At 42.8% G+C, this 131,922-nt stretch overlaps 4 protein-coding genes and 1 long non-coding RNA gene across 7 annotated transcripts; 1 reads left to right on the plus strand and 4 right to left on the minus strand.

Annotated features, from left to right (window-relative positions):
* Window positions 1–31,500: 31,500 nt before the first annotated feature.
* Window positions 31,501–52,143, minus strand: lgals4 (galectin 4). Its single transcript, XM_079620129.1, has 73 exons — window positions 52,023–52,143; window positions 51,800–51,888; window positions 51,515–51,713; window positions 51,298–51,411; window positions 50,602–50,787; window positions 50,307–50,395; window positions 50,021–50,219; window positions 49,815–49,928; window positions 49,574–49,690; window positions 49,248–49,336; window positions 48,962–49,160; window positions 48,756–48,869; window positions 48,516–48,632; window positions 48,189–48,277; window positions 47,903–48,101; window positions 47,697–47,810; window positions 47,448–47,564; window positions 47,121–47,209; window positions 46,835–47,033; window positions 46,629–46,742; window positions 46,375–46,491; window positions 46,049–46,137; window positions 45,762–45,960; window positions 45,556–45,669; window positions 45,316–45,432; window positions 44,989–45,077; window positions 44,702–44,900; window positions 44,496–44,609; window positions 44,256–44,372; window positions 43,929–44,017; window positions 43,642–43,840; window positions 43,436–43,549; window positions 43,196–43,312; window positions 42,869–42,957; window positions 42,583–42,781; window positions 42,377–42,490; window positions 42,128–42,244; window positions 41,801–41,889; window positions 41,515–41,713; window positions 41,309–41,422; window positions 41,055–41,171; window positions 40,729–40,817; window positions 40,442–40,640; window positions 40,236–40,349; window positions 39,996–40,112; window positions 39,669–39,757; window positions 39,382–39,580; window positions 39,176–39,289; window positions 38,936–39,052; window positions 38,609–38,697; window positions 38,322–38,520; window positions 38,116–38,229; window positions 37,876–37,992; window positions 37,549–37,637; window positions 37,262–37,460; window positions 37,056–37,169; window positions 36,816–36,932; window positions 36,489–36,577; window positions 35,947–36,145; window positions 35,741–35,854; window positions 35,510–35,626; window positions 35,275–35,363; window positions 34,785–34,983; window positions 34,579–34,692; window positions 34,348–34,464; window positions 34,113–34,201; window positions 33,618–33,816; window positions 33,412–33,525; window positions 33,181–33,297; window positions 32,946–33,034; window positions 32,456–32,654; window positions 32,158–32,271; window positions 31,501–32,014 (listed from the first exon to the last, which is right to left on the minus strand). Exons 1-73 carry the CDS (start codon window positions 52,089–52,091, stop codon window positions 32,006–32,008), a joined length of 9,372 nt encoding a protein of 3,123 aa, XP_079476255.1. The 5' UTR covers window positions 52,092–52,143; the 3' UTR covers window positions 31,501–32,005.
* A 3,558-nt stretch (window positions 52,144–55,701) lies between these two features.
* On the minus strand, window positions 55,702–89,844 carry chrna3 (cholinergic receptor, nicotinic, alpha 3). Its single transcript, XM_079620495.1, has 7 exons — window positions 89,586–89,844; window positions 88,780–88,919; window positions 65,456–65,500; window positions 63,308–63,417; window positions 59,239–59,996; window positions 57,857–58,122; window positions 55,702–57,007 (listed from the first exon to the last, which is right to left on the minus strand). The coding sequence occupies exons 1-7, from the start codon at window positions 89,644–89,646 to the stop codon at window positions 56,879–56,881; spliced, it is 1,509 nt and encodes a 502-aa protein (XP_079476621.1). The 5' UTR covers window positions 89,647–89,844; the 3' UTR covers window positions 55,702–56,878.
* Window positions 68,850–83,125, minus strand: LOC307002661 (uncharacterized protein). Of its 3 annotated transcripts, none has more exons than XM_079620497.1 (10): window positions 83,044–83,125; window positions 81,410–81,466; window positions 79,147–79,206; window positions 78,741–78,930; window positions 78,554–78,665; window positions 76,137–76,381; window positions 75,823–76,022; window positions 71,862–72,021; window positions 69,832–69,972; window positions 68,850–69,171 (listed from the first exon to the last, which is right to left on the minus strand). In XM_079620497.1, exons 4-10 carry the CDS (start codon window positions 78,925–78,927, stop codon window positions 69,116–69,118), a joined length of 1,101 nt encoding a protein of 366 aa, XP_079476623.1. In that variant the 5' UTR covers window positions 78,928–78,930; window positions 79,147–79,206; window positions 81,410–81,466; window positions 83,044–83,125; the 3' UTR covers window positions 68,850–69,115. The 3 variants fall into 3 exon arrangements, with proteins under 3 accessions (XP_079476623.1, XP_079476622.1, XP_079476624.1); XM_079620496.1 differs by having other exon boundaries at window positions 79,147–81,329; window positions 83,044–83,082; XM_079620498.1 differs by lacking the exons at window positions 68,850–69,171; window positions 69,832–69,972 and adding an exon at window positions 70,565–70,666 and having other exon boundaries at window positions 79,147–81,329; window positions 83,044–83,082.
* Window positions 89,796–97,807, plus strand: LOC307002663. Its single transcript, XR_013798516.1, has 3 exons — window positions 89,796–89,856; window positions 95,298–95,568; window positions 97,371–97,807. It is a non-coding gene; the product is annotated as an uncharacterized lncRNA (long non-coding RNA).
* chrnb4 (cholinergic receptor, nicotinic, beta 4 (neuronal)) lies at window positions 91,196–101,336 on the minus strand. The gene is made up of 7 exons (XM_079620494.1): window positions 100,920–101,336; window positions 98,587–98,732; window positions 97,643–97,687; window positions 97,362–97,471; window positions 95,295–96,033; window positions 94,257–94,718; window positions 91,196–92,812 (listed from the first exon to the last, which is right to left on the minus strand). The coding sequence occupies exons 1-7, from the start codon at window positions 101,140–101,142 to the stop codon at window positions 92,651–92,653; spliced, it is 1,887 nt and encodes a 628-aa protein (XP_079476620.1). The 5' UTR covers window positions 101,143–101,336; the 3' UTR covers window positions 91,196–92,650.
* Window positions 101,337–131,922: the final 30,586 nt, after the last annotated feature.

The following is a 131,922-nucleotide window of genomic DNA, read 5'->3' on the forward strand; positions in this document are numbered from 1 at the left end:
CACCGACGCATGTATCATTCCTATTCTGCACCCGCGCACAGCGACTCTTCCCTCCACAGACGCACGTCGGTAAATTAGGGAATGAACTTGCGCTCGCGGGGGCGGTTCAGTGTAAAGAGGAGTGTGTTCCGGCGCAAACGTTCCCTGGAGATATTCTGCAGTTCCAGAAAACAACTCCGCCACTGACCAGGAGAAACCCAGTCTAAAGACAGCGGCGCCGCGCGTTAGTCATATGCTATTTTAAGGGCGCGTGCTTGGCCATTATGTAGCGTGTGAACAACACACACACTTTGATTCTCTCATCTAAACAGACGCAGTTTTCATTTGTGCAAATCATACATTATTACAAGGAAAAATATGAACACACGAGGGAAATCATTGTTGTGTCCGTGAAGATGTGAAGAAATAGCCATAAATCTAGATTACACATTTACCCAAATTATTATACGCCTGTTTAACCGAAGCTAATGTGTGTGTGTTTCTCCATCATCCCCAATGTCACTTCTCTGTGTTTTACGGCCCTGACGAGAACGTCGGTCTCCTCGACTGTGAACCGCTCCTGGCGTGCGCCGGCAAACCCGCCGTTATAATAGCAATCCGCCGTTATAATAGCGATCCGCCGTTATAATAGCGATCCGCCGTTATAATAGCGATCCGCCGTTATAATAGCAATCCGCCGTTATAATAGCGATCCGCCGTTATAATAGCAATCCGCCGTTATAATAGCGATCCGCCGTTATAATAGTGATCCGCCGTTATAATAGCGATCGTTATAATAATAATCCACCGTTATAATAGCAATCCGCCGTTATAATAGCGATCCGCCGTTATAATAGCAATCCGCCGTTATAATAGCGATCCGCCGTTATAATAGCGATCCGCCGTTATAATAGCGATCGTTATAATAATAATCCACCGTTATAATAGCAATCCGCCGTTATAATAGCGATCCGCCGTTATAATAGCGATCCGCCGTTATAATAGCGATCCGCCGTTATAATAGCGATCCGCCGTTATAATAGCGATCCGCCGTTATAATAGCGATCCGCCGATATAATAGCGATCCGCCGTTATAATAGCAATCCGCCGTTATAATAGCGATCCGCCGTTATAATAGCGATCCGCCGTTATAATAGCAATCCGCCGTTATAATAGCGATCCGCCGTTATAATAGCAATCCGCCGTTATAATAGCGATCCGCCGTTATAATAGCGATCCGCCGTTATAATAGCAATCCGCCGTTATAATAGCGATCCGCCGTTATAATAGCGATCCGCCGTTATAATAGCGATCCGCCGTTATAATAGCAATCCACCGTTATAATAGCGATCCGCCGATATAATAGCAATCCGCCGTTATAATAGCAATCCGCCGTTATAATAGCGATCCGCCGTTATAATAGCGATCGTTATAATAATAATCCACCGTTATAATAGCAATCCGCCGTTATAATAGCGATCCGCCGTTATAATAGCGATCCGCCGTTATAATAGAGATCCGCCGTTATAATAGCGATCCGCCGTTATAATAGCGATCCGCCGTTATAATAGCGATCCGCCGATATAATAGCGATCCGCCGTTATAATAGCAATCCGCCGTTATAATAGCGATCCGCCGTTATAATAGCGATCCGCCGTTATAATAGCAATCCGCCGTTATAATAGCGATCCGCCGTTATAATAGCAATCCGCCGTTATAATAGCGATCCGCCGTTATAATAGCGATCCGCCGTTATAATAGCAATCCGCCGTTATAATAGCGATCCGCCGTTATAATAGCGATCCGCCGTTATAATAGCGATCCGCCGTTATAATAGCAATCCACCGTTATAATAGCGATCCGCCGATATAATAGCAATCCGCCGTTATAATAGCAATCCGCCGTTATAATAGCAATCCGCCGTTATAATAGCGATCCGCCGTTATAATAGCAATCCGCCGTTATAATAGCGATCCGCCGTTATAATAGCAATCCGCCGTTATAATAGCAATCCGCCGTTATAATAGCAATCCGCCGTTATAATAGCGATCCGCCGTTATAATAGCAATCCGCCGTTATAATAATAATCCACCGTTATAATAGCAATCCGCCGTTATAATAGCGATCCGCCGTTATAATAGCAATCCGCCGTTATAATAGCAATCCGCCGTTATAATAGCAATCCGCCGTTATAATAGCAATCCGCCGTTATAATAGCAATCCGCCGTTATAATAGCAATCCGCCGTTATAATAGCGATCCGCCGTTATAATAGCAATCCGCTGTTATAATAGCAATCCACCGTTATAATAGCGATCCGCCGTTATAATAGCAATCCGCCGTTATAATAGCAATCCGCCGTTATAATAGCAATCCGCCGTTATAATAGCAATCCGCCGTTATAATAGCAATCCACCGTTATAATAGCAATCCGCCGTTATAATAGCAATCCACCGTTATAATAGCGATCCACCGTTATAATAGCAATCCACCGTTATAATAGCGATCCGCCGTTATAATAGCAATCCGCCGTTATAATAGCAATCCACCGTTATAATAGCGATCCGCCGTTATAATAGCGATCCACCGTTATAATAGCGATCCGCCGTTATAATAGCGATCCGCCGTTATAATAGCAATCCACCGTTATAATAGCGATCCGCCGTTATAATAGCAATCCGCCGTTATAATAGCGATCCGCCGTTATAATAGCGATCCGCCGTGGAACAAGCGCGCCGGCTCTTAAAGGGAATGTGAGAGGACGCTCTGATTGGTTTATTTCACGTTACGCCCAAACCACACCTATGAGTAATGAAGCGACTTCAGACCAACACATTTTAGATATTCCGGGATCCGCGCACAAAGTTACTTGCGCCTCGCTGCTTCGCCATAGGTTCGTGCAGTGGCTGCAGCCCAGCCAATCAGTGCGCTTAGACAGCTCTGCACTGCGCTTTAAAATAAAGGCTTCAATATCCTCGAGAAAAGGAGTTTTCCCATAGTGTATCGCTACGCAATACGAGTGAACTGTTCTCGAACGGGAACTATAATATTGTAAAGTAAGATACTCCAGATCATAATATTAACTGTTACATGCATATATAGATATACGGGTTCTGCTCAATATTGTGCTTATGAAACACAAACAACTTACGTCAAAAGGTTTGGTTTCATCTGTGGTGCGACCCACAGCTGTGAGTGATGTGAGCCTGTGTGTGAAACGTGTGCTTGATGACCGTCTGACAGCAGAAAGCATGTAATATTCAGAAGCAGGAGTTAATGGTGTACATTAAAGCGTTTTACTCAGGGTGAAAACGCTGAGTTTCACAGCATGTGTCCTAATGGGCTGATCTCTCTCTCTCTCTCTCTCTCTCTCTCTCTCTCTCTCTCTCTCTCTCTCTCTCTCTCTCTCTCTCTCTCTCTCTCTCTCTCTCTCTCTCTCTCTCTCTCTCTCTCTCTCTCTCTCTCCCGGAGCCCAGAGGATCGATCTCCTCCACCACACCCTGCATGAAGATATTTTACTTTTCCATTAAGAGTCCACAGCTCACTGAGAGAAACTGCCCGGCGTAAGAGAGATTATATTACTGCTGACCCAAAATCTCCTAATAATACAGTTCACTCAGGACTCAGGACACTGGGGTTATAGAGCAACACTTTTTGTGGGAAAAGAAATCATAAAACTAGCTTATTTTGCTTAAAATTCATATTAATGTACAAGGTGGCAGTATTGATACTTTAGTTACCGTAATTTGTTTTGCATAACAAATTTACTTAAAGTCTTATAATACTTCTCTATATATTCACCTTGAGTATAATGAATGTAAACACATGACAAGAAATAGGAGTCTGAAAATATTATAATGCATTTCAACTTTGGTTGCAATTATTAATGAACAGATGTCACAGGTCGAGGTGGGCCAAGCCAGACTGCACCCACCCCTAGACCAGGATCACCCTGAGGAGCGTGTCAAAGGAGGAGGCAGGAGACAGGAATAAAAAGAATGACAGGCTTTATTAAATATAAAAACAATTTGAAAATCCTAATCTAAAATTCCTCTTCCTTCCTCTTCCCAGGAATCCAAGGCAAGTGGGGGGTCAGGCTCACTTCCTTCTGGCGCTGGTGCCAACTCGCAGTGGTAGGTACTGAACAGGTGGGTATCGCAGGTGAGTAATTGAGTCAAGCTTACTTCCTTCTGGCGCTGGTGCCAACTCACAGTGGTAGATACTGAACAGGTGGGTATCACAGGTGAGTGGGGGGGTCAGGCTTACTTCCTTCTGGCACTGGTGCCAACTCCCAGTGGTAGGTACTAAACAGGTGGGTATCGCAGGTAAGTAAATGAGTCAGGCTTACTTCATTCTGGCTCTGGTGCCAACTCACTGAACAGGTGAGTATCACAGGTGAGTATCGCAGGGGAGTAGGTGGATCAGGGCTCACAGGAGTTGTAAAGGGTGGGCACTTCGCACCATACAGGTGGGTTTCAGGGCTACAGCAGACTCAAGTCGCAAGCGGAGCGGGCTTTGGCTGGCACAGACAGAATCAACACTTCAAATAGAGGTGAATAGCTCTCACATGGGTGGCAGGAGACAGAGTCAATAGCTGAACAGGGCTTTCACTGGGACAGACAGCATTCAAACTTCCAGCAGAGGTAAACAGTTCTCACGTGTGTTGCAGGGGACAAAGTCACAAGCTGAGCGGGCGTTCACTGGAACAGACGGAGTCAACGCTTCAAATAGAGGTGAACAGCTCTCACGTTGGTGGTAGGAGACAGAGTCATAAGCTGAGCAGGGCTTTCACTGGGGCAGACAGCACACAAACTTCAAGCAGAGGTAAACAGTTCTCACGTGTGTTGCAGGGGACAAAGTCACAAGCTGAGCGGGCGTTCACTGGGGCAGACAGCACACAAACTTCAAGCAGAGGTAAACAGTTCTCACGTGTGTTGCAGGGGACAGAGTCATAAGCTGAGCAGGGCTTTCACTGGGGCAGACAGCACACAAACTTCAAGCAGAGGTAAACAGTTCTCACGTGTGTTGCAGGGGACAAAGTCACAAGCTGAGCGGGCGTTCACTGGAACAGACGGAGTCAACGCTTCAAATAGAGGTGAACAGCTCTCACAGGGGTGGCAGGAGACAAAGTCATAAGCTGAGCAGGGCTCTCACTGGGACAGACAGCATAAACTTCAAGCAGAGGTAAACAGTTCTCACGTGTGTTGCAGGGGACAGAGTCACAAGCTGAGCGACGTTCACTGGAACAGACGGAATCAACACTTCGAATAGAGGTGAACAGCTCTCACAGGGGTGGCAGGAGACAAAGTCATAAGCTGAGCAGGGCTCTCACTGGGACAGACAGCATAAACTTCAAGCAGAGGTAAACAGTTCTCACGTGTGTTGCAGGGGACAGAGTCACAAGCTATGCCGGGCTTTCACTGGGACAGACAGCATACAAACTTCAAGCAGAGGTAACCAGTTCTCACGTGTAGTGTGCAGGGGACAGAGTCACAAGCTGAGCCGGGCTTTCACTGGGACAGACAGCATACAAACTTCAAGCAGAGGTAACCAGTTCTCACGTGTAGTGTGCACACGGGGGCTTTTCCTTCTGACATCCAACAGGTGACTGCAATCGATCTTGCTAGACTCTTATGATGGACGGTAGACCAGCATAACACATGGGGAGTGCACGGCGATAAAAGGTAAATCTTCCACACACACACGACAGTCCAATTCCAAACATGCAACGTGATGGGAAACGTCAATTTCAGCACTACAAATCCACTCTTCAAGTGCAAAGTAAGGCCAACACTCACCCAGAGGTCTCGATCTGAAGAGCCGATGATAGTCAGAGTTGGGACAGATGCGGTGAATAATTTCCTCACCACTACAAGCGGCTTCACTTCGCTGGTTTCAATGGACGAGGGGGAGGCTAGAGATCGACAAGGAATCAGTCTATTTCACTCAGTGCGATGTATACAACGTGATCCAAGCACTTCAAACCCGTATCCAATTTAGTGTAGAAAACATGCGTTTATGAGATTCAATTTGTCAATCACTCATCTCACTCTTTCCCAGTCCAGACGACGAATTCCACTCTTCAAAACTGCCCTCGGATCCCACAAGCAACACTCCGCTTCTTTCACGATGGTCCTTCAGCTGCAACACTCCACAAACATTTCCCAACAGGAGAGAACCACACCAGATCGCCGGGGGAAGACAAAGAAACAACCACACAACGCGGAGGGAGAACACACAGCCTTCTCTTTCTCTTGTGTTTTATCCTCTCCAAACACTGGCGCCACCTCAATCAGGCACTCAAAGTGAAGTCCCCGCACCTGTTGCCAATCTGCCATTTAGTTGTCATGACGACAGACACACACACAAGCCCGGGGACAGTGTTACACTAAAAGTGTCCCGGCGGGAACACTTCTCTGATGGGATTAGTTCCGGGGGTTATTTGTCACCCCGTGACATACCCCCCTGCCAAACCGTTCTAGTCCCGAGAACGGTCTCCAGTCACCCAGTCTCCGTACCTGGCTGGTGGCTGACCCCGATTCTCTCGCTGAGAACGTCGTGGTGGGGAGATGGGTGCTTCAGGTCGTGGTCCTAGGCCTAGGCCCCTCGGGATCACTGCCCATCCTACCAGCGGGGGCATCCAAGGCGTCTCGGCCGGTGGGTCCTCTACCACTGGCTTTGGGTAATTCGGGCAAGGGCGGATCAGGTTACGGTGTAACACCCGTTCGGGGCCCGTCTTCCCTTCGGGCCGTAGGGCATATACAGGTTGGTCCGGATGGGGTTGTCGCTGAACGACGTATGGCTGGGCCTCCCATCGGTTGCTCAATTTTCCCTTCCCTTGTCGGCGATTGTCCCGTAGCAGCACCCTCTCCCCGGGCAGTAGCGGGGCTTCTCGGGCCGTCCTATCATACAATCTCTTGTTCTTTACCGCCGCCTGATTAATCCGGCCAGCGACCTGTTCGTATGCGGACTGGAGGCGTCGGTGATGGTTCGCTACCCAGTCGGACAGACTACTTCCCTCTTCTCCCCCAGTGGTTCCCATAAGCATATCCATTGGGAGCCTCACATGTCGGCCGAACATCAGGTAGGTAGGGGCATAACCGGTGGTACTGTGTATGCTATTGTTGTACGCCTGCATCACGGCTGGGAGCCGATCAGCCCAGTGGCCCTGCTGCTCTTCCTCCAAGGTTCCCAACAAGCCCAGCAAGGTTTGATTGAATCGTTCACACCCCCCGTTCCCTTGAGGATGATAAGGGGTCGTATGGGTCTTCTTACATCCGTACAGTTGGCATAATTCATGAATCACCTTTGACTCGAAGTTGGCCCCTTGGTCCGAATGGAGGATTTCAGGGCATCCGAATGGCTGGATCACGTACTTCCAGAGGGCGTTAGCAGTGGTCAGGGCAGTTTGGTCCATAGTGGGGATGGCCCAAGCATGTTTGGTGAACAGATCGGTGACAACGAGAATATTCTGGATCTGGTCCACCGGCCGTCCCAGGGTGAGGAAGTCCATTGCCACCATATGCAGAGGTGCCCTGGCCTGAATCGGGACCAGCGGTGCCCGTTTCTCCCTCCTGGACTTGAACAAGGTGCAACGTGGGCATCTCTGAAGGTAAGTCCTGGTGGTACCCTCCATCCCAGGCCAGTAGAAATGTCGTCTCAACAACGCCAATGTCCTCTCCTGCCCTTGATGTCCCATCCTAGCATGGTACGCCTCCAGTAACGCCTGCCAACGACCTGCAGGGACCACGATCTGACAAACCTCCTCTCCTTGGCCGGGGTCCTGGAGCGTCCTACAGAGCACCCCATCCCTCAAGTAAAGCCTTTCCCTCTGTCCCAGCAGGCCTCGCACACTTCGGGTCTGAGTTCGACGTTCCGCCCCCTCGGGCCAGGTCTTCTGTTCCAACCATGTCCGTACCCGCAACACATCTCCATCTTCGCCCTACCACAGTCTCCATCGTTGTGGGTCCCACCCCCAACACGGAGGGGGGTCCTCAGGCGTCTGTCCTGGGGCCTCTACAACTCCCACCATTAATCCCTCGTCGGACCCCAGTCCTGAGGCCGGTGTATGGCCTGCCGATCCTTCACCCGGTAACCTGGATAGCACGTCAGCGTTGGTGTGCTCTCTCCCTGGCCGGTACTGGATCTGATAGTCAAAGTTGGCCAGTTGCGCCACCCAGCGTTGCTCCACTGCCCCTAGTTTGGCCGTTTGTAGATGCACCAGCGGGTTATTGTCCGTGACAACTCGTACCTTGGCTCCCCACAAGTAATCTTTAAATTTTTCACCCAGCGCCCACTTCATGGCCAGTAGCTCGAGTTTAAAGGAGCTGTAGTTCGAGTCATTCTTCTCTGCGGGGTGTAAGCTCCGGCTTGCATAGGCGATGACTTTCTCCTCTCCTTGTTGTTTCTGCGCCAACACGGCTCCCAACCCCAGTTGACTAGCATCGGTGTACAGGATGAATGGTTGGGTAAAGTCGGCATAGGCCAGTATCGGGGCCTGCAAGAGTTCCTGCTTGAGCTGCTGGAAAGCGGCTTCGCAGGCGGGGTCCCATTGAATGGAAGGGGACCCTCGACCCCGTGCTCGACCCGTGCCTCCCAACAGCTGGTTAATGGGTTTGGCAATTTTGGAGAAGCCCTTAATGAATCGCCTATAGTAGCCCACGAAGCCCAGGAATGACCGAACTTGGCGCACTGTCTGGGGAGCTGTCCACTCTTGCACCGCCCTCACTTTTTCTGGGTCGACGGAGATCCCCGCCGCACTGACCACGTGCCCCAGAAACTTAACCTCCTTTCGGAAGAGCTGACACTTGTCCGGCTGTAACTTCAGCCCATAGCGCTCTAGGGAGCTGAAGACTTGCCCAAGATGTTCCAGATGGGACTTGAAATCGGGAGAGTAAGTGATGATGTCATCCAGATAGACGAGGGTGGTATCCATCACTTGGCTGCCCAAACAACGCTGCATCAGCCGCTGGAATGTGGCTGGAGCGTTGCAGAGGCCGAACGGCATACGGTCCCACTCATAGAGACCGAAAGGGGTGGTAAAGGCCGTCTTCTCCCGGTCACGCTCGTCCATTTGTACCTGCCAATAACCGCTGGCCAAATCGAGGGTGGAGTACCAGGCAGCTTGAGTGAGGCTCGTAAGCGAGTCTTCAACCCGCGGCAACGGGAAAGCATCCTTCTTGGTTACCTGGTTCAACCGGCAGTAATCTACACAAAACCTCCAGGAACCCGTCTTCTTACGGACCAACACTATTGGTGCGGCCCAAGGGCTGCTGCTCTCACGGATAATCCCTCTGTCAAGCATTCCTCGCAACAGGGTACGGACCTCCGTGTACAAGGTCGGGGGTACAGGTCGGTAGCGCTCTCGGCTCGGTGCAGCGTCCCCAGTGGGAATCTGGTGTTTTACCACATCCGTGCGGCCATAGTCCTCTTCGTGAGTAGAGAACAGGTGTTGCCATCCCCTCAAGAATTCTTGCAGTTGTCCCACTTGTTCTTCCTCCAGCCCGTCACCCCGTAAAGACTCTCCCTTCAAGTGAGCAGGCAATCCTCCTTCTATCTCCTCCACTCCTGGACCGGCCCGCGCTAAAGCCACTTCGACCACTGTAGGACTCACCCGCTTAAAGTTGACTTCGCCCTGCTCACGAACCTGCTGCGGTCTTACTGAGGTCACCCGGGCCAAACATTGGTGATGATACAGGTGGACAAGGAAGGGGTTCGTGTTCCTCACCCTTACTGAGACTCGGCCTCCCTGAACAGTTGCCAGTCCTCGAGCTATCTCCACCTTGGGACCCTCTTCGTGGGGCTCCACCATCACCCACTCTTGCGGATGGTAACGTCGAGGGGGCAGCCTGGCCCAGACTACAGCCTCACTTCGAGCTGGGATAGACAGGGCGTAGCGGCAGGCCACTCTTCCCGTGCTCTCCCGGTCATGCTGTTTTTCAGCCAGACATATCCGGCGGCAATCGGCCCTGATACGGTCCCACTCCTGTCCGGCCGGGGTTACAGCTGTTCGCGCCGGTCTACCTCGGAATAGCTCCTCCCAGCAATCCGAGATGACATTCATCCCAATCAGGGCACGATGGGACCCTAGACACGGGTCTCGGACAACTACCACCCCCTTCTGAGGCACTACAACTCCATGGATCTCCAAATCGGTCACAAGGTATCCTACGTATGGTATGTCCAGTCCATTTGCCCCACGCAGCGTCAACCAGGGAGCATCCACAGGCGATCTACCGTTGGTGCCAAACAGCTCATGGGCCAAACTCTCAGAGAATAAGGTCACTTGGGAGCCTGTATCCAAGAGACAATGTATCTCCTGACCATTAACTTGGGCCACCACCACTGGGCAGCGGCCTATCAAGCGACCCTGAGGGGATGTGGAAGAAGAGGGGTCTAATACGGGGGTCCCGACCACTTGACCCACAGTGGCCGGAGACTCTAAAAACCCCCTTGTGATGCCCGTCGGGCAGAGCATTGGCGAAAGTAATGCCCCGACTCTCCACAGCCATTACAAATGGGCCGCCCATGTTCGTCCCACTGGAATCGGGAGCCCGCTGGCCGGGGAGGACGGCGTTCGGAAGGGCGATTCCCGTCGGAGTAAGCCCGTTCCCGAGAGTGAAAAGGTGGCTGCAGGCGCTCCCGACGAAGCTCTTCCATGACAGACTTGGACAACTCGGACATTTGTTCCTGAACATCTCGCCTCAGTTCTTCCCGGAGGGCCTGCTTCCAGTCGGGTGCCGCAATGGCCAAGGGGGATTCGACGACATTGGTAGCCAAACAGCTGGGGGTTTCCACATGCTCCGCCTGGTTGCGCTCAAGAGCCAGGGCTTCTTGCCTCAGCTCTTCGAAAGTCATGTCTGGCCCTCTCCGAAGCTGCACCCGCAGGCTCTGTCGTACGGGACCCTCTCGCAGCCCCAACAGGAATTGATCTCGCAACAACACCTCTCCTTCCCCCAAGCCATGGTCCGGCCTTCCCGTGAGCCTGGAAAACTGCTCCCGCAGTTGCAAGGCGAATGCCCGAACGGATTGTCGGGGACCCTGGCGAGAATTGAAAAACTTCGTCCTCAGAGCAGCTACCGGAGTGGTATCTCCATACTGCCCCGTAAGAAACTCAAAGATAGCCTGGACCGTCGCACGGTTGGCTTCTGGTGCTGCCTGAACTTCTCTTCTCGCCTCCCCCTCCAGAGAGTTCAAAACGAACTGGACCTTCTGCAGAGCACTCAGACCTTGAAGCCCCGCCAGGTATTCCACCTGGGTCTTCCACAGGGACAGACTTACTTCGGACCCCGGGCCTCCGTACCTCGAGGCCCATGGGGCACCCATGAAAATCGGCATGACAGGTTGCCGATCCCCAGGCTCTTCCTCCTCCGCCATCTCAACCTCTGATCGCTCAACTCAAGGTGAACCCTGCCGACTACGCCAAAATATGTCACAGGTCGAGGTGGGCCAAGCCAGACTGCACCCACCCCTAGACCAGGATCACCCTGAGGAGCGTGTCAAAGGAGGAGGCAGGAGACAGGAATAAAAAGAATGACAGGCTTTATTAAATATAAAAACAATTTGAAAATCCTAATCTAAAATTCCTCTTCCTTCCTCTTCCCAGGAATCCAAGGCAAGTGGGGGGTCAGGCTCACTTCCTTCTGGCGCTGGTGCCAACTCGCAGTGGTAGGTACTGAACAGGTGGGTATCGCAGGTGAGTAATTGAGTCAAGCTTACTTCCTTCTGGCGCTGGTGCCAACTCACAGTGGTAGATACTGAACAGGTGGGTATCACAGGTGAGTGGGGGGGTCAGGCTTACTTCCTTCTGGCACTGGTGCCAACTCCCAGTGGTAGGTACTAAACAGGTGGGTATTGCAGGTAAGCAAATGAGTCAGGCTTACTTCATTCTGGCTCTGGTGCCAACTCACTGAACAGGTGAGTATCACAGGTGAGTATCGCAGGGGAGTAGGTGGATCAGGGCTCACAGGAGTTGTAAAGGGTGGGCACTTCGCACCATACAGGTGGGTTTCAGGGCTACAGCAGACTCAAGTCGCAAGCGGAGCGGGGCTTTGGCTGGCACAGACAGAATCAACACTTCAAATAGAGGTGAATAGCTCTCACATGGGTGGCAGGAGACAGAGTCAATAGCTGAACAGGGCTTTCACTGGGACAGACAGCATTCAAACTTCAAGCAGAGGTAAACAGTTCTCACGTGTGTTGCAGGGGACAAAGTCACAAGCTGAGCGGGCGTTCACTGGAACAGACGGAGTCAACGCTTCAAATAGAGGTGAACAGCTCTCACGTTGGTGGTAGGAGACAGAGTCATAAGCTGAGCAGGGCTTTCACTGGGGCAGACAGCACACAAACTTCAAGCAGAGGTAAACAGTTCTCACGTGTGTTGCAGGGGACAAAGTCACAAGCTGAGCGACGTTCGCTGGAACAGACGGAATCAACACTTCAAATAGAGGTGAACAGCTCTCACATTGGTGGTAGGAGACAGAGTCATAAGCTGAACAGGGCTTTCACTGGGACAGACAGCATTCAAACTTCAAGCAGAGGTAAACAGTTCTCACGTGTGTTGCAGGGGACAAAGTCACAAGCTGAGCGGGCGTTCACTGGAACAGACGGAGTCAACGCTTCAAATAGAGGTGAACAGCTCTCACGTTGGTGGTAGGAGACAGAGTCATAAGCTGAGCAGGGCTTTCACTGGGGCAGACAGCACACAAACTTCAAGCAGAGGTAAACAGTTCTCACGTGTGTTGCAGGGGACAAAGTCACAAGCTGAGCGACGTTCGCTGGAACAGACGGAATCAACACTTCGAATAGAGGTGAACAGCTCTCACAGGGGTGGCAGGAGACAAAGTCATAAGCTGAGCAGGGCTCTCACTGGGACAGACAGCATAAACTTCAAGCAGAGGTAAACAGTTCTCACGTGTGTTGCAGGGGACAGAGTCACAAGCTGAGCGACGTTCACTGGAACAGACGGAATCAACACTTCGAATAGAGGTGAACAGCTCTCACAGGGGTGGCAGGAGACAAAGTCATAAGCTGAGCAGGGCTCTCACTGGGACAGACAGCATAAACTTCAAGCAGAGGTAAACAGTTCTCACGTGTGTTGCAGGGGACAGAGTCACAAGCTGAGCCGGGCTTTCACTGGGACAGACAGCATACAAACTTCAAGCAGAGGTAAACAGTTCTCACATGTGTTGCAGGGGACAGAGTCACAAGCTGAGCCGGGCTTTCACTGGGACAGACAGCATAAACTTCAAGCAGAGGTAAACAGTTCTCACATGTGTTGCAGGGGACAGAGTCACAAGCTGAGCCGGGCTTTCACTGGGACAGACAGCATACAAACTTCAAGCAGAGGTAAACAGTTCTCACATGTGTTGCAGGGGACAGAGTCACAAGCTGAGCCGGGCTTTCACTGGGACAGACAGCATACAAACTTCAAGCAGAGGTAAACAGTTCTCACATGTGTTGCAGGGGACAGAGTCACAAGCTGAGCCGGGCTTTCACTGGGACAGACAGCATACAAACTTCAAGCAGAGGTAACCAGTTCTCACGTGTAGTGTGCACACGGGGGCTTTTCCTTCTGACATCCAACAGGTGACTGCAATCGATCTTGCTAGACTCTTATGATGGACGGTAGACCAGCATAACACATGGGGAGTGCACGGCGATAAAAGGTAAATCTTCCACACACACACGACAGTCCAATTCCAAACATGCAACGTGATGGGAAACGTCAATTTCAGCACTACAAATCCACTCTTCAAGTGCAAAGTAAGGCCAACACTCACCCAGAGGTCTCGATCTGAAGAGCCGATGATAGTCAGAGTTGGGACAGATGCGGTGAATAATTTCCTCACCACTACAAGCGGCTTCACTTCGCTGGTTTCAATGGACGAGGGGGAGGCTAGAGATCGACAAGGAATCAGTCTATTTCACTCAGTGCGATGTATACAACGTGATCCAAGCACTTCAAACCCGTATCCAATTTAGTGTAGAAAACATGCGTTTATGAGATTCAATTTGTCAATCACTCATCTCACTCTTTCCCAGTCCAGACGACGAATTCCACTCTTCAAAACTGCCCTCGGATCCCACAAGCAACACTCCGCTTCTTTCACGATGGTCCTTCAGCTGCAACACTCCACAAACATTTCCCAACAGGAGAGAACCACACCAGATCGCCGGGGGAAGACAAAGAAACAACCACACAACGCGGAGGGAGAACACACAGCCTTCTCTTTCTCTTGTGTTTTATCCTCTCCAAACACTGGTGCCACCTCAATCAGGCACTCAAAGTGAAGTCCCCGCACCTGTTGCCAATCTGCCATTTAGTTGTCATGACGACAGACACACACACAAGCCCGGGGACAGTGTTACACTAAAAGTGTCCCGGCGGGAACACTTCTCTGATGGGATTAGTTCCGGGGGTTATTTGTCACCCCGTGACACAGACATGAACACCTTCATATTCATAATGCATTTTAACACATAATGTATTTAATGCATGCTTTATAACACCTTTATTAATTACTGTTCAAAACAATCACCTCATCAAAGATTTTACCACATTCTGTTTATTTTGATAAAATGATTTAATTTACATGTAGTCCATAAATGTCACTTAAATTGGCTCATTTAAAAAATACCAAATTTGATTAAAATACAAATTTTTATTAACTTATTTTTTACAAATAATGAATCACATGAAAGCTTTGAGAGAGATCTCAGTAATGTAATGACTTCACAGTAACACTAAATTATATAATATATGATTAATATCATATTTGTATGATATATGGTTTCATTATAAATATAGAGATGAACACCCAACATAATATTTTGTATTGACCATGTGAATCTAACATATCAACAAATGAAAGTCCCTAATTTTACCTCAAATACTTTTACAAATTCTTCAGTTATTAAAACAACTGTCGATTCACTTAATTCAAATAAAACAATTATGTATATGACAATACAAAATGACAATAATTAAAATATTAAAAAGTAAAATACCTTTGTATAAATATGAATCAACTAGTGATGTCAGGCATTTTTCATCTCGTTTAAAATCAACATTTGCTTGTTCAGTCAGATCAAATCTTTATGTCATAAAAATATAAAGTCCTGAAAGAAATCTAAGGCGACTGTCTTTGTGCGAGACATTGAATTTCCAGGCCAAATAAGGTGTGAGTGTTTCTCTCCAACACACACACACACACACACACACACACACACACACACACACACACACACACACACACACACACACACACACACACACACACACACACACACACACACACACACACACTCACTCACTCACTCACTCACTCACACACACACACACACACACACACACACACACACACACACACACACACACACACACACACACACACACACACACACACACACACACACACACACACTCACTCACTCACTCACTCACTCACACACACACACACACACACACACACACACACACACTCACACACACACACACACACACACACTCACTCACTCACTCACTCACTCACACACACACACACACACACACACACACACACACACACACACACACACACACACACACACACACACACACACACACACACACACTCACTCAGCACAGCATTAACTTTAGACTGAATCTACAGATCATTAATCTTTACAATAGTGTTTGTGATTAGACGTCTTCAGAAAGAGAATGTTTACTTGTGGGAAAATGTTTAAGCTGCTGCGTATCGTGGACACGCGTGTGTGTGTGTGTGTGTGTGTGTGTGTGTGTTTGGGTCAGAGGAGGACAGGAAATAGCACAGAAATTGACCAGCAGAGGGACAACCCAAACATGGACACACACACACACACACACACACACACACACACACACAGCTGCGGATCAGTCACACACACACACACACACACACACACACACACACACACACACACACACACACACACACACACACACAGCTGCGGATCAGTCACACACACACACACACACACACACACACACACACACACACACACACACACACACACACACAGCTGTGGATCAGTCACACACACACACACACACACACACACACACACACACACACACACCGCTGCGGATCAGTCACACACACACACACACACACACACACACACACACACACACACACACACACAGCTGCGGATCAGTCACATGTCAGCTCAGGACTATAAAGGCTTCTTGCAGTGACACACTCAGTCACCGGCGCTGCACTTTGGCCCAGCAGTGTTTGCTGTCAGACTCAGTTCTGGGATCCGGAGACAGACTGAGAGCGGAGAGAGAGTTAATAACCCTCCGCAGAATCTCTTCAACAAGCAGAAGAGATCGTAACAACAGTGTGTTTTACTTCAGTTCTGTCCTTGAGAAGGGCGACACTTCAGGTTCAGTTCATTAACATTAGTGAATGCATTAGGTGTCAACAACTAACAATGAACAACAATTTTGACTGTGCTTTTATTAACACTTTACAGTAAGGTCCCATTAAAGTTAATACATAACTAACATTACCAATGAGCAATACATTTATTACAGCATTTATTAATCTTTGTTAAGGTTAGTTGATACAAAACTGTTCATTGTTATTTAATTTTGACTCAGATCCATTACTTTTGATTTAATAACATTTAATGAAGTTAACATTGACTAAGATTAACGGTACAGATTTTTATAATAAAATATCCAAAAAATCCCTTGCACAGTGTGATATATTTCCTACAGTTGTGTACTTATATCCCAAAAGTTCCCAAAGATTTTTTAATTTTATAAAAAATAAAATAAATCTTATAATGAAGATTTTTACCTCACAAGTTTCATTCGTCTAATAAACTGCTGTTTGAGTAATTCTGCACTTGCGGGTAGTTCGGTAGAATGAAATGAAAGCTTTAGCATAAGTTCTCCCGGGAAGGCTCAATTGTTACGTCACTGATTACCTTCTCCTCTATCCAATCGTGTTCTAATACTTGTGGTGTAAAAGATCGGCACTTACACAAGTTCGCAGATGCTGACGCTTCCACTCACCTCCATCCTCTCCACCAGGATGAACATTATCAGATCCGTCGGCATGATCATTGATGACAAGTTCCATAATTCTGCTTATATGTGTCATCAATCTACGCCTATGTTATTGCAAGAGGTTAGCGACCCCTAGTGGCGAAAAAAATAAACATTTTGTAGCTTTAATAAATGATTTGGCATTTTTCATTGTTATAGTTCATGTTACCTATGTTAACAAGTGTATCCTTATTGTAAAGTGTTACCTATGTTAACTTACAAATGTTACCTATTGTTACTGTAAAAAGGTCTATATGTATAATTCAGAAACTCTTTTTATTAGCGCCGCCGCTGGCCGTTAAGGGAACTGCAGCAGCTCTTCCTGCGCGTACTCGTGAACACGCGACACACAAGAGACTGAACGCGATTCAAGGCCTCGAAGTTGTAAATAGCGTTGCAGCGATAAACTGTTAAGGAACATCCCGAGTGATGTTTAGATAAATGTTAATATACTGCGCGCTTTCCTCCCAATAACACAGTAAGCACAGCAGAGCATCGCGGGGTGTGGATGTGTACCTCAGATCCGAGACTCATGCATCATGTCGGCAGATGAGGTAATTACAATTAGCCTACTTATGATAGTTTGATTATAGAGTATATTTGAGCTTATGGACTATAGTTTGAGTTAATCCTTCTCGTTGCTTTACTGACACATTGACATTACAGTAGCCTATACACACACACACACACACACACACACACACACACACACACACACACACACACACACTGTATTTAGGATTCCACCACATCAGTTAAATCTTTGTAAAACGGCACAGCTTTCTGAAGATTTCTGAAGTATCTGAACATACATTCTTAACATCAGTCAATCAAGAAAGCATTATATTATGATAATCAAGCACAATTTAATGATAGAACTTTAGTAATAATTAAAACTTGGTAACCATGTATGTATATTTGTCATTTTAACGTAACTGTTGTGAGATTGCCTTTTGTCCAGATGAAGCTACCGTAGTTCGGGTATGCTAACCACGAGCGCTTTGTATGATCAGTATTGACTGGATAGTTCAATGCATGCTCAGCCTCATACTCTCCGTGCTGTAGTTGAATAAAACGTTCTTTAATGAAGACTACGACCTGTGTCTTGCTTCATATCATGACATGGTGTCAGAAGTGACGACTTCACGCCGAAATTAAGAGTAAGATCATAAGATGGCAAAGTTTGGACCTCCCGAGCCGTTCGATTTCTCGCAGCCAGCGGAGTGGCTCACATGGCGGCAGAGATTTTCCCGGTTTAGAGTTGCATCGAAACTGGACAAAGAGAGCAGCGAAGTGCAGGTGAATTCGCTTTTGTACTCGATGGGGAGAGATGCCGAACCTATTTACGGCTCGTTTGTGTTTCCTGTGGCAACCGAGGCCATACCACATCCAGAGTATGAGTTTAATCTAGTGATGCAGAAGTTCGATGAACACTTTGTCCCGAAAAGAAACGTCATCCATGATCGCGCCTGTTTTCATAAGCGAGGCCAAAGGGCCGGTGAGACAGTTGAAGCTTTCGTGCGGAGCCTGTACGAGCTCGCGCAGCACTGCGAGTTCGGTGCGGGGAAAGACGAGCAGATCCGGGACCGGATCGTCATCGGAATAATGGACAAAGACGTTTCGCAAAAACTCCAGCTAGAGGCGGACCTGACACTGGAGAAGGCCATCCAGCTTGCACGGCAAAGCGAACAAGTGAAACAGCAAAGCGCGGAGCGCGTGGAAACTACAGTGAATGAGGTGAGACAGAAACAGTACAATAGTACAAAGAGGAGCTATGATAAACCACGGCAGGGACAAGGACAGAGATACAGTGATAATAAACTGAACTGTCAGCGATGTAACAGAATGCATGATAAAAAGGAAAACTGTCCAGCCCGTAACAAAAGGTGCAGAAAGTGCAATAAAATGGGACATTTCGAGGCCGTGTGTAAATCCAAAATGCTAAAAGAAATTAGAGCAGAGGCTGTTATGGATTCAGATGAGGATTCATTTTTTATTGGAGAACTGTTTCGGAGAGTAACCACAAAGTCAAAGCCAAACATCATTGAGGAGTCAAACCCGGATACTGACTGGGATGTAGAGCTACTAGTGAACGGCAGTTCTGTGGATTTTAAAATCGACACAGGCGCCGATACCACCGTTATGACTGAAGCGACTTTCAGAAAATTACGCCAAAGACCAAAACTTAACGAATCCAGGCCAACGGTGTACAGCCCAGGCGGGGAAGTCCGATGCGTGGGTAAGTTCCTTGCCACCACTAAATATAAAGGTCAGAAATACCAATACTGGATTACAGTCATAAAAGGACAGTATGTTAGTAACCTGTTGGGTAAGGCAGTGGCAAAGCGCATGGGGCTGGTAGTAAGAGTCAATGCTATCACCAGTGATTTAACAAGCGATGTGTTCGGGGAAATAGGACTTCTGAACTGTAAGCCTGTTAAGATCGAGCTGACTGATGAAGCAGTTCCATACAGCGTCAACACACCACGCAGAGTTCCGTTTCCGCTCCTTCCAAAAGTGGAAAAAGAGCTAAAGCGTATGCTGAGCCTCGAGATAATCGAGGAGGTTACAGAGCCGACAGACTGGTGTGCCCCAATGGTGCCCGCTCCAAAGCGCAACAAGGATGAGGTCAGAGTGTGTGTGGATTTGAAACGCTTGAACAAGGGAGTGAAGCGCGAACGTTACATTTTGCCCACACTGGATGATATAACACCTAAGCTGGCAGGAGCCAAGATTTTCTCCACTCTGGATGCCTCTAGTGGGTTCTGGCAAATCCCATTGGACCCCAGCTGCCAAAGGTTGACAACCTTTATTACCCCAATGGGCCGGTTTTGTTTCAAACGTCTGCCATTCGGCATTACATCAGCGCCTGAGATTTTTCAGCGGCTGATGACCGACTTGCTTAAAGGCTTGGAAGGGACCGTCGTTGTGATGGATGATATCCTGGTTTACGGTTCTACAAAAGAGGAGCATGACCGCCATCTCGGCGCGGTGTTGCGGACGGTCAAGGCGTCCGGTCTCAAGCTTAACAGGGCTAAGTGTCACTTTGGAAAGACTGAACTGCAGTTCTTTGGACACATTATTAGCGCGGATGGTGTGAAGCCTGATGAGAGTAAAGTGGAGGCTATCGCTCAGATGTCTAGCCCCTCCAACGTGGAGCAGCTGCGGCAGGTGCTCGGACTGGTTAACTATGTTGGAAAATTCCTGCCAGGCCTGTCTACAGTGTTGCATCCACTCACTAACTTGCTTAAGAAAGAAACTGCGTGGATTTGGGGTGAGCCTCAGGAGCGAGCATTTAACCAAGTAAAAGCCATGCTCATGGCTGCACCAGCCCTTTGTTATTATGGGGCCAACAAACCAACAGTGGTTAGTGCCGACGCCAGCAGTTATGGCCTGGGTGCTGCCCTGTTGCAAGACCATGATGGAGAGTTGCGGCCCGTTGCCTTTTGCTCGCGCACACTTACCGATGCGGAGAAGAGGTATTCGCAGATCGAAAAGGAGTGTCTGGCATCTGTCTGGGCTTGTGAACGTTTCGCCCGCTACATTCAAGGTATGGGCCAAGTCCGTTTACAAACTGACCACAAGCCACTGGTGCCACTGATCAACTCATATGATCTGGACAAAACGCCACTACGATGTCAGAGACTGCTTATGCGCCTCATGCGATTCAACGTCACTGCTGAACATGTTCCTGGTAAGCAGCTAGTAGTCGCAGATACTCTCTCCAGACATCCACTGAAAAACAGTTATGTGCCTGAAACAGAAACACAGGTAAAGGCATATGTGAACACTATGGTGGCTAGCAAACCAATCAAGTCACCCAAGCTTGAGGAAATACGCAGAGTTACACAGATTGATGCTGAGCTTCAAAAAGTAATCACTTTCATCAGAAAAGGGTGGCCTCGCAAAGTTGCGGAGGGCTCGCCACTGCGTGGATACTATGCAGCCAGAAGTCACTTATCAGAGTCGGACAGTCTGGTCCTATACCACGACCGTATAGTAGTTCCAGCAGTACTCAGAGCTGGGGTACTGGACCAACTGCATGAAGGTCACCAGGGCCTCACCAAGTGTCGAGAGCGTGCCAAGTTGACAGTTTGGTGGCCAAACATCGGAGCACAGATAACAAACAAGGTGAAATTGTGTGACTTTTGCAGAGAGCACAAACCTACACAAAGACGTGAACCACTGGTAACCACTCCCCTGCCCAGTGGCCCATGGCAAAGGATTGCAGTTGACCTGTTTGAGTTAGAGGGTAAAACTTTCCTTGTCGCTGTCGATTACTTTTCCAGAGACATTGAGATTGCTTCCCTCACCACCATTACCAGCAAGCAGGTTATTGACAAGCTCAAACACATTTTTGTGAGATGGGGCATCCCGCTAGAACTGGTCAGTGATAACGGGACACAGTTCACATCAGCAGAGTTCCGAGATTTCAAACAGAGGTATGGTTTCACTCATATTACCTCCAGCCCACATTATCCACAGTCGAACGGAGCTGCAGAAAGGGCTGTGCAGACTGCCAAGTACATTCTCAAACAGCCGGACCCCTGCTTAGCCCTTATGGGTTATCGCTCTACACCAATCGCCGCAACCGGCGAAAGTCCAGCAAAGCTCATGACTGGTAGACAAATCCGTACTACTGTTCCGGTCCTAGAAAAGACATTGCTGCCACATCCAATCAACCCGGATCAAGTCAACATGAAGGACGCAACAGCTAAAAGTTCATACAGATTCTACTACAACCGCAGGCATTCCACACGTGCACTCCCTGAACTTCACCCGGGTCAAACTGTTGGAGTGAAGCTGGATGGGGAGAAGGGATGGACAACACCTGCCAGAGTCATCAGTAAATCCAGGGAGCCGAGATCCTACCTGGTGGAGATGGCCAATGGGAACGTGACCCGTCGGAACAGGCGTCACCTCCAGACTGTTCCTGAGATAGAACCTCCTGCGGAACAGCAATGTGCTCAGCCTACAGCGTCTCAGCAGGACAGTGGTTCCCCACCGACAGATGTGACTACACCACCTGAATCACCGGTGAGCCAGCTACCAGCAGGACCTTCCACAGGGTCTCCCCTTCCACCATCTACTCCTGTGAGAAGAACTTCCAGGGGCCGTGAGATAAAGGTGCCTCTTAGGTTGCGGGACTGATTATGTTCAAAAGGGCAGAATAAACCCCTTCAGGACTGAGGGTAGTCTACCCCTGTGACGTCCTGCACCGTTCTGAGAATGCATACATATTTAAAGAAAAAAAGAGAACAAAAAGATGTTATTTGATAACAAAGTTGTTACATTTATTTTTGTTATATTGTTAAGAGATTTAAGATTTAAGTAATATTTCAAAATGCAAATATTTGGGATTGGGTTATTGCTAATTTCCAAAAGGGGGAGATGTTGTGAGATTGCCTTTTGTCCAGATGAAGCTACCGTAGTTCGGGTATGCTAACCACGAGCGCTTTGTATGATCAGTATTGACTGGATAGTTCAATGCATGCTCAGCCTCATACTCTCCGTGCTGTAGTTGAATAAAACGTTCTTTAATGAAGACTACGACCTGTGTCTTGCTTCATATCATGACAGTAACTTAGGACTGGTGGTGGAGCTTAATTAAATTGTTCGTCATTCAGTGTTTGTAAAAAACAAAGATAGTAATTATTATTAAAAGTTAATACTACTAACTAATTTTACTACTAATACACGGGTTTCTGTGCAACGTCATCACGTAGATGCGCGCACATCTAAGAGGCAGAAAGCAACAGTCTTTACGGCTATATCTAGCAGAAGCAGAGATGAAGCGGAGCTGTTGTGCTGTAAACTAACCTAAATGCATAGGGTATGTCATGTTTTTATGATTCGCAAACTTAGTTGGACAATTTCATACTAGTCAACTAACTAACTTTTTACATAATGTTATATTAATATGCAAATGAAACACAAGCAAACAGATTCAACTCTGAAATTGCAGTTTATTATTGAGTCAACAAGAATTTACAAACAATGCGAAATCTACGTTAATTACAATGTTCTTTTACAGAACTCGGCATAATATATAGCGGTCTTGCCTCTTGGATGCGCGCGCATCCGGTATTGTTTGTATACAAGAAACCTGTGTATAACAATATCGAATGCTTTGAGGATTAATGAGCTGCTGGATTCAGGGATATTAATCACGTTGTCAGTGTCTCCAGCCAATGAGATAGCCGTTTGCACATTAGCTCCGCCCACTACTGGAGAAACTGGCATATCTTCTGCTTGTTCTTAAAAGCTGAATAATTCCAAATGAATGCATTATTTTGACATGAATACACAACAAAGAATATTGTGTAGTGCGTCGATTCTGCGTGGTATGTAAGTCGCTTCACTGTCATTCACAAACGCTCTCCCGTGGCCTCATGGGACAGTAACGTGTCCATCGTATCTCTCCGGAAGCTGTAGATCCTCCGGGTTCTCATGTGGGTGCTGTGAATTCAGACATACTTCTTTTGTCACATACTGGTTTTTGCCTACTATAGTGGGGAAGTATGCAGCCGTTCACTGTGTTGGTTTCTGCACCAGATCTCTGTAGGTCAGACTCCTGCCCGTGGAGCGGCTCAGACCGGCTAACACATCTCCTCTAGGCCGGAGGGCAGGGATTGAACCACTTAACTCGAGTCTGATTTATGAGGTGAGCAGTTTGCAGTGACTCAGGCCGGTGAGGGCGCAGACATCATTATAATGAGACTTGCTGGAGGTGTGGACGTACTGCAGACTCGTTACATCATCTCCTGTACACGCCACAGTCACGGCTCCTGTACTCTTGTGGGCGGATGCTGTACTGCACCTCCAGAGGGTTTCCCACTGCCTCTAATCATGTCTCTGCCTTCACCCTGCATCCGCATCAGCAGAGCTCCTTCCTGAAGAAACCGAGCACTCATGATCCACTCTCCTCGCCGTGATATAATAGTTTTCACAGTGCATAGATATCATCACATTAGAGGAATCCCAAGAGAGAGTAAGAACATCTCTGGATAACAGTTCTTCTTAGTGAGAGGAAACGTGGGTCGCTGTGGTTTTACCATCATATATCTAATCTTTCTTCATAAAGATTGCTTATATAATAAAGCCGTAATGAGTGTATTGCAGAGTATTGATGAAATGAAGGGCGCCTTAAAGAGCACATCTTTCATGACTGAAGTACACTTTTTAAAAAGTTGACTTTAAAGTATCTTTGTTTTAATAATCTTTTGTCAGACTTTAAAGAAATACACTTATAAGTGTTTATATTTGCAATGGTTTCTCCGGGGAATCACTCGCTTTAATCAAAAGCTGAACAGAGGAGTCTGTGGAATTGTGTTCGGCCGAGGAAACATTTTCAGTCAAAAGACAAAATACAATTCAAATAAATGACGCACAAATTTCATTGAATTATATTTTAGTTTACCCTAAATGCTTGTCAGTAAATTGAACAGTACACTTTAACCCTATTTCAAAGACTAGAAGTAGTTATGAATTTACATATAAAAATGTACTGAAGTCCTAAAAAGCACCTTGAAGTTCAGCTTATTGCATTGAATATAAACTATAATATATTTTCATTTAATTGTCAATAACATGCAATTAATGTCTGAAAACATTACTTTCAGTTCACACTTAATTATATTATTTTAAAGTATATTATTTCTATAATGTTCAGTACTGGGTTTTTTAAGTATGGGAAAATGTACTTTAAAAATGTACTGTTGTTGTTTTTTAACGGCCTTTCCGCTGTATTTGTGTTCACTTATACACCACTCTACAATAACTATTACGCCAGAGAGAGAACAATACTGTACTTAAGGACCAGACCAAATACATTGTGGACTCGTCTGTCAGCAACACTAATCTTAACATATACAATTTAGTTTATTTACTTGGCTCACACTTATACACTTTCCAAGAGAATCATGAATCATTCTTTCTTTGTATTGTGGTAATGATCGCTATAGTGGTTAATAACAACACTAAGCACATATACTCCGCTCATTAATGCTTTCAGACGAAAGCCTGATGTCAAGTGTGTAATCTCGGTTCAGTGTCTGTGAGACTGAGGGAAGAGCTCCATCTGGTGGCCATGTACAAACCCTCCAGCTGTCAGCTTTCAGGTGCTTTGGACACTGTGTGAAACATGCAGTTAGGAAGATGCTTTAAAAACTGAACTGAAAAGCTTTGGTTTTATTGTATCTCAAGGTTTACTCTTAGGATGGTTTGTGAAAAACAGTTGCATTTGCATAAAAACCATCTCGCATTGCCAGTAGTCTTCAGTTCTCTTAAAATTCAAAGAAAAACCCTTTCAATGAATATGAATGAATGATTTTTTTATAATAATGATCCTGTTAGGGAATGTGAAGAGTTTTTATAAAATGTTGAATGTGAAACGGATGTTATATTACTTGTGGACCCTCAAGAAGTTACTTCACTTTTTGGGAAAACTTGCACTAAGAAAGCAACTGGGCCAGACGGTACGTGCGGGAGTGTGCGGAAGAGTTAAAGTGTGTATGTCAGGTTAAATTTTTTTTTTAGATATATTAAATAAGGTTTAGATGTCTGAGTGAAAATGTAATTATCATTAAAATTATTACTGTAACTGCCCTACAATAAGCTTTATAGCCATTTCTGTCAAGATCATATTTTTAAAACGCAGCTGAGCTGTGACGTCATACAAGGGAGACGTGCCAACAAAGTTCTATTCAAGTATGGAGAGTTTTGAGTCTGAGGAGATCCAAAATCCCCCTCAAACCTATACGATGGCCCACAGCCATACAATTTTGAGTCTCCCAGGCGGGAGACAGATGAGGAGCCAAACAGAAATGTAAATAATTCATATCGAAGAAACATAATGTGAAGAAGAACCAGTGGAGAGTTGGTCAGGTGTCTGGTAAGTATAGGCGTAACGGTATGTATTCGTATTGAACCGAAACGGTACGGGTGTCACGGTTCAGTGCATGAATATACACGGAGAATACACAGTATATATTTAAAAAAAATTTAAACTCGCGAGCAAATTAATTAATGCGGAACTACTGTTAGATACGCGGGTTATTTAGGGACACCTAATCTGTAGCTCCGCCTTAGCTCTGAAGCTCCGGCTATAATGAACAGGCTGCGATCGATGTCAATATTGCAATGCTGGAATATGTTGGTTGGTGTGTGTGTGTGTGTGTGTGTGTGTGTGTGTGTGTGTGTGTGTGTGAGTGAGAGAGAGAGGGAGAGGGAGAGGGAGAGAGAGGGGCGCGATCGACGTGCTTCTACTACAGTAGCATACACCGTAGGCACCGCATCAGCTACCAGTCTCACTCGGGTTTTAAATCCCATTTTATAACTCATGAGATCTCCAACCGCGTAGTCCTTCTCAGTGAAATGGGCGCTGCAAATGACCGAAGTCTTGGATACCGAAGCAGCACTGAAGTCGGCGCGTTTGGTCCGAACAAAGTTGACCCAGGCACGGACACAGTGGACTCTGTGACCGGTTTTAACGGTGTTTTTGCACCCAGCACAAACGCAGTAATTCACCATCGTGAAAATACGCCTGCGTATACTAACGACCTAACTTAAATAACTAAATAAATAACTAAATAAATGTCCTAATCACTAATTCTCTCGCTCTATCACTCGTGCAATTATCAACACAGCTCAGCGAGATGGGGAGACGTCTCCCTGTTATGACGTCAAACGATTCGTTTGGAATGAGGAGCAGTTTTAAGGGAGGACTGAAAATAACGAACTTTTTCATCTTATATTCTGCCTTTATGAATCGAAAAACATACAAAACAATATATCAACTTGTCAAACGTGTATTTCCCCTCACTATTTTGTGTTAATCAAAATAAAAAATTTAACCTGACATACACACTTTAAAGGATTAGTTCACTTTAAAAAAAACTTTTGCTGATAGTTTCCTCACCCCGATGTCATCCAAGATGTCCATGTCTTTCTTTCTTCAGTCGAAAAGAAATTAAGGTTTTTGATGAAAACATTTCTCCATATAATGGACGTCAATGGGCCCCAAACGGGTCAAGGTCCAGATGACAGTGTCAGCGCCGCTTCAAAGGCTTTGGGCCCTATTTTAACGTTCTGAAATGCAAGTATCAAACGCAAGTAACTCTGTGGGCGGATCCCGGCGCTGTTGCTATTATACCGGCGGGATAAACGACTCTTGCGCCCGACGCAAATCTAAAATGTGTTGGTCTGAAGTCGCTTCATTACTCATAGGTGTGGTTTGGGCGTAACGTGAAATAAACCAATCAGAGCGTCCTCTCACATAGCCGGCGCGCTTGTTCCACGGCGGATTGCTATTATAACGGCGGATCGCTATTATAACGGCGGGTTGCTATTATAACGGCGGATCGCTATTATAACGGCGGATTGCTATTATAACGGCGGATCGCTATTATAACGGCGGATCGCTATTATAACGGCGGATCGCTATTATAACGGCGGATCGCTATTATAACGGCGGATCGCTATTATAACGGCGGATTGCTATTATAACGGCGGATCGCTATTATAACGGCGGATCGCTATTATAACGGCGGATCGCTATTATAACGGCGGATTGCTATTATAACGGCGGATTGCTATTATAACGGCGGATCGCTATTATAACGGCGGATCGCTATTATAACGGCGGATCGCTATTATAACGGCGGATCGCTATTATAACGGCGGATCGCTATTATAACGGCGGATCGCTATTATAACGGCGGATCGCTATTATAACGGCGGATTGCTATTATAACGGCGGATCGCTATTATAACGGCGGATCGCTATTATAACGGCGGATCGCTATTATAACGGCGGATTGCTATTATAACGGCGGATCGCTATTATAACGGCGGATTGCTATTATAACGGCGGATCGCTATTATAATGGCGGATCGCTATTATAACGGCGGATTGCTATTATAACGGCGGATTGCTATTATAACGGCGGATCGCTATTATAACGGCGGATCGCTATTATCACGGCGGATCGCTATTATAACGGCGGATTGCTATTATAACGGCGGATCGCTATTATAACGGCGGATCGCTATTATAACGGCGGATCGCTATTATAACGGCGGATCGCTATTATAACGGCGGATCGCTATTATAACGGCAGATTGCTATTATAACGGCGGATCGCTATTATAACGGCGGATTGCTATTATAACGGCGGATTGCTATTATAACGGCGGATCGCTATTATAACGGCGGATTGCTATTATAACGGCGGATCGCTATTATAACGGCGGATCGCTATTATAACGGCGGATTGCTATTATAACGGCGGATCGCTATTATAACGGCGGATTGCTATTATAACGGCGGATTGCTATTATAACGGCGGATTGCTATTATAACGGCGGATCGCTATTATAACGGCGGATTGCTATTATAACGGCGGATCGCTATTATAACGGCGGATCGCTATTATCACGGCGGATCGCTATTATAACGGCGGATTGCTATTATAACGGCGGATCGCTATTATAACGGCGGATTGCTATTATAACGGCGGATCGCTATTATAACGGCGGATCGCTATTATAACGGCGGATCGCTATTATAACGGCGGATTGCTATTATAACGGCGGATTGCTATTATAACGGTGGATTGCTATTATAACGGCGGATTGCTATTATAACGGCGGATTGCTATTATAACGGCGGATTGCTATTATAACGGTGGATTGCTATTATAACGGCGGATCGCTATTATAACGGCGGATCGCTATTATAACGGCGGATTGCTATTATAACGGCGGATTGCTATTATAACGGCGGATTGCTATTATAACGGCGGATTGCTATTATAACGGCGGATCGCTATTATAACGGCGGATTGCTATTATAACGGCGGATCGCTATTATAACGGCGGATCGCTATTATAACGGCGGATTGCTATTATAACGGCGGATCGCTATTATAACGGCGGATCGCTATTATAACGGCGGATTGCTATTATAACGGCGGATCGCTATTATAACGGCGGATTTGCCGGCGCATGCCAGGAGCGGTTCACAGCCGAGGAGACCGACGTTCTCGTCAGGACCGTAAAACACAGAGAAGTGACATCGGGGATGATGGAGAAACCACACAAATTAGCTTCGGTTAAACAGGCGTATAATTTGTAGCCTAATCTAGATTCTTATTTTTTAAAATCTAGATAGATCTTTTTCACATCTTCACGGACACAACAATGATTTCCCTCGTGTGTTAATATTTTTCCTTGTAATAATGTATGATTTGCACAAATGAAAACTGCTGCGTCTGTTTAGATTAGAGAATCAAAGTGGATGCGCGTTAACACGCTACATAATGGCCAAGCACGCGCCCTTAAAATACCATATGACTAACGCGCGGCGCCGCTGTCTTTAGACTGTTTTTTTCCTGGTCAGTGGCGCAATTGCTTTCTAAAACTGGAAAATATCACCAGGGAACGTTTGCGCCGGAACACACTCCTCTTTTCACTGAACCGCCCCCGCGAGCGCAAGTTCATTCCCTAATTTACCGACGTGTGTCTGTGGAGGGAAGAGTCCGCTGTGCGCGGGTGCAGAATAGGAATGAGACATGCGTCGGTGTTCAAAGTCAATTGCGCTGGGTGCAAGATAGGGCCCTTTAAATGACACCAGACGATGAATACGGGTCTTATCTAGCGAAACGATCGGTCATTTCAAAAATAAATTAAAAAGTTTGAGTTTTATAAGCACAAGCGCTCGCCTTGCTCTGTTCTGTGATGCGCGTTCGTGACGTCACGTGATACGCAGTTACGTTGAAAAGGTCACGCTTGACGAGTCAGTGTTTACAGATGTGCGGGAGGAGGACCATACACACATATTCAAATGTCTTTGTGTCAGTTTAGCGTTTTAAATGCCCATCTCGTGTGCGTATCCTGGGTGTTGGAATATTAAAAAGCCTAAAAGAAAATTTCCGTCAGGACAGAAATGTTTTACTTTTCACAGAAGCGTGACCTTTACAGCGTAACTGTGTATTACGTGACGTCACGAACGCGCATCACAGAACAGAGCAAGGCGAGCGCTTGTGCTTATAAAACTTAAACTTTTTTATTTATTTGTGAAATGACGATGGTTTCGCTAAATAAGAGCCGTATTCATCGTCTGGTGTCGTTTAAAGCCCGTTGAAGCGGCGCTGACACTGTCATCTGGACCTTGACCCGTTTGGTCGCCATTGACGTCCATTATATGGAGAAATGTGTTCATCAAAAACCTTCATTTCTTTTCGACTGAAGAAAGAAAGACATGGACATCTTGGATGACATCGGGGAGAGTAAATTATCCGCAAAAGTTTTTTTTAAAGTGAACTAATCCTTTAACTCCAGCATGTGTCCAATGTTCCAGCAATCGCTATCAGTCATACGGTTCCCTTGTTATGGAACAACACTATTATTACACATATTCCTAAAAAATGCTGTTGATAACAATGATTTTAGACCAATTGCTATAACATCTGTTTTTATAAAATGTATGGAGAAGTGTGTGATGTCGAGACTGAAATGTAATGTAAATTCATTATTAGATCCATTTCAGTTTGCTTGGACTGTTGATGCTGTCAACACTATCACTCATTGGACTCCTCAACATCTAGAAACCTCTAATGCTCGTGCACGACTGCTCTTGTAGATTTGAGCTCCGCTTTTAATACGCTTCAGCCGCAGTTACTCCTGGGTGAGCTTGTAAATAGTAATGTCAACCCTTTTATTATTAGGCCTAAGTGGCTCTGTTCTTTCTTGACCAATCGTACTCAATATGTAAAAGTAAATAATACACTCTCTGATGTTAAATCTATTAGTATTGGTGCGCCTCAAGGTTGCATACGCTCTCCCATTCTGTGCACTCTATATAAATGACTGCTCTAGTATAAATAAGAATAACTATATTATCAAATACTCTGATGACACAGTGATATTGAGGCTGTTAGGGAAAGATCATGATATATTAGCGTATCGTCCGAAATTGAGAATTTTGTGCGGTGGTGTAATGTAAATCATCTTATTGTAAATGCTCCAAAAACGAAGGAAATGATAGTGGATCCAAAAAGATGAGGTGATTGCAGCCCAGTTATCATCTATGATAATATCGTTGAGCAGGCGGATACTTATAAGTATCTGTGTGGTCATTGATGGTTCATTTACTTGGAAAGCCCACATTGATTATCTTTGTTCAAAATTCCAGCAACGATTGTATTTTTTAAGACTTAGGCTGTTTGGTGTAAATCAGAGAATTATGCAATTATTTTATTATGCCGTTTGGTATGGCAATGGGATGCAAGCTTGGTATGGCAATATTTCGTTCCAGTTACAATCACAGCGTGCACGTCTTGCACGTGAAAACTGCAATGAAAGTTATGGGTGTAAGAGAGTACTCATCACTTCAATCAATTTACAAATCGTTGATTTTTAAGAATGCACAGACAATAGTGAGTGAGTCAAGCCATGTTTTATTTCCAATGTATCAGCTTCTGCCATCAGGGAGACGGTATAGAGTCCCACGGTGTAAGAGTAACCGTTACAAAACATCATTTATTACTGTATCTGTTATTATGTTAAATGTTTTACCTTTCTTTGTGTGTGCGTGCGTGCGTGCGTGCGTGCGTGTGTGCGTGTGTGTGTATAAGTATACTAACCAACTAAACTAACTAATGCATGACATGTGTCTATATGTCCATCTGGTGACAGAGCTTTTTCTAAAATGTGTTTCGTATTGTAACACAAAACTTGCAACATTAGAGCAGTGTGGTTTAAGAAAATCTGATTTATTTGCTTTCATTGCAAATAAGTAGTAACCTTGATTTGTGGTAATGGATTAGATTGAAATCAATGATTTGCTTGATGAGTGAATAAGATGAGGACATGCATGCTTTTAAAACGTTTCTCTTGAAAGGCAGCCACCAATGTCATCAAATGCAGGAGCCAGAAATGCTCCTGTTCACATTCCCTGTAAAAACAAAGGAGGTTTATATAAACTTCAGCCGTTATACTGAATTAAATACAAGACAAATGATGCAATCCAGCATTTTTTTATTTGTATTTTCAGTATATTGTATGTATATGAAGAACAAGCGGGCTGGTATCTCTCACCTTGACAAAACCAAGGAAGCTGATGGAGACATTCCCATGAATGTGGATTGTAGTAACTTTTTCCAAAGGGATGCGGTGCTTAAACATGCTGTGTTGTTGGCCTTTTATTTGCACCTGACACATCAAAACCATGCTTTAAGATTTAGGTAGCATTTTAATAAATATTAGCTTTGCTTCTTATGAGCATATCATCACTTGGCAGTTGCACAAATCTGGGTTAATTGTTTGTTCATGCATGGATGTATGAGAATTATGTGAGCATTATTTTAGGGTGCTTTGAGAATCAAAAAGCACATACCTGATATCCTTCTGATTTGATGATAAAGAACATCTCAAAATCTTCTCCCTTTTTAAAGGGGTTGTCAGAGACACTTTCCTCCGCCTCCCATCCTCCATTCCTGAAGCTGTTCATGGCTACCTTCCAACCCATTCGAGGGTTAAAATGGAAAGCAATGTCATGCTTGTCAGTTGGCCCAGTCTTGAAATTGATTGCAAACCTGCATGGAAGTTGAGACATGTTAAATTATCTGAATCTAAATAATGATTTGTCTCATCAATCTGATGAGATTGCAGAGATTAGTCTACATCGTAATAACTACAACAAATCACATATTATTTGATGTTTAGTGCAGGTTTGGGCCTCTCTTGCATGTTTGGTGAGGTATCAATATTATTACAATATTGTGATGCATGGACATGTATTGTGTTATGTCTATTTATTACAATAGGTATCTTATCGTGTGGTGTTGGCGATACCTACTATTATTACCAGTGTAAATATTACTTACCGGTCAGCATTAGTAGGAACGACTCCCTGCACGCATAAGACCATTCCTTCTCTCAGTCCTCCTGAAATTGGGCCCACATAAGGAAGGCTCTGCAGTAAGAACAAGATAATGGGTATCAGTCCAAATCGAATTACATTAAGGTGAGTAAATTAGATCATTTTCGAGTTTACTATCACTTTAAGAGCATGCACTTTGTTGTGCATTCAGAAGTCTCTGGAATGGAACGGTCACTCACAGGGTTTTGGACTGGCTGCAAGATCTCTGACTGTACGGTGGAACGTTCCCCACGTGAGCTGCCCAAACTGATGATTTTAGTCTTGACTTTAGTAACAAATGAGGATGTGCTCCAGTTCTAAAGAGAGAGTGTATTTAGAAAGCTCTTTACTTTCCACGTCATTCTTACGGGATTCCGACACAGTATCATTCATTCTGCAATATTGTATCAGCTGATGAAAAACTAACTCACTTGTATGAAGCCAAAAAGGTTCACAGTAACATCTCCATTTATATTTAATGCTGACACCTTTTCCAGCGGTATACGGTGCTTGAATGTGTACTGCTCCTGGCCATTCACATATACCTGATGATCCAAAACAACACAACCTGTGTGAGGACAAGTTCCTAGATTTCTATTAGGGGTGCGCAGTGAGTTTTGTGTTTCAAAGCACATACCTGATATCCTTCGGATTTCATGACAAAGAACATCTCAAAATCTTCTCCCTTTTTAAAGGGGTTGTCAGAGACACTTTCCTCAGCTCCCCATTTTCCATTGGTTGAGCTGTTCATGGCTACCTTCCAACCCATTCGAGGGTTAAAATGGAAAGCAATGTCATGCTTGTCAGTTGGCCCAGTCTTGAAATTGATTGCAAACCTGCATATAATTGAGACATGTTAAAATATCTGAATCTAAATAATGATTTGTCTCATCAATCTGATGAGATTGCAGAGATTAGTCTACATTTTAATAACTACAACAGATCACATATTATTTAATGTTTAGTGCAGGGTTGGGCCTCTCTTGCATGTTTGGTGAGGTATCAATATTATTATAATATTGTGATGCATGGACATGTATTGTGTTAGGCTATGTCTATTTATTACAATGCGTATCTTATCGTGTGGTGTTGGCGATACCTAACTATTATTACAAGTGTAAATGTTACTTACCGGCCAGCATTAGTAGGAACGACTCCCTGCACGTATAAGGCCATTCCTTCTCTCAGTCCTCCTGAAATTGGGCCCACATAAGGAAGGCTCTGCAGTAAGCAAAATAAAATAGGCATCAGTCCAAATCGAATTACATTAAGGTGAGTAAATGACATCATTTTCGAGTTTACTATCACTTTAAGAGTTTGCACTTTGTTGTGCATTCAGAAGTTACTGGAATGGAACGGTCACTCACAGGGTTTTGGACTGGCTGCAAGATCTCTGACTGTACGGTGGAACGTTCCCCACGTGAGCTGCCCAAACTGATGATTTTAGACTTGACTTTAGTAACAAATGAGGATGTGCTCCAGTTCTAAAGAGAGAGTGTATTTAGAAAGCTCTTTACTTTCCACGTTATTCTTACGGGATTCCAACACAATATCATTCATTCTGCAATATTGTATCAGCTGATGAAAAACTAACTCACTTGTATGAAGCCAAAAAGGTTCACAGACACATCTCCATTTATATTTAATGCTGACACCTTTTCCAGTGGTATACGGTGCTTGAATGTGTACTGCTCCTGGCCATTCACATATACCTGATGATCCAAAACAACACAACCTGTGTGAGGACAAGTTCCTAGATTTCTATTAGGGGTGCGCAGTGAGATTTGTGTTTCAAAGCACATACCTGATATCCTTCGGATTTCATGACAAAGAACATCTCAAAATCTTCTCCCTTTTTAAAGGGGTTGTCAGAGACACTTTCCTCAGCTCCCCATTTTCCATTGGTTGAGCTGTTCATGGCTACCTTCCAACCCATTCGAGGGTTAAAATGGAAAGCAATGTCATGCTTGTCAGTTGGCCCAGTCTTGAAATTGATTGCAAACCTGCATAGAATTTAGACATGTTAAAATATCTGAATCTAAATAATGATTTGTCTCATCAATCTGATGAGATTGCAGAGATTAGTCTACATTTTAATAACTACAACAGATCACATATTATTTAATGTTTAGTGCAGGGTTGGGCCTCTCTTGCATGTTTAGTGAGGTATCAATATTATTATAATATTGTGATGCATGGACATGTATTTTGTTATGTCTATTTATTACAATGCGTATCTTATCGTGTGGTGTTGGCGATACCTAACTATTATTACAAGTGTAAATGTTACTTACCGGCCAGCATTAGTAGGAATAACTCCCTGTAAGTACAAGGCCATTCCTTCTCTCAGTCCTCCTGAAATTGGGCCCACATAAGGAAGGCTCTGCAGTAAGCAAAAGAAAATAGGCATCAGTCCAAATCGAATTACATTAAGGTGAGTAAATTAGATCATTTTCGAGTTTACTATCACTTTAATAGCTTGCACTTTGTTGTGCATTCAGAAGTTACTGGAATGGAACGGTCACTCACAGGGTTTTGGACTGGCTGCAAGATCTCTGACTGTACGGTGGAACGTTCCCCACGTGAGCTGCCCAAACTGATGATTTTAGTCTTCACTTTAGTAACAAATGAGGATGTGCTCCAGTTCTAAAGAGAGAGTGTATTTAGAAAGCTCTTTACTTTCCACATCATTCTTACGGGATTCCGACACAGTATCATTCATTCTGCAATATTTTATCAGCTGATGAAAAACTAACTCACTTGTATGAAGCCAAAAAATATCACAGCAACATCTCCATTGATTTTTAATGCTGACACCTTTTCCAGCGGTATACGGTGCTTGAATGTGTACTGCTCCTGGCCATTCACATATACCTGATGATCCAAAACAACACAACCTGTGTGAGGACAAGTTCCTAGATTTCTATTAGGGGTGCACAGTAAGTTTTGAGTTTCAAAGCACATACCTGATATCCTTCGGATTTGATGACCGTGAACATCTCAAAAGCTTCTCCCTTTTTAAAGGGGTTGTCAGAGACACCTTCCTCCGCCTGCCATCCTCCTTTCCTGAAGCTGTTCATGGCCACCTTCTGGTCCATTCGGGGGTTGAAGTGGAAAGCAATGTCATCAGTTTCAGATGGCCCAGTCTTGAAATCTATTCTAAACCTGCATGGAATTTGAGAAATATTAAATTAATCAAATCAAGATAATGACTCATCTCTCTACCTCATGGGTTTTCAACTTCGGCCCTCGAGATCCACTTTCCTGCAGAGTTTAGCTCCAAACGTAAACAAACACACCTGAACAAGCTAATCACAGTCTTCAGGACTACTGGAAAGTTGAAGGCAGGTCGGTTTGAAGGTTGGAGAAAACTCCTCAGGGAAGTGGACCTCGTTACCTAACCCTAAGTTGGTGCATATCTGAGGATGTGGTCTATCCCTGACTGAACTCCAGTATTGCATTCATTTTATATGTGGTAATATCCGAGGCCAAATAAATAATTGCTTACCGTTCAGCATTAATAGGAACAACTCCCTGCAAGTACAAGGCCATTCCTTCTCTCAGTCCTCCTGAAATTGGGCCCACATAAGGAAGGCTCTGCAGTAAGAACAAGAAAATAGGCTTTATCCTATATTGACTACATTCTTATGGCAGGTTTTTGAACTCACTGAAAAGGGACATTTAGAATTTCATTGTTTAAAAAAGGATCATCATAATCCTGAAACTATGGTAAGACAATTGCTCTTGGGTAAACGGTTCTCACGCACTGTTGTTTCATTAAGTGTTTGCACTTTGTTGTGCATTCAGAAGTTATAGGAATGGAACGGTCACTCACAGGGTTTTGGACTGGCTGCAAGATCTCTGACTGTACGGTGGAACGTTCCCCACGTAAGCTGCCCAGACTGATGATTTTTGTTGTACCTTCTGTAGTAAATGAAGATGTGCTCCAGTTCTAATGAGGGAACAGAGAGAGTGCATTTAGAAAGCTCTTTACTTTCCACGTCAATCTCAATGGATTTCGACACTGTATTATTCATCCTGTAATATTAGCACAGCTGTAGAAAATGTAACTTACTTGTATAAAGCCAAGAAGTTTCACAGCAACATTTCCATTGATTTTTAATGCTGACACTTTTTCCAGCGGTATACGGTGCTTGAATGTGTACTGCTCCTGGCCATTCACATATACCTGATGATCCAAAGCAACACAACCTGTGTGAGGACAAGTTCCTAGATTGCTTTTAGGTGTGCGCAGTGAGTTTTGTGTTTCAAAGCACATACCTGATATCCTTCGGATTTGATGACCGTGAACATCTCAAAAGCTTCTCCCTTTTTAAATGGGTTGTCAGAGATACTTTCATCCGCCTCCCATCCTCCGTTCCTGAAGCTGTTCATGGCCACCTTCTGGTCCATTCGGGGGTTGAAATGGAAAGCAATGTCATCAGTGTCAGATGGCCCGGTCTTGAAATCTATTCCAAACCTGCATTGAAGTTGAAGTGTTAAAGCAACTGATTCCAAAAAACATTGGATTGTTTTTGTCCATATTGTCCAACAAAACAATTCCTTACCAGTCAGCATTAGTGGGAACAACTCCCTGCAAGTACAAGGCCATTCCTTCTCTCAGTCCTCCTGAAATTGGGCCCACATAAGGAAGGCTCTGCAGTAAGAACAAGAAAATAGTCATTATCCTATATTGACTACATTCTTATGGCAGGTTTTTGAACTCACTGAAAAGGGACATTTAGAATTTCATTGTTTAAAAAAGGATCATCATAATCCTGAAACTATGGTAAGACAATTGCTCTTGGGTAAACGGTTCTCATGCACTGTTGTTTCATTAAGTGTTTGCACTTTGTTGTGCATCCAGAAGTTATAGGAATGGAACGGTCACTCACAGGGTTTTGGACTGGCTGCAAGATCTCTGACTGTACGGTGGAACGTTCCCCACGTAAGCTGCCCAAACTAATGATTTTTGTTGTAACTTCTGTAGAAAATGAAGATGTGCTCCAGTTCTAATGAGGGAACAGAGAGAGTGCATTTAGAAAGCTCTTTACTTTCCACGTCAATCTCAATGGATTCCGACACTATATTATTCATCCTGTAATATTAGCACAGCTGTAGAAAATTGTACTTACTTGTATAAAGCCAAGAAGTTTCACAGCAACATGTCCATTGATTTTTAATGCTGACACTTTTTCCAGCGGTATACGGTGCTTGAATGTGTACTGCTCCTGGCCATTCACATATACCTGATGATCCAAAGCAACACAACCTGTGTGAGGACAACTTCCTAGATTGCTTTTAGGTGTGCGCAGTGAGTTTTGTGTTTCAAAGCACATACCTGATATCCTTCGGATTTGATGACCGTGAACATCTCAAAAGCTTCTCCCTTTTTAAATGGGTTGTCAGAGATACTTTCATCCGCCTCCCATCCTCCGTTCCTGAAGCTGTTCATGGCCACCTTCTGGTCCATTCGGGGGTTGAAATGGAAAGCAATGTCATCAGTGTCAGATGGCCCGGTCTTGAAATCTATTCCAAACCTGCATTGAAGTTGAAGTGTTAAAGCAACTGATTCCAAAAAACATTGGATTGTTTTTGTCCATATTGTCCAACAAAACAATTCCTTACCAGTCAGCATTAGTGGGAACAACTCCCTGCAAGTACAAGGCCATTCCTTCTCTCAGTCCTCCTGAAATTGTGCCCACATAAGGAAGGCTCTGCAGTAAGAACAAGAAAATAGTCATTATCCTATATTGACTACATTCTTATGGCAGGTTTTTGAACTCACTGAAAAGGGACATTTAGAATTTCATTGTTTAAAAAAGGATCGTCATAATCCTGAAACTATGGTAAGACAATTGCTCTTGGGTAAACGGTTCTCATGCACTGTTGTTTCATTAAGTGTTTGCACTTTGTTGTGCATCCAGAAGTTATAGGAATGGAACGGTCACTCACAGGGTTTTGGACTGGCTGCAAGATCTCTGACTGTACGGTGGAACGTTCCCCACGTAAGCTGCCCAAACTAATGATTTTTGTTGTAACTTCTGTAGAAAATGAAGATGTGGTCCAGTTCTAATGAGGGAACAGAGAGAGTGCATTTAGAAAGCTCTTTACTTTCCACGTCAATCTCAATGGATTCCGACACTATATTATTCATCCTGTAATATTAGCACAGCTGTAGAAAATTGTACTTACTTGTATAAAGCCAAGAAGTTTCACAGCAACATGTCCATTGATTTTTAATGCTGACACTTTTTCCAGCGGTATACGGTGCTTGAATGTGTACTGCTCCTGTCCATTCACATATACCTGATGATCCAAAGCAACACAACCTGTGTGAGGACAAGTTCCTAGATTGCTTTTAGGTGTGCACAGTGAGTTTTGTGTTTCAAAGCACATACCTGATATCCTTCGGATTTGATGACCGTGAACATCTCAAAAGCTTCTCCCTTTTTAAATGGGTTGTCAGAGATACTTTCATCCGCCTCCCATCCTCCGTTCCTGAAGCTGTTCATGGCCACCTTCTGGTCCATTCGGGGGTTGAAATGGAAAGCAATGTCATCAGTGTCAGATGGCCCGGTCTTGAAATCTATTCCAAACCTGCATTGAAGTTGAAGTGTTAAAGCAACTGATTCCAAAAAAACATTGGATTGTTTTTGTCCATATTGTCCAACAAACAATTCCTTACCAGTCAGCATTAGTGGGAACAACTCCCTGCAAGTACAAGGCCATTCCTTCTCTCAGTCCTCCTGAAATTGGGCCCACATAAGGAAGGCTCTGCAGTAAGAACAAGAAAATAGTCATTATCCTATATTGACTACATTCTTATGGCAGGTTGTTGAACTCACTGAAAAGGGACATTTAGAATTTCATTGTTTAAAAAAGGATCATCATAATCCTGAAACTATGGTAAGACAATTGCTCTTGGGTAAACGGTTCTCATGCACTGTTGTTTCATTAAGTGTTTGCACTTTGTTGTGCATCCAGAAGTTATAGGAATGGAACGGTCACTCACAGGGTTTTGGACTGGCTGCAAGATCTCTGACTGTACGGTGGAACGTTCCCCACGTAAGCTGCCCAAACTAATGATTTTTGTTGTAACTTCTGTAGAAAATGAAGATGTGCTCCAGTTCTAATGAGGGAACAGAGAGAGTGCATTTAGAAAGCTCTTTACTTTCCACGTCAATCTCAATGGATTCCGACACTATATTATTCATCCTGTAATATTAGCACAGCTGTAGAAAATTGTACTTACTTGTATAAAGCCAAGAAGTTTCACAGCAACATGTCCATTGATTTTTAATGCTGACACTTTTTCCAGTGGTATACGGTGCTTGAATGTGTACTGCTCCTGGCCATTCACATATACCTGATGATCCAAAGCAACACAACCTGTGTGAGGACAAGTTCCTAGATTGCTTTTAGGTGTGCGCAGTGAGTTTTGTGTTTCAAAGCACATACCTGATATCCTTCGGATTTGATGACCGTGAACATCTCAAAAGCTTCTCCCTTTTTAAATGGGTTGTCAGAGATACTTTCATCCGCCTCCCATCCTCCGTTCCTGAAGCTGTTCATGGCCACCTTCTGGTCCATTCGGGGGTTGAAATGGAAAGCAATGTCATCAGTGTCAGATGGCCCGGTCTTGAAATCTATTCCAAACCTGCATTGAAGTTGAAGTGTTAAAGCAACTGATTCCAAAAAACATTGGATTGTTTTTGTCCATATTGTCCAACAAAACAATTCCTTACCAGTCAGCATTAGTGGGAACAACTCCCTGCAAGTACAAGGCCATTCCTTCTCTCAGTCCTCCTGAAATTGGGCCCACATAAGGAAGGCTCTGCAGTAAGAACAAGAAAATAGTCATTATCCTATATTGACTACATTCTTATGGCAGGTTGTTGAACTCACTGAAAAGGGATATTTAGAATTTCATTGTTTAAAAAAGGATCATCATAATCCTGAAACTATGGTGAGACAATTGCTCTTGGGTAAACGGTTCTCATGTACTGTTTTTTCATTAAGTGTTTGCATTTGTTGTGCATTCATAAGTTACTGGAATGGAACGGTCACTTACAGGGTTTTGGACTGGCTGCAAGATCTCTGACTGTACGGTGGAACGTTCCCCACGTGAGCTGCCCAAACTGATGATTTTTGTTGTAACTTCTGTAGGAAATGAAGATGAGCTCCAGTTCTAATGAGGGAACAGAGAGAGAGAGAGAGAGATGGAGTATTTAGAAAGCTCTTTACTTTCCATGTCATTCTCACTGGGTTCTGACAAAGTTTCAGTAATGCTGCAATATTTCCACAGTTGTAAGAAATGTAACTTACTTGTATGAAGCCACAAAGGTCCAAGGAAACATCTCCATTGACATTTAATGCTGACACCGTTTCCAGCGGTATACGGTGCTTGAATGTGTACTGCTCCTGGCCATTCACATATACCTGATGATCCAAAGCAACACAACCTGTGTGAGGACAAGTTCCTAGGTTTCTTTTAGGGGTGCGCAGTGAGATTTGTGTTTCAAAGCACATACCTGATATCCTTCAGATTTGATGACCGTGAACATCTCAAAAGCTTCTCCCTTTTTAAAGGGGTTGTCAGAGATACTTTCCTCCGCCTCCCATCCTCCGTTCCTGAGGCTGTTCATGGCCACCTTCTGGTCCATTCGGGGGTTGAAGTGAAAAGCAATGTCATCAGTGTCAGATAGCCCGGTCTTGAAATTGATTTCAAACCTACATTGAAGTTGAGGCGTTAAAGCAACTGATTCCAAATAACAGTGATTTGTTTTGTGCAAATATTCCATCAAAACGTTTCATTACCGGTTAGCATTAGTGGGAACAACTCCCTGCAAGTGCAAGGCCATTCCTTCTCTTAGTCCTCCTGAAATTGTGTCCACATAAGGACGGCTCTGCAGTAAGAACAAGAAAATAGGCATTATCCTATATTTACTAGATTCTCATGGCAGGTTGTTGAACTCACTGAAAAGGGACATTTAGAATTTCATTGTTTAAAAAAGGATCATCATAATCCTGAAACTATGGTGAGACAATTTCTCTTGGGTAAATGGTTCTCATACACTGTTGTTTCATTAAGTGTTTGCACTTTGTTGTTTATTCAGAAGTTACTGGAATGGAACGGTAACTCACAGGGTTTTGGACTGGCTGCAATATCTCTGACTGTACGGTGGAACGTTCCCCATGTAAGCTGCCCAAACTGATGAATTCTGTTGTAACTTCTGTAGGAAATGAAGATGTGCTCCAGTTCTAATGAGGGAACAGAGAGAGAGAGAGAGAGAGAGAGAGGGAGTATTTAGAAAGCGCTTTACTTTCCACGTCATTCTGGCAAAGTTTCAGTAATGCTGCAGTATTTCCAAAGCTGTAGAAAATGTAACTTACTTGTATGAAGCCACAAAGGTTCACGGAAATATCTCCATTGATATTTAATGCTGACACCTTTTCTAGTGGTATACGGTGCTTGAATGTGTACTGCTCCTGGCCATTCACATATACCTAATGATCCAAAGCAACACAACCTGTGTTAGGACAAGTTCCTAGATTGCTTTTAGGGGTGCGCAGTGAGATTTGTGTTTCAAAGCACATACCTGATATCCTTCGGATTTGATGACCGTGAACATCTCAAAAGCTTCTCCCTTTTTAAAGGGGTTGTCAGAGACACCTTCCTCCACCTCCCATCCTCCGTTCCTGAAGCTGTTCATGGCCACCTTCTGGTCCATTCGGGGGTTGAAGTGGAAAGCAATGTCATCAGTGTCAGATGGCCCAGTCTTGAAATTGATTTCAAACCTACATTGAAGTTGAGGCGTTAAAGCAACTGATTCCAAATAACAGTGATTTGTTTTGTGCAAATAATCCAGCAAAACGATTCATTACCGGTCAGCATTAGTGGGAACAACTCCCTGCAAGTACAAGGCCATTCCTTCTCTCAGTCCTCCTGAAATTGGGCCCACATAAGGAAGGCTCTGCAGTAAGAACAAGAAAATAGGCATTATCCTATATTTACTAGATTCTTATGACAGGTTTTTGAACGCACTGAAAAGGGACATTTAGAATTTCATTGTTTAAAAACAGATCATCATAATCCTGAAACTATGGTAAGACAATTGCTCTTGGGTAAACGGTTCTCACGCACTGTTGTTTCATTAAGTGTTTGCACTTTGTTGTGCATTCAGAAGTTATAGGAATTGAACGGTCACTCACAGGGTTTTGGACTGGCTGCAAGATCTCTGACTGTATGGTGGAACGTTCCCCACGTAAGCTGCCCAAACTGATGATTTTTGTTGTAACTTCTGTAGAAAATGAAGATGTGCTCCAGTTCTAATGAGGGAACAGAGAGAGTGCATTTAGAAAGCTCTTTACTTTCCACGTCAATCTCAATGGATTCCGACACTATATTATTCATCCTGTAATATTAGCACAGCTGTAGAAAATTGTACTTACTTGTATAAAGCCAAGAAGTTTCACAGCAACATGTCCATTGATTTTTAATGCTGACACTTTTTCCAGCGGTATACGGTGCTTGAATGTGTACTGCTCCTGGCCATTCACATATACCTGATGATCCAAAGCAACACAACCTGTGTGAGGACAACTTCCTAGATTGCTTTTAGGTGTGCGCAGTGAGTTTTGTGTTTCAAAGCACATACCTGATATCCTTCGGATTTGATGACCGTGAACATCTCAAAAGCTTCTCCCTTTTTAAATGGGTTGTCAGAGATACTTTCATCCGCCTCCCATCCTCCGTTCCTGAAGCTGTTCATGGCCACCTTCTGGTCCATTCGGGGGTTGAAATGGAAAGCAATGTCATCAGTGTCAGATGGCCCGGTCTTGAAATCTATTCCAAACCTGCATTGAAGTTGAAGTGTTAAAGCAACTGATTCCAAAAAACATTGGATTGTTTTTGTCCATATTGTCCAACAAAACAATTCCTTACCAGTCAGCATTAGTGGGAACAACTCCCTGCAAGTACAAGGCCATTCCTTCTCTCAGTCCTCCTGAAATTGTGCCCACATAAGGAAGGCTCTGCAGTAAGAACAAGAAAATAGTCATTATCCTATATTGACTACATTCTTATGGCAGGTTTTTGAACTCACTGAAAAGGGACATTTAGAATTTCATTGTTTAAAAAATGATCATCATAATCCTGAAACTATGGTAAGACAATTGCTCTTGGGTAAACGGTTCTCATGCACTGTTGTTTCATTAAGTGTTTGCACTTTGTTGTGCATCCAGAAGTTATAGGAATGGAACGGTCACTCACAGGGTTTTGGACTGGCTGCAAGATCTCTGACTGTACGGTGGAACGTTCCCCACGTAAGCTGCCCAAACTAATGATTTTTGTTGTAACTTCTGTAGAAAATGAAGATGTGGTCCAGTTCTAATGAGGGAACAGAGAGAGTGCATTTAGAAAGCTCTTTACTTTCCACGTCAATCTCAATGGATTCCGACACTATATTATTCATCCTGTAATATTAGCACAGCTGTAGAAAATTGTACTTACTTGTATAAAGCCAAGAAGTTTCACAGCAACATGTCCATTGATTTTTAATGCTGACACTTTTTCCAGCGGTATACGGTGCTTGAATGTGTACTGCTCCTGTCCATTCACATATACCTGATGATCCAAAGCAACACAACCTGTGTGAGGACAACTTCCTAGATTGCTTTTAGGTGTGCACAGTGAGTTTTGTGTTTCAAAGCACATACCTGATATCCTTCGGATTTGATGACCGTGAACATCTCAAAAGCTTCTCCCTTTTTAAATGGGTTGTCAGAGATACTTTCATCCGCCTCCCATCCTCCGTTCCTGAAGCTGTTCATGGCCACCTTCTGGTCCATTCGGGGGTTGAAATGGAAAGCAATGTCATCAGTGTCAGATGGCCCGGTCTTGAAATCTATTCCAAACCTGCATTGAAGTTGAAGTGTTAAAGCAACTGATTCCAAAAAAACATTGGATTGTTTTTGTCCATATTGTCCAACAAACAATTCCTTACCAGTCAGCATTAGTGGGAACAACTCCCTGCAAGTACAAGGCCATTCCTTCTCTCAGTCCTCCTGAAATTGGGCCCACATAAGGAAGGCTCTGCAGTAAGAACAAGAAAATAGTCATTATCCTATATTGACTACATTCTTATGGCAGGTTGTTGAACTCACTGAAAAGGGACATTTAGAATTTCATTGTTTAAAAAAGGATCATCATAATCCTGAAACTATGGTAAGACAATTGCTCTTGGGTAAACGGTTCTCATGCACTGTTGTTTCATTAAGTGTTTGCACTTTGTTGTGCATCCAGAAGTTATAGGAATGGAACGGTCACTCACAGGGTTTTGGACTGGCTGCAAGATCTCTGACTGTACGGTGGAACGTTCCCCACGTAAGCTGCCCAAACTAATGATTTTTGTTGTAACTTCTGTAGAAAATGAAGATGTGCTCCAGTTCTAATGAGGGAACAGAGAGAGTGCATTTAGAAAGCTCTTTACTTTCCACGTCAATCTCAATGGATTCCGACACTATATTATTCATCCTGTAATATTAGCACAGCTGTAGAAAATTGTACTTACTTGTATAAAGCCAAGAAGTTTCACAGCAACATGTCCATTGATTTTTAATGCTGACACTTTTTCCAGTGGTATACGGTGCTTGAATGTGTACTGCTCCTGGCCATTCACATATACCTGATGATCCAAAGCAACACAACCTGTGTGAGGACAAGTTCCTAGATTGCTTTTAGGTGTGCGCAGTGAGTTTTGTGTTTCAAAGCACATACCTGATATCCTTCGGATTTGATGACCGTGAACATCTCAAAAGCTTCTCCCTTTTTAAATGGGTTGTCAGAGATACTTTCATCCGCCTCCCATCCTCCGTTCCTGAAGCTGTTCATGGCCACCTTCTGGTCCATTCGGGGGTTGAAATGGAAAGCAATGTCATCAGTGTCAGATGGCCCGGTCTTGAAATCTATTCCAAACCTGCATTGAAGTTGAAGTGTTAAAGCAACTGATTCCAAAAAACATTGGATTGTTTTTGTCCATATTGTCCAACAAAACAATTCCTTACCAGTCAGCATTAGTGGGAACAACTCCCTGCAAGTACAAGGCCATTCCTTCTCTCAGTCCTCCTGAAATTGGGCCCACATAAGGAAGGCTCTGCAGTAAGAACAAGAAAATAGTCATTATCCTATATTGACTACATTCTTATGGCAGGTTGTTGAACTCACTGAAAAGGGATATTTAGAATTTCATTGTTTAAAAAAGGATCATCATAATCCTGAAACTATGGTGAGACAATTGCTCTTGGGTAAACGGTTCTCATGTACTGTTTTTTCATTAAGTGTTTGCATTTGTTGTGCATTCATAAGTTACTGGAATGGAACGGTCACTTACAGGGTTTTGGACTGGCTGCAAGATCTCTGACTGTACGGTGGAACGTTCCCCACGTGAGCTGCCCAAACTGATGATTTTTGTTGTAACTTCTGTAGGAAATGAAGATGAGCTCCAGTTCTAATGAGGGAACAGAGAGAGAGAGAGAGAGATGGAGTATTTAGAAAGCTCTTTACTTTCCATGTCATTCTCACTGGGTTCTGACAAAGTTTCAGTAATGCTGCAATATTTCCACAGTTGTAAGAAATGTAACTTACTTGTATGAAGCCACAAAGGTCCAAGGAAACATCTCCATTGACATTTAATGCTGACACCGTTTCCAGCGGTATACGGTGCTTGAATGTGTACTGCTCCTGGCCATTCACATATACCTGATGATCCAAAGCAACACAACCTGTGTGAGGACAAGTTCCTAGGTTTCTTTTAGGGGTGCGCAGTGAGATTTGTGTTTCAAAGCACATACCTGATATCCTTCAGATTTGATGACCGTGAACATCTCAAAAGCTTCTCCCTTTTTAAAGGGGTTGTCAGAGATACTTTCCTCCGCCTCCCATCCTCCGTTCCTGAGGCTGTTCATGGCCACCTTCTGGTCCATTCGGGGGTTGAAGTGAAAAGCAATGTCATCAGTGTCAGATAGCCCGGTCTTGAAATTGATTTCAAACCTACATTGAAGTTGAGGCGTTAAAGCAACTGATTCCAAATAACAGTGATTTGTTTTGTGCAAATATTCCATCAAAACGTTTCATTACCGGTTAGCATTAGTGGGAACAACTCCCTGCAAGTGCAAGGCCATTCCTTCTCTTAGTCCTCCTGAAATTGTGTCCACATAAGGACGGCTCTGCAGTAAGAACAAGAAAATAGGCATTATCCTATATTTACTAGATTCTCATGGCAGGTTGTTGAACTCACTGAAAAGGGACATTTAGAATTTCATTGTTTAAAAAAGGATCATCATAATCCTGAAACTATGGTGAGACAATTTCTCTTGGGTAAATGGTTCTCATACACTGTTGTTTCATTAAGTGTTTGCACTTTGTTGTTTATTCAGAAGTTACTGGAATGGAACGGTAACTCACAGGGTTTTGGACTGGCTGCAATATCTCTGACTGTACGGTGGAACGTTCCCCATGTAAGCTGCCCAAACTGATGAATTCTGTTGTAACTTCTGTAGGAAATGAAGATGTGCTCCAGTTCTAATGAGGGAACAGAGAGAGAGAGAGAGAGAGAGAGAGGGAGTATTTAGAAAGCGCTTTACTTTCCACGTCATTCTGGCAAAGTTTCAGTAATGCTGCAGTATTTCCAAAGCTGTAGAAAATGTAACTTACTTGTATGAAGCCACAAAGGTTCACGGAAATATCTCCATTGATATTTAATGCTGACACCTTTTCTAGTGGTATACGGTGCTTGAATGTGTACTGCTCCTGGCCATTCACATATACCTAATGATCCAAAGCAACACAACCTGTGTTAGGACAAGTTCCTAGATTGCTTTTAGGGGTGCGCAGTGAGATTTGTGTTTCAAAGCACATACCTGATATCCTTCGGATTTGATGACCGTGAACATCTCAAAAGCTTCTCCCTTTTTAAAGGGGTTGTCAGAGACACCTTCCTCCACCTCCCATCCTCCGTTCCTGAAGCTGTTCATGGCCACCTTCTGGTCCATTCGGGGGTTGAAGTGGAAAGCAATGTCATCAGTGTCAGATGGCCCAGTCTTGAAATTGATTTCAAACCTACATTGAAGTTGAGGCGGTAAAGCAACTGATTCCAAATAACAGAGATTTATTTTGTGCAAATAATTCAGCAAAACGATTCATTACCGGTCAGCATTAGTGGGAACAACTCCCTGCAAGTAGAAGGCCATTCCTTCTCTCAGTCCTCCTGAAATTGGGCCCACATAAGGAAGGCTCTGCAGTAAGAACAAGAAAATAGGCATTATCCTATATTGACTAGATTCTTATGGCAGGTTTTTGAACTCACTGAAAAGGGACATTTAGAATTTCATTATTTTAAAAAGGATCATCATAATCCTGAAACTATGGTGAGACAATTGCTCTTGGGTAAACGGTTCTCATGCACTGTTGTTTCATTAAGTGTTTGCACTTTGTTGTGCATCCAGAAGTTATAGAAATGGAACGGTCACTCACAGGGTTTTGGACTGGCTGCAAGATCTCTGACTGTACGGTGGAACGTTCCCCACGTAAGCTGCCCAGACTGATGATTTTTGTTGTAACTTCTGTAGGAAATGAAGATGTGCTCCAGTTCTAATGAGGGAACAGAGAGAGTGCATTTAGAAAGCTCTTTACTTTCCACGTCAATCTCAATGGATTCCGACACTGTATTATTCATCCTGCAATATTAGCACAGCTGTAGAAAATGTAACTTACTTGTATAAAGCCAAGAAGTTTCACAGCAACATTTCCATTGATTTTTAATGCTGACACTTTTTCCAGCGGTATACGGTGCTTGAATGTGTACTGCTCCTGGCCATTCACATATACCTGATGATCCAAAGCAACACAACCTGTGTGAGAACAAGTTTCTAGATTGCTTTTTGGGGTGCGCAGTGAGTTTTGTGTTTCAAAGCACATACCTGATATCCTTCGGATTTCATGACAAAGAACATCTCAAAAGCTTCTCCCTTTTTAAAGGGGTTGTCAGAGATACTTTCCTCCGCCTCCCATCCTCCATTCCTGAAGCTGTTCATGGTCACATTTGAGCCCATTCGGGGGTTGAAGTGGAAAGCAATGTCATCAGTGTCAGATGGCCCGGTCTTGAAATCTATTCCAAACCTGCATTGAAGTTGAAGTGTTAAAGCAACTGATTCCAAAAAACATTGGATTGTTTTGTCCATATTTTCCAACAAAACAATTCCTTACCAGTCAGCATTAGTGGGAACAACTCCCTGCAAGTACAAGGCCATTCCTTCTCTCAGTCCTCCTGAAATTGGGCCCACATAAGGAAGGCTCTGCAGTAAGAACAAGAAAATAGGCTTTATCCTATATTTACTAGATTCTTATGGCAGGTTGTTGAACTCACTGAAAAGGGACATTTAGAATTTCATTATTTAAAAAAGGATCATCATAATCCTGAAACTATGGTGAGACAATTGCTCTTGGGTAAACGGTTCTCATGCACTGTTTTTTCATTAAGTGTTTGCATTTGTTGTGCATTCAGAAGTTACTGGAATGGAACGGTCACTTACAGGGTTTTGGACTGGCTGCAAGATCTCTGACTGTACGGTGGAACGTTCCCCATGTAAGCTGCCCAAACTGATGATTTTTGTTGTAACTTCTGTAGGAAATGAAGATGAGCTCCAGTTCTAATGAGGGAACAGAGAGATGTGTATTTAGAAAGCTCTTTACTTTCCACTTCATTCTCACTGGATTCTGACAAAGTTTCAGTAATGCTGCAATATTTCCAAAGCTGTAGAAAATGTAACTTACTTGTATGAAGCCAAAAAGGTTCACAGAAACATCTCCATGGATATTTAATGCTGACACCTTTTCCAGTGGTATACGGTGCTTGTATGTGTACTGCTCTTGGCCATTCACATATACCTAATGATCCAAAGCAACACAACCGGTGTGAGAACAAGTTCCTAGATTGCTTTTAGGGGTGCGCAGTGAGTTTTTTGTTTCAAAGCACATACCTGATATCCTTCCGATTTGATGACCGTGAACATCTCAAAAGCTTCTCCCTTTTTAAAGGGGTTGTCAGAGACACTTTCCTCCGCCTCCCATCCTCCGTTCCTGAAGCTGTTCATGGCCATCTTCTGGTCCATTCGGGGGTTGAAGTGGAAAGCAATGTCATCAGTGTCAGATGGCCCGGTCTTGAAATTGATTCCAAACCTACATTGAAGTTGAAACGTTAAAGCAACTGATTCCAAATAACAGTGATTTGTTTTGTGCAAATTATCCAGCAAAACGATTCATTACCGGTTAGCATTAGTGGGAACAACTCCCTGCAAGTACAAGGCCATTCCTTCTCTCAGTCCTCCGGAAATTGGGCCCACATAAGGAAGGCTCTGCAGTAAGAACAAGATAATAGGCATTATTCTATATTAACTAGATTCTTATGGCAGGTTTTGAACTTTTAAAGAGGCATCAAAAATATTGAAACTGTAATGTTAAAGTTTGTCTTGGGAGATTGACAATTTCTATTCACTGATATCTCTTTTAGTGCTTGCACTTTATTGTGTTACTGAGTTCCTTTAAAGGTTCTGCTACTCACGGGATTCTGGACTGGGTTGCTCAATGAAAGTTCAGTCGTTGTTTGGAAAGATGACTGATTGTATTCGTTGCCCATCAAAGACCAGCTTCCATTTTGCACAGATGATTGTTCATCAAAAGTCATAGTCCCACCCTGCAAGTTGATCAAACTTCCGCCCTGCTGAAAGATGGAGGATCCAGCCATGTTCTGTAAAAGCAAGATTGTAAGAGTTGATTAACTCAAACATGTGTATCATGTCTACTGTATACTGTGTTTTTTTTCACACACTTTAAGAACCATTGCTTTCTCTTATTCAAGTGGTCTTGCAGTGACATGAATTTAAAAAATATATTACAGGTACTCTTCCAATTGTAGTTATAGAGTAATCTTGCATATTACAAACCAATTTATAATCCTTTTTGATGGAGTATCGCATGTCACTCAGCAGGACTGCTGTGACAGTTACGCACATGAGGACACATGTGTTTTATGTGTTGTCATGCAGGTCTTACTATCTTTTAATCTGGTTGTTCTGTAAAGCACTTTGGTCAGCCTATTGGGTGTTGTAAATGTGCTATACAAATAAAGTGAACTTGAACAATCAGCATACTGAAGCATTTATCTGTCTTCGGTATCATAGCCTAATGCGAAAATAACAGGAAAGCATGTGCTTGAGTAATGGCAACTAAATTTTGTAAAAAGAGGAGGATCACTCACCTCAGTAAACACCACGTTGGTTAAAGAAACCTCTCCTGCAACACTCAGAGCGAAGACGTGTTCCAGAGATATACGATGCTGAAATCGGCCAACTTCGCATCCACTCCAATACACCTTCAGATTGAAAATTACTATGTTCAGATTTATTTCATATTTGATCATAAAATATTTATTTTAGCCTATGCACGATGCACTCATTGAATAGATCAAAACACACCTGATAATTTTCAGAGTTTACGGCAATGAGCAGATCGAAGCTGCTCCCCTGCTTTAAAGGTAATTCCAGTTTCTCCTCTTTTCCCCAAGACCCATTTTGCTGGCTGTTTAGGACTATGCTGTTGCTGCTAAACTGGGGTCTGATTTGAAAGGCAATGTCATCTCCTTCAGACTTCCCACACTTCAGATTCACCTCAAAGCTGCAATGATTATAGACAATGTAGAGTGAACTAGTTAATCAAACAAAATTGCATTTCTATCTCTAGTCTTGAAAGGAAAGATTTACCTTTTAGATCCAGAGGGAACGGTTCCCTGAATGAAGATGGTTTTCCCAGCTTTCAGTCCTCCAGAGATAGGACTCTCGTAGGGGACGCACTGCATAGGAAAAAAGTATTCTGTATGTTATGGTAAAGTTCACAATGTGCAACTGATTTAAATATACTCTGAAAATGCACAAAAGAAAACAATGTAGAAAGATAAGTAAAAGTCAGGAGAGCAGGATCACTCACGAAGCCGGAGATGGTCTGGAAGCTTGACTGGAAGCTTGACTGGAAGCTTGACTGGAACTCAAAGCTCATGTTGTCGGGCACTGAGGAAGATGAGCTGATAAACTGGTGGATATCCTTGATTCGGGATGAGCGTTGCAGGCAGTGGTCTTGGGTTTATACTCTCTGTGGGTGGGAGTGGTTCAGTCTTCAGGGCACTTTTAGCCACAAGGCATTTCAAAATAGGATAATGGGTTCAGTAGCAAACTAAAGGCAAAATTTCAAGCTATGATGGACAGGATTATTTGCGTTTTTGCAACAGTTTTGCCCAAAGCCACATTGTGCATCAGCATTCAAAGATTAAAAGCATTTTACAGTTCATCTGAGGTGACTTTTCCAGTATCTCTGCATGAAATAATAATTCGTCTGCTGTCATAATTTAACTTACAATCAGTTCTTGGTAGATTACTTACAAATTGTAGTCCATTAGCTACTGAAAACTAAATACATGATACAAATCTATTACATTACACATTTTAGGAAATATAATCTGACTATGTTTATTACTTTTGATTACTTTTTACCTAACTTGTTTCTAACATTAATAATAACTAAAATAATACCTTTTAGATATTAAATGAATTAAGTGCATTAAAGGAACATTCCACTTTTTTTTTTTGGAAATAGGCTCATTTTCCAACTCCCCTAGAGTTAAACAGTTGACCAAAGAGATTTGATATTTTTCCTATTTAAAACTTGACTCTTCTGTAGTTACATCGTGTACTAAGACCGACAGAAAATGAAAAGTTGCGATTTTCTAGGCCAATATGACTAGGAACTATTCTCTCATTCCTGCGTAATAATCAGCGAACTGCAGCCGTACCAGCAGCGCAATGATATTACAAACTTAGTGCCGGTCACGCTGGAAGTTACAGAGCTGGGAACTACTTTCAGGCTCTGCGTAATATCATTGCACCGCTGGTACGGCAGCAGTTCCTGGATTATTACGCAGGAATGAGAGTATAGTTCCTAGTCATATTGACCTAGAAAACTTTTCATTTTCTGTCGGTCTTAGTACACGATGTAACTACAGAAGAGTCCAGTTTTAAATAGGAAAAATATCTAAACTCTTTGGTCATTGTTTTGAGAGAGATGCTAACGGTCTAATCAGATTCAATGATCTATGCTAAGCTATGCTAAAAGTGCTGCCGCCAGACCCGGAGATCGGCGGGATGGATTAGAAAACGGTCAAACTGTTTAACTCTCGGGAAGCTGGAACATGAGCCTATTTCCAAAAAAAGTGGAGTGTTCCTTTAAGTTAAACAGTACATTATGTCAGGATTTCTCAAACTAGTGAAGGACCTGTAATTCAAGTCTCTTGAATTGCACAAAGCTGAAAGGCTTTCTAAACATATATAGACTTTTTCTTTTTAGAAAGGAACATGTAATGATAAAAAAATAAGAATTAGGGAGAATCAAAGTATTCTTAATAATTATTGTCATTTTTTAAATATTAAGTTATCATGCAATCAATAAAAAAGTAACTGTAGTCTGATTATGAGTATTTTAAAATGCAATCTAATAACAAGTGCTTAATTTGTGTAATCTGATTACGTAATATAGATGACATGTAATCAGTTACTACCCAGAATGGATTATAAGCATGCCTCCAATCACAAGGAGCTGTAGCTTCTATTTTTTCCTTTAACATTTTGTTCAATTGTATTAAACTACTACATGAACACATCAAGAGCAGTTCATAGACATTGTCAGGTCCATTAGGCTGTGTTCACCTCGCAAGGCCTGACGCACAACTCCAACATGTTGAGCTTGTACAGATGAGCTCCTGGTTGGCAAGTTAGAATATAAAAACAATCATAATGCATGTTTCTTCATCTTCAGCTTTGCTATTTTTAACAGCATCCCAGAATTATGCATCAATGTTGAAGAATAGTAATCAAGCAAAAATCCATGTTTGTTCATGCTTAAAAGTTCCAGTCATCTAATGTTCATCCACAACGTGCATTTACTACTTTTTTACTGATTGATTTTTTACTGATTGATACATTGTTGACTACTGATTGGTTCAGCTCATTAATGCAGTTACATGATCTCAAGAAGGAGTGTGACAGATGTATAATTTATAGCATGTTGTGAAATTTTAATCAGACCGGTTCCAGCCGGAGGCAGACCTGTGATTTTGATTATCAAATGATTTGCTCAGTCAGCAGAATTATTATAAAGTTCATAAAGTGAAAAGCATGAACGGCAGCATCCAGGATCAGAACACAAAACTGTTCTTTCTTAAAGCTCTACATGCATTCTCATCTCATCGCGTCCAAAATAAAAACCTTGACTCTGTAAACTAGTGTGTGGTTTGAGGCACTTACAGTTCGAGCGAAGAAGCGTTTCTTAATCAGAATCAAGCAATACATTTGGCTAAATATGAAGTTACATAATTAACACAATAACTAAATTACAGTCCAATATACAGGATATAATTAGAATATCATTAAAAAGTTGATTTAATTCAGTAATTCCATTCAAAAAGTGAAACTTGTATATTATATTCATTCATTACACACAGACTGATATATTTCAAATGTTTATTTCTTTTAATTTTGATGATTATACCTGACAACTAATGAAAATCCCAAATTCAGTATCTCAGAAAATTAGAATATTAAGACCAATACAAAAAAAAGGATTTTTAGAAATGCTGGCCAACGGAGAAGTGTGAAGATGAGAAGTGAGCATGTCCAGCACTCAACACTGAGTTGCGGCTCCTTTGCCTGAATTACTGCAGAATGCGGCGTATTTCAAATTCTTGAAATAAATCAACTTTTTGATGATATTCTAATTATATGACCAGCACCTGTAGTTCCTCCATATCACAGTTTATGATTATTTAGTTTCAATTAATGAATTTGCCTATGACTTGCTTAACATCTGGACAGGTTACATAAAGCTGTAGTTGGATTTGATGTGTGTGGCACTTCTGTGGTTGTGTTCACTGGGTTTGGAGTTTGTGTAAAATCAAGTTATGCGGTTAGTTATGCTTGCGCAGGAGCACAGACTTGAAAACAGCTTCAACATTATCGCATAAGGTTTTGTACTTTAATGTCTAATTAAAAGAACATCTGACATGACTTAGAGCGCCGATGGTCTTCCCTCCACTGCCCTTCATAAGATAATGTCATTTACATCACAAGCATGATGTCGGTGTTAAGTCAAAAGAGAAAAACTTGTTCTGATGCAAATGTTCACATCTGATGTTAAAAGCTGTTTCCATGTAAATCTTCATCTTGCCGAACATTTGCGTTTCGTGCCTGAAGGTGGATCATAACCCCTTTTTTTGACTGAGAAACCCTTGAATTAAAGGCCTCAGCAGGGATGTGCAAATGAAGATACACTTCAATACAACACACTGCTGGTTGCTATTAAGTTGTGAATATGATCTTTCATTTTTTGGATGTGTTTGCTTTACATTCTGCCTAAATGCCACTTCCAGGAAGAACTGAGTTGTATTATTGTGTCATGACTTCCAGTCACGTCTTCAGATACAGGTGTATGACGGTAATGTACAGTGCGTTAGAAAGATGACATCGATATCAATGCAGCCAAAGGCAGATATGAGTGTGAAATGCATAATTCTCACGAGAACAAAGATAAATCATTTTCAACCTGCCAACCTCGTTGACAGAAGAACAGAAGAATCTCCATAGTTCTCAGTGTTTTTTTATTTGCAGGATTGTTGGAAATGTGCATCAAAGTTTTACATTATACATTAAGCATATATTAACAGTGAACAGACAGTTATTACATGTTGGGAAAACAACATTGGACAGCATTGATTGTTTTAGATACTGAATTACAACAGATTTATTCACGGACTTAATCAGTATGGACTAGTTCCCTGGGACTTGCTCAAAGTAACCACTAGGTGGCGCTGAAAGTAACCGTGAACGTAAAATAATAGACTTTTTTCTATGTCCAGTATAAAAAAAGTCTGTCTGTCTGTTTTTTTTTTTTTTTAGATTAATTTTTTTTTAAATAATGTAACAAAATGATCATACATGACAAAAAAACAGCAGCCATATCTCGAGTTGTCATATTATTTGAATACACTTTAAAGGGATAATAAATATATTTAAAAAAATGCTGTATGCTGTTATTTTCCCCTGGAAAACAAGCAGAATTTTCACAGCTCGTTTCATCGCAAGGACACAAATCTGCGCCCGGAGCGAGCGATTCTCTTCCGTCACAGCGTCCTCCAGTTAAACCGCTGATTATCGTGAGCAGCTTCAGCTTTAGTCCGTTCATCATCACTTTTCTTCAGGAAAATGATTATTACAGCACTATTACAGTTGTAGGCCTACAGACTACCTTTTTGCCATTTTGGTATGGAAACATAGTACCACAATAAAAATAATACGACTTTTTATCTGGCAATTCTGACTTAAAAAACAAAGCACACAAAAAAACACAATTCTGTCAGAATTATGAATTGTCAGATAAAAAGTCACAATTATTTTTTATTCTGTGTTGGAAACAAGCTTCTGTATTTTGCATCTATATGAACTATGGAAAAGGCCTGTGAGAATTTGTCAAAATACAACATTTCTGGATCCACAAAAGAAGAAATGACGACGTGTGTTATGAACAACTCAATTGTGTGAATTATAGTTTTAAGACACTGTTGTTAGCCTTGTTAAGCTAACGGGGTGCAGAGAAACCTTCCTAAAGCCCATGATGTAGATCCACAAACGGTCTTTTCCTTCAGCTCTAAGCCAAGCGTGATATAAATATGTAAAAAATGCATTGGTAGGGTTGCTCAAATTAGATTCTGACTATCAAAATGTTGAGATGTAAAGTCTGCGTCACATGTCCTCGGCCAGCAGGAGCGGCTGGAGAAAGAGTCCGGCCGTTCCCAGAATACACACCAGCACAAACACCCACAGGAAGATCCGGTCGATCACCATGGCAACATACTTCCAGTCATCCTGGACCTGCGGACACCAGAGTCGCAAGCGGGACGTTAAAGTCTATTTGATCATCAAAACTCAAGGCCTCTGAAGACCTGTCGCACACATCATGCAGTCCTTCTGTCGACTGATCGATTCTCTAGACTCTTTTATCAAGCTAAAGTATTTTAGTATTGTACTAAACGTCCTCCTTCAGCTTGTGTCTTTCTGCGGCCAAAACTGCACTGTAAAAGTAAGAATAACTTTGATATTGTTAGTAATATTTAAACTGGACAGAAGCTACTGAGGCTTACTTGATTATCCATCATCATTTCTTATAAAAATCATGAGTATTTAAAATATGATCATCAGGCTTTTGAGGAATTAGTTCATCTCTCAATCATTGCATTATATGTTTTAAAACTACAGAGCTTTTAAATATCATCTTACTGGCAGATATTTATATTTATTATGCATTTTATGTCAGTATCTGCTGTAACTGTTATAAAGATCTCACTGATGGTCAAGCGTCAGATTATCAGCATCTGCACATGTTGCTGCTCAGTTTGGGCTTTGAATAAAACTGTAAACTTTTGAATAGAAAATAAGTGTTTTTTCCTCCATATTCTCACTATATCAGACTATATGAGCCATAGAAAACCTGATGCATCAAATATGATACTCAACACAAAACACATGTAGACTTTTAGATTAAATTTTTTTTTGTCTAAGATCAATAAACTGACTATTATCTCATTTCATATGCTCCTGTGGCTCAAACGATAAAAAATGGTATGAGTGACGGGAAGTTTGTTTAACTTCCATGGAATTCCATGATGCTCTACAGGTTAAAGGTCAGCAGTCCTGGCTAGAGTTCGGCAGCAGTGCTCTCACCTCCTTGGCCTCGTTCTGAAGCCTCATGTTCTCTGCGATATACTTGACGCTCTCGATGGCCTCTCGGACCCGCGGCGAGAGAGTCGACACGCACAGAAACCCGTCCGAGGACTGGGAGCTGGAACTGGGACTGGCTCCCGCTTCACTGGTGCCGTGATGATTCCAGCAACATGTACATCTGCATTCTCCACGCAGACACCCAGACGCCTCGGCCAGGCTGTGGAGCTCCGTCGAGCACAGGAGCAGCCGAGGAGCGGTGGCGGAGCCTGCGGACAGACACGTGCACTTTACTGCTGTGGGCTTCACTATTCGTCACCTACTGTCAGTAGCAGAGACACTTCATCATAGTTACATCCATTACATTACAACACTACAATTCACCTTTGGCTAAGCCCCGCCCCCCTTAGTTACTGTTGCTACGTCCGTCAACTTCATCTGGGCTCTGGTTTGGTATCAACATGGCTTATGCTGTGACGCTCTTCCTGCTGAACTTTGATCAAACTTTTATAAAGCAGCAAATAAAGTGTCCGATAGAAGTAGGCAGAAGCGGCTCAGTGTGCTTTCGAAGGCTTTATTCAAGACACACCGGCGAAACACAAGCAACAACAAGATCCAGATAGAGGCAAAAGCATAACGGCCACAGTCAAAACATGACCCACCGCATCATATCCTAATGGAGACGGAGACTGGGACTCACAATATCAGGAGCAACACTGTTCATGCAGAGCTGGTCTCTATTCACTTCTATAATCGTTATTACAAAGCAAACGGACTACGCGAGTATAAAGTTGTGTTTATTAGCAGCGTGTGCTAGCGTATCAACAATTAGTGTAGAGAACCGAAATCATGACCTAACCAGCATAAAACTGTCTAACTAGTGTAACTCACAGTAAGGTTAAAACACAAAAGTGTGTTGTTGATCTTGAGGGGTTTCGCTGACTGTGAGGACGTCCACACAGTTTAATCCAAAGACGACACTTGTCAGGATTTGACCGGTTTTGGGAAGGGAAAAAAAACGGACACCCCCCTCCAACCTCTCTGGGAAACACGTATCTGTGTTACAAACGCCCCAGACACAACGCTTAACCGTATTTCTGATAAAACTACGACGGTAATAGCCTGCCGAGACCAAACATACGAGACGCCGGTGTTAAAGTCAATGGAGCGCCGTGAGAAAGTGTCGGACCGCTGTGGAGCTCGTTCTCGGCTGCGCTGTGATTGGTCAATCTACATTCTAGGGCGTGGCTTAGCCAAAGGCGAATTCCTATTATTACTATAACTATACTATTACATACATTACAACTAGTGAACTGATCATTAACACACTTGAAGTATACTAAATTAGTCTGGCTGCAAGTATACTTGGCATATATTTTTCTCACCTGGGGAAGCCGGAGCGTGGCGATCACACGGTCTCCCGGGTCTCTCCGGGTCTTTCCCCGGCCTCGTCATGAACATGACCCGCGGGAGCAAGCCGAGGAACACCCGCCTCACCCAGCCCGGCATGGTGTGTGTCTTGGGCGTGCGGTAGTGCACGTTCAGCACGAACACCGTGATCACGATGGAGAGCGTGACGAAGATCATGGTGAACAGGAGGTACTCTCCGATCAGAGGGATGACCAGAGACGTGGACGGGATGGTTTCGGTGATCACCAGCAGGAACACCGTGAGCGAGAGCAGGACGGAGATACACAGCGTGATCTTCTCGCCGCAGTCCGAGGGAAGGTAAAACACCAGCACCGTGAGGAACGAGATGAGCAAGCAGGGAATGATCATGTTGATGGTGTAGAACAGAGGCAGGCGGCGGATGTACAGCGAGTACGTGATGTCCGTGTAGATCTCCTCGCAGCAGTTGTACTTGATGTCGTGCTTGTATCCGGGCGCGTCGATGATCGTCCACTCTCCGCTTTCCCAGAAGTCATTGAGGTTGACAGTGGAGCCGATGAGCACCAGGTCGATCTTGGCCTTGTCGTAGGTCCACGAGCCGAACTTCATGGTGCAGTTCTGGTAGTCGAACGGGAAGTATGTGACGTCGATCTTGCAGGAGCTCTTGAAGATGGCCGGAGGGATCCAGGTCACATCTCCGTTGTAGCGCAGAAGAGCTTTCGTTTTATCGTCCACCTGGAAATCTCCCACTGCACTGCGGTTTGGGAAACAGAGACACATCGTGAAGGTGGAGGGGTGTCACAATATATCGCAATACAAAACTGCAAACACATGTATTGTGGATAGTTCACCCAGAATGAAAATAACTGTGAAAATTTTTAGTTTGTTTTTAGTGCCAGTACTACATTAAACTACTATATATAATGTTGAATATAATGTATAATAATGCAGTGGGGGAATATATGTGGGTCCTGATAATGCCAAATGTCTTGTTACCAGTATAAAGTGTCCTACATTATTTTAAATATATCTAGTCAGTGAAAGAGTGCAAGTATATTCGTCTAAAATAATTATGTTTTCAGCGTCAGAATCATGAATATTGTTATTCTGGAGTCTCTATTGTCCTGCTTTGGGTTTCCAGCACAAGTTCAAGCCTCTTCATTTACACACACAATGTAATATCAAATTTAGCATTTTAATCAACAGTTGTTTTTTGTCACCACATGTCTTGGAGTATCGCAATAATATGGTATTGAGTTCAGTATGGTGAGTTCAGTATGGTGAGTTCAGTATGGTGAGTTCAGTATGGTGAGGTCAGTATGGTGAGGTCAGTATGGTGAGTTCAGTATGGTGAGTTCAGTATGGTGAGTTCAGTATGGTGAGGTCAGTATGGTGAGTTCAGTATGGTGAGTTCAGTATGGTGAGGTCAGTATGGTGAGGTCAGTATGGTGAGGTCAGTATGGTGAGTTCAGTATGGTGAGTTCAGTATGGTGAGGTCAGTATGGTGAGTTCAGTATGGTGAGTTCAGTATGGTGAGTTCAGTGTGGTGAGGTCAGTATGGTGAGGTCAGTATGGTGAGTTCAGTGTGGTGAGTTCAGTGTGGTGAGGTCAGTATGGTGAGTTCAGTGTGGTGAGTTCAGTATGGTGAGTTCAGTATGGTGAGTTCAGTATGGTGAGTTCAGTATGGTGAGTTCAGTATGGTGAGTTCAGTGTGGTGAGGTCAGTATGGTGAGTTCAGTGTGGTGAGGTCAGTATGGTGAGTTCAGTATGGTGAGTTCAGTATGGTGAGTTCAGTGTGGTGAGGTCAGTATGGTGAAGTCAGTATGGTGAGTTCAGTATGGTGAGTTCAGTGTGGTGAGGTCAGTATGGTGAGTTCAGTATGGTGAGGTCAGTATGGTGAGGTCAGTATGGTGAGTTCAGTATGGTGAGGTCAGTATGGTGAGGTCAGTATGGTGAGTTCAGTATGGTGAGTTCAGTGTGGTGAGGTCAGTATGGTGAGTTCAGTGTGGTGAGGTCAGTATGGTGAGTTCAGTATGGTGAGTTCAGTATGGTGAGTTCAGTATGGTGAGTTCAGTATGGTGAGTTCAGTATGGTGAGTTCAGTATGGTGAGTTCAGTGTGGTGAGGTCAGTATGGTGAGTTCAGTGTGGTGAGGTCAGTATGGTGAGTTCAGTATGGTGAGTTCAGTATGGTGAGTTCAGTGTGGTGAGGTCAGTATGGTGAGGTCAGTATGGTGAGGTCAGTATGGTGAGTTCAGTATGGTGAGTTCAGTGTGGTGAGGTCAGTATGGTGAGTTCAGTATGGTGAGGTCAGTATGGTGAGGTCAGTATGGTGAGTTCAGTATGGTGAGGTCAGTATGGTGAGTTCAGTATGGTGAGTTCAGTATGGTGAGTTCAGTATGGTGAGTTCAGTGTGGTGAGGTCAGTAGTGAACACAGTATGTTGAGGTCAGTATGGTGAGTTCAGTGTGGTGAGGTCAGTATGGTGAGTTCAGTGTGGTGAGATCAGTGTGGTGAGTTCAGTATGGTGAGTTCAGTATGGTGAGTTCAGTATGGTGAGTTCAGTATGGTGAGTTCAGTAGTGAACACAGTATGTTGAGGTCAGTATGGTGAGGTCAGTATGGTGAGTTCAGTATGGTGAGTTCAGTATGGTGAGTTCAGTATGGTGAGTTCAGTAGTAAACACAGTATGGTGAGTTCAGATGGTGAGTTCAGTAGTGAACACAGTATGTTGAGGTCAGTATGGCGAGTTCAGTGTGGTGAGGTCAGTATGGTGAGTTCAGTATGGTGAGTTCAGTATGGTGAGTTCAGTATGGTGAGTTCAGTATGGTGAGGTCAGTATGGTGAGGTCAGTATGGTGAGTTCAGTATGGTGAGGTCAGTATGGTGAGTTCAGTATGGTGAGGTCAGTGTGGTGAGTTCAGTGTGGTGAGTTCAGTATGGTGAGGTCAGTATGGTGAGGTCAGTATGGTGAGGTCAGTATGGTGAGGTCAGTATGGTGAGGTCAGTATGGTGAGTTCAGTATGGTGAGTTCAGTATGGTGAGTTCAGTATGGTGAGGTCAGTATGGTGAGGTCAGTATGGTGAGTTCAGTATGGTGAGGTCAGTATGGTGAGTTCAGTATGGTGAGTTCAGTATGGTGAGGTCAGTATGGTGAGGTCAGTATGGTGAGTTCAGTATGGTGAGGTCAGTATGGTGAGGTCAGTATGGTGAGTTCAGTATGGTGAGGTCAGTATGGTGAGGTCAGTATGGTGAGGTCAGTATGGTGAGTTCAGTATGGTGAGTTCAGTATGGTGAGGTCAGTATGGTGAGTTCAGTATGGTGAGTTCAGTGTGGTGAGTTCAGTGTGGTGAGGTCAGTATGGTGAGGTCAGTATGGTGAGTTCAGTATGGTGAGTTCAGTATGGTGAGGTCAGTATGGTGAGTTCAGTATGGTGAGGTCAGTATGGTGAGTTCAGTATGGTGAGTTCAGTATGGTGAGGTCAGTATGGTGAGGTCAGTATGGTGAGTTCAGTATGGTGAGGTCAGTATGGTGAGTTCAGTATGGTGAGGTCAGTATGGTGAGGTCAGTATGGTGAGTTCAGTATGGTGAGTTCAGTATGGTGAGTTCAGTGTGGTGAGTTCAGTGTGGTGAGGTCAGTATGGTGAGGTCAGTATGGTGAGGTCAGTATGGTGAGTTCAGTATGGTGAGTTCAGTATGGTGAGGTCAGTATGGTGAGGTCAGTATGGTGAGGTCAGTATGGTGAGCAGAAAGGTTCAGTATGGTGAGGTCAGTATGGTGAGGTCAGTATGGTGAGGTCAGTATGGTGAGTTCAGTATGGTGAGTTCAGTATGGTGAGGTCAGTGTGGTGAGGTCAGTATGGTGAGGTCAGTATGGTGAGCAGAAAGGTTCAGTATGGTGAGGTCAGTATGGTGAGGTCAGTATGGTGAGGTCAGTATGGTGAGTTCAGTATGGTGAGTTCAGTGTGGTGAGTTCAGTGTGGTGAGTTCAGTATGGTGAGTTCAGTGTGGTGAGGTCAGTATGGTGAGCAGAAAGGTTCAGTATATCCGCAGAACGGATCGGCACACTTACTTGTTGTACAACACAATGTCAGGCTTCCAAATCTTCTTGGAGGGAACACGGATGAACTCGACCCCTCCGAAGTCCTTGGGATTCCACCTCAGCTTATAATCATTCCAAATCTGCGGAGATTAGAAAGAGTTCAGAGCGTTTTTTTATGCACACAATCTCAGGAAATGTTCTCTCAAAGTCATGATCAAACGTTCTTCCAGTGACGTCAATACAACAGTTATCTGGTCTTTAATACTCTCAAAACGTTAGAACAAAAAGATTATTTATACATCGTTCATGGTTCAAGTTCCTGAAACATTTTAGTTGGATCTTCATCTAATATTTTTTTTAAATGTAGTTCGTTTCAGAGAACATTCAAAAGTAACGTTCCCATAATGATTGAAGAATGATACTATGGAATGTTTCATATAACCAAGAAAAAGCTTGTTGAAAACATTTACAAAACTGGACGTTTTGAACATTTGGGAACATTATATCTGCACCAGTTTAGTGTATAATGCTGATTAACAAGTAATATTCCAAGGTAACAGCAAACTCACAGACTAAATACGTCACTATAGATGTTCAGGAAGATGGTTCCTTGGCTATTTTCAAGACAAGTAGCAATAGTGTAAAATAGCAATTTAAAACCCTATACAAGTATGCTTTATATTTGAAAGCATGCATTTTAAATTCTTCCCAAGTATTTGCTGAGTAATATAGTTTCCCCAGCGCGTGTTGCTGAGGAGCGCTGGGTTCTGGCACGAGGAGCAGCTGTGGAGCGTTTGACATTAAGATATTAAGTGTGTTTCAAAGACATGGCTATAAGCCATCCTCTCATTTGTTATTCTCCAGATCGTCTCAGAGCAACAGCGAAACCCTGTCTTTGCAGAAAGGACATACAGTAATACAAGACAAAGAAAAGGATAGACCGATCCGACTTTCCACCCAGGAGAATGATTTATGTATTTAATTAGATTATCTTGACCATTCAAATGTTCATGACCGGCACGATCACCTCCAGAAGATCTCGATGCTTCATGAGAGAAGGACATCTTTGCTGTATAGTTTTTTCTTGGACAGAGTTTTTTTTTTAAATCCTCTTCGCATAAACACTCTATAAACAAATGATGAATCTTAAGCTGTCTTGTTTAAGTTGAGCATTTCCAGTGTTCATTTAATTAAAAATATTAGACAATTAGAGAATCAGCATTACTGAGATCCTCTGATCATCGTGTCCTGGAGAACGCGTACTTCTTCATCTTCAGCTGTCAATTAATTCTTATAAAGAAACTTATAAAGCAATAATAATGAGTTTAAACTAATATATTTGCATATTTAAAATTTAATAGTGGTTAGAATCATAATATAATTGAAAAATGTATTAATGACATTCATTGCAACAATTTTTTGATATCTGAACATCATACCAAAATAAAACATATATTCAGTGTAAATGTAATCCATGTAAGCACAATGATTTTCTGCAAGCACTAAATGAAACGCAAATATGATTACACATACATCATCATCATCTGCTTTTTTATGCCAATCTTCAAACTGAAGCGCAATATTTAAGATGCACATCAACACAAAGCAAATTCAAGATCAACGCTTTATAAAATCCCAATCAACTCGGTTTCATCATACACAATCTTCAATGTTTTAAAGCAAGACACAGAACAAATTATTGTCAGGAACTATGCTAGAATTTTAGGTTAATCATCATTAATCATAATCATAGTTCTCGCCAACTTTACTTGGTGACATCACTGCTCACTTCTTAAAGTGACTGCAGCCTATTTTTCCTATTTATTCTAATAACATTATTTGGACTTTAAAAAACAGATTTCCGGTTTTTACTATTAATGCACGGTTAGTAAATCTAACACACCGTATTGCTGATCTGAAATGCTTATCAATCTGAATCTGAAGGATCAATAAAGTGTCTTAATGGAACTTTTGAGCACCATTAACATGGGTATTATTATCTATTAAAAGGTCTGTTCATTATTCATATTTGAACAGGTAAAACATTCTCAGCTCATCTTTACAGGAGAAGCTCACATCTTTATAAGTTTGAACAGCGAGCGCACAGATAGTGAATATAACTGTAGTGTATAATTACTCGCTGACCATGCGAAGTGTGTGAATAATGCCTGAGCTTACATGTCGCAGCCACAGATTGGTCTCCATGATCTGGTTGACCTCGTCCTGTGGAAAGAGGAACAGAGTCTCAGAGAAACACCGGCGGGGACACGACACGGCTCCAGATTAATATTTTACAGCTTATGGAAGAAAATGCTGTCATGAGCAATCATTCTCCAGGCGTCTCACAGACGCTGTTCTTCGAGGAACACCTGAGTCCCTTCGCCTCGAGATGCACACCACGCTCAATCAGAACCTATCTTACATCCAGCTATTCGAAAGTACATTCTGGGATATTCTGGGATATTGCCTAAAAAACACTGGATGGAAATGCCAAGATGTGCATAAATGCTAAAAATGCCCATAATAAATGAGGCAGATCAGTTTTAATCTGATAAGACATGCACATAAACTGCAATGGAAACACATTTACTGAATAAATCCCTCGCTGTGCAACAAGAAGCTCAGCAGAGGCTGTGATTGGATAACTGGACTAACCAGCGGACCAATCGCATCGCAGCTTCTCGAATGTTGGTTTGGTGGTTATGCGATATTCCAATATTGTTAAATTGTCAACTTGGGGTGGAAACATTATGAAAAATTATTTCATTAGTGTCATCTATTACATTATGAGCATACAATATTACATACATTACATTGTTGTTTATGTTTCAAACCCAAAATGCATGAAACCCAGATAGCAAAATTGCTGTGGCCCAGTTCCGGCCCACACTTGACACTTTCATCTGGCCCACATACCGCGTGGAATGATGGCACTTGGGCGGTCCGCTCCTGTTTGCCAGATTTGGGCCACAATTAAGCCATAGCAATGCCGCATGTCAGCCGTAAACAAAACAAATGAAGCAGAACTGGGCCACATCTGGCCCAGACACCAAAATTGCTGTGGCCCAGATCCGGCCCACACTTGACACTTCCATCTGGCCCAAATACCCCGTGAAGTGTCAAGTGTGGGCCGGATCTGGGCCACAGCAATTTTGGTGTCTGGGCCAGATGTGGCCCAGTTCTGCTTCATTTGTTTTGTTTACGGCTGACATGCGGCATTGCTATGGCTTAATTGTGGCCCAAATCTGGCAAACAGGAGCGGACCGCCCAAGTGCCATCATTCCACGCGGTATGTGGGCCAGATGAAAGTGTCAAGTGTGGGCCGGAACTGGGCCACAGCAATTTTGGTGTCTGGGCCAGATGTGGCCCAGTTCTGCTTCATTTGTTTTGTTTACGGCTGACATGCGGCATTGCTATGGCTTAATTGTGGCCCAAATCTGGCAAACAGGAGCGGACCGCCCAAGTGCCATCATTCCACGCGATATGTGGGCCAGATGAAAGTGTCAAGTGTGGGCTGGATCTGGGCCACAGCAATTTTGCCGTCTGGGCCAGATGTGGCCCAGTTCTGCTTCATTTGTTTTGTTTACGGCTGACATGCGGCATTGCTATGGCTTAATTGTGGCCCAAATCTGGCAAACAGGAGCGGACCGCCCAAGTGCCATCATTCCACGCGGTATGTGGGCCAGATGAAAGTGTCAAGTGTGGGCCGGAACTGGGCCACAGCAATTTTGGTGTCTGGGCCAGATGTGGCCCAGTTCTGCTTCATTTGTTTTGTTTACGGCTGACATGCGGCATTGCTATGGCTTAATTGTGGCCCAAATCTGGCAAACAGGAGCGGACCGCCCAAGTGCCATCATTCCACGCGATATGTGGGCCAGATGAAAGTGTCAAGTGTGGGCTGGATCTGGGCCACAGCAATTTTGCCGTCTGGGCCAGATGTGGCCCAGTTCTGCTTCATTTGTTTTGTTTACGGCTGACATGCGGCATTGCTATGGCTTAATTGTGGCCCAAATCTGGCAAACAGGAGCGGACCGCCCAAGTGCCATCATTCCACGCGGTATGTGGGCCAGATGAAAGTGTCAAGTGTGGGCCGGAACTGGGCCACAGCAATTTTGGTGTCTGGGCCAGATGTGGCCCAGTTCTGCTTCATTTGTTTTGTTTACGGCTGACATGCGGCATTGCTATGGCTTAATTGTGGCCCAAATCTGGCAAACAGGAGCGGACCGCCCAAGTGCCATCATTCCACGCGATATGTGGGCCAGATGAAAGTGTCAAGTGTGGGCTGGATCTGGGCCACAGCAATTTTGCCGTCTGGGCCAGATGTGGCCCAGTTCTGCTTCATTTGTTTTGTTTATGGCTGACATGCGGCATTGCTATGGCTTAATTGTGGCCCAAATCTGGCAAACAGGAGCGGACCGCCCAAGTGCCATCATTCCACGCGGTATGTGGGCCAGATGAAAGTGTCAAGTGTGGGCCGGAACTGGGCCACAGCAATTTTGGTGTCTGGGCCAGATGTGGCCCAGTTCTGCTTCATTTGTTTTGTTTACGGCTGACATGCGGCATTGCTATGGCTTAATTGTGGCCCAAATCTGGCAAACAGGAGCGGACCGCCCAAGTGCCATCATTCCACGCGGTATGTGGGCCAGAGGAAAGTGTCAAGTGTGGGCTGGATCTGGGCCACAGCAATTTTGGCGTCTGGGCCAGATGTGGCCCAGTTCTGCTTCATTTGTTTTGTTTACGGCTGACATGCGGCATTGCTATGGCTTAATTGTGGCCCAAATCTGGCAAACAGGAGCGGACCGCCCAAGTGCCATCATTCCACGCGATATGTGGGCCAGATGAAAGTGTCAAGTGTGGGCTGGATCTGGGCCACAGCAATTTTGGTTTCTGGGCCAGATGTGGCCCAGTTCTGCTTCATTTGTTTTGTTTACGGCTGACATACGGCATTGCTATGGCTTAATTGTGGCCCAAATCTGGCAAACAGAAGCAGACAGCCCAAGTGCCATCATTCCACGTGGTATGTGGGCCAGATGAGTGTGGGCCGGAACTGGGCCACAGCAATTTTGGTGTCTGGGCCAGATGTGGCCCAGTTCTGCTTCATTTGTTTTGTTTACGGCTGACATGCGGCATTGCTATGGCTTAATTGTGGCCCAAATCTGGCAAACAGGAGCAGACCGCCCAAGTGCCATCATTCCACGCGGTATGTGGGCCAGATGAGAATGATTGCACTTGGACGGCCCGCTCCTGTTTTCCAGATATGGGACACAGATAAGCCATAGCAATGCCGCATGTCAGCCTTAAACAAAACAAATGTGTGACATAGTTAATTTTAATTCTGGCCCAGATCTGATACCTTTCTCTGGCCCACATACCACATGGAATGTTTGCCAGATCTGGTCCACAAGCAGGACATTTGTTCAGTCACATGTTAGCCAAGAATTAACTAAATAAACCATAACTGTGTGTGTTTGTGTGTGCGCGCACACTAAGTGAACTCTGCATCAACAATATCAAACATACAGTAAAGAGATATGACCCCTCTTTATGTTAAGGTAAGTTACAATCCAAACACATTTCTGAAAACATTTGCATCATTTATTAATATTGCCAAAGAACAACCCACTGCAAGTTTACATTTTCAAAACTGGAAAGCAATCTAAAAATAAAAAATAAAAATAAAAAATAATAATAAACAAACACAAAATATGTGCATAGAAAGCATTGTAGAAACTAAATAAAAATAAAACATGTTTCCAGTAGCTTGGTCATCCAAAAAAACAAACAGACAACGCAGAAGTGAACAAACTACAAAATGTTGGCAGATGGATTCATCCAAAATTACAGAATTTGATCTCCTTGACTGGGCCCATCTCCGTCATGGCAATCTTGCAAGCCTTAATTGGATACACAAATGATAAAAACTGTTGACTCAGTAACAGAACGCTGATTATACAATAGTGTTGAAATACAAAACAAACACACACGCACAACTATTTAGAAGCCAAATTAAATAAAAAACCCCAAACAATTTGTTTTTACTTTTTACTAATAGTGAATCTGCAAGTTTTAAAAACTTTAACAACAGCTCTCTATGTGCTTTAATGAAAGCAGCACATTAATACTGAATGGTGAATAAATGGACTGGAACTACCAGTGCATTAAACGGTTTGGTAACACTACTCTTATTTGTTAACATTAGCTAATGTATTAACTAGTATTAACTAGCATGAACTACATTATTTATTAAGCTTTCTTAATGTTAGTCAATCATTGTTTGTTCATGTTAGTTTACAGTGCATTAACTAATGTTAACAAATACAGCTTTTGATTTTAATAATGCATTAGTAAGCATCACAATTAACATTAACTAAGATGAATAAATGCTGTAGAAGAATGGTTCATGCCTCATGTTAACTAAAGTAGCCTAGTTAACTAATGTTAACTTGTAAAGTGTTACAAATGTTTTAATGCACACCTTGCAGCCAATCAAAATCAAGTATTCAGACAGACCATGGTATTATACACATATAGCAAAAACAATGTAACTGACTTACAGGTGTCTTGGACCCTCCTTCGTTTCTCTCTTTCTCTTCTCCCTCCGTCTCGGTCACTTGCAAGATGAAGCCATTTTTTAATAAATGCTTCTATCTCTTGATCAGTGGCCGCAGCTGTCAGTCTGTTGTTTCTGACAGTTCCTAAAAAAAGATAACATTTGTAAATGCAAGGATGGATTACACAACCTTTAAAATCTTGGGATCCAATTAGGGCCCACAAGCCAAGTGCATAGTTTGTCAGCGCCAATGTAAAGAACATTTTGGCCATGGCCAAGGACACTCTTTGCTTCCAGATGCCCAAAAGGAACAAGTTTAACACCTGCTAGGAAAATCGGACTGCGTCAGAAAATGGATTATGGATTATGAAATTATTGGTACCCCTAGATTTTTTTTAACGAGTAAAATATCTCAGAAGTATATTTCCATTATACCTTTTTTAGCACACCATGGTGAACATAAAATTGTCCAGTTATGACTTCTTGTTTCACAGGAGTTTAAATAGGAGGAAACACAGAGGCCAAATTCCCTTAATCATTCATCACAATGAGTCAAACCAAAGAATATAGTTCTGATGTGCATCAAAAGATTGTTGAGCTTCACAAAATAGAAAGTGACTCTAAGAAAGTAGCTAAAGAATTGATAATCCCTATTTTGACCATCGGGACAATAATTAAGAAGTTAATCAACTAAAGATGTTACGAATCTGCCAGGAAGAGGACGTGTGTCTATATTGCCTTAATGTACGGTGAGGAGGAGAGTTTGAGTGACCAAAGAGTCTTCAAGGATCACAGATGGAGAATTGCAGAGATTACTTGAGTCTTGGGGGTCAGAAAGCCTAAACAAATATATCAAACAACCCCTACATCAAAAAACATGTTGTTTTGGGAGAGCTTCAAGAAATATCATCCTCGCTCCTCCAAAAACAAACTCCAGCATATCTGAAACGCAAGTATCAAACGCGAAACGCAAGTAACTTTGTGGCGGGTTTCCCGGCCGCTGACGCTATTATACCGGCGGGATAAACGACTCTTGCGTCCGACGCAAACCTAAAATGGGATGGTCTGAAGTAGCTTCATTATTCATGTGGTTTGGGCGTAACGTGAAATAAACCAATCAGATTTATACCCAAGTATAAATCTTATAATGGGTCGTGGTTGGATCTTCCAACACAACGGTCCAAAACAAACATAAAAATCAACATAAAAATGGGTCACTGAGCACAAAATTAAGCTTCTGCCATGACTGTCCCAGTCCCCTAAACTGAACCCTATAGAAAATGAGTGGGGTGAACTGAAGAGAAGCAGCGTCAGCATGAACTTGTGAATCTGAAGGATCTGGAGAGATTCTGTAAGGAGGAATGGTCTCTGATCTCTTTTTAGTTGTTCTCCAAACTCATCAGGCATTATAGAAGAAAACTCAGAGCTGTTATCTTTGCAAAAGATCATTATGGCCAGCGTGTTTTGGAGAAAAGCATTTATTTCATAATGTGATTTACCCCCCACTTTCAATTATTTTACTTCAATGAAAGGTTAGTTTTTGAGATTCAAAAAAAATAAAAGATCAAAAAGATAAACAATCCAGATTTATTTTTTACAGCTATTTTTGATCATATTTACCAGGGGTGCCGTTAAGTCTGACCACAACTGTACTTGAACATTACTTGAGAATACTTCATAAAATAAACTTAAAGTATATATTTATTTAAACTATACTTTTTCATAAGGGATGCAACAGGTAATATGGATATATCCATTGCCTGTTGCATCAGTTTCTCATTGTATGAGAGTTCCATACAGTATGTGTGGGGATGGACAGCAATGTTTGGGATTGTTTTCACAATTAAGCTTTTAGTGATACACTGCTGGCTGTCATACCCTTGCCAGGGCAGAGCAGTACAAGTGCTTTACTGTTTACTTTTTTTTAATCAACCTTTTTTAATAATTTCGTAATCTGAGCATTAATATGCGTCAAGCATGCAAGAAGTAGAGAATGGACCTATTAGACTGAAGATAGTGAAATGTAACACTTACCAGTAATTACATCTTTCAGCTGGAGTCTGTGGAAAGCTGTTTTGCCATTGATGCCACGCCAGTTGAGTTGTTTGCCAAGGGAGTTGGTAATACAGTGCCCCATAACCCGCCAAACGCTATCCTTAATGTCAACTCCTCCAATGAAGCTCAATGCAGTAATCTAAAAAAGATCATTTAAAAGCCATGGATACATGTTTTATATTAACACTACTCACAGTTACCCAATTCAGAAAAAAAATTAAAATACATTATATAGGGCTGCACAATTAATAAAATTTTAATCACGATCACGAGTAAACCACTGTCTGATCACGTGGCTTAATGAGCCAATAATCAGAGTTGTTCCCTGCACCGCGCAGCTTAGTTTCTAGATATAGAAACTAGAATGTTTTGCCGGACTGGACAAAAGCGAAGCGAACTGGACGAGAGAGACCGAGGGTGTCTGTGCGCGAGCGATAGTGCGCGAGAGAGACAGAGGGTGTCTGCGCGCGAGCGACTTCAAATAACAAGAGACTTTTCAAATAACAATGACTCTGAATTTTATTCACCGACATCGGGATCCCACTTACATGGCTACCTACAAATAAATCAATAATTTGACACAAAATATTGATTTAAAAATTAGTTTATTGATTTAAAAACGATTGTATTGCTTTCGAACTATTGCTTAAAGAACTAAGTTCTGTTATCAAGAAATAACAGACCGCATTCTACATTAGAATTTAACCAAGCCATGTAATAATAGGTACCGGTAATAATAATTATAACAGAAGATAATATCTCTAGTCTATCCTAATATTAATTATAAATACAATGTATATAAAATATTATAAATACAATATAAAATAATAATAAATGATTTATTTGTATTTATTCTTTAAGGAGATGCACTGAATTTTGGTGAATAAGAGAACCTATTTTATTTTGCTGCACATATTTGTACATTAGCAGGAAATGTAGCACAATATGGATGTGAAAGCAGGTATAATTGGCCTATGTGACAAAAAATGTGTTTTGGTTCAAATCAACAAATAATCGTGATAATTAATCGTGATCTCAATATTGATCAAAATAATCGTGATTATCATTTTGGCCATAATCGTGCAGCCCTAACATTATATCACTTCACGCTTAGTTGGCATTTAGAAAAGTCTCATTGTTGGATACTTGCTTTCTTAACCTGTTTTCTACTGTAGGCCTGCCACTCTATCACTGATGCAGTTCCATATTCAACTCACAAGGTGAAGTTGCAGTGTCCTTGAGGTCTAACAGGGTTGCTGCACACTTTTTAAAAGTCAAATGTAAGGCTTTTTAACACCTTTTAAGACCTGAAGAAGTCAAAATTAATACCGTACATTAGAGGTGTGCATTATTGACTAAAATATATCTCGATATTTTCAAAGTTTTGTTGATAATAATTAGATGATATTTTACTGATTGTGTTTTTGTACTGGTACCATGACTGGTTTAGGCCTGTTGTTGACAGCTGATTTATGAACAAATTTATATTTTTCATATTCTGTGCAGTGGTCAGTTCACAGCAATATTTTGCCAACTTAAATAGATTTTAAGAGGAATTTTCACCTATATATGTAATTTTTTTATAAACGTATTTAGAGGCATCACTTTTTGTCCAATTATAACATTCAAATTAGAATAATAACACAGTATCTTTTACCAGTCAAATGAAATCATTAAATCAAAATCCATCTTTGTAGTGCAGAGGTGACAGAAGCTAGCCTGGTAATACCAGACTCTGCTACTTCACTTTGCTTCATAGACAGAGTCTTGAATGGCATAATAGAGAAGTGTTTTCTCTCTCCCTAGGGGGCGCTTGTCTGAAGTTTAAAATCATTAGTTACCCATAAGCCAATCAGATAAGTTTAGTTAGGACGTATGTTATGCGCCTGTACAGCCGCATCGAACCACAGACATCATGCATCGAACTCAAATCTATGATCGAACTTCCACAGTAAACCTGCTATAAACACATGATGATGCGAGCGAAATACCGGAGTGAACATGGCGGTAAACGACTTTTGTAGATTATGCGTCATTAATCTACGCATCCACGGTACAATCACGGCCTCTAAACATATTTTTGACTGAGTGAAACAAGAAAATATTTGTAGCCAACTCTCAAATTTAGGATTATATCTTTTAAACACAGCCAGTGCCGCTGCTAGCCATTTTGGTGCCCTAAGCATAATTCCTTTATGATGCCCTCTACCCCGAGAAGCTTCATGAGGCACACACGCCTCTCTTGCTCTCTCTCTCTCCCTCCCTCTCTCTCTGCCGTGCACGCGCTACGCGGTTTGGAGCACAGTCTCTGTCTCGCGGGCGCGATCGCTATAGATTCCGGAGATTTTAACTAATACGCGGGCGTCAGTGAGCCGCTATCAATATGCGGGAGACTCCCGGAACGCTATTTTTTTGGTGCCCCTGCTATTTTTTTGGCACTGGTTCTCCATAACAGAGTGAATTGCATCCCGTGTCTCGCTTCGGTTTTCGATTTCTCTAACCTACAATGTAAAACTCGGCGCTTAGCGTCTACGTCACGGCTCTCAGCCCGCCCTCTGTTCGCTGATTGGCCCGGCCGTCCGAAGGCCGGTGGAAAACTGAAAGATAGGCCGCTATCTCAGACTAACTACAGGAACGAAATGAAATTAGCGGAAGTAGGAAGTCTGACGTAGTCAGGCTAGACATAAGCGGCATCAGAACTGGCATTAATATATTTACACTCCATTAACAATTGCATAAATAAAGCTATGAGATTATTTTTATTCAATAATTTTAACATTTTAATTAAAGGGTAGCTACTTTAAATATGAAACTAAAACCTCCAGTAGGTGGCGGCAAGTCACTGTCTTAATAAGTGAGTTGAGGGAGTCATTCATTCAACCGATTTGTTCAAACGGCTGATTCGTTCAGGAAAAGCAAGTGATTGTTAATTGAATCGTTAAAATGATTCATTCAAAAAGCGGATTTCAGTTTAAAAAAATCATCGCTGTCTTTTGCATGGAGACTCTGCTACGGTTTCATTTTGAAATTCTCTTCTGCGAAATAAAGGGAAAACTAACAATATTGTGTCTAAAAAGTAACTCACAATATTAACTTAATTTAACTGTTGTATAAAATAAACATCACATTAGCAATTGTGCACAGGAAAACAGCACTCAACAATCTTAGACTATCTAGTGATATTCTAATATAACACAACACAATATGATATAAATATAAGACAAAAACTCATTTGGGGACATAACTATAACTGCACTGACACATAGCGCAGTGAAAGCACGAGAGATAAATGCGATGTCAGCTCGCAGTGCCTCGTACATAGTTAAAACAGTGATTACAATATCATCATAGACGATACATATCGCACACTCTAAGCACATAAAGAATGAACTTACAATTGAACTGACATTTACCAACTTTCTTCTCCCTCTTTCCTCTCGTGCAGGAGACAGACGAAGGCTAATATACTGACGCGAACGATGCGAATTGTCACGTCAAGCAAATCCACAAAGATAGAATAATAAAAAAAGAATACGTACGCTAATTAGATAATGCTAATTTAGTTTTAATTTGGAAAGCATTTTAGATGCGTCTAAGTCAAAGTGTCATCTAAAATTTAAGACCTTTCATAAGTAAAAATAAGACTTTTTATGGCCTTAAAAAAAATAAAAATCGCATTTAAGACTTTAAGGATCCGCGCGGGAACCCTGGTTTAAACACAAGATGTTACCCTACAGTAAATAAGTGCTACAAGTTTAATACCTCAATGATCCCCAGTTTAAAATATCAATTTTAGTTTTCCATGGAGTGGAATATAGCGCTATACATAGTCCAATAAAGTGGAATATTAATATATTGTCTGATGAAAGTGTAGTCAGATTGAATGTATGCCGGTGTAGCTAGTTTATGCAATATGCTGGTAAGGCAAAGTGTTATTTACCATTTTTTTTTTTAGGTCAGCCTCTTCCCTCAGACGTTTTTCCAGAGCCAGCAGGGAGGTAGGATCTTTTAGCGGCAGTAAATCTCTTTCGATGGGATCCTGCCCATGAGCAGGTTCGCCCGTTTTCTGCACGGTCATCAGAATTACTTTGAGTTGATCTATCATCATTTCTTGATTAGTAAGAAGTCTTTGCAGAAGAGCTAAAAATAAAGACAAACATGAGATTTCCGTCATTTTGACAGATAATTAATTGTATTTAACTGTGAAAACAAACCTGTAAAGAGACATGAGGATTTATTTAATAAATCACTTACGAGCAAGACCACTTAAAGTAGATGTTCCTGACTGCATTTGACTTTCCTCTTGTTGTTCAGAACTTGTCACAGACCGTCTGGGCTCAGGACTTGTCATCTGCTTGTGAGGTTCAGGCTTTTGAACCCGTCTCTTTATTGCAGACTGTATATCAAAGTTTGGTCCTTTTATCTTTGGGGCTGGTGGCAATGTCCTCGTTTGTTTGACCGTATCTTCATCATCATCACTCTCAAAGCGAATGTTTGGTCTTGGCAGGGGGCACAGAAAATAAAATCAAAATTGATTTTAATCCATTTCACAGATCAGTCTCACTCTCAGTCTGTACCACTATCTCCTACTTGCCTAACCGTTTCCCTTAAGCATCGTCAATGCTTTGTTTTCCTGCCTTAATCTGCCCAGCTGTACCCTTTTCTTAGATTTAAGCTTGTTTTAAAGGCCAATCTCCAGGGTTTCCCTAAGCATATTACATATTACAAGCATATTACCCCCAACCGGTCTAAGCATTTGTTAATGTTAATGCACTAACATCTAAGATCAGATTCACTCTCTTTTAGTAGTGCCACAATGTCATCATGGTCAGAGTTTGTGGCAGAACATGGAATAATGTTAGAGCTGAACGATTTTGGAAAATAATCTAATTGTGTGTTTTTTGTTTTGTTGTTTTTTAACTAATATTTCGATTTGATATGCTTTTTTTTCTTCTTCTTCTTTATCTTCTGTATTATTCAACAAATACAAGCAATAAATCATTGTATAATATGGGTGGGAATCTTTAGTCACCTCATGCTCAGATTCAATTCTGAGAGTCACTTAATCTTATTAATAAAACTTAAAATTATTGTTTTTTATTGAATTACATATAATAACTTTTTTTCAAACAATTACACTTTAAAAAATAAATTGTACACTTTGAATTACACTTTAAAATTTTAAATAGCTTATATAAACTAATATAGCTTCAAAACATAAAAGCTAGTAAATATTAAAAGAGGAACAAAAACATATTACAAGCAATAAACAAATAGTGCTTTCAGTTCTCAAGAGTATATCTGAACATTTTTGCCACTGCATTTCAAACTACATATATTATGCTTTGTAGAGCAAGGAAATACCAGTGGGCGAGACCGCACACTGCAAATCGGCTATGAAAAATCATGATCGGTGAATCACTAGTTTTTGTAGTAGGGCTGGGCGATAAAACGATAACGATAATTATCGCGATATATTTTTTCTCGATAAAACGATATCAAGAGTTCGATAAATGTTCGATAATGTTAATGCGCCAAAAGCGGAACGAAACTCATTTGAACCGCGCGTGCCACATGGACCGCTTATCCGCTCGGCTCAAAGTCCAAACGGCAGCGCAGCGCAAGCTCACTCGAGCAGACGCGTTTACTCTGATCGCTCTCGGTCACGAGATACAGTGAGAAGCGCTTGAATTCAGCGAAGAACGCAAATGTCTCAGTGATTTAAACCAGTTTAAAGGCAGATGAGACCGCGCTGACGAACAGGAGAAACACTGTGCGCAACGATACAGTCAGAAGCTTCTCCGTCTACAAATTCCCATCATTTACCACGGATTTACTGTAACGTTATAGCCTAGTAATATTAACTGCACCATGAAATGTGGGATATAGATTGAATTGTATTATATTATTAATGTAGACAATGTATTAAAGGACTAATGGAGTATAATTACAGTATTTAATAATGTATTTAGGCTACTGGTTTTCATATAAATACCATAGAAACCATAAAGTAACATGTTGGCATGATAGTGAGGTGCTGTAGGCGATGCCCGGTTTATCTGTGGTTATCATGATCTAAATGCATGATACTGGATGACCAATGGTTAATTTTAATCAAACTCAAACAGTCATAACATTACATTTTACCAAATAAAAATTAGCACATGCAGAAACTAAGAAATTATTTTTTTCTATTAAGATATTTATTTTGTAAAGGGAAAATGACAAATGTTTGAATGTTCACTCAGATGTGTGAATGTTCCCCTGTTTGGCAAGTGTTTGTCATGATGTGTTCTGACAATAAAGAGTAGTTTAAAAACACAATTAACGCTCTGCTTTCTACAACTTTCACTTAGGAGAAAATCTGCCTTTAAACTTGAAAGAAATAAAGATTTGACATTTATCGTGATAATTATCTATATCGACTGATATAAAAAAAATGATCGTGATAATTTTTTTTGGCCATATCGCCCAACCCTATTTTGTAGTATATCAATATTTGTTCCAATACTTTAAAAAATATGACTTCTCTTTTAAGATATATTAGTCTCATTTCCTGAGAACTAATAGATCATATTTGACAACATTAACAAATTTACAAATCTTGAAATTCGATTTTTCCATATTTGTTTACGCCTAGAATAGAGCAATAGTAGTAGAATGGCACTCACAGCCTTTTTCGCTTTTTCTTTGGATTGTCATCGACATCTTCTTCCTCTGCTGTTTGAAGGTCAGTTTGGGTTTCCGCTTGAGGAAGTTTTAGACGAGCAGCTTTGTAGGTTGCTGTAAAGAAATATCATTAGATTTTTTTTTTTTTAACTAGTGAAGCCTATTGGTAAATAATAGTCATGTGCATACCAGCTGTATATAAAATTCGAACACAATATGTGTCCCACATGTGTCCAGGTTGCTCCTCAGTTCGTATGGCCTTTACTAATTCATCAGGTCTGTAGTCAGCTGGCCATTGACATATGTCTTCTTTAACCCAAAGTGCTGGTACCACTTCAACTTCTTGGGTTTCCAGAAACTCTACAATGTAAAACATGGCCTAGAACAGAAAGATGCACAAAGTTACTAGCATTAAGAGTATGAACAGTAACTTTTGCACTTTTTTTAATGTAAACAAATTAACATAATTAGAAGTAATTTTTATGATAATCGCAAGGGCTTTAAAAGGTGAATGATTATTTAAGTGCACTTAAAAGTCCTTATTAATACATGTTTCAGAACCAAGATATTAGAAGTATAAATATGGTATACACACCTACTGAGGTAAGCCAAGGCAGGCTGGACTCTGTCACTGCTGTCTAATTGTGATGCTGATCTGCACATAAATTAATTCAATTTGAAAAAGATTGGACTATCTAAAATTCTAATTTAAAGACTACCAAAACACCACGCTATGACTGAAATTTAGGATGGGTCGGCATGAAGTAGTGGAATGACAACAAATCCAACCTCCAAGGGCAACCGGACGCACTTCTGCATATTGGTATCTAATGTTAAGCACATCAGATTTGGTGACAGATCTGACACAAAACAAATTCCCAAATCTGTGGACTCAATGGGATAATCAAAGAACTTTGCAATGTGTCTATATTCTTTGCAGACAATATATTCCTCACCCTCAAAGACAATAATATTCTGAACCAATAGTATCTTATTGTTCATCTTTATACATCTGTCCCTCTCTGATGTGTTGATGACAAACGCATCTATTGACAGTTCCTTAAATTGGGAGACCGCTCCTGTGAATCCTTGTGGAACAGGTCCATCTGAGTGCGGCTTTTTCATTTTTTTGTGAGCTTTACGGGTATCCTCATCTTTTAAACTTGTTGAATCAAGTTCTGAAATTCTGCGTATAACTTGCTGCAGTGGTGAGCTAGGTTTTCTAACCATTCCTTTAATTTTTTTTAAGTAGTTTTCAAAAGGAAACCCTGAAATTAAATCTAAGTTGCCATGCACCTTCACATCATCACTGAGATGAGTCAGACCATGTATGTTGTACACTAAAAAACAATTACCATAGAGTTCCCCAAAATGCGTAACAAATGATCTTAGTAGTGTGTTTGCAAAGTCATTTAACAGCAAACAATATGTTGGACTTGCCAAGATATATATGCTCACAGACAACAACATAAAATTTTGGTAAACCTCAGTAGTCAGCACATCCTTCAAAACTACTGGACCAGTGTAAAGTAAGAACTGCCTAAGTTCTGTTGCTTTCCATCGTAACCTCTCATCAAGTGCCCTTGGTCTTCTAGCAAATTCAGAGGGTATGTAACTTTTGAGAGCAAGTAGTTTGCCTGAAATAATAGACACTTGCCTGGATGAAATACGGTAACTCAACTTGCCGCGAGTTCCCATCCACAAATCAAGTAGACGACGCACCACGCCTAAGCACACTAAATGCATATAGTCATGTGGAAATCCACTAACCATGGGAACAGATGTTTCACAAAATGGGGAATGTTGTACATGGTGGTCTTCATCCTCTGCATTTGAAAAAGAAACATTGGTTCTTACTCTAGAATTAAGTTCTGGGAATGTCATGCGATTATTAATGTAAACGCCAGACTGTACACATTTATCACAGCCACTGTATCCATTGTGTGACTTAATACCCTTAATAAAAGCCCTCGCAGGAGCATCACAGATTACTGAGCACACTGTCAAGAAGAAGGTCTTTCCATTAACAACAAAACCAGTGCTCAAGGATTTCAACTCACAGACCAGATCCTTCAGATATTCTGACAATGACTGAGGCTTTGAGTTCCCACAGTAAAGAGCAATCAGCACAGGTTTCCTACTGTAAGCCTGGAGCATTCCTAAAATTGGCCAGAACTGTACATTTGAACTTTTAAAAATTGGAAGACCATCCATGTTTAATTGTAATTTGAAGCTGTGTTGATTCCGGACAACTGATGCAAGCTTCTGAAATATGTGGCAGAACATTTTCTGTATGCCAAAGTAATGGAATGATCCACTCGCCAAGGAAACAATACTATATTGAGTCTGTGTTTTGAGTAATGTTCTTGCCTCTTTTGGCAAGGATGGGTGATGGGCTTTCAGTATTGACAAAAGGGCAGACAAAGCAATCAATGAAATGCCAAAATGTGTTGCCCAGTCGCTCAAACATCCCGCTAAATCTTTAGTATTATCAACATGGCTATCCTCGTCACTTGCTGATTCACTATTCCCATCACTTTCTGATTCACAGGTTGGTGGCACATCAAAGCTTGAAGTAACTACTTCATGTTCAACACTATGTGCTTCATTAGTACAGTCCATAACACTACTGTCCTCATCATTTAAAGATGTAATAAACTGGGTGACTCTTTTAACAGCCCTTTTCCTTAAATTGCTGCGAGTTATATTCCACTTTTCTCTCTCCATGACAGTAATTACACCTACAATTACATGCAGTACATTCAATAACCAGGTGCGCTGAAAAATAAAAAGAACAAACATTTTACATTGATACTTTTTTATTTTGTACCACAACATAAAATTTATCAGCAGCTTACCTTAATGGTGACAGTGAACCTAAAACTGTAGGCTACTTTATTCCCACCAGCAGTTTTCTGTAGCAAATCACATTGACACATGTTATTAAGGTGAAAAACATCCTGACTCAAAACAGTACATGACAAAAAACATAATGCAGGCCAGGGCAACTAATCTTATAATTAATAGGGTATAATAAAAATGTGAAATACATAGAGGAATAATCCCTGAACCAACTTGCTACTAATAAAACATCTATTATTGTTACTTTGTAATCATCTCATAGAAGCTTTTATTGTAAGAAAAAGCATGTAGCCTAGTAATTTTTGCATTAGCCTATTGCTAGGGTTAATGAAACATTGCTGTTACAAAGTAATACAACTAGTGCAGTATTATGTCCAATGTATAGCCTATAAACATGAATGTCAAATTACACTATATTATATATTTATTTTTTCATTGTTGAGCAATCATTGTGTGCACCGCGCACAAGCTTACGTTAGCTAACGTACTACAGGGCCGTTGAATGCTTAAATCTGATTGGTTGACAAACGTTCTACGGTGTGCAATTATTTACAGGGAACCGCACGGCTAAAGTAGTTCCGGCAGGTCTTGACCGCGTTACAGTACCATATCACTTCGCGTAGTTAACTGTAATAACGGAAAATAGGATACAATTCATAACAAGAAAAACTTTAAATTTAATTTAATTTTAATAAATGAAGAACAGTCATATATATATATATATATATATATATATATATATATATATATATATATAATCAATAGAAAATTTAACTGAATATTTAAATAAATTGATAGTCCTACTGCACGAGTTTTCGTAATTATTGCAGATAATATAGCCTAACAAATAAATAATTATTGATAGGCCTACTTGTTAAAAGGGCTTTGTGTTTCATTTATTAGGCCATCTGTCACTAATAGAAAAAAAGAATGAACGAATTAATTAAAACGAATTAAATTAATAAATAAATAATAATATTGACGCACATTTCTCTCTCTCTCATAACTGCATTAATAACTGCATAAAGCCGCCGGGGACACACTTACTGTAAGGCCGTGAATGTAATTATGCACGCGTTTTCAGCGTGTCCAGTGTGTGTTCACAGCGGTGTTAGATCTGCTGCATTCACAGTCAGAGAATGTTTAACGTTAGTGGTTAAGTGTGTCCAGCATTACTCTGCTATCAGCGGCTCAGACCTCCGTTACTAACTCTAAAATGACGTTCTGGAATTAGCAACGAGCATGCAGTATAGATGCGCAAGGAATTAGTCCTACATACAAGAGCGTTTTAATGACAAAAACTTTACAAACGTCTTGAAATACATCATCTGAACAATATTTCGAGATGTGGTAACTGTAGTATAAGCGGAATAATTTACTCCAGGCCGCTGAATTATTATAAAAATAATGCACACCTGAGGTGTAACGGCCACGACGCAATTATTCTTTACTTGTTCATTTCGCATTCAAGTAACAACCATAATAGATCTAACGTTAGCTTAGAGTTGAACTGCCAAAATAATGTAACTTCGAATATAAATTATTCCATCAACTCCATCACACAACATGCGGACTCCAACTGGATATAACGAAGCAATCGCTAACAAAAAGAAACATTTATCGATCTTACCTTGACTTTTTGCAGTCCGTCCTCCCTCCAACTGACAATCTTCTGACGTTTTGGTTTTGAGCGCCTTTTTCGCGCTTTCCGGCTACGTTTAAATTTAAATGGCCGTCAACGGGAAAATCGTCAGTTAGATTTGTTTTTTTCTTTTCACAGACAACTACAAATGCAGTAAATATTTTATTTAAACAAAATAGAGATCTTATTTCTAATAAAGTAGTAAGCCGAAGCAAAAAAGTGGGAAAATTTTGTCATGAATGCAGGGGGTTGAAAAAGTTATAATAATAATATTTTATCATAGCTGCTTCTGATGATTTGTCGTTCATTTACTCTTATATCAATTATAGTGTCAATTAGTATTATATATTTTTTAAGAAAGATTATTTATAGCCTAAATATGACAGTTGTGTAAATATCAATTATATTTAGCCAGAAATGTAAAAACAATTAAAGGTTTATTTATTTATTTATTTATTTAAAATAAAATGTTTTTTATTTTAAAATATTAAAATATAATATTTTTTTATTTTAATATATATATATATATATATATATATATATATATATATATATATATATATATATATATATATAATATTAAAATATATTTTTAACATATTTAAATATTTAACATATTTAAAATATTATTATTATTATTATTTTTCAAATATTAAAATATTTTTTACATATTTAAAATATTTAAATATTTTTTTAGATTTAAAATATACAAATATTTTAAGGGGGTTAAAAATATTACCCTTTGTGGGGTCACTTGACACACAGGAACAGTGAATCGCAAACTTTTTGACTTCAATGTCCCCTTATATTCTCCACAACAAATCCCGTACATTTGTTATAAAAATAGCCAAATAATAAGAAATATCTTGATTTTTGATGGTTTTAGTTTTGTCATCATTTTAAGTCATCTTGAGCCTGAGGCCCCATTGGAAGTTTGTATGGGTCTGCTCTAGAAGTTAGATGAAGTTAGAGATAAGCAAGGTTTCACCGAGTAGGCTACAACATGTTCCTGGCTCAATATCTTTGTTGATCCTGGAACAGCATTCAACTCGACCAATTAGATTTGAAGTTTGCAGTTATGTCAAGTTTAGGCTTACAACCATGCTTCTAGATCAGTGTTATTATCATCTCCCTCTGATTGTAGGTTTAGGGGTAGGGTTAGGGTTAGGGTTAGGGTTAGGACTAGGACTAGGACTATTTTTATGGACAGAATTGTTCCAAGATGAAAAAAATATTTTGATACAGGAACATGTACTTGGCAAAATCATTGTGCCCCAAGCTTTGCACAAACAGCAACTAAAGTATCTTCTTGCACATCCCAAAACCATAAAAACTCTTCATAAGTTTGAACCTAGACACTTAAAATTTTCTAGACACTCTACCTACAAAACATATGTCCGCAATAGCATAAATCTCATAGATGTAACATGTACATCCAGCCTAAGTGTCTGCTGCATCCATACCAAAAATATTGTTAAATGATGTTTCAAAAATATTCAGGCCATTACAGTTTCAAACTCTTTCCTTTTTAAGCTAAATTAGCCATTGTCAGAAGTGTTGCATCCAAGCCATGAATGGACTTACCACTTTTGGCTCACATCCAGATGAGCCAGTGCTCACTGTGCCATATCTTTGCCAAAACTGGCCCAGATATGTTTTAAGATAACTGGCCCACATTTGCAGCATTATATGTGGGCCACTTTTGGCTCACATCCAGATGAGCTAGTGCTCACTGTGCCATATCTTTGCCAAAACTGGCCCAGATATGTTTTAAGATAACTGGCCCACATTTGCAGCATTATATGTGGGCCACTTTTGGCTCACATCCAGATGAGCCAGTGCCACTGTGCCACATCTTTGCCAAAACTGGCCCAGATATGCTTTAAGATAACTGGCCCACATTTGCAGCATTATATGTGGGCCACTTTTGGCTCATATTCAGATGAGCCAGTGCTCACTGTGCCATATCTTTGCCAAAACTGGCCCAGATATGATTTAAGATAACTGGCCCACATTTGCAGCATTATATGTGGGCCACTTTTGGCTCACATCCAGATGAGCCAGTGCTCACTGTGCCATATCTTTGCCAAAACTGGCCCAGATATGTTTTAAGATAACTGGCCCACATTTGCAGCATTATATGTGGGCCACTTTTGGCTCACATCCAGATGAGCCAGTGCTCGCTGTGCCATATATTTGCCCAAACTGGCCCAGATATGTTTTAGGATAACTGGGCCACATTTGCAGCATTATATGTGGGCCACTTTTGGCTCATATTCAGATGAGCCAGTGCTCGCTGTGCCATATCTTTGCCCAAACTGGCCCAGATATGATTTAAGATAACTGGCCCACATTTGCAGCATTATATGTGGGCCACTTTTGGTTCACATCCAGATGAGCCAGTGCTCGCTGTGCCATATCTTTGCCAAAACTGGCCCAGATATGTTTTAAGATAACTGGGCCACATTTGCAGCATTATATGTGGGCCACTTTTGGCTCACATCCAGATGAGCCAGTGCTCACTGTGCCATATCTTTGCCCAAACTGGCCCAGATATGTTTTAAGATAACTGGGCCACATTTGCAGCATTATATGTGGGCCACTTTTGGCTCATATTCAGATGAGCCAGTGCTCGCTGTGCCATATCTTTGCCCAAACTGGCCCAGATATGTTTTAAGATAACTGGGCCACATTTGCAGCATTATATGTGGGCCACTTTTGGCTCATATTCAGATGAGCCAGTGCTCGCTGTGCCATATATTTGCCCAAACTGGCCCAGATATGTTTTAAGATAACTGGGCCACATTTGCAGCATTATATGTGGGCCACTTTTGGCTCATATTCAGATGAGCCAGTGCTCACTGTGCCATATCTTTGCCAAAACTGGCCCAGATATGTTTTAAGATAACTGGCCCACATTTGCAGCATTATATGTGGGCCACTTTTGGTTCACATCCAGATGAGCCAGTGCTCGCTGTGCCATATCTTTGCCAAAACTGGCCCAGATATGTTTTAAGATAACTGGGCCACATTTGCAGCATTATATGTGGGCCACTTTTGGCTCACATCCAGATGAGCCAGTGCTCGCTGTGCCATATATTTGCCCAAACTGGCCCAGATATGTTTTAAGATAACTGGGCCACATTTGCAGCATTATATGTGGGCCACTTTTGGCTCACATCCAGATGAGCCAGTGCTCGCTGTGCCATATCTTTGCCCAAACTGGCCCAGATATGTTTTAAGATAACTGGGCCACATTTGCAGCATTATATGTGGGCCACTTTTGGCTCATATTCAGATGAGCCAGTGCTCGCTGTGCCATATCTTTGCCCAAACTGGCCCAGATATGTTTTAAGATAACTGGCCCACATTTGCAGCATTATATGTGGGCCACTTTTGGCTCACATCCAGATGAGCCAGTGCTCACTGTGCCATATCTTTGCTCAAACTGGCCCAGATATGTTTTAAGATAACTGGCCCACATTTGCAGCATCATATATGGGCCACTTTTGGCTCACATCCAGATGAGCCAGTGCTCACTGTGCCATATCTTTGCCAAAACTGGCCCAGATATGTTTTAGGATAACTGGGCCACATTTGCAGCATTATATGTGGGCCACTTTTGGCTCACATCCAGATGAGCCAGTGCTCACTGTGCCATATCTTTGCCAAAACTGGCCCAGATATGTTTTAAGATAACTGGGCCACATTTGCAGCATTATATGTGGGCCACTTTTGGCTCACATCCATATGAGCTAGTGCTCACTGTGCCATATCTTTGCCCAAACTGGCCCAGATATGTTTTAAGATAACTGGCCCACATTTGCAGCATCATATATGGGCCACTTTTGGCTCACATCCATATGAGCTAGTGCTCACTGTGCCATATCTTTGCCCAAACTGGCCCAGATATGTTTTAGGATAACTGGGCCACATTTGCAGCATTATATGTGGGCCACTTTTGGCTCACATCCAGATGAGCCAGTGCTCACTGTGCCATATCTTTGCCAAAACTGGCCCAGATATGTTTTAGGATAACTGGGCCACATTTGCAGCATTATATGTGGGCCACTTTTGGCTCACATCCAGATGAGCCAGTGCTCACTGTGCCATATCTTTGCCCTAACTGGCCCAGATATGTTTTAAGATAACTGGGCCACATTTGCAGCATTATATGTGGGCCACTTTTGGCTCACATGCAGATGAGCTAGTGCCACTGTGCCATATCTTTGCCAAAACTGGCCCAGATATGTTTTAAGATAACTGGGCCACATTTGCAGCATTATATGTGGGCCACTTTTGGCTCACATACAGATGAGCTAGTGCCACTGTGCCATATCTTTGCCAAAACTGGCCCACATATGTTTTAAGATAACTGGGCCACATTTGCAGCATTATATGTGGGCCACTTTTGGCTCACATCCAGGTGAGCCAGTGCCACTGTGCCATATCTTTGCCCAAACTGGCCCAGATATGTTTTAAGATAACTGGGCCACATTTGCAGGATTATATGTGGGCCACTTTTGGCTCACATCCAGATGAGCCAGTGCCACTGTGCCACATCTTTGCCAAAACTGGCCCAGATATGTTTTAAGATAACTGGGCCACATTTGCAGCATTATATGTGGGCCACTTTTGGCTCATATTCAGATGAGCCAGTGCCACTGTGCCATATCTTTGCCCAAACTGGCCCAGATATGTTTTAAGATAACTGGGCCACATTTGCAGGATTATATGTGGGCCACTTTTGGCTCACATCCAGATGAGCCAGTGCCACTGTGCCACATCTTTGCCAAAACTGGCCCAGATATGTTTTAAGATAACTGGGCCAAATTTGCAGCATTATATGTGGGCCACTTTTGGCTCACATCCAGATGAGCCAGTGCCACTGTGCCACATCTTTGCCAAAACTGGCCCAGATATGTTTTAAGATAACTGGCCCACATTTGCAGCATTATATGTGGGCCACTTTTGGCTCACATCCAGGTGAGCCAGTGCCACTGTGCCACATCTTTGCCAAAACTGGCCCAGATATGTTTTAAGATAACTGGGCCACATTTGCTGCATTATATGTGGGCCATATTTGGTTTACATCCAGAGTAGTCATTGTTGATTGTGCCACGTTTTTGCCATAGGTGGCCCACATTTGGTTTGTGATATTTGGGCCATAATCATTATCTATCATATGGGCCACTTTAGGCTCACATTCAGATTACACATTGCCACGAGTGCCGCATCTTTGCCTAAAAAGGCCCACATGTGATTTTAAATATTTGGGCCATATTTGCCATTTTACATGTGGGCCACTTCAGGCTCAGATACATTTTGTCCGGGCCATAAGAATGCCTGCAGTGCCGCATTATTGCCTGAAGTGGCCCACATCCGTCTGCTATCTGGGAATGACCTCCCTAAAGACCGTAAAGCATATCGAACAGACATGATTGGATTCACAGGAATTGTGAAAATGCCTCTTTTTTTGTCTTGCTCACTCCATCCATCATTACAGATGCATCGTCGAGCGGAACTACAGAAGCTGAGATATAAACTGTACACCAGAAGTGAGATGTGGGGTCACACTACAGATGAGCAGATTCTGCTGAATCACGAGATGAGGTCAGAGGTCAAGCCTTCTGGAGTCAACAGCACTTGCTCTTTGAATTAGACGCAGACTCATCATGACGGATGGAAACTCTTTCCCTCAGAGACGAGCTGACGGACACTCACCACTTTGACCAGTTGTGACATGGACACCTCAAACTGGACCACGACCGGGTCGGACACGTTCTCCACTGGTCTGATGTACTGGTTATAACTGGAGAAGATGACGGAGAACAGCCGGTGCTCATGATCAGAGCCGGACACCCCTGGACAGAGACAGACGTCAGCACAGCACACCATGATGATGATACACTACAGTACAGTACTTGTGGGATCTGAGGTTGCAGAACACACACTCATCAACTTCATTAGCAGATCTGACTTACACATGAGGAAAGCAGAACACCGCTGATATTACAGAAGCGAACACAGTTTCAAACACTGAAGAAAGCGTCTTGAAACCTTCATCTTGAAAATCATATAATCCTGATTACAAGTAAGCAATGTTGTTAAAACTCAGATTTGATTTGTTGTGAGTCGTAAATGCACGCATAAATATATTTTTTAATTTTACTAATGTTAAACTGCACTATGAAGACAGAATGATAAAAAAAATCAATTTTACATTTTAAACTATTTAAAATAAATTTTTCAACAAAAAACAAAAAAACTGTTTTCATTGTGACAATTTACCCCACAGTGTGAACGATTGGGGAATGTTGTCACAAAAAAAGGTCAACGTGTATTTGTCCAACCAGCGGAACAATCCAAACTACACGAAACACACTCGGGCATTACGTTTAATAAATAACACGACTCGTTAGTTGAAAATTACACTTCAGTCGTCCATAGACAGCACACACAAAATATTCCAATAAACAGCAACAAGTACCCGAACATTCGGATTAGGACATTATGTGTGTTTTACTCACCTGACAGAAGGGAAAAGAGAAAGTAGGAAGTGTGGAAAATTACGATCGCTCGGGCTTTCATCGTACAGTCCGGAGAATAATGCTGGAAATAATCAGGAGAGTCCAGTGCGCGCGCAGCGTGAGCGCGCAGAGAGAGAGAGAGAGAGAGAGAGAGAGAGAGAGAGAGAGAGAGAGAGAGAGAGAGAGAGAGAGAGAGAGAGCAGCTGTCTGTCACTCTCCAGGACGGACACGTGTTCTTTCTTTGTGTTTAATGTCAGGTTGGACCAGCAGGGTAAAGATACTTGATTATATGCACCATTATATTCCTTTAAACGAAAATGCGCTTTATAAAAACTAAATTGAACTTTATATGCCATATTACGGTAAAAACGCATTATTTTATACGCATTCATTAAAAGCGCAACGCATCGGACTATGACTTAGCCTACAAGAGAAAGTACAGGAGGGTTTTATATAGTTTTACCATGAAGAGAGCACATTTAATCTGGTTTGAGAACGTTTTTATACCTCAGAGCAAAGTCCAACTAATATACGCTATAGGCTATTTGTCAAAAAAAAAAAAAAAAAAACGTGTTAATGGAAATGTCTCTAATCCAACAGAAGATGATCCTGCAGAGCAAAGAAAGTATATTATCTTATAATAATAATTTGTTACATTTATATAGCGCTTTACCTGAGACCTCAAAGCGCTTTACATAGAAGGGGGGAATCTCCTCACCAGTGTGCAGCTCCACCTGATGATGCGACGGCAGCCATATTGCGCCAGAACGCCCACCACACACACACACACACACACACACACACACACACACACACACACACACACCAGCTTACTGGTGGAGAGGAAACAGTGACGAAGCCAATCAGTGTATATAGGAGGATGATGAGGAGGCCATGATGGACAGAGGCCAAGGGGCAAATTTGGCCAGGACACCGGGGTTACACCCCTACTCTTTTTCAAAGGACATCCTGGGATATTTAATGACCACAGAGAGTCAGGACCTCGGTTTAACGTCTCATCCGAAGGACGGCGCTCTTTGGCAGATAGTGTCCCCGTCACTACACTGGGGTGTTAGGACCCACACAGACCACAGGGTGAGCGCCCCATGCTGGCCTCACTAACACCTCTACACATATCTTACACATATGAAGCTAATCTCCTATAGGCGTTACAACTTCATTACCTGGGTATTTTTCAAACCTTGCTCTCTGTCTCAGTATTATACGAGATGACCTCCTGTCATAGTGTTCTCCATCCCTGTGTTTCAAAGAGCTAAATATACAACTCTCCCACACTTAAGAGTAACCTGTGGTAATGCCACTGTATAACAAGATGTGGTATTGCACTGTGAATGATGCATTGCAGTGTGTCTGGGTCAGATGACACTCAAACAGTGTGTGACAGACAGAGATCTGCGATGGCCACCAGGTGGCGCTATACACACTGATGCTGCAATACTGGTCACTTCACGGGTCCACTTCAGGCTCTCATATACAGAAGAGGAGAACACTGATAAAGCCTGTGCAGAACACACTCCCACTGACACCGGAGACTGGTGATGGCGAGCAGGTCACCCTTCCTTTCCAACTAAAGACATCCACACACATATAAGATTTTAGATTTATTTAAATAAGACTTTCCCATAATGGACATGGACAATCTTGTTGTTCTATAAAGAACGCTTGTATCCGATGCAAGTCTTTCTCTTGCGATACGGTGTCACAGGCTTCATTTAAGTTTATAATGGATTGCACAAGTTACATTCTACAAATAAATCTGACAAAACACATGAATCTCCTCATCAATAACAGCATGCTTTATGGACACCACAACATTCAAACAGTGCACATCCTATCACAATAAATAAAGAATAACTCGGTCCATAAGACAACGTGTAGGCTATATTAAAAAAAAAAAGTCAGATGCACAAAAATTGGAAATAAAAACTAAAAGACACAGTCTCACCGCTGAGGAAAGAAGAGATCACAGAAAGAGAAAGCATTGTAGTTTTTGGGGGAAGTAAACCTGCCCCCAAAAATCATTCACAGCATGTGTGTGTGTGTGTGTGTGTGTGTGTGTGTGTGTGTGTGTGTGTGTGCGTGAGTGTGTCCGTGAGTGTGTGTGTGTGTGTGTCCGTGAGTGTGACCGTGTGTGTGGGTCCGTGAGTGTGTCCGTGTGTGTGTGCGTGTGCGTGCGTGAGTGAGTGTGTGTGTGTGTGTGTGTGAGTGTGTATGTGTGTGCGTGTGTGTGTGTGTGTGTGCGTGTGTGTGTGTGTCCGTCTGTCTGTGTGCGCGCGCGCGTGTGTGTGTGTGTGTGTGTGTGGTTATTTAATACCACCCTTGTCTCATAAACCCAGTGAATACATGGTGTTATTGATGAGATTCAGGTGTTTTGTTACTTCTACAATAAATTTAAAGGCTAAAGGAGACCTAAGAGAACACAAAGAAATGCAACACTGTAAAATGATTTTTGGAAATTGTAAATTAAAAACTATTAATAATATTGGAAATTATGATTTCAGTCTACTTAAAAAGCCCATTTAATGAAATGTCTTACTTGCCGTTTCTTTGTAATTATTTGTGAAAGTAAAAGTAAGTCACCAAAACACACATTTTTTTCAGTGTAAACACATTTAGGATCATTAAAAGTGTGTCATTTCTGTTCACATCAGAATAATCTTATCCCAGCTTAATATGCAGAGACTAAATGGGCCATTTGTAGGTTTATTTCCTTGAAAAGTGAAAAAAAAAAAAAAGACTAACACTGGTTCAACCAATAGCGTGAGTTTTAACTGCTTTATCTGACCAATGGCAGACAAGGGGAGTGAAACCTGTATGAAAACAATCATAATTTCTGCAATCCCATTTAGTGCCACTAGTGCATCTGAGCTTTGAATACTGTCGTCTTCTGGGTCAGATGATTCCGGATCGGAGGAAAAATACTGTGGTCTTCCGGGTCAGATGATCCCGGATCGGAGGAAACGCTCCACAGATCACAGCAGTGGAAATCAGTTCACTCTCAGATACTCAGTCAGAATAAAGTCCCAGAGGTGTGTCAGTGCTCCTCATATGCTGTCCCGTTTGGGGCTCTCCTGGATGGGAACGCCCTGGTTCTGGAAGAGCGGCTGGAGGAACAGACCCAGAGTTCCCACCACACACACGATCACGAAGATCCACAGAAACAAGCGGTCCACCACCATGGCCACATACTTCCAGTCCTCGATGACCTGGACAAAGAAAACCTCATTAATACAGTTAATGACCACTAATGAGGGACGAGGAAACAGAACAAGGGAGGATGAGAATGCGAGTGTCAACAAGTCCTGAGCAACTGCTACTGAGCATATCTCTCAGCATATCTCTCTCTCTCTCTCTCTCTCTCTCTCTCTCTCTCTCTCTCTCTCTCTCTCTGAATTATTAGGATATGTATGTGCGGATGTCTATTGTGGGAAGAGAAAGCAGGAAAAGGGGGCGGCTGTGCAGGTGGCAGAGGCTGAACCGGGACCTCCGGGAGTTGAACCAGGGGAACAGAGCGCAATTATTATCCCATGGCTGGACATTTAGGACAAGCTACGACACTAAATCGTCTCATGACCCGATTATTTTGGTCGGGCATTCACGAGAACGTGCGCAGTTGGTGCGCGGCTTGTCGTGAGTGTCAGCTGATCATCCGCCGGCCTCCCCAAACGTGCCTTTGCGCCCTCCTCCTCCTCTACTGCAGGTCCCCTTCCAAAGAATCGGGATGGACCTCATCGGGCCATGAGAGCGATCGGCACGTGGGCATCGCTTTGCATTAGTGATAGTGGACTATGCAACACGATACCTCGAAGCAGTGGCGCTCTGCAGCATCTCTGCCAAGAGTTTCATTTAATCTCCAGAGTAGGGATCCCGAAAGAGATCCTCGCTGATCAGGGCACAGCGTTTGTGTCACGTACATTACGCAAACTTTACGAATTATTGGGCATTAAATCAGTTCGCGCCCGCGTCTATCACTCACAAACTGACGGCCTGGTGGAACCATTTAATCGCACATTAAAAACTAAAGTCCTGTATTGCTCCCAACTTTGAGTTACTTGCAAAGTGGCAAGGACGATTTGAGGTCACACAGCGAATTGGAGATCTCAATTATGAGGTAGTTCGGTCAGATAGGAGCGGAGCACGTACAATTCATCACCTCAACCTCCTTAATATATGGAGTGAGGCGGAGTCAGTGATGCTGGCGACGACAGTTAGTGGAGGACCTCGGGCCAGAAGTGAGTGCCTAGGTTCAATCTCTCGCTCTGGCCTAGAGCTTAGATCGGGCCCAAAAAATCAAGCCCGACCCTACCCAAGCCCATGCACGTTGTGTCCGAGCCCGGCCCGACACAGTAACTGTGTGTGTCAGGAGAGAGAGCTGGGAGACAAGCGGTGCATAAGTGGGTCAAGTGTAAATGACAAACACCTGTGTCTTGTTTCAGTAATTGGCATGGAGAGACTGGATGAAGCCACCGGGAAACGAGACCAAGAGAGAGAGATGAACTGAGGACCTGTGGCAAGCTGTGTGTGAATCCTCTGGAGAGCATTATCATATACATTTTAATTACAGTATTTTTGATCAAATTAATGTAGCCTTGGTGAGCAGAAGAGACTTTCTTTAAACAATAATGAATCTGGGAAGAGAAAGTCCCTCACGCTTTGGTCATCATCATTTTCCATCATGTGATCGGCCACGTAGCGAACGCCATCGACAGCCTCCTGAACCTCAGATCCCCAGTCTGCAGCCGGCCTGTTCCCTCTCAGGTCCTGTGAGCAGGTCTGTTGTCCCCAGTCTGCAGCCGGCCTGTTCCCTCTCAGGTCCTGTGGGCAGTTCTGTTGTCCCCAGTCTGCAGCCGGCCTGTTCCCTCTCAGGTCCTGTGGGCAGTTCTGTTGTCCCCAGTCTGCAGCCGGCCTGTTCCCTCTCAGGTCCTGTGAGCAGGTCTGTTGTCCACAGGCCCGCGGGTCTCCTCTCCGAGAGCCGGAGCTGTAGTGCGTCTGAGGGCCCTTGTTATAAAAGTGTCCCGGTGACGAGAGAGTCGAAGCCAGCAGCGCAGACGCAGACGAGGACATGCCGGATTTACCAGGAGCTGCGTATCCGAGACCCAACAGAGACCTGCCCTAAAGAAAAAAAAGTATACTTTATTATATTTGAAATTATTCCCTTTTTCAATAGTACATTGGGTCGCAAATGGGTCTGCTCTTTGATACAAATATTTCATTTGAAAGTCATGTGTCTAGTATCTATAAAACCACTTTCTTCCATCTTGAAAATATATCTAAATTATGACATATGCTCTCATTGACAAATGCGGAACAATTAGTTGATGCGTTCATGACCTCAAGGCTAGATTACTGTAATGCTCTACTGGGTGGTTGCCCTGCACGCTTAACAAACAAACTACAGCTAGTTCAAAACGCAGCAGCTCGAGTTCTTACCAGAACCAGGAGGTATGTACAATCAAAACTAACTTTAGCTAGATAATAACTTTCACACACTTGAAGTATACTGAATTAGTCTGCCTGCAAGTATAGAGGTGGAGCTGGGGAGGGAGGAGGGTAATTAGTTCCTGAGAAACGTGATAGCTGTTGATAATTCTGAAGGAGCTTATATATGAATACAGTGATAGGCGTCATATCCTGAAGTACACTGAATTAGTGTGCCTGCAAGTATATTTAGCATATTTGTGTTTTTACCAGGGTGTGGTCAGGCAGACGCCGGTTCCCACGAGTCGAGTTCCCTCGGGGTCTCTGCATGTACAGCAGCGCTGGGAGCCTGACCAGGAACACCAGCTTGACCCACGCCGGCATACTGTGTGTGCTCGGGGAACGGTGGTGCACGTTCAACACACACACACTCGTGATGATGGAGAACGTGACCAGCACCATAGTGAACATCAGGTACTTCCCAATCAAAGGAACGTCTAGTGAAGTGGGCGGCACGATCTTGGAGATCAGCAGGAGGAATACGGTGAGCGCCAGCAGAACTGAGATGCACAGCGTCATCTTTTCTCCACAGTCCGAGGGAAGGTAAAACACCAGGATGGCCAGCGAGGTGATGAGCACGCACGGGATGATCAGGTTAATCGTGTAGAACAGAGGCTTGCGCTTGATGATGAAGTCGTAGGTCAGGTCCACGTAGGTCGGGTCCAGATCGCTGACCGTCCTCCGGCCCGGCAGAGCCAGAATATCCCACTCTCCACTGGGAGTGAAGTCGTCCATACTGGCCACCTCGGTCTTCAGGACCAGGTCGATCTCGGTGTGATCGTACGTCCAGGACCGGAACTTCAGAGTGCAGTTCTGCTGGTCGAAGGGAAAGTGCTTGACCTCGATCTTACAGGCGCTCTTGTATATGGCGGGCGGAAGCCATGCGATGCTGCCGTTAAACAGGACGATTGCGTTGGTGAAGACCGTCACCTCGTACGTGCCGTCAGCACTGGGGAACACACACAATACATTAGATGTGTTACTACTGAACAGGCATTTTACTTACAATCATTAGACACTACAGGTTTAACTAGCAGATATCACCATGAAACTTTCCCAGTTGATTACCTACATTAAGATGAGAAAAAAAATGTATAACAAGTTTTCTGTAATTTAATGTTTAAATATGCAAATTAGGCACTATCTAATTACATATGCACTAATTTGCATATATTTTAAAAAACAAAATCTGAGTATTGGATAAAGCCAGGTTCAAAATGATGTTATTAAAAAATTACATAGGGATTTATGGATATCTACTTTTGTTATCCTGTAAATCAGAATATACTGTCAATAGCCTCAAATTTCACAGACAAATCGACATGTTTTTGGGAATAAAATATTATATAAATCAAGCTAGGAATAATATATTTACAAATCCCCCAGTAAATGTCTTCATAATATAACTAGGTATAAGACTGGAAGGTTTGGTGTATATCGGTGCGACTGAAGTGGAGATTTCAGACTTGGAGTATAAGAGAAAAGTCATTTTGAGAAAACGGGCTATACAGATTTATCATCAGCCAATGAGATTGCGCATTCAGCCCTTTTACTTTCATGATTGGTTGCTGATAAAAAGGAAATGGCCATATTTGCATCCGACAGAATTGTACAGGAGAGAGCGCTTTCTAACGGTGTGTGTGATGACGGTGCAGACAGCGACCACGGAGAACGCCAACTTTTGTTGAATTGTGGATTTGTTGAAATATCTAGCGGCTAAAACGTACATATTGTGCCTTTAATACATGACAGCGAACATCAAACAACACATGCAATTCATTTGATAATGATTCATGATTCATTTTCTGGAGCATAATAAAAACTATATAGAATATGTCAAAAAGGTTCTATATATGGATAAATGTCTGATGATTGCGGAACGATTTAGTGAACGGGCATTTTAAGCTACAGTTTATTATTACATATATTAAAATACACATAGACTTGAGGACAAAAGTTGGGAATTATCAAGACTGTTTCTGAAAGAGTGTCTTCTGCTCAGCAAGGATGCATTTATTTGTTAAATAAAAATACAGTAAAAATAGCTAAATATTATTAAAATATGTGAATATATAGTAAAGTGTAATTTATTCCTGTGATCATTACTCCAATCTTCAGTGTCACATGATCCTTCAGAAATCCTTCTAATATAAAGATTTGACATTTATCGTGATAATTATCGATATCGACTTATATAAAAAAATTATTGTGATAATTTTGTTTGGCCATATCACCCAGCCCTAATAATAGTTATTAGTGTATAACTTCTTGACTCACTTGTTGTAGAGAACTATATCCGGGAGCCAGATGTGTCTCGAAGGGATCCGGAGCTTGTCGATCCCCTCGTACTCCGCCGGGTCCCACGACAGACGATAATCATTCCAGTTCTGCAGATTACATCGATAATAAGTCTTATTATTCCATGAGCTTTCCCTTGCTCAGACATAATTACACACTGGTAATGAGTCTGGACGTGAGAGAACACAGAGGACCGGCTGAAGGACACTGCGCTCATGAGGCTTTACCTGAGGATTGATTGAAATATGATTGACACTGACCTGAGTGAGCCAGACGTTCGTCGTCATGATCTGCTCTCTTTCATTCTGAAAGCAAAGACATAATAAAGATGAATTTTGAAATAATTGTATAAGAATGAAGAGCTGCAGTGATTTTGAAAAGACACAGAAATGTTTTTTTCAGCAGCTTTAGACATAATAATAATTATATGATCAAGGTCATTACGGTACATTTGAACCTGGATTGCAAGAGTAAAGAGTGTTGAGTGAGTAAAGTGTTAGTTCACCACACTGATGAGTAAAGTGTTGAGTAAAGTGTTAGTTCACCACACTGATGAGTAAAGTGTTGAGTAAAGTGTTAGTTCACCACACTGATGAGTAAAGTGTTGAGTAAAGTGTTAGTTCACCACACTGATGAGTAAAGTGTTGAGTAAAGTGTTTAGTTCACCACACTGATGAGTAAAGTGTTGAGTAAGGAGTGTTTAGTTCACCACACTGATGAGTAAAGTGTTGAGTAAGGAGTGTTTAGTTCACCACACTGATGAGTAAAGTGTTGAGTAAAGTGTTAGTTCACCACACTGATGAGTAAAGTGTTGAGTAAAGTGTTAGTTCACCACACTGATGAGTAAAGTGTTGAGTAAGGAGTGTTTAGTTCACCACACTGATGAGTAAAGTGTTGAGTAAAGTGTTAGTTCACCACACTGATGAGTAAAGTGTTGAGTAAAGTGTTAGTTCACCACACTGATGAGTAAAGTGTTGAGTAAAGTGTTAGTTCACCACACTGATGAGTAAAGTGTTGAGTAAGGAGTGTTTAGTTCACCACACTGATGAGTAAAGTGTTGAGTAAGGAGTGTTTAGTTCACCACACTGATGAGTAAAGTGTTGAGTAAAGTGTTAGTTCACCACACTGATGAGTAAAGTGTTGAGTAAGGAGTGTTTAGTTCACCACACTGATGAGTAAAGTGTTGAGTAAAGTGTTAGTTCACCACACTGATGAGCTGCGCCAGAGAAACCTGCAGGACCACCGTCACTCTCTCGCTGCGGTTCAGGGCCGGTCGGATCAGCTTGTTATAGCGCTGTTTACCCAGCAGCCAGTTCATCAGGCGCTCCTCTGAGTCTGCACACGCTCCACCTGCACACACACACACACACACACACACACCTAAGATCACAGTCCATCTGCACACACACACACACACACACCTGTGATCACGCTTCACCTGCACACACACACACACACACCTGTGATCACGCTTCACCTGCACACACACACACACACACACACACCTAAGATCATAGTCCACCTGCACACACACACACACACACACACACACACACACCTGTGATCACGCTTCACCTGCACACACACACACCTGTGATCACGCTTCACCTGCACACACACATACACACACACCTGTGATCACGCTTCACCTGTGCACACACACACACACACACACCTGTGATCACACTTCACCTGCACACACACACACCTGTGATCACGCTTCACCTGCACACACACATACACACACACCTGTGATCACGCTTCACCTGTGCACACACACACACACACACACCTGAGATCACGCTTCACCTGCGCACACACACACACACACACACACACACACACACACACACACACACACACACACACACACACACACACACACACACACACAAACACACACACAAACACAAACACACACACACACACACAGCCAGCAATGACAATAAACCACTTCTGCTTGATTTCTCATCACAAAAACATCCAGTTATTTAAATGTTTTGAAAATGTTTTTTTCTGGTTATGTGAACATGAGAGAAGATATTAACCAAACATTCACTTTATCACTTTATGGGATGTTTGAATGTTCTCTGAACGCTCTCAAGTAGCAACATTTAAAAAGTTAGACGAACATGCAACTAAAATTATTCAGAAAAAATGTTGCATGAACAATGTATTATGCTGGGATAATGGACATTAATACATTTTTTATTTATTTAATTGTATTATTAATAATACTAATACTAATACTATATGTCTGCATTCTGAATAAAGCTAAACATAAATGAAAATAATTCATCTTTTTGTATGCATGCAGTGTATCACTGTGATTAATCAGTAGTTCAGAACTCATGTGCAAACACATTCTTTGTAAATATGCAATTTCATCTTTTCATAACAATCATATGAATAATGCTGAGGCCAGTGTTTTCTTTGGCACTGATTGGCACTGCAGACTCAGGAACTCTTTTATTGGCTTCTAATAAAATGAATATTTATTACAGATCCCTGAAGTTTCTGATGCGCTTTACACTTGTGGATCTGCAGAGAGTGTGTGTAGCTCGCTCGGTGAATGCGGTATTAAACGTGTGTGTGTATCGCTGAGTCTTCAAGCTTTAATCATGATTAATTAATATTAATGAGCAGTGATCTGCATTCATTATAACACCAGAGCTCCACTGTAAGCACTCTCTCTGTAATGTGATTGATGAAACCCACAGCAGAAGAAGTGAACAGCAGACCCACAGGAACAAACTGGGAAGTAAACGTTCACACTGGTGGGTTGTGTGTGTCATGAAAACAAAATACAATTTTGAGAAGAAATAACATTGTTTTGAATGTAAAGTTTCATTTTGCAGGAGAATTGAGGGGTTTTGCCCATTGTGTGTGTGTGTGTGTGTGTGTGTGTGTGTGTGTGTGTGTGTGTGTGTGTGTGTGTGTGTGTGTGTGTGTGTGTGTGTGTGTGTGTGTGTGTGTGTGTGTGTGTGTGTGTGTTTTATTTGTGTGTATGTTCGAGTTCTGAGAGTGTGAGGCATGATTTAAAAACTGTCAGAAATAACGTTTTTATAACACTGGACTTTGTGTCTATCATTAGGTTTTATACTTATAAAGTAGCCTACTTTTACACTATGTAAAGTGTCTTGTATTGTATCTGGACAGATAAAGTTAACATCATTATGATTGTCATAGTTGTAACTCAGCTGGGTGACAGGGCTGGTCATGTGACCTCAATATGGGAGCGACCGTTTTTCTAAAACTCTTCATCTCCGAGTCTTCTTCTCATATGAGTGCGTATCATTGCAATGAAAAAAACAAACAAAAAGCAGGGCATCTTTAATAGTTCAGCTGTATATGTCTTACTAAAGCATCCAGTCACACAAGCAAACATAATTTGTGGAGTTTTAAGCAGAAAGCACGTCATTTGAATGATTGGCATCTCAGTAAAGCCACAAACACTGTCACACAATAGATCAGGAAAACGACACTTCTGAAGCTAAAGCCAGCGCGTTTAACAGTGACGGAAGGAACAGCACTTACTTCTGATGAGCGTGAACACGCACAGGAGAACGGGCAGCGCGCGCGTCATGCTCGAGCGCGGGGTTTCCAGACGCGTCGCGGCTCTTCCGTCGCGTTCAAACATCGCGACCCAGGAGCAGAAGTTGACAACACAGAGCAAACACACTGATGAAGAAGAAGAAGAAGAAGATGAAGAAGAGGATGATCCACGGAACCGGCAGCGCGTGTGTCTCGCGCGAGGCATCCAGAGACTCTCTCCTGCATCAGCCTCACACACACACACACACACACACACACACACACACTCTCTGCGTGTCTCCGCGCTCAGGACACCGGGGCTATAGTTGTCACAGTCCCAAGTCAGTTTTGCGTTTAAGGGTTATGCTTTAAAAGTAGACTATCGGCTGCAAAAATACATATTTTCTAGTGTTATTAACCAATTTTTCAATGAGCACGTGACCCTTTGTGACAACCTGCCCCAGTTGCAATAGGCTATAAGGGGTGCATTGTCAAATAGAGATCTCCAACCAATGTTTTGGCAAAAAAATATATATATATATATAAACTAAAATGTTTAAACTCATGACCCTAACCTGATCGTGTCGGTGTTTTACTGCAGGTGTGGGGTCAGGGCGGGTCAAAGGTCACGGCTCGGGTGGAGGGCGGGTCACTCGCTCTGACCTCCATCCATCACATGAATCCTGCATCGCCTCTTCTCACCTCTTCTCTTCTCTTCTCTTCTCTTCTCTTCTCTTCTCTTCTCTTCTCTTCTCTTCTCTCTCTTCTCTTCTCTTCTCCCTCCAGCTTCACGCTCTGAGTTCAGGAACACTGTGTAATATTCTGAACTGGACAGCATTGCAGTTTTAAAGTACGTGCCACGGCGAACAAATGGACTGTTTAGTGTCGAAGTGACTTGTAATAAAGTGCATAAATCATAGGAGTGGCAAAAATACCAGTTTTACTTTCAATATTGGGTAAAACTGAATAGCAGAATGTCATGCCAGACATCACCACTGCAGTCCGGCCCGGATCCGGCCCACGTCTGGGACACCACTCTCTGTTGCTGTCGGGAAATCATAATGTAAGTGGTTTAAAATATTTACAGATAAATGTGGGCATCTGGAGGGTGTAGTTATTAATATATCACATCATCATCATCATGTGTGTCATCCACTAATGAATGTGATGTTGCTGTGATTGATTTATAATCACTGTAGAGAATGTGTCCAGATGTGTGGAGAAGATTCAGTCGTACATGTTATAATGATGATTGGTCTCTGTAAAATATCTGTGAAATGTAAAATGCACTGCTGTTATAGTTATGAAACGATAATCACAGAAACAGACACAGGCAAAGTAACTTATAATGAGTCCATAAATCATAATAGTGGCAAAAATAACCGTTTTACTGTGGAAGAATTATGTCCACGACGCAAATTATAATGTAAGTGGTTTAAAAATATGTGTGTTAGTGCATCTGGAGGGTGTGGTGATTGACATTTAGCATTTTATAGACTAAAGTGTAGCGTATTTCCTCTAGTTACGTCTGTATAGATGTCGCAGCATTAGTGGAATCCGGCTCTGGAAGAAGCGTTGACTGTCCTCCTCTCTTCAGCTCTCTTCCGGCAGATCTCCTCGTGTCACCGGAGAGCTCGGGTTAAGGACACCCGTGAGGTTTGATGTGTGTGAGAGATTTAAACAGCTCATCTCCAGCTCCATCCAATCACACACACACACACACACACACACACACACACACACACACACACACACACACACACACACACACACACACACACACACTGATTTATCACTTCCAGAGTTAGCACTGAGCGAACAGGACACTCGAACCTCAGAGGATTGACGTGGAGTTGGACGTGGAGTTGGACGTGGAGTTTGACGTGGAGTTGGACGTGGAGCTGGACGTTATGTTTGACGTTATGTTGACATGCAGGAGAGTTTAGTTTCTGCGTGGATGAAACTGAACGGCACAATACGACTGAAGGCCAGTTTATTTAATTATGCTGGTCTATTATTATATCCGCTGTAACTGTATCCTTATTGCATCAAATGCTACAGGTACAATTACAAGAGCTATGTTGCATTGACAACATACAAGAGCCTTAAAGGTGATATATTATGTCTCTTTTCACAAGATGTAATAAATGTATGGTGTGTGTGAAATTTCAGCTCAAAATCCCCCCAGATCATTCATTATATCTCGTCAAATTTGCCCCTTTTTGGGTGTGAGCGAAAACACGTTGTTTCTGTGTGTGTCTCTTTAAATGCAGATGAGCTTTAGCTCCGCCTCCGCTCAGAAGAGGGCGGAGCTTCAGAAACTCCGGCACTAACAGAACCGGCCGATCTCACTCCTCCAGAGTAACCAGTAGCGAGCGCAGCCTTACGGAGAGACTCAGAGTTTCTGGATGTTAGCGGAGACATTTGTGTAGTTGTTGTGGAGTTACACTGATCATCTCATCATCATGTTGAACTCTCACACACGTGTCCACAGTTCCTGAGGTGTTTATAAGACAGCGCTGACATGTTCTGGTCACTACTGTCCAGTCTCTGCTCGACCACAGAACAGTTTCATGAAACCAATGTATTTTACTGTAAAATGACATTAAATGTACAGTTACTGCAGCTTTTACAGTTATTCACCGTATATTATACGGAAACTTTCTGTTATAAACATTTAACAGTTTTTCACCGTTCTAGTCTTTTACCGTTAAAATCACGATTATATTTTCACAGTGAAGCTCCTCTAGTTTACAGTCGGTAGAATATGCTGTGATGTGGGCGAGAGCTGCTCATATACAGTAGTACTGTACACACTTCTGCCTGTGCTGATGATGAAGACCCAGGACAACAGAGCCGAGAGCCTCTATAAAGAACATTGATCTGCTGCTTTTCAGCTGAAGGCCTGAAATCAAAATATATGTTTTTAAGCTTTTGGTATGAATATGTTATCCTTACAGGGACACTTCACCCATTTGCATTAAGCTTTGTATCATTAGAGACCCAGTCATATCTTTGAATGGTCATGTATTATTCCCTCATTTTCCCCTGAGACGGGAGGAATCAGGATTTCAGAGTTGCAGTTCCTGCTTATAATGATGGAAAATAGTCATTCATAGCAGGAAGTCCCATATCTGTGTAGAGGGGTTGAGACTACAAACACTCGTTCCTCATTATTCCAGGGGGCGGGACCCACTCACGCTACAGACCTATCACAGATCAGTGGGAGGGACTTCACTTTCTGAGACTAAAAGCAATATCCTCCATCTTGTTTGGAAGCTAAGCTAACCGGCGCTGTGGAGCCAGATGTGAAGTTACGACAATGGCGGAAGGTAACTTACTCAATATGATATGGAAGAAGAGGATTTAGAAAGTTCGTGGCTACTTTTACGAGCCACAATATAGCGAAGAGCAGTGGAGGCGGATGGAGGAACAGGAGGCGCCGGCGGCAGAAGACATGCCTGTCGCGGACGAGAAGCCCGGACTAGGGCGGACTGGGGCGGACTAGCTCGAGCTGGGGCGGACTAGCTCGAGCTGGGGCGGACTGGCTCGAGCTGGGGCGGACTGAGGCGTACTGGCTCGAGCTGGGGCGGACTGAGGCGTACTGGCTCGAGCTTGGGGCAGACTGGGGCGGACTGGGGTGGACTAGGGCGGACTGGGGTGGACTTGGGCGGACTGGGGCGGACTGAGGCGGACTGGCTCGAGCTGGGGCGGACTGAGGCGTACTGGCTCGAGCTGGGGCGGACTGGGGTGGACTAGGGCGGACTGGGGTGGACTAGGGCGGACTGGGGTGGACTTGGGCGGACTGGGGCGGACTGGCTCGAGCTGGGGCGGACTGGGGCGGACTGGTGGTGGACTGGCTCGAGCTGAGGCGGACTGGGGCGGACTGGGGTGGACTAGGGCGGACTGGGGTGGACTGCCTCGAGCTGGGGCGGACTGGGGCGGACTAGCTCGAGCTGGGGTGGACTGGGGCGGACTGGCTCGAGCTGGGGCGGACTGGGGCGGACTGGGGTGGACTGGGGCGGACTGGCTCGAGCTGGGGTGGACTGGGGCGGACTGGGGTGGACTGGGGCGGACTGGCTCGAGCTGGGGCGGACTGGGGCGGACTGGTGGTGGACTGGCTCGAGCTGGGGCGGACTAGGGCGGACTGGGGTGGACTGGGGTGGACTGGCTCGAGCTGGGGCGGACTAGGGCGGACTGGGGTGGACTGGGGCGGACTGAGGCGTACTGGCTCGAGCTGGGGCGGACTGAGGCGTACTGGCTCGAGCTGGGGCGGACTGGGGTGGACTAGGGCGGACTGGGGTGGACTAGGGCGGACTGGGGCTGACTGGCTCGAGCTGGGGCGGACTGGGGCGGACTGGTTCGAGCTGGGGCGGACTGCATATGTTCTGACTGAACATCCCGGTACCGTGCAATAATTCACCGTTTCGAAAGAAATACAAACGAGGAGTAATTCACTAATGAGTTCGCCAACTAACTTTAATGTTTGTGTGAAATTAATGTCAAGCTCTGGTGGTTAGCTAGCTCTGTAGACGGAAGAACGATGTCTCTGATTGGCGGATACCTCATACACGCCGCTCTGTATTAGTGGGAGTGGCTTGCGGAGCTTTGCAATGTGGTGCATTGTGGGAGTTGTTGTCTTTCATACAAACACGCCCTAAAGATACTTTCTGTCTTTCCTCGGTCAAGAAGGCACCAAATTCGAAATTTATTGTACATTTCGACTACATATATGACCCACTTTCAGTAAAGATGAATGTTCCCACGGGGGAAATGCTGCTTTACGGTTAATAAGCTGATGGTGTCTCCCAAACAATGACATAATTCTGCAGCTTTTCAGCTAAAGGGATATTATCATTATCCAGAGCATTTCATTGGACTAAAGGACATCAATTGTTTCGGTGTTTATTTTCAATCATCTGCCACGCTAAATGTTTATACTTGCTTAAATTGTGTAATTAACTTTCAGGAGTATCCCAGCTGGCGGCGAATGTTCTGGCGATGTCCTAGATCTAAGTACCACAGATCTCGATGTTAAACGCCTGATTAAACTATAACTAGGACGGAGGTTTTGCATGTGTTCGGTCTCGTTCCCAGAAGTGTGTGACGGAGGCCGATGGAGGAGAAACGGCTGATCTGAGAACAGCTGATGTAGCAGAGTGTGTTTCAGGGCTAGATATATCAACCGGGCAGTTCATTACCGCGAGTGCCTAGCATACACTGAGCTATTGATTAAAGCCTGAGCATCTGACCCGGCACGGGGACACTCACGGCCCTCGCTGTATCGCTCTGTGTGCACATGCATCTTTATGTTCGATCGGGGGACTGTGTTTACGAAGTTAAAATAGATTATGTGATCAATAAAGACAATATACATACTGAACTGTCGGATAAGCAGCGTGTGTGTATGATTACAGTCAGATCATAATCGGTGGACCGCAGCAGTGACGATCGTGAAGGTCTCTGCTGCTCTTCGGTCATTTTTGACCCGAATTTTTTTGTCAGTTTTTTCTTCACAGGAATGTTATGAAACTTGGTAAAGGTTTTGCCACTTGCTGTGTAAACACACAAAAAATCATGATCATGATTCGAATGGTCCTGAAATAAATCGTCACACTTGTGCTCCTCGCGGTCAGAAACGAGCGCATTGGAATGAATGGAGAGAGTTTCCTCTAGTGGAAGCGTTTGGTACTGCAGCCGAACACACTCTCACCGAAAACTCATTTACTGAGATATCAAGCTCAAGTTTTGAACACAAGTTGTTTAGGTTTATGGCTTTGATTTTCTCACAGTTTTAGAGAAAAACACATTTTTGAAAATTTAGAGTTCATATAAAAATTTTAAATAGTATTTTTGCACATTTTTAATAACAATAAACATTAGATTCTGTAACTTTTTTGTAAGTTAACTTTAAAAAAAAACTTTTTTCACTTCAGCAATAATCTGCCAAATGTCGTCTTTAAAAAGAGATCAAACTCTTTTTTCAAAAGCATTCAAGATTTACGATAGTTTAAGTTGGAAATTTAATATGCTCAAAAAGTGAATAAATGGATTATAAATACACAGCGTAAATATAATTTCGGACCATAAAATCCCCTAAAAAATAAAAAATATGAAATAAAAAACATTATCGAGTGAGTGAGTGTGTATATGGGTGAGTGTGTGTGTGTGTGTGTGTGTGTGTGTGTGTGTGTGTGTGTCAGTGGGTGAGTGTTAGTATGTGTGTGTGTGTGTGTGTGTGTGTGTGTGTGTGTGTGTGTGTGTGTTTGTGTGTGCTTTTGTTTATATTACATTGTGGGAACCAAATGTCCCCACAAGGATAGTAAAACCTGAGATCACCTCCATTGTGGGGACCAGCCAGCGGTCCCATGAGGGGAACGGGTTAATAAACATACTAAATTATATTTTTTCGAAAATGTAAAAATGCAGAATGTCTCCTGTGATGGGCAGGTTTAGGGATAGGGGCAGTGTGTGTGTGTGTGTGTGTGATGGGTAGGTTTAGGGATAGGGGCAGTGTAAGGGGATAGAATATACAGTTTGTACAGTATAAAAACCATTACGCCTATGGAATGTCCTCACAAGGGTAGCAAAACACCCTTGTGTGTGAGTGTGTGTGTGTGTGTGTGTGTGTGTGTGTGTGTGTGTGTGTGTGTGAGAGAGAGAGTGAGTGAGTGAGTGAGTGAGTGAGTGAGTGAGTGAGTGTGTGTGTGTGTGTGAGTGTGTGTGTGTGAGTATAGATGTTGTTCAATACAACCAGTCAAACTTTCTCATTCTGCTGGTAAAAGATAATCTGTTCATTTCTGAATCCCAAACGTCCAACATTTCTCTTTTAATGACGGATCTGGTGAAGATCCTGATTCATGCTGAGAACTCTGGAAACTTTAAGACGTGACGTGTTCAGAGACGCACCGCATGAACTGAGGTTATAATCTCTTAATAACTCTTCTGCAAGTGTTCATATTTCTTACGGTCCAACACTCTCTCCTCTATTATTGCTCTCTCTCCTCACCTGTCTGGTCGTGATTAAAGCTCTCGTCTACATCTCTCCTCTCGCTGAAGATGGATGGAGCCATTAGGCCTTTAACGGGTTTAAAGATTACTGGTGATGGGACTCTCAGTCTGAAGCTCTCATATGATGTACTTATTTCCTGAAGAACCTCCTGAGATTATACACAATGTTAACCTGTCAATGATGCATTTCACATCTTTTTATTTGTGCAATTAAAACATAAAAAAATTGTAATCATGTTCATGAGATCATACATTCTCCTTTGAATTGTTGCAATTTTAATTGCATATTAATTTAAATATTTTATATAATGTTATACTATATTTGTAATCATGTTTTATTCATAATTAGTCATCTTTTATTATTTGATTTGATTTGATTTGATTTTATTGCAGTAATAGTGGAAAAGTCGGGCAACTGCAGATTCTATGAAACTGTTATTTGTGACATTTTAAAATCACCATTTAGCAGAGGATTTATTCAGAGTAACTGGCAAGAAGATCATGTTTTGTCCATGGTTTGTTCGAGGTCCTGATCATCTGCTGTCCTGCTGTGTGTGTGTGTGTGTGTGTGTGTGTGTGTGTGTGTGTGTGTGTGTGTGTGTGTGTGTGTGTGTGTGTGGGAAACTCTTATATTAACAGGCCTGTAAATTGTATTCTATTGGACATCATTCTTTGCTGTTTTTTCATTACTGCAGATTAACTGACATACTGAGCCTCAATCAATCTCTCAGGGCTGAAATACTAGTGTAAAACACGTGTGTGTGTGTGTGTGTGTGTGTGTGTATAGGACATTGACAGAGTCATGCACAGAAAACACCGAGACGTTCTCCAAACCTCTTCTTTTGTTGCTCACAGAAGAAAGACAGTCACACGGGTTTGGAACGACACTAAATCGACAACGTGCATGTTAGACCCTATACCGACTAAGCTGCTGAAAGAGATGCTTCCAGATCATAGATCCTCTTCTTAATATCATTAATTCATCTTTGTCTCTAGGATACGTACCAAAAACCTTTAAGCTAGCTATGATTAAACCGCTTGTTAAAAAAAATGCAACTTGATCCTACAAAACTAGTCAATTACAGGCCGATCTCTAATCTGCCATTTCTGTCAAAGATATTAGAAAAAGCAGTATCCTCACAACTGTGTTCCTTTCTGGAAAGAAATGATATCTGCGAGGATTTTCAGTCCGGATTTAGACCGTACCATAGTACCGAGACAGCTCTCGTTAGAGTCACAAATGATTTGCTCTTATCATCCGATCGTGGTTGTATCTCTCTATTAGTATTACTGGATCTTAGTGCTGCATTTGACACCATTGACCACAACATCCTTTTAAATAGACTCGAACATTATGTTGGCATTAGTGGAATTGCACTAGCATGGTTTAAATCATACTTATCTGACCGTTATCAGTTTGTAGCAGTAAATGAAGAGATGTCTTATCAATCACAAGTTCAGTATGGCGTACCACAAGGCTCAGTACTAGGACCGCTGCTGTTCACTCTGTATATGCTACCATTAGGAGATATCATTAGGAAACATGGAATTAGCTTTCACTGTTATGTCGACGATACTCAGCTGAACGAAACCTACCAATTCACAAAATTAACGGAATGCATAGCAGATATAAAAAAACTGGATGACTAGTAATTTCCTACTACTAAATTCAGAAAAACAAACAAACAGAGATTCTAATTATTGGACAAAAAACTTCCACACGTAATAACCTAGAGTACTGTCTAACACTTGATGGCTGCTCTGTTAAGTCTTCGTCGTCGGTTTGGAACCTGTGTGTGTGTGTGTGTGTGTGTGTGTGTGTTTGTATGTGTGTGCTCTTTGATACCAATCTTTCATTTGAAAGTCATTTGTCTAGTATCTGTAAAACCACTTTCTTCCATCTTGAAAATATATCTAAATTACGTCATATGCTCTCATTGACAGAAGCGGAACAGTTAGTTGATGCGTTCATGACCTCAAGGCTAGATTATTGTAATGCTCTACTGGGTGGTTGCCCTGCACGCTTAATAAACAAACTACAGCTAGTTCAAAACGCAGCAGCTCGAGTTCTTACTAGAACCAGGAAGTATGACCATATTAGCCCCGTTCTGTCAACACTGCATTGGCTGCAGTTCAAATCTAGATTAAAGACACATCTCTTCGGCCTAGCATACACATAACACATTATAGACTTCTATAACTCAATGTTAGGCTGCATAGATCAGGTCAGCCGGAACTGGGAACACTTCCCTTAAATCCTGATGTACTCGTTACATCATAAGAAGAATGGCATCTACGCTAATTTTAGTGTGTTTGTTTATCCCGAGGTTTTCCCGCAGCCTGCCGGATCCAGGCCGTATCCAGATCTGAGGAAGGACCTTCTGTATCAAAATTAATAGGCAAGAGAAGTAGTTTAAGGCTTGGTGTGTAGGGAATTACAAACCTGCGCACATATATTCAAACGCAAATAACTATAGAGTTCATTCTTGATGCGCACGTGACCATCAGTGTTTCTCACAGGTTCAGTTGAAAGTCTGTGTAGAGAGAACGCTGTCGTCTTAGCGGCCTCTAATTTAATAACTAATGATCCTTTCGACGGAAGTGAATCAATCAAAACTAACTTTAGCTGGAAAATAACATTATTCAAGAACCGCTATAAAGCCAAAACAATCTGTTACCTTAAATTATACGTTTATCTCTGTAAAGCAGCTTTGAAACAATCTACATTGTTAAAAGTGCTATATAAATGAAGATGACTTGATCTGACTTGACTAGCGTGAATAAACGAAACCAACGACTGATTTTTGGATAAACTGTCTTTTAAAATAAAAGAGAATTTGCTTCTGCTTCTCTTTTGTTCTAAATTAAAATGAAGCTTTTATAGACCAAATCAGAAATGTCCCATAAACGGTTTTGAAAGTCTTGAAAGTGTTTAATGTTCAGAGCACACAGAACACTGAGCGTTAGCATCAGCCGATTACACATTCTCATACAACCTGTAAACATTTTTACAAGTCCGCTGGATTCATAGAGACCGTTTCTCTCGTGAAATGCCAGACTGGAGACTGTTAGTGTTGTAAGTGCAGTTTTACAGCAGAGGTCAAGGACAGGGAACAGAAGCACATAACAAATCATAATTATCCTGAACCGAGAATAAAGGCAAAGCACAACATGATTTACACGAGCCCGAGGAGCTTCTGGATCAGCACATCTGTTGTTCAGGAACGCATGTCCTTCATGTTAAAGGAGACGACGATCAATAATCACAGAACGTGTGTAATGTTCATCTCAGACGAAGCCTTGCTCCTCTCTCTGAAGCTCAGTAGTGTTCGGTCTATATAATTGAACTGTGTAATTTAATCACAAAACATTAAACATTCACACATGATTACAAGACAAAATTTGCATCCAAACCTCAAGCGCGGGCTGTAGAAGCGGATGAAGGAGAACACGATGAATGAGGAGAAGGATTTAGTGTTGGCCACTGACCCCTGCATGAACTCTGACATTACTTCTGCACATCTGTAAATCACATCTGTAAATCACTCGGGATCTCAAACGCAAACCATTAACAAACCTCTTCTTCTTCTCTGCAAGACAATAGAAGGTATTTAGAGAAATGTCTCAGAGCTTTTATTCCCCATAAAGTGGAAGTCAATGTTCACTGAAACTATTAGGGCCCATTATCTTTCTTTGTTCAAAAGAAATGCAGGTTTGTGAGGAACACACTCCAGATGTTCTCCATATAGTGTCTTCAATGGTCCAGCGGGTCGAAGGTCCAGATGTGAGTTTCAGCTTCAAAGTCTCTCACGATCCAGCCGAGGAATAAGAGTCCTAGACAAGCCAGCGGCCATTTTATAAAAATTAATAAACATTTATATACTTTTAACTAGAAATGCTCACCTTGCAGTAGCTGTGATGCGACACACATTATGTAATCAGGTTGAAAGGTCAAGCGTGATGTCGGCCGAAGAACAGACGCACTGTTTACAAAGAGAACGTGCAAAGAATAAGTAAAACACCACTTACAAAAAAAAAATTATTAAAAGGTAAAACAACGATGTCGGACGATTTTGAAGTTGGAGGAGAAAATAAGATCGAGTTTTTCCGCCTTAAACTACATTTTCTGCCTACATCACGCCAGACCTTTCCAACGAACATTAGTGGTTATAAAGTATATAATGTTTATTGAGTTAATAAAATGTCCGCTGGTTTGTCTAGAGAAGACTTTTATTCCTCGGCTGGATCGTGAGAGACTTTATTTAGTTTATTTAGTCTTGGTTTGTAGAGAATTACAAACATGCGCACATATATTCAAACGCACATAACTATAGAGTTAATTCTTGATGCACACGTGAGCGCCGTCAGTGTTTCTCACAGGTTCAGTTTAAAGTCTGTGTAGAGAGAACGCTGTCGTCTTAGCGGCCCCTAATTTAATAACTAATGATCGTTGCGACGGAAGTGAATCAATCAAAACTAACTTTAGCTGGAAAATAACATTATTCAAGAACCGCTATAAAGACAAAACAATCTGTTACCTTAAAGGGGGGGTAAAATACTTAGTTTCAGTCAATCTCATGTTAATCTTGAGTACCTATAGAGTAATAGTGCGTCCTTCATATCTCCAAAAAGTCTTTAGTTTCATCATATTTATAAAATACAAATTCAGCTTTCCGATTCTAACCGGAAAAAGCCGAGGTCCTTGATTCTGGGCGTGGGCGGAGCTATAGAGTCAAGCGGGAGCGCCCGGGAAGGTTTGCTTATTATCGATCGTGGTGCGGTAGGCCATATTACTATATAGTATTTGGTTTGCAAATCCAGCGCGACCTGGGCCTTGTTAATAAAACATTCGTCACTGAAATGACCAGAACACAAAACCGCACTTGCCACACTCCTTTGCTGTCCCGGAAATACAAACTGCATCCACTGTTCCAGTAACACTGGGTTCTTTGGGAAGCTGAACAAGGTAAACTTTCCCTCACATCCCAAAACACACTCTTTTGAAGACATTCTTGACATCAATCATTCCTATTTAGCGCTGCTGATGATGATTTCCGGTAGTAGCGCGTCGATGCATATATATTATATAGAGATATATGATGTCTATGCGTTGATGAGCGCGGTCTTTCTCTCCTCTGGTCGACGTGTGCGTGAACGCGCTTTTCCGAGAGCAATGCTCATATAAGGAGTTCCACTCTGGTCTACGTCATTAGATCTACGATAGAAAAAAAACAGCCGAAACGTGTTGCAATCCGGAAGTATGATTTTCAGCACAGAAATTCTCTGTTATTCGTTCAAAATAACTTTTCAAACTTTGGCCATTATTAGCATGAGAATCCATCTCTTTAACACTGTAAACAACTCTGAATACATGAAACACCATTGTACCCAGTGGTGTAGTCTAGTTTTTTGTAGTGAGTATACTGTGACCCCCCCCCCCCCAACCCCCCCGCCTAACCTGTCTCATCACCCCATAAGCACCACCACACTCACTAATGCATACAGTAGCCTATGCAACGACATGTAATTGAGAGCATTATGAGACTAAGTGTTATCAACATGTCAATTTATTATAAGCAACACAAGACTTTAACAGCCAATGAAATTTACAGCTGATGAGACTGTACTGATTTTCTACTGTTTATTGTTAATCACCATTTATCTCAGCCAGTTAAGAGCTACATTTAGCCTTAGATGTTATATGAATATGGTCCCTGAAGCACAGGTTTTATCAGCTGACAATACTAATAATAATTAAAAAAAAACATTATAGGCACAAATACAAATTTACTTTTAGAAATGGTGCTTTTGAAAGAAAATGGTGTTATTGTTTTGGCAAGTTTACTGTTTTTTAAATTAAAACATGTATGAAAATTTGTGTGATATTCCTTTTTAAAATAAGTTGTAATAGATTTAATTATTATGATTATTTTACAGAACATTTTACTGTGCAATTTCTTTCATAATTTCTTTGAGTTTATACCGAACTTTTATTTTGACAGGTTGTCGTAAAGACATTACAGTTTCTGTGTGTGTATGATAGGCTACGAATGAATGACGATAGTTTTATCAAATGAAATGGTGAAATTGTCATGAAGTGACTCTCATAGCAGCTCTGCGATGAAGTTCACATGTGTAGCCTACATCATGTCCTCATAGCTACAGTGAAGCGCTGAAAACACCACGAGCGCGAAGTCACGCGCGCTTCAGTGTGTGTGTGTATGTGTGTGTGTAGTAGAGCACACATTGAGCGCTCATTCACAGAGACGCGTTGAACAACTGCTGTCTCTTTGAGTTTTTAATATTCACAGACACTAGTCGCGATTTGATTCATTGTACAGCCCTACTTTTGATTTATTCATTCAAAAAAATGACCAAATTCCGTGACGTTCTGCTTTATACAGTTGTGAGTGGATTCCGCGATTTGATCTGTGTCCATTGCAAACACAGACGCGGTGAATTTATGAATGAAAGTGTGAAAGTTCTGTCACAAAATGAAGTTGTTACGTATCCTCAAGCTTTTTTTAGTGGGTATACGGAAATACTTGCCATTTCCTAGTGGGTATACGGCGTATACCTGCGTATCACGTAGACTACACCACTGATTGTACCCCCCCTTTAAATTATACGTTTATCTCTGTAAAGCAGCTTTGAAACAATCTACACGGTTAAAAGTGCTATATAAATGAAGATGACTTGACCTGACAGACTTTATGACTAAATTAATTAATTAATTCTGAAGTGAACTAATCGTTTAAAGGAATAGGATTGTGAAGGATTCGGTCTGTCTTACGGGCCTAAAATACCCCAGAGATATTAATGTGCCGCATATCTCACGCCAGTCTTGATCTTGAGTTGATTTTGAGCTGCTGGATCTCATTAGGAGACGGTAATGAAGCTCAGCGCCGGGTCAGGGAACGTCCTTCAGATCGGGCTGATGTTTCTCGACTGCTTTGTCTGGCCGATCTTGAGGTGGAGTACGTGTTCGCTTCGCTCCTGGACCGAGTCCAGTCGTGTCCTCACAGCCGGATCTGTGCGAGTGAGGAGACTGTGGTGGACTTTGAAAAGATAAGATAAACTAACCATGATTCTAACATCTAAACTTTACTTCCTTGTTTCTAACATTCTAACACTCCGATACACAATGTACTAAACGTTCTGTTCTTTCTGAATGTGTCTATGGAAAATTCTGAAGTGCTAACCATGACAATATCAAAAATATACTGTCTGTAGTGTGTCATGATATCCACAATTCATGAACTCTTACAACTTTCCTCTTCTTTTTGATGATTCGAGATCATTTTGCTTATGCCAGTAACAGAAGGAAAAAGGCGGGGCTTGCTTTTCCAATTCACCTTTGGCTAAGCCCCGCCCCCCTTAGTTACTGTTGCTACCTCCGTCAACTTCATCTGGGCTCTGGTTTGGTATCAACATGGCTTATGCTGTGACGCTCTTCCTGCTGAACTCTTATCAAACTTTTATAAAGCAGCGAATAAAGTGTCCGATAGAAGTAGGCAGAAGGGGCTCAGTGTGCGTTCGAAGGCTTTATTCAAGACATACCGGAGAAACGCAAGCAACAACAAGATCCAAATAGAGGCAAAAGCATAACGGTCACAGTCAACACATGACCCACCGCATCATATCCTAATGGAGACGGAGACTGGGACTCACAATATCAGGAGCAACACTGTTCATGCAGAGCTGGTCTCTATTCACTTCTATAATCGTTATTACAAAGCAAACGGACTACGCGAGTATAAAGTTGTGTTTATTAGCAGCGTGTGCTAGCGTATCAACAATTAGGGCAGAGAACCGAAATCATGACCTAACCAGCATAAAACTGTCTAACTAGTGTAACTTCACAGTAAGGTTAAAAGCTAAATGTATCTTAGAGCACAAAAGTGTGTTGTTGATCTTGAGGGGTTTCGCTGACTGAGGACGTCCACACAGTTTAATCCAAAGACGACACTTGTCAGGATTTGACCGGTTTTGGGAAGGGAAAAAACGGACACCCCCCTCCAGCCTCTCTGGGAAACACGTATCTGTGTTACAAATTCCCCAGACACAACGGTTAACCATATCTCTGATAAAACTACGACGGTAATAGCCTGCCGAGACCAAACATACGAGACGCCGGTGTTAAAGTCAATGGAGCGCTGTGAACAAGTGTCGGACCGCTGTGGAGCTCGTTCTCGGCTGCGCTGTGATTGGTCAATCTACATTCTAGGGCGTGGCTTAGCAAAAGGCGAATTGAACCAATCAAATTGAAGGTGACATGTTAGTCACAATGGGTTTATTTCTTGTCTCAATCCTATAAAAACTGTTGTATCCGTATTTTATGGTGGGATTCTCAGTGGAATCTCCCGGCCGTGATTGAAGCGTTTAGAGGACATTTGCTGAAGTCTGTCTGTTATTCAGCAGTGTAGGGAAGCAAGTCAGGGTAAGAAACTCGAAGCCAGTTGTCGACTGAAAGACGCAAGAGCTAAAGTATAAAGATTATTTATTAAGTGTGGATTTGTAGACGCTTGGGTGTCGATTGGGAGACGCCCCAGGTATGTAGTTAGTTAGGTTTAGGGAAAATTCTTCCACAAGATCAAACCTCCGACTGACGGCGTGTGACGGCGACTCTCTTCATCTCAGTTTATCTGTCTCTACAGCCGCTGGAGAACACACGAGGCTCGGTTTAACTCTGATTCCTCAGTCCAGATACACTTACTCCAGGACAGGGCCGGATTAAGAGTTCAGAGGCCCCTGGGCACAATGACTTGTAGGACCCCTACCCCCCCCAACTTACAAATGAAATAAACAGTGCTTTATTTTTTCAGCTACAGTATGTGTATTTAACAGCATGGAAGAAAGTCATTAAATTATATGAAATATGAAAATAAAACACAACATAGACTTCACTTTATAAATTGTACATTGATTCTTATTAAAGCTACTATTAAAGTTCTCAGTCAAGAGTGAGGGATTTGCTCTTTGTATTTTGTTGTTTTATTAACAGGGAAATTTTTAATTGTCATCATTTAGCCTACTCTCTCAAGCCGTTTCAAACCCAAATAAGTCTCCCTCTTCTGTTGAAAATAAAAGTTATTTGGAAGAATGTGGGTAACCAAACCGTTGATGTACCCCAGTGACTTCCATAATAGTTTTTTTCTACTATGGTCAATGGGGACCAGCAACCGCCCGGTTAGCCACACTCCTCAAAATATCTTCTTTTGTGTTCAGCACAAGAAAGAAATTAATACAGGTATGGAACAACATTAGAGTGAGTGAGTAAATGATGACATCATTTTTAACTATCCCTTTAAGGACAAGCGGATGCATGTTTACTATTGGGGCTACTGTCACTTTAAGATCTGAACGCGACGAGTCTACACGCATTTGACAAGCAGATTTGTTTCTTATTTTGTTCTACTGTTCTTTCACTTTAGACAACCAACTTTGTTTATGTAAACCTTGTGTGTATTTGACAGTATTAGAGCAATAAGACTCGAAAGATAACTTAGTCAGTAACAGGCGCTGTTAGACAGGCTTTAGTGCATGTGCGCGTCGGGTGTAACGTTATTGCGCTCAGAAAAGCGCCCGTTAGAACAGCTCACCAGCAGCGAATGACATGTTTAACCGGCAAGGCTTTAAAGCACATATGCAAATAATTAATTTTAATAAACTACAGTGTCCCGTTCCTCTGCATTTCATGTGAATATACGTCGCGCTGTACAGTATGTTGAGACGGAGGCGCCAGAACTGCACGATCCTACGATATTTCTTCAAAAGCTGATCGTGGAGACATTTTAATCATAATATTTGACATAATATTTGACGGTGCCCAGGGCCCCTTAGATGTCCTGGGCCCCTGGGCAATTGCCCAGCTGCCCTAATGGTTAATCCGGCCCTGCTCCAGGAGAACAATTCCTTTTATTTAAAATAAAAATAATAATCAAAACTATGGGGTTGTGTTCAAGAACTCATCTGTGGCAAGACCAATAATCTTAATTCAAAGGGAAAACAAGATTATTTTATGGCAGATATTTGTTCTTGTTTCGAGCAACAGCTTTATTGATCCTGACACGTTTCAGAAACCAAGTCGGTAACACTTTATGATAACTGCACGCTAATCATTAGTTAAGCATTAGTAAACCGTTAATTCACCATTTATAAAGCATTAATATACATTAATAAGCAGTTTATAAATACAGCTATAAATGCTTTATTCTTGATTTAAAAGCATATCTATAAATGTGTGAGCACATGGCTTGTGATTTGTTTTACTGGCCATGTGCTTGTGTTTTTTGTCATGTTTGGTGTGAGCTTGTCACGTGTCTCCTTGTGCCATGTGCTCTCCTGTGGATTGTCTAGCCCCGCCCATCTTGTTACCTGATTATTGATTAATTAGCCCCACCTGTCCTCCCTTGTTCCCTGCTGTGTTTGCTCTCCCTATTTACTCTCCTTGTGTTTTCAGTCCTGTGCTGGTTCGTCGTTGACTATTGCGTTTAAAAGACGTCTAATAATTGTATATAGCGAAATTGTGACTATATTGACCATGACATGAAATTGCACTTACATCTTGTAGATATTATTGACATTGTAACATGATGGGATATCAGCCGTCTCGTGTGTTGCCTGGACAACAACTAATGAATCAGTTTTGACTAAAAGTGGGCTATAGCATCGAACATGTCAAAGGAATGAAACCATCACATGGTAATCACTGTTGACTTTGCTTACATGATGGAATATAATTTACCTCGGAAGTTATTTTGGCAAAAACGACATGTCTCCAAATCAAGGTTATTTTGTCTAGAAGTGTGTTACTCTTAACCGGACTATCAGGTCTAAAGTTAACAGAGACAGGGAAGCGACGGCTATTGCTTGCTGGGAGGCTTCATCTGTTCACTGCCCTGATGAACTGTGTGATGTGATGTAACACACACACACACACACACACACACACACACACACACACACACACACACACACACACACACACACACACTTCAAGAGTCGCAGGTCATTTGAAGGGAACAGACGCTCTCAGTGTAAAGATACTGAACACACACACGCACGCAAACACACACACACACACACACACACACACACACACACACACACACACACACACACACACACACACACACACACACACACTCTCTCTCTCTCTCTCTCTCTCTCTCTCTCTCCTGATTTAGGCCAGGTCTGCCCTCTTAGCTAATTGACTTAAGCCAGGTCTGTGTTCTCAGTGACAGGACGCTCGCAGACCCATAAACTGCATTAGCTGTAAAACTGTACGGTGAATCTCTTCAGGACTGAACACTAGCTTTCCTACTCACAGAATATACAGTCAAACCAAACATTATCGAGACAGTCTAACAGAAGGACGGACAAAACCTGTCAAATATAAACTGAGTTCTGCTCATTTTTCACTCGCATGCACGCACGCACACACACACACACACACACACACACACACACACACACACACACACACACACACACACCGAACAGACTCTGGCTCTGGATGTGATTATGTTTGGTTAGAGAGAGACACACTGCCCCACATCGAGACGCTGAGAAGCATGATGCGATTACAGCGTCCCAGAGCTCTCCATTATTATATTACCAGTCTTAATACACACGCTGGTCAAGACACACACACTGATGACCCGTGTTACAGGAGACAGACATGACGAGCTCCACAAACCCACAGCGCTGTCACAACACAAGCCGTATATCCGTTCTGCACTGTATAATAATATACTTGGTTTAACTTAAAAATGGTTGCCTTAAAATGTTGAGTTCATTGAAATAAAAAAATTAAGATAATAAAATGAATTGGTGTAATCAACAGAAACTCAAATAAGTTTTCTGAACCACATTAATAATCTAAGTTGACTTGACAAAAGAAAAAAAGTTGTGATAACAAATCAGGAAAATATGTTTATTACAGTGTGTGAGCCATGAAGATTTCACTAAACACACTCCAGGGTTTCCGTGAAGCCAACGACAGGCCAAACTGTGCTTATCAATGTATTCGAGATAACATGGAGAATATTAGTTATTGTTGAATATTATTTCCACCTGATACAAGAAATGTTGTTTTTCTGCACTCTAAAAAAGCTGGGTTGTTTCAACTCATGTTTGGGTCAAATATGGACAAACCCAACCATTTTAAATTAAATGTTTAACCCAACGGTTGGGTTTGTCCATAATTGACCCAAACATTGAAACAACCCAGCTTATGGTGTGCTTGTTGTGGAGCAGCCGAGCAGTTCAAGGCAACACACCGTCCTTTTAGAAATTACATTAACATATTAATGTCTCTCACGAGTGTCATAAAACACTCCAATGTTTCTGGTGTAATTAGCACATTCACTGCTTTCCAAACAAGAGGAACTTTTATGTTTTTTATTCACATGAACAGATTTCAGTCACATCTCTTCTAGCACGCCTTCATCATTCACTTTTACTACTTTTCAAATGTTGTTTATGTATAAAAAAAATGTTGTAACCCACATCAAAGACCCTTAATGAAAAATTTAATACAATTATGCAAAGTGTTGGCGGTAACACATTACAAGTAATCCGATTACTTTTTAAAGTAACTAGTAAAGTAACACGTTTCTTTTACATTTTCAACAAAATATGTCACTTTTTCAAATAAGTGAGGCAAGATGTCCCATGTATCGACTGACAGCTCTAAATCAAAAACATGAACACATTTGAACACATTTCTCAGCTTTTTGTTCAAAATGTTGCTTTTTTTAATGAAACTTTTCCACATTCAAGTGCTGATGAACGAAGAATACACAAAGCTAGAATACAATGAGACTCTGTACTTCCTTTTCACATATTTTATGTTCGTACAACAACATATTCTGGGGATCATGAAGTAAAGGTCCAAACAAACAAACATGAAAGTCCGAAAGTAACGCATACGCAATGTAACATTGATTTCCTTAAAAAGTAACACAATTAGTTTATTACTTTTTAGGGAGTTACATAATATTGCAATGCATGAAAATATTTGTCAATTTTGCGGTTTAGGGTGTTAGGCTAGCTGTGGAATTATCTTTAAAGCGTAAGTCATTTTTTTCCCAAAATGATTTTCCAATGCATTTCCACAGTGATGTGTGTAGTATATCAGTGATGTGTGTAGTATATCAGTGATGTGTGTAGTATATCAGTGATGTGTGTAGTATATCAGTGATGTGTGTAGTATATCAGTGATGTGTGTAGTATATCAGTGATGTGTGTAGTATATCAGTGATGTGTGTAGTATATCAGTGATGTGTGTAGTAGTGATGTAGTACTCGAGAACGGTCTTGAGACCGATTTCTGCTTTCTCGGACTCGTCTCGGACTCGTTCCTTCAAAGACTCGGTCTTGACTCGATCTCGGACCACAGTGGGAGGAGAAGGACTCGTAATTTAAGACCGAGTCCTCAAGTTTTTTTATGTTCATATAAAAAAACACACAATAATAATAATAACACATAACAAAACACATAACAACAATAATAATAAAATCCAATGTTGACGGGCATTATTTGAAAATGACGTCCCATGGTGCAGTGCATCTGCCGTCAGAGTCTTCTTCAGTTGCTGCTGGTGTGAGCGGAGGCAAGATGAGCAATGCTTTATTTGCTCTGCATGTCCTAACTATGATTTAAAAAGTCAGGGTGGGCTTAACATGTTGATGACAGAGCAGCACTGATGAAGCAGTTTAGAAAAGTTGGCGTCTTCACTGCGCCCCGTCTTCTTAGCCACCATCGGAGCAGCTGATAAATTACACTTTAGCCGAATCCCGTAGGAAGGACGGCAAACACATCTTTCCGATCGACAAATGCCTTGATTGCGGTTCTCTGTTCGTCTTTTAAAATGAATGCGCTGCAGATTTCTTTTATAACAGACACGATAGCGGACTCTAAACATCTCAGTCCTCCAGCTGCAGTCGTCTTCATCTTTGTGGAAAACCAGTCCAACCCAAGCGCTCTCTGATGACGTGGTGATTACGTAACCGCTGATCATCTGTCCATCATCGATTAAAGCCCGCCCTCGCAATTTGATTGGCTCGGCCTTCTGGGAGCCGCACATAATTACTCCTCAACGGAGCGAGTCCAGACCGAACTTCCCGACCAAAACATGTTGTAGGCGGTGTTCGGGCGGGCAGCCAGGCTAGCGTTTCCCAGCATTGAGAAAATGATTATTAGCTGAAGCTTTCGAGCTCAAAGCCTGTGTTTACTGTGATGTTGATGTTCAGGATCTCCATCTTCCTTCAGGCAAGACGGATCTCCAGGCGTCGGCAAAAGCAAATTGGATTGTGTTGTTGGGAACGGTTCCTTCCAGAATGACGAACTGCAAAGCAAAATCCTCTGAGTCAGCGAGACGCTTCTGCACATATGACGAAGTGCTCGTGTCCCGCTCAGACTCACGGCGCTCGTCACCATACGCTACAGTGACACGTGTGGAGATCTTCTGTCAGGTTGAGCAATGCTGCACTTAGACCTGGTGCCAGAGAGACGTTTCTGTGTTAAATCTCAGCACACCGGCCGGTATTAACACTGATTAACGCTGAAATATCTGGCAGCTTGGACAAATCTGAGTTTCTTAAAAGTGGCCAAGTTATTAGAAGTTCATCAGACACCAGGCGGTTCTCCAGAGACTCTTAAATCACAGCGAGATTGTTGAAGTTTCAGAAATGTCTCAAAGGCTTGAAAGCATAGATAGTGTGCAAAAGTGCAATTCAAAGTGTCCGAGCCTTAATTGATTCCAGTTTATTGATTCATTGAGATGTTAGTCTGTGATACATGAAGGCTTTTGCTCAAATATGTCACACGCTCATTTATCATTTACAAATGACCCTGTGATCGTCAATCGAGCGCTCGCAGTGCTGATGCTCTCACTGAAGGATCTTTATAACAAGTCAATGAAGTCATGACCATAATTCAACATACTGTTGATGTACAAATGAGGAAAAAAAGAACACAGCAAAATATTAGAGTGCCACTATTATGCAATTTCAATACCCTACTGTTGTTTTATAGTTCTCCTACAACAGGTTCACACGCATCCAAAAGTAAACACACAGTAATGTCCTCATAATCTGCAGCGTCAGCTCTTTTCTCTCAGTCTCTGAAACGCTTCCATCGAGGATTCAGTCTCTCTAAGCCCCGCCTCTCTGAGAGCCGCTGTGCTGTGATTGGTCAGAAAGCAAACGCTCATTACCATATCTGAATCTCAGCTCTTGATCACAGTGATACGAACAGTGACGATGGCGAGGGTTTTACCGTATCGATCTCATCAAAGTGGATTTGCTTTGTCAGCAGAAAACAGCGTCTTCTCGACACGAACAACACGAACCGAACTCTTCCAGTCTCAGATACACCACAGTGTTTGAGGGCGGAGCTAAGAGACGCTGCTCAGCCAATCAGGACCACAGGCGGGTATTATGCTAATGAGATACAGCAGGAAGTGAGACTGAATTACTGACGACTCGTTTCGGTTCAGAATCACTTCTTTCTTTAGGAGACACAAACTCCACTCGTCTGCACTGTGACTCTGCAGAGCTTTTACATTCACTAGCAGACATTACACAATACACGACACGTCATATCCCAAAAACCATAATGGAGCACTTTAACAAATACAAAAACAGTGACCACCACAAAAAACTTAATAAGCATCAGCGAGATTTTCAAGTGCCTTTATTATCAGTATTTGGGAGTCAGGAGAGCGCAGGATCCGTTCTTGCACACGAGGAAGAGCGCCTGATGTTTTAATTAACCCCAGTATCTGAACAGATCACGGTCACACATAAATCACTGACGCCATCCCAATCCCCCTCTCTATTAGAGCGCACGCCGTATATCCAGCTGACGAACTGCACGTCTCCACTGACACCATAAAGAAGCAGCTCAGCTACAGCCAGCGCATTCGTTCTGTGTGTCAGGCCATGTCTCATTGAGCTCGGTGCACTCCACTACACACACTCCACTACACACACTCCTCTACACACACTCCTCCTCTACACACACTCCTCCTCTACACACACTCCACTACACACACTCCTCTACACACACTCCTCTACACACACTCCTCTACACACACTCCACTACACACACTCCTCTACACAGACTCCTCCTCTACACACACTCCTCTACACACACTCCTCTACACACACTCCTCCTCTACACACACTCCACTACACACACTCCTCTACACACACTCCTCCTCTACACACACTCCTCCTCTACACACACTCCTCTACACACACTCCTCTACACACACTCCTCCTCTACACACACTCCACTACACACACTCCACTACACACACTCCTCTACACACACTCCTCTACACACACTCCTCCTCTACACACACTCCTCCTCTACACACACTCCTCTACACACACTCCTCCTCTACACACACTCCTCCTCTACACACACTCCTCTACACACACTCCTCTACACACACTCCTCTACACACACTCCTCCTCTACACACACTCCTCCTCTACACACACTCCTCCTCTACACACACTCCTCTACACACACTCCTCTACACACACTCCTCCTCTACACACACTCCTCCTCTACACACACTCCTCTACACACACTCCTCTACACACACTCCTCCTCTACACACACTCCTCTACACACACTCCTCCTCTACACACACTCCTCTACACACACTCCTCTACACACACTCCTCTACACACACTCCTCTACACACACTCCTCTACACACACTCCTCTACACACACTCCTCTACACACACTCCTCCTCTACACACACTCCTCCTCTACACACACTCCTCTACACACACTCCACTACACACACTCCTCCTCTACACACACTCCTCCTCTACACACACTCCTCTACACACACTCCTCCTCTACACACACTCCTCTACACACACTCCTCCTCTACACACACTCCTCTACACACACTCCTCCTCTACACACACTCCTCTACACACACTCCTCTACACACACTCCTCTACACACACTCCTCTACACACACTCCTCTACACACACTCCTCTACACACACTCCTCCTCTACACACACACTCCTCTACACACACTCCTCTACACACACTCCTCCTCTACACACACTCCACTACACACACTCCACTACACACACTCCTCTACACACACTCCACTACACACACTCCTCTACACACACTCCTCTACACACACTCCACTACACACACTCCTCTACACACACTCCACTACACACACTCCACTACACACACTCCTCTACACACACTCCTCTACACACACTCCACTACACACACTCCTCTACACACACTCCACTACACACACTCCTCTACACACACTCCTCTACACACACTCCACTACACACACTCCACTACACACACTCCACTACACACACTCCACTACACACACTCCTCTACACACACTCCTCCTCTACACACACTCCTCTACACACACTCCTCCTCTACACACACTCCTCCTCTACACACACTCCTCTACACACACTCCTCTACACACACTCCTCCTCTACACACACACTCCTCTACACACACTCCACTACACACACTCCTCTACACACACTCCACTACACACACTCCACTACACACACTCCTCTACACACACTCCTCTACACACACTCCACTACACACACTCCTCTACACACACTCCACTACACACACTCCTCTACACACACTCCTCTACACACACTCCACTACACACACTCCACTACACACACTCCACTACACACACTCCTCTACACACACTCCTCTACACACACTCCACTACACACACTCCTCCTCTACACACACTCCTCTACAAACACTCCTCCTCTACACACACTCCACTACACACACTCCACTACACACACTCCTCTACACACACTCCACTACACACACTCCTCTACACACACTCCTCTACACACACTCCACTACACACACTCCTCTACACACACTCCACTACACACACTCCACTACACACACTCCTCTACACACACTCCTCTACACACACTCCACTACACACACTCCTCTACACACACTCCACTACACACACTCCTCTACACACACTCCTCTACACACACTCCACTACACACACTCCACTACACACACTCCACTACACACACTCCTCTACACACACTCCTCTACACACACTCCTCTACACACACTCCACTACACACACTCCACTACACACACTCCACTACACACACTCCTCTACACACACTCCTCTACACACACTCCACTACACACACTCCACTACACACACTCCTCTACACACACTCCACTACACACACTCCTCTACACACACTCCTCTACACACACTCCTCTACACACACTCCTCTACACACACTCCACTACACACACTCCTCTACACACACTCCACTACACACACTCCTCTACACACACTCCACTACACACACTCCACTACACACACTCCTCTACACACACTCCACTACACACACTCCACTACAGACACTCCTCTACACACACTCCTCTACACACACTCCTCTACACACACTCCACTACACACACTCCTCTACACACACTCCACTACACACACTCCACTACACACACTCCTCTACACACACTCCTCTACACACACTCCACTACACACACTCCACTACACACACTCCTCTACTCACACTCCTCTACACACACTCCTCTACACACACTCCACTACACACACTCCACTACACACACTCCTCTACACACACTCCTCTACACACACTCCACTACACACACTCCACTACACACACTCCTCTACACACACTCCACTACACACACTCCTCTACACACACTCCTCTACACACACTCCTCTACACACACTCCTCCTCTACACACACTCCTCTACACACACTCCTCTACACACTCCTCCTCTACACACACTCCTCTACACACACTCCTCTACACACTCCTCCTCTACACACACTCCTCCTCTACACACACTCCTCTACACACACTCCTCTACACACACTCCTCTACACAAACTCCTCTACACACACTCCTCTACACACACTCCTCTACACAAACTCCTCCTCTACACACACTCCTCTACACACACTCCTCTACACACACTCCTCCTCTACACACACTCCTCTACACACACTCCTCTACACACACTCCTCCTCTACACACACTCCACTACACACACTCCTCTACACACACTCCACTACACACACTCCTCTACACACACTCCACTACACACACTCCTCTACACACACTCCTCTACACACACTCCTCCTCTACACACACTCCTCTACACACACTCCTCCTCTACACACACTCCTCCTCTACACACACTCCTCTACACACACTCCTCCTCTACACACACACTCCTCTACACACACTCCTCTACACACACTACTCTACACACACTCCTCCTCTACACACACTCCTCTACACACACTCCTCTACACACACTCCTCCTCTACACACACACTCCTCTACACACACTCCTCTACACACACTACTCTACACACACTCCTCCTCTACACACACTCCTCCTCTACACACACTCCTCCTCTACACACACTCCTCTACACACACTCCTCTACACACACTCCTCCTCTACACACACTCCTCTACACACACTCCTCTACACACACTCCTCCTCTACACACACTCCTCTACACACACTCCTCTACACACACTCCTCTACACACACTCCTCCTCTACACACACTCCTCTACACACACACACTCCTCTACACACACTCCTCCTCTACACACACTCCTCTACACACACTCCTCCTCTACACACACTCCTCTACACACACACACTCCTCTACACACACTCCTCCTCTACACACACTCCTCCTCTACACACACTGCTTTACTGCCAGATTTACTGCCAGACACTCCTCTACACACACTCCTCCTCTACACACACTCCTCTACACACACACACTCCTCTACACACACTCCTCCTCTACACACACTCCTCTACACACACTCCTCCTCTACACACACTCCTCCTCTACACACACTCCTCTACACACACTCCTCCTCTACACACACTCCTCTACACACACTCCTCTACACACACTCCTCCTCTACACACACTCCTCTACACACACTCCTCCTCTACACACACTCCTCTACACACACTCCTCTACACACACTCCTCCTCTACACACACTCCTCCTCTACACACACTCCTCCTCTACACACACTCCTCTACACACACTCCTCCTCTACACACACTCCTCTACACACACACACTCCTCTACACACACTCCTCCTCTACACACACTCCTCTACACACACTCCTCCTCTACACACACTCCTCCTCTACACACACTCCTCCTCTACACACACTCCTCTACACACACTCCTCTACACACACTCCTCTACACACACTCCTCTACACACACTCCTCTACACACACTCCTCCTCTACACACACTCCTCTACACACACTCCTCTACACACACTCCTCCTCTACACACACTCCTCTACACACACTCCTCCTCTACACACACTCCTCTACACACACTCCTCTACACACACTCCTCCTCTACACACACTCCTCCTCTACACACACTCCTCTACACACACTCCTCTACACACACTCCTCCTCTACACACACTCCTCTACACACACACACTCCTCTACACACACTCCTCCTCTACACACACTCCTCTACACACACTCCTCCTCTACACACACTCCTCCTCTACACACACTCCTCCTCTACACACACTCCTCCTCTACACACACTCCTCTACACACACTCCTCTACACACACTCCTCTACACACACACACTCCTCTACACACACTCCTCCTCTACACACACTCCTCTACACACACTCCTCCTCTACACACACTCCTCTACACACACTCCTCTACACACACTGCTCCTCTACACACACTGCTTTACTGCCAGATTCTCTTTATAATGCACACACAACAGCAAGCATAAGTGTTTTGCCCCTTACTGTCGATGATTGTGAGTTTTTGGCTGACATGAGGACTATGTTATCATTATCCAGTCATGCGAAACAAAGAAATTACAGTGCCAAGAAGATGAAAACGTTCACAAAAGGTCAGTGTCATATTGCTTTAAACATTTCACTCTAAGAAGCATTATATACAGTGTGTTTCTAGTGGCTTAAGCATTTAACAGGAAAAACAACGGAACAGCACATTATATTATTGTATAGTCATATTGAGATTTAATCACAAAATGTTTGGGCATATTGAGCAGCTCTACAAACAAGCACAGCAAACATGGAGTTTAAAAAAAAAGGGTAATACATTTAAAGTACATTTTTTTCCAAATCCTGCAGCCAAAAATAAAAATAAAAGCTGATTTTGTACCGTTTTGTTTGATAATCCCTTAAAACGCTACACTTACCAAAGCAAAACACACAGATCTATATGTTCTTTAACACTTACATCCTTCCTGCAATTGATTTTCACCAATTACTGACTATCAGCTGGAGCCATTGATTCTGTCCGTCGATGAGCGTTTCTTCTCTCCGGTCAGTGACGGTCAGTGACGGAAAGGCTTGAGCTGGGAATGATAATGATACGCTTCATCACTTTTACATTACGGTGTGGAAACGTCTTTCATAGCCGCTGGTCCAAACAAGAATCATTGGGTGGATCATAACGCACAATATTTAACAACTTTTACCAGCTCTCCAATAAAACGATGAAAATCACCAGAAAACAGCTAAAAATGAAGTTATTCATGAAATTTGTGAAGTTAATGAATTTTATCCATACGTGAGCCTGCACCACAAAACCAGCCATAAGTCGCACAGGTAATATATCAAATATAACAATAGCCAACAATACATTGTATCTGTCACGAATAGTGATGAAGCAGACAGGCGAGTACCAGGTGAGTGAACGGGTGGCGAGGTACAGGTGTGGTGATTAGTAATCAGGGGAGAGTGAACGAGTGGGTGGAGTCTGAATCAGGGGAGAGTGAACGAGTGGGTGGAGTCTGAATCAGGGGAGAGTGAACGAGTGGGTGGAGTCTGAATCAGGGGAGAGTGAACGAGTGGATGGAGTCTGAATCAGGGGAGAGTGAACGAGTGGATGGAGTCTGAATCAGGGGAGAGTGAACGAGTGGGTGGAGTCTGAATCAGGGGAGAGTGAACGAGTGGGTGGAGTCTGAATCAGGGGAGAGTGAACGAGTGGGCGGAGTCTGAATCAGGGGAGATTGAACGAGTGGGTGGAGTCTGAATCAGGGGAGAGTGAACGAGTGGGCGGAGTCTGAAACCGGGGAGAGTAAACGAGTGGGTGGAGTCTGAATCAGGGGAGAGTGAACGAGTGGGTGGAGTCTGAATCAGGGGAGATTGAACGAGTGGGTGGAGTCTGAATCAGAGGAGAGTGAACGAGTGGGTGGAGTCTGAATCAGGGGAGATTGAACGAGTGGGTGGAGTCTGAATCAGGGGAGAGTGAACGAGTGGGTGGAGTCTGAATCAGGGGAGAGTGAACGAGTGGGTGGAGTCTGAATCAGGGGAGAGTGAACGAGTGGGTGGAGTCTGAATCAGGGGAGAGTGAACGAGTGGGTGGAGTCTGAATCAGGGGAGAGTGAACGAGTGGGTGGAGTCTGAATCAGGGGAGATTGAACGAGTGGGTGGAGTCTGAATCAGGGGAGAGTGAACGAGTGGGTGGAGTCTGAATCAGGGGAGAGTGAACGAGTGGGTGGAGTCTGAATCAGGGGAGAGTGAACGAGTGGGTGGAGTCTGAATCAGGGGAGAGTGAACGAGTGGATGGAGTCTGAATCAGGGGAGAGTGAACGAGTGGGTGGAGTCTGAATCAGGGGAGAGAGAACGAGTGGATGGAGTCTGAATCAGGGGAGAGTGAACGAGTGGGTGGAGTCTGAATCAGGGGAGAGTGAACGAGTGGGTGGAGTCTGAATCAGGGGAGAGTGAACGAGTGGATGGAGTCTGAATCAGGGGAGAGTGAACGAGTGGGTGGAGTCTGAATCAGGGGAGAGTGAACGAGTGGGTGGAGTCTGAATCAGGGGAGAGTGAACGAGTGGGTGGAGTCTGAATCAGGGGAGAGTGAACGAGTGGGTGGAGTCTGAATCAGGGGAGAGTGAACGAGTGGGTGGAGTCTGAATCAGGGGAGAGTGAACGAGTGGGCGGAGTCTGAATCAGGGGAGATTGAACGAGTGGGTGGAGTCTGAATCAGGGGAGAGTGAACGAGTGGGCGGAGTCTGAATCAGGGGAGAGTGAACGAGTGGGTGGAGTCTGAATCAGGGGAGAGTGAACGAGTGGGTGGAGTCTGAATCAGGGGAGATTGAACGAGTGGGTGGAGTCTGAATCAGGGGAGAGTGAACGAGTGGGTGGAGTCTGAATCAGGGGAGATTGAACGAGTGGGTGGAGTCTGAATCAGGGGAGAGTGAACGAGTGGGTGGAGTCTGAATCAGGGGAGAGTGAACGAGTGGGTGGAGTCTGAATCAGGGGAGAGTGAACGAGTGGGTGGAGTCTGAATCAGGGGAGATTGAACGAGTGGGTGGAGTCTGAATCAGGGGAGAGTGAACGAGTGGGTGGAGTCTGAATCAGGGGAGAGTGAACGAGTGGGTGGAGTCTGAATCAGGGGAGAGTGAACGAGTGGGTGGAGTCTGAATCAGGGGAGATTGAACGAGTGGGTGGAGTCTGAATCAGGGGAGAGTGAACGAGTGGGTGGAGTCTGAATCAGGGGAGAGTGAACGAGTGGGTGGAGTCTGAATCAGGGGAGAGTGAACGAGTGGGTGGAGTCTGAATCAGGGGAGAGTGAACGAGTGGGTGGAGTCTGAATCAGGGGAGAGTGAACGAGTGGGTGGAGTCTGAATCAGGGGAGAGTGAACGAGTGGGTGGAGTCTGAATCAGGGGAGAGTGAACGAGTGGGTGGAGTCTGAATCAGGGGAGAGTGAACGAGTGGGTGGAGTCTGAATCAGGGGAGAGTGAACGAGTGGGTGGAGTCTGAATCAGGGGAGAGTGAACGAGTGGGCGGAGTCTGTAGATCCGGTGGAGCCGTGACGGTACCCCCTCCTCCATGGGCGGCTCCTGACGA

The sequence above is a fragment of the Phoxinus phoxinus genome (genome assembly GCF_949152265.1).
Source record: "Phoxinus phoxinus genome assembly, chromosome: 8".
NCBI lineage: Eukaryota > Metazoa > Chordata > Actinopteri > Cypriniformes > Leuciscidae > Phoxinus > Phoxinus phoxinus.

What these genes read in the sequence shown, in the direction of transcription:
- chrnb4 (XM_079620494.1), bottom strand. Translation starts at nt 101,142, where the DNA reads ATGCCTCGCGCGAGACACACGCGCTGCCGGTTCCGTGGATCATCCTCT. An exon ending in CGTGTTCACGCTCATCAGAA is followed by an intron (nt 98,733 to 100,919) that starts GTAAGTGCTGTT and finishes GTGTGTGTGCAG; the next exon opens with GTGGAGCGTGTGCAGACTCA. An exon ending in AAAATGATGATGACCAAAGC is followed by an intron (nt 92,813 to 94,256) that starts GTGAGGGACTTT and finishes TTCTTTGTCCAG; the next exon opens with GTCATCGAGGACTGGAAGTA.
- LOC307002661 (XM_079620497.1), bottom strand. Translation starts at nt 78,927, where the DNA reads ATGTTTTACATTGTAGAGTTTCTGGAAACCCAAGAAGTTGAAGTGGTA. An exon ending in AAGAAAAAGCGAAAAAGGCT is followed by an intron (nt 76,382 to 78,553) that starts GTGAGTGCCATT and finishes CCCCCTGCCAAG; the next exon opens with ACCAAACATTCGCTTTGAGA. An exon ending in AAGGAGGGTCCAAGACACCT is followed by an intron (nt 69,172 to 69,831) that starts GTAAGTCAGTTA and finishes TATCCAATTAAG; the next exon opens with GCTTGCAAGATTGCCATGAC.
- lgals4 (XM_079620129.1), bottom strand. Translation starts at nt 52,091, where the DNA reads ATGAGCTTTGAGTTCCAGTCAAGCTTCCAGTCAAGCTTCCAGTCAAGC. An exon ending in GTTCCCACTAATGCTGACTG is followed by an intron (nt 45,961 to 46,048) that starts GTAAGGAATTGT and finishes ACTTCAATGCAG; the next exon opens with GTTTGGAATAGATTTCAAGA. An exon ending in TCAAATCCGAAGGATATCAG is followed by an intron (nt 42,491 to 42,582) that starts GTATGTGCTTTG and finishes TTGGATCATTAG; the next exon opens with GTATATGTGAATGGCCAGGA.
- chrna3 (XM_079620495.1), bottom strand. Translation starts at nt 89,646, where the DNA reads ATGAAAGCCCGAGCGATCGTAATTTTCCACACTTCCTACTTTCTCTTT. An exon ending in TCTCTTTTCCCTTCTGTCAG is followed by an intron (nt 88,920 to 89,585) that starts GTGAGTAAAACA and finishes GTCTCTGTCCAG; the next exon opens with GGGTGTCCGGCTCTGATCAT. An exon ending in CCACGCTCCGGCTTCCCCAG is followed by an intron (nt 58,123 to 59,238) that starts GTGAGAAAAATA and finishes GTCTGTCCGCAG; the next exon opens with GCTCCGCCACCGCTCCTCGG.